The 144,179-nt window shown below is 41.4% G+C and overlaps 4 protein-coding genes across 7 annotated transcripts; 2 read left to right on the forward strand and 2 right to left on the reverse strand.

Annotated features, from left to right (window-relative positions):
- Positions 1–36,947: 36,947 nt before the first annotated feature.
- On the reverse strand, positions 36,948–80,936 carry CMC2 (C-X9-C motif containing 2). Of its 3 annotated transcripts, XM_030581254.1 has the most exons (6): positions 80,800–80,936; positions 66,978–67,057; positions 61,864–61,930; positions 59,583–59,653; positions 45,163–45,234; positions 36,948–37,186 (listed from the first exon to the last, which is right to left on the reverse strand). In XM_030581254.1, the coding sequence occupies exons 3-6, from the start codon at positions 61,898–61,900 to the stop codon at positions 37,100–37,102; spliced, it is 267 nt and encodes an 88-aa protein (XP_030437114.1). In that variant the 5' UTR covers positions 61,901–61,930; positions 66,978–67,057; positions 80,800–80,936; the 3' UTR covers positions 36,948–37,099. The 3 variants fall into 3 exon arrangements, with proteins under 3 accessions (XP_030437114.1, XP_030437113.1, XP_030437116.1); XM_030581253.1 differs by lacking the exon at positions 66,978–67,057; XM_030581256.1 differs by lacking the exons at positions 61,864–61,930; positions 66,978–67,057 and having other exon boundaries at positions 59,583–59,719; positions 80,800–80,934.
- Positions 80,937–81,098: 162 nt separating this feature from the next.
- Positions 81,099–101,926, forward strand: CENPN (centromere protein N). The gene is made up of 11 exons (XM_030582070.1): positions 81,099–81,184; positions 82,304–82,484; positions 84,081–84,126; positions 89,160–89,219; positions 89,697–89,773; positions 91,769–91,939; positions 92,497–92,598; positions 93,213–93,270; positions 94,829–94,941; positions 99,338–99,461; positions 99,798–101,926. The coding sequence occupies exons 1-11, from the start codon at positions 81,144–81,146 to the stop codon at positions 99,911–99,913; spliced, it is 1,089 nt and encodes a 362-aa protein (XP_030437930.1). The 5' UTR covers positions 81,099–81,143; the 3' UTR covers positions 99,914–101,926.
- Positions 101,927–106,513: 4,587 nt separating this feature from the next.
- On the forward strand, positions 106,514–119,753 carry ATMIN (ATM interactor). Of its 2 annotated transcripts, none has more exons than XM_030582162.1 (4): positions 106,514–106,686; positions 111,335–111,460; positions 112,952–113,151; positions 114,140–119,753. In XM_030582162.1, exons 1-4 carry the CDS (start codon positions 106,657–106,659, stop codon positions 115,974–115,976), a joined length of 2,193 nt encoding a protein of 730 aa, XP_030438022.1. In that variant the 5' UTR covers positions 106,514–106,656; the 3' UTR covers positions 115,977–119,753. The 2 variants fall into 2 exon arrangements, with proteins under 2 accessions (XP_030438022.1, XP_030438023.1); XM_030582163.1 differs by lacking the exon at positions 106,514–106,686 and adding an exon at positions 107,776–107,974.
- Positions 119,754–133,638: 13,885 nt separating this feature from the next.
- On the reverse strand, positions 133,639–143,187 carry C12H16orf46 (chromosome 12 C16orf46 homolog). The gene is made up of 3 exons (XM_030582165.1): positions 142,963–143,187; positions 141,928–142,167; positions 133,639–137,731 (listed from the first exon to the last, which is right to left on the reverse strand). The coding sequence occupies exons 2-3, from the start codon at positions 142,129–142,131 to the stop codon at positions 136,673–136,675; spliced, it is 1,263 nt and encodes a 420-aa protein (XP_030438025.1). The 5' UTR covers positions 142,132–142,167; positions 142,963–143,187; the 3' UTR covers positions 133,639–136,672.
- Positions 143,188–144,179: the final 992 nt, after the last annotated feature.

The raw sequence follows: 144,179 nt of genomic DNA on the forward strand, positions 1-144,179 counted from the left end.
AAATTGCTGGAAAACTTGTGATAATGGGCTTTCTGCTCTTAGAACACTTTCTCTCATGGTATATTGGTATAAGCAGGTTCTGATCTTGGCCACAAAATGGACATGAATGGACACTTTACTAAACATTTTAGAACTTCAGCAAGAATCGATTCTAATACAGGGCAAAGGTTCAGGTTTGTGGGATTTTATTTTCTCTAAAATGGCTTTCTGATTCAGAAACCTAACCCAATAGTTTTTAGCCAGCTAGCACCAGACACCAGACTGCTGTTCCTCTGATCTCTAGAGTCTGAGAGACTGTTCCCAACAAGTTTAAATGAAGAACTTAGTAAAGGAGATGTCCCAAAGGACTTTAAATGTGCATGCTCAAAGCCTTAAGTATTGGCTGGTGAAGACTAATTACAGTTGGAGATGCTTTTTCTTTTCCGTTCCCACTTTGTAGGGATGTGATTTTAGCTGATACAAAATATTGTACAAGGAAATATTAGTTTAGCCAAAATATGCAAAAAGCAGGTAATGCACAGAGCATACTGAGCTACCTCAGATAGTAATGAACCCTTGCATTAAACTAACACTTCTCATATGGAATAGTAAGTATACTAGTCCCAACCCTTCTCTTATTAGCTTAATGAGGAATAACCCAAGCTTCTGTCCAGGGAATAAAAAGTGGTAAGTTAAGAAAAGGAAAATATTAGATTTAGATAATTAGATATATAGAAACTAGTTGACAGAGATTTTCCATCTACCCCAGGTCAACCTCTCCTTCAAGGACAATCAAGGATGACCTGGGGTAGATGGAAAGTCTCTGTCAACTAGACTAAACTAGACCAATGCATAGGATTGGATTCAGTTTGTTTTATTTTACTTTCTCCAAACCCAAAACACCAGACCGAATAATTATAGCAGCGGTGACCCTTGCTATTTGTTTTAGAGCCCTCCAGGGCAAGCTGTTTAATTCTTGCTTCCAAAGCTAAAAGCTATTTTTCCTTCCTCAGAAGCAGCTTAGAAAATGGTATGGTGTTATCAAGAAATATTTGCACTAAAGAATAAAAATAAAGACTTTATTATAGGCAGGTAATGGAATCTCTTTTTTTTCCCCCTTGCATCTTTTCTTTTTCATAAGGAAGACAAATCACTAAAGTTTAGATATAAAAAAAAACAAACAGAAGCATCAATTTTGGGGCAATATATATTGCAGCAGACAATACATCAGTCAATTTGCTTTACTGAACCTAGGAAATGATGTTTTAAGTTTTAGTATTGCTTCTGTCAACATAGGAAAGATGTTTTTTTCTCAGCTCTGGAGTACAACAGATAATACTGTCATGTTCAAAATTACACTTATTGCCTATGCTGTGCCAATGATAACCACAATTTGTTTAATACTCTGCTTGTGTTCTATTTTTTTTAAACATATCATGAGTAAAGAACAGTAAAACCTGCGCAAATTTTGGGGAAGCTAGTTCAAAAGCCTGCTATAATGGAATCCTAAAAGCTGATTATGTCCTAGCTATTGCAACTGCACTTCTGTAATACAATGGCAACAAGCTCAGACCAAAACCTTCAGAGCTCTTCAATTTCCTCCTGTCCGCTGCTTGGATAACAATCGCAGCTGAGTGGAAGTCACCCTTTGTTCCTAGTATTAATAGATGGTTTAATGCATTCTGGGAAAGTCTTGAGATGAGGAATTTAACCCATTCCAGCAAAGACTCCCTCATGCAGAGGAAACCCAGCACACACTTTTCTCACAAGATGTCAAGCCAGAAAGTATGGCCTTTGTAACAAGGGGAGGCAGCGTCAGTATCAGGTTGGACACACTTAGGACAGCTGTGAATCCCAGCAAGGTCCTTCATCAAGCTGAGGTAGATACCTGAGGGCAGATACTCAGCTGGTGCAAACTGCTATAGCTTCCTTTTGGAGCTCTGACAATTCACCAGCTGAGGGACTGACCCCTGGAGTTCCATCATACAGTGCCATAGGAGCTGGAGCACCCTTTGGAAAAAAATAGTGGGTGCTTAGTACCCATTGGCAGCCAGCTCCTCTCCCTCCCTCCCAGCACCTCCCGTCTGCCATGGATCAGCTGTTCCGCGGCACACAGGAGGCACTGGGTGGGAGGAAGAAGAGTGGGGATGGGGCACACTCAGGGGACAGGGTGGAACTGGGTAGGAAGAGGCAGAGTGGGGATGGAGGTTTAGGGGAAGGGGTGGAATGGAGATGGGGCCTGGGCCAGAGCTGGGGTTAAGCATGACCAAAGCAAGGAGGAAGTTGGCGCACATTCACAGTACACTGTGTGTACATGCACGCAGAAGAGGCAAGATGGTCTTTCAGCTAAGACCCTAAAACCCAAGCTCCTGACAGTTCTAGATGGACTTTGAGCCTCTCCACCACTCCACAGTTTTGCTCTGTGCTTCCTGGATGCCACCTCCCACCCCAGAGATAGCTTTATCCCCCATGTGACAACACTCCTGCATGTTGAGACCTGGTTGGATGATAAAAATACCACATGCATGCAAAAGACTACCATTGAGCCTCCAAAAATACACCCTTTGGACCAACTAAAATGATTTAATGTGTTCTTTTCACAACATGAAATACATTTGGTGAGAGGGGACGGATCGAGGGAGGCAAAAGGAGAGCAGAAACTCTTCTTGAGGGTTTGTTTACTCAAGATTACTGATTGTCAATTAACTTAAATTAGGTAACACATTTATACGTTAGTCTGGACACATCACAAACCTTAGGGTTTGGCTACCCTTGCAAGTTAGAGCACATTATAGCAGCCCTGGGTGCCCTAGCTCACTACCCGTCCACACTGGCAAGACACATAGAGTTCTCAGACTCCAGGGCTAGAGCGCTCCGGGTACTCCACCTCGGCCAGAAGATTAACACTTAGCGTGCCTTGGCTGAAACGCCCAAATGTCAGTGTGAACGAGGTGTTGCATTACTGCGCTCTGATCAGCCTCCGGAAACATCCCATAATCCCCTTAAGACAAGTGGCCATTCTTGTCATTGTTTTGTAATCGCTGCAGGAATGCGGATATGCCCTTTGAAAGTTCTGTTTCTGACCACCGGCATGCTTATTTGCTCCAGGACAAAGCAACCATTACTGCGGAATGCTGTGTGTGAGAGAGAGAGGCGGGGGGAGGAGAGAGGGTCTGCTGCTGTCTGAACTTACACGACAGCATGCTGACATGCTCTCAGCTCCCCCAAAACCCACTCTCTCTCCCCCCACATACACATAACACACTCCGTCACACTTCATCCCACCCCCCATTTGAAAAGCACGTTGCAGCCACTTGCATGTTGGGATAGCCACCACAATGCACTGCTCTCTGTGCCTGTTGCAAAAGCTGCTAATGTGGCCACGCCAGTGCGCTTGCAGCTCCCAGTGTGGACAGATTGCAGTGCTTTCCCTAGCGCGCTCTGCGAAGGCGGGTTTAACTCAAAGCGCTCTACATCTGCAAGTGTAGCCATGCCCTTAGCGTACTGGAACAAGGTACCAATGTGTTAACAAGCTCGAGTTAAATGGCAACCAATAAACTGGTGTTTAAAACACTCTATTGCAGACGTAGCCTCAGACACTATGCATACTGTTCCTGCCCTGTTTAGAATCTTACAATAAATTACCATAGTTTCATCTGCTTCCTTTCTCCCACCTTTTGTACAGCCTATTTAGATCATAAACTCTTCAGGGCAGAGTGTGCCTCTAACTGTGTTGCAAGTACGATGCCTAGTGTAATAGGGCTTTGGTCTCAACTGCAGCTTCTAAGTCCTACTGTTATATAAGTAATTTATAATAAAGTCCTTCACAAGTTTACTGCTTGTTTGCTCAAGAAGGAATTTGCTGACTGACTAGAACCACTGCAAAAATGTTTTCCTCCTCTCTGCTGTATCCTTTCATTATACGAAAAAACATTTGTGACTCCTTCACTAGCTTCTTCCCACCTTCCTCCATCAAGTTCAACCTCTTCAACTCTTGTCATGTAGAGATCTCTGCCCTTTTTCTCTTGCTGATCCTTTCAGGCCCTTTGCTCCTCTTTAACTACCCCTCCTCTACTCTCACCATGGATCATCCCCTCCTTTTCCTACACACCCCAACAACCACCTCTCTTTCTTCTTTCAAACACATCTGTATAGCTTTTGCATGGTCACTTTATCCACAAGTTTGAATGGACATCCGTTGTATTTTAGGCGTCTATAATTTTGACTGTTTACAACCCATCTATGAGGAACAATGCCCTCTGTGTTCATATAACACCGAGCACACTGTCTGTGATCAATACATAACTGCCATGAACGGAAACAAGGAGGAAAATCTAACTTAGATCTGGCTGTGAAAACATGTCAGTTCAGTGGCTCAAGTCAATACAAGCTGACCTCCATGGCTTTGGATCCTGCTGGCAATGATAGCTGGACTGCAGTTCTACAAAATAAACCTGTCCCCATACCCACAGTGGGGACATCCCTTTCTGGCCTCTGGCTGCCAAAGGAAACTACAGACAATGGGTCAGATTCTCCACTCAGTTACAGAAAGAGTCAGTCCTGATTTATGCTGCTGTGAGGGAGCTGAATTCGGCTCCATCTCAGCACTCCTGACCTTGGACTGGTCACCAGCTCTTACCAGCTAATACCATACGGTATTTGCAGTTGTAAAAGTTGTAATATTCTGCAATTCTTTTGTAGAGCTATTCCTGTGAGCACATGCTTATGGAGAACAGCAGTGAGGTAAGAGCTGGGTTTAGGACTAAGGTTACTAAAGAGAGAAACAAACGAGAGGAAACTATATATTCTCCTGTGGAGTGGAGTGGTCTCCCACTCTGTGCATCCTGTGCAGACATTTATGGGCTAGATTATCAGTTGGTGTGCACTATTTATACTAACTGAGGATCTGGCCCTTATACCTCTGCAGAGTAGAGTACAAAATGCTACCCTTCTGATTTGGAAGCATTTTACACATTTTCACAGATATAAATAACTGCACAAAGTGTTGCGCAATGAAAAAAACCAGACCCTGTATCGTTGGACAAGGACAATTAACAAAAGCCTTTTACTGCAACCTCAGTAAATACCCATGGACTGTATGACTCAAGTCATTCCTTGAAATGGATTTAGTCATGAAGGCAGTTTGTCTATGAATTGAAATCTGCCTTGCAGTATCTGAATCAGCGTGGTTATTTTTCAGATTGGACAAGTTATGAGAAAAGGGTTTTGTTAGAACAGTGACAGGAAAGGATGTACCATTAGCCAAGGTGAGTGAGAGTGAAACCAAAAGACTGGTGAAAACTTTCCAGGCATGTTAGATTCAGCTATCCACTACTAAAATGAGAGCTAAGGGTTGCTGAATGCTGAATGCTAAGACTCTACAGTCAACTCAGATGTCCTCTTGCTTATTTTAGTGCATTCACGCTTTATCTTAGTCAGAATCCACCCCCTTTATTGTACTGGTAATTTTATGCCTTCTCAGTTGCAGTGTCAGAGTTAACTAAGCACCAGCTCTGCTTTGGGGTAGTAGCGATGACATGGTATTGTCAGCGCTAGTTTAAATGTGCTTTCAGTTCTGTTGCAAAACAACATAGAGCCCTTCTCTACTGAAATACATAAATGAAAGGCTTCTGTGCACCCTTATTTATCACTGAATGAAACGTTAAAGGGGGTTCCAAAAGAAAATTGAAGCTGTACTTCCCAAGAGGCCATGCAGATGGACAACGTATCATGTACTGTGTCACAAGTATCAATCAGCCTTTTACAAATCATGATGCAAATTAGGCACCCTTCTAGACCGGGGTGAGCAAACTTTTGGCCTGAGAGCCACATTGGGGTATGGAAATTGTATAGTGGGCCATGAATGCTCACGAAATTGGGAGTAGGGCTGAGGGAGGGGGTGAGGGCCCCAGCTGGGGGTGTGGGCTCTGGGGTGGGGCCAGAAATGAGGAGTTCGGGGTGTGGGAGGAGCTCCAGGTTGGGGTGCAGAGGAGGGTAAGCGCTCTGGGGTGGGGCTGGAGATGAGGGGTTTAGGGTGGAGGAGGGAGCTTCAAGCTGAGACTGAGGGGTTTGGAGGGTGAGAGGAGGATCAGGGCTAGGGGAGGGAGTTGGGGTGTGGGTGGGAGCTGTGGGCTGTGGGTGCTGGCTCTGGGGTGGGGCCAGGGATGAGGGGTTTGGGGTGCAGGAGGAGGCTCTGGGTTTGGGTGGGCTCAGGGCTGGGGCAAGAGATTTGGAGCTTGGGTTAGGGTGTGGGCTTACCTCAGGCAGCTCCCAGTCAGCGGCCCAGTGAGGGGGCTAAGGCAGGCTGCCTGCCTGTCCAGGCACTGCTCTGCGCATGCCCCGGAAGCAGCCAGCAGATCCGGGTCCTAGGCAGGGGGGTGGGCAGGAGGCTTCACATGCCGCTCTCGCTCGCAGGCACCGCCTCCCTCCCCAGCTCCCATTGATTGGTGCTCGGGGCAAGCGCAGTGCGTGGATCCCTGTGCCTGCCTCCCACGCCTAGGAGCCAGACCTCCTGGCCACTTCTGGGGTGCAATGCGGGGACATGTAGGGCCTACCCTGCCTCAGTGCTGCAGCACCGCTGACCAGACTTTTAACAACCCGGTCGGCAGTGCTGACCAGGTTTTCCGGTTGAAAACCAGATACCTGGTCACCCTAACACCAACCCTACAAACTGCTCCAGGCAGGCAAACCCCTCCCCTTTGTGGGACCTCACTATCTTCTAACCCAAATACCCTAACAACCCATATATGTTAGAAGATATCTTCTATGGGGGTCTGAGTTTCTTTTGGGAAATATATTGCAAATGAAGCAGATTTTCTCAGGAGAGATTATAGCTCGTTACTTGGGAATGTTAATTGGTAATGTAAACCCTATGGAAAACATCCACTTCATCTGCAGACACGAAATACCTGAATTATCCATAATAACCTCATTTTCCAGTTTTTTAAGGGTAGGAAAGCTATTGTACATTTAATATATGAATTCAGCTATGCCCTGTGCATGTCTTTTAAGGCTTATTCCTGTGGCCTGATGCCAATGGGATCTTTGCCATTGACTTCAGTGAGTGCAGGGCTAGGACCAGGCTGAATAAATCTTGTTATAACCGCTGTCTTTCCTCCCCACCCCACCATTCTGTCATCCCTTGTTGTGTAGACTCTAGACTTTTCTGAGGAGGGCCTTGCCTCTCTGTGTATGTGGTCATGGAGCCAAGTTCGCCTTGGGGTGCTCTGAATAACTTAACAACCATGAACAACTTGCACACATGGAAAAAAATTACACTCATAAAATTGCAGTGGCCAAATTAGAGGCAAATTTTGCTTCCAACATCAGTAAGGCTTTGTGTGTCATATGTGAGGATAACATTTGATTTTTCTGAGCTGGAATCCCTCTCACTGTATAATATAGACCCAGTTTTCAACATTTGGATATCGCAAAGGTACTGCCCACAGAGCTTGTTGGCTTCGTAATTTTTTCTGTCAATTAACTCCACTTTTAAACTAGTCAACAAATCTGGGTTTAAATTATTATTAAAATATCTGACATAATCCCATGAAAACCAAGAAGTTCCAAGATCCCAGTTCTTGTTCCATCCTTAAATCCCCCATTTGGCAGCTACCCATGAAGAAGGCATGAGGCTTAGATACCACAAGTGCAGAGATGTCTGGGCACAAGAGGGTGTTGGTGGAGGAAAGAAACAGAATCAATAAAGCACGACTGAACAAAGCAGTCACATGGATTATAGGACAGATCTGTTTTTTTGATAGTACAGTACTTGCAAACTGTTTCCTTCTGGCAAGAAGCGCTTCTCATTGTCTGAGTTTTTAGAGCCCTGTGATGAGTAGCATGGCAGCAATTCTCTTTGAACTCAGAATTTCCTGGTTTTTGAGGGTCTCAATTTAAGTCATATCTCTGATAACTTTTTGTGGTCAATTTATAAGAAGGGCAGGCACAGGGAGAGAGAGACACTTAGTGGAGTGAAAATAATAATGCTTTGTACTTGTACAGTATCTTTTGCACCAAGGACCTCAGAGCATTTTTGGGTAATGTCCCCCCTTTACAGATGGGGAAAGAGACACACAAAGAAGTGAAGTATTTTACCTTAGGTCAAACCACTAGTCTGTAGCAAGGCCAAGAGTATAACATTGTTTCCAGTCCCTTTTCTAAGCACTAGGTCAGACTTCCTGGTTAAAAAACCCAAGTGCACACAGCAAACAAACACATCCACAGAGGGAGAGAGAGAATTATTTAATTGAAGTAAGAACTTGTTTTTGGAGATTACTGTCTGTCTTGCCAATGCCCTAGTGACAGTCCTGTCTGCACCCATAATGAGAGCAAACCCTTCTGTGGCTGCATGAGGTCATGTTTTTCACTAAATTACCATAGTTGCTGTCATTTCCCCCACAACTCCCTCAAAACATTAGATTACCACAAGGGCCTCCTTTATTTCCTCATTTTTTGCACCATTCTTGATAAGACAGAAAGAAAGGCTAACTTGACATACCTGCATTTGGGGGGATGGGCAACAAAGATATTCAGTGTTAGGAACAGAAAATAGAGATCTTTCTGGAACTGCCAATTTTCTGGATCCTTTGAGGATTAGATCCAAGTTTACAATTTCAGCGAGCAATTATCTAAATAGAAATGCTCTAATTGCGCTAGGATTGTGTTTTCTCTGGAGTGTTATTTCTTTCACATAGCCTGCTGTTTATTTATATCCAGCTAAATAAAAGGTATACTGAGCTACTCAGCGATTTATGCTGAAGTAGGGATTCAGCTGCTGGTACACGTGAGATTGCAACTCTGGGGCACAAAACCCTCCGGGGCTCTTCTTATTTACTGAACCTGGGCCCATTCCTCTCTTTGCCCCTCTAGATTCACAGTTTAATAGAAGACAAAACACAATTCTTCCTGGGTGATTGTCAGCCAGCTGACTTGCTGCTTTTGAAACTGCTGCCAGCTTGGGAGAGAGAAAGGGACTTAGGCATCACTTAGAATGTTCAGATGATGTCAGCTTATTCTGCATATTACACGTGTCTGAAAGCAACAAGAGGGTGGAGGAGGCAAAGCGTACATTGCATTGTGCTTCCACCACTGATGACAGCTTACACTGATACAGTAGCTGTCATCTCAACACTCCTCAACAGCTTTGTGCCGTCAATACTGCAGCCATTCTGCGATAGAGGTCAGCACTGAGGCAACCAAAACACTGAAGACCAAACCCTGCTCTGAAGAAAAAAGCCATTGAATCTTTAATTCCTAAAGAGAGCAGCAGGTTTTCAAAGATTGGTCCCCTGGCGTTTAGACCATCAAGTCATCTCCTTCACCTAAGAAAAGAAATCATATTACTTTACCCTATTGTTTAAAAAAAAACAATAACATTATATTCCAAACATCTGTCCTGAAAATTGTAATGAGATTGTGGAACGTGTGCAGGTATATGCACATACATAGTGAGGAGAGGCAGTAACCCCACCACAAATAAAACTGCAACCTCTGGCTGCTACGCAAACTGAGCTCATTGGGGCCAAAGGGCCCCCCAGTCTCCTTTGTCTTGAAGTATAGCAAAGGCTGCAACGGGGTGGGGCAGGGGAAAGAATCCTCAACACCACAAGGGCTACAGACTGGCTCCTTAGAAAACAAAATGGGTGTCACAGGCCCAGAGATCCTCACTGGAAACCCATAACCATAAGTGGCATATGATTTTTAAAAACTGAATGTTTCAAACATCGAAGTAGCAGCAGGGGGAGACTTCCTATTATGCATCCCACAAGTACCAGCCACTTCTTACCTTCATTTGACATTTCTAGAGGCTTATAAGTAGCAATAGAAGCACCTGTAAACCACACCTTTGATTGTCTCTATGGAAACCTGCAGCTGATAGGCACAGTTTGATAAGCTGACCCCACAGGTAAGGAAAAGCAGAAGTGGAAGATATCCATAGAGAGTGGAGACCTGGTGTAGCTAACGAACAGGGGACTGCAAACAGGGGAGTTTGAGAAGGGGAGAACGAGATCCCCCTGCTGAACAAGCAAGGTGCGAGTATTAGTCTTGAGGTGAGTGACTTTGTTTGGCTGTTTGTGGTTTTTCTTTCTCTTTCAGGTTATTTCAGTTACAGGGTCAGTTGGGATTGTGTGTCTGGGGACTGTTTGCCTTTGTTTCCTGGATCATCCTCAATCATCTTTGATCAGCCTCAATCAGCCTTTGATTACCCTCCCCTTGTGTGATAAATGAGTGGGTAGGACTGACCTAGGAAAGAAGGCCTTAAAACCCAGAGGCTAAGCAACCAATGGGAGCTAGCAAACAGGGGAGTTTGAGGGAGGGAGTCATAATATAATCACTATGGTTAGGAAGGGCTGCATGGCCAGTGCTAGCGCTGCTCCTGTCTCCTCCACCTCCACCTGCATCCAGACAGACAACCTAACCATAGATGCCTCTACCCAGATCCCGGTGTGGACTTGTAGAGACTGTGGACTGCATTTCCCACTCACAGAAAGCCAGGCTGGGGGGGGACCATCTAGTGTGAAAGGTGCCTGCTGGTGGAATCTCTCTGGAAACAGGTGAGAGAGCTACAGGAGGAGGTGGCTAGGCTGAGGCACATCCGAGCCCACGAGGAATTCCTCAAGACTATTCATATGGAGACATCCAAGGCTGAGGACCCTATCCAGCAAGAGAGAATTGCTGTCACACCACCAGGGGAGGAGGATATGACTCTGTCACAGGGAGGACACTGGCTGCTGGTTACTTCTGGTTACTCCTACTCCCATCCATCATGGTGATGGAAAACCGTTATGCTGCCCTGGCAATGAACGATGAGGAATCACCCCCAAAGGTGGAAGAGGAGAAGCCATGTACCCCCAAGGCTGAGAGGATTGCAGCCACCACTCCCAGAAAGAAACCTAGGGTTGTGGTGGCTGGTGACTCTCTTCTGAGAGAGATGGAGGCACCCATCTGTTGCTCTGACATGACTCCCAAGAGGTTTGTTGCCTGCCAAGGGCCCCTATCTGAGATGTTATGGAGGGATCGTCAAGGATCATCCAGCCCTCTGACTACTACCTCATGCTATTCATTCATATGGGCACTAATGATACTGCGAGGTATGACCCTCAGCAGATTAGAAGTCTCTGGGTAAGGATAAAAAAGGTAAAAGAACAAGGGTGATGTCATGGTAAGGGTCTACTATAGAGCACCTAACCAGGAAGAAGAGGTGGATGAGGCTTTTTTAAACAACTAACAAAATCATCCAAAGCACAGGACTTGGTGGTAATGGAGGACTTCACCTATCCAGACATCTATTGGGAAAATAACACAGCAGGGCACAGATTATCCAACAAGTTCTTGGAATGTACTGGAGACATTTTTTTTTATTTCAGAAGGCGAAGAAATCTACTAGGAGAGAGGCTGTTCTAGATTTAATTTTGACAAATAGGGAGGAGCTGGTTGAGATTTTGAAAGTGGAAGGCAGATTGGGTGAAAGTGGTCATGAATGGTGAGTTAATTATTTTAAGGAATGGTAGGAGGGAGAACAGCAAAATAAAGAAAATGGATTTCAAGAAGGCAGACTTTAGCAAACTCAGGGAGTTGGTAGGTAAGATCCCATGGGAAGCAAGTCTAAGGGGAAAAACAATTGAAGACAATTGGCAGTTTTTCAGAGAGACATTATTAAGGGCACAAGAACAAACTATCCCACTGCATAGGAAAGATAGGAAGTAGGGCAAGAGACCACCCTGGCTTAACCAGGAGATCTTCAATGACCTAAAAATCAAGAAAAGTGGAAACTAGGTCATATTACAGAGGATGAATATAAACAAATAACACAAGTATGTTGAAACAAAATTAGGAAGGCCAAGGCACAAAATGAGATTAAACTAGCTAGAGACATACAAGGTAACAAGAAAACATTCTACAAATACATTAGAAGCAAGAGGAAAACCAAGGACAGGATAGGCCCATTACACAATGAGAGGGGGAAAACAACAGACAATGTGGAAATGACTTCTTCGTTTCTGTTTTCACCAAGAAGGTTGGTGGTGATTGGATGTCTAACATAGTGAATGGCAGTGAAAATGAGGTAGGATCAGAGGCTAAAATAGGGAAAGAACAAGCTAAAAATAACAGACAAGTTAGATGTCTTCAAGTCACCAGGGCCTTATGAATTGCATCCTAGAATACTCGAGGAGCTGACTGAGGAGACATCTGAGCCATTAGCGATTATCTTTGAAAAGTCATGGAAGACGGGAGAGACTGGAAAAGGGCAAATATAGTGCCAATCTATAAAGAGGGAAATAAGGACAACAAGGGGAATTAAAGACTAGTCAGCTTAACTTCTGTACCCGGAAAGATAATGGAGCAAATAATAAAGCAATCATTTTTCGCACATCTAGAAGATAATAAGGTGATCAGTAACAGTCCACATGGATTTGTCAAGAACAAATCATGTCAAACCAACTTGATAGCTTTGATAGCCTTGTGGATGGGGGGAAGCAGTATACATGACTTTAGTAAAGCTTTTGATACTGTCTCGCATGACCTTCTCATAAACAAACTAGGGAAATGCTAGATGGAGCTATTACAAGGTGGGGGCATAACTGGTTGGAAAACTGTTCCCAGAGAGTAGTTATCAGTGGCTCATAATCATGCTAGAAGAGCAGAAGGAGTGGGGTCCTGCAGAGATCAGTTCTGTTCACTATCTTCATCAATAATTTAGATAATGGCATCGAGGATGCATTTAATAAAGTTGTGGACAATACCACGCTGGGAGGGGTTGCTTTGGAGTATAGGATTATAATTCAAAATGATCTGGAAAAATGGTCTTAAGTAAATAGGATGAAATTCAATAAGGACAAATGAAAAGTATTCCATTTAGGAAGGAACAATCAGCTGCACACATACAAAATGGGAAATGATTGCCTAGGAAGGAGTACTGCTGAAAGGGATCTGGGCGTTATAATGGACCACAAGCTATATATGAGTCAATAGCAGAACACTGTTGTCAAAAAAAGGAACATAATTCTTGGATGTATTAGCAGGAGTATTGTAAGCAAGACACAAGAAGTAATTCTTCCGCTCCACTCTGCACTGATTAGGCCTCAACTGGAGTATTGTGTCCAGTTCTGGGCGCCACATTTCAGGAAGGATGTGGACAAATGGGAGAAAGTCCAGAGAAGAGCATCAAAAATGATTAAAGGTATAGAAAGACTATGAGGGAAGATTGGAAAAAATTGGGTTGGTTTAGTCTGGAGAAGAGAAGACTGAGAGGGGACATGATAACAGTTTTCAAGTACACAAAGTTTTTTACAAGGAAGAGGGAGAAAAATTGTTCTTAACCTCTGAGGATAGGACAGAAAGCAGTGGGCTTAAATTGCAGCAAGGGAGGCTTAGGTTGGACTTTAGGAAAAACTTCCTAACTATTGGAGTGGTTAGGCATTGGAATAAATTGCCTGGAGGGTTGCTCTTAATCTCCAGTGATAGAGATTTCACAAACACCTGTCTGGGATGGTCTAGATAATAATTATTTCTACCATGAGTGCAGGGGACTAGACTAGATAACCTCTTGCGGTCCCTTCCAGTCCTGTGATTCCAGAAAAGGAATCAAGAATAAGGAAACTAACTCTAATAATGCACAAAATTTAATGTCTCAGGGGGCTTATTGGCAGATACCTAAAAATCTACCTAAGCATCATTTTCATGGCTATAGGAAGTCTTCCCTGTTCTCCCGCCCCCGCCTTGTAATAGAAGGTTGTTCCTCATCGTTATCACTACACATATATAATGTACACTGCATTTCCTTCCTTGTTGATGTATCGTAATCAGTTAAAATATCAGAAGCAATGTTTTTATTAGGGCTGCATGTGTTCGTTTTGATTATAGTCCCATTTAGAAAGGACTGAAAAAGATTAAACTGGAGTAGACATCAGAGCAGCAGCTTTTTTGAATCATGTCTGGGTTCTCATTCCAAGCTTCAAAATACATATAATACGGTAAGGAGCTTGTTTATGAATTATTTCTTATTTGTATAGGTATAACAAGGAGTGCCTATTTAAAATCCTAGGCGCCTCTGGCACCAAATGCTAATTACCCACAAACCCCACCAAAGCTGACAAACTTGAAGCCCCTCACACAAAACCACAAACCATTTTTTGAAATGAGAAATAAGCTGTTTTAAAGTTGCCTAGCAACATCACCATGAAGAGTACTGGCAAACGCACCAATATCTAGTTAACTGCCTATGGTGGGGCAGTGCCCCATCCCAGTCAGGAAAGGGTTAAAGAGCTCCTTTGGGCACAATTAGCCCCATCCCAGCACAGCTGTGAGACCTAGCAAGCCTGGAGATGGATGGGTGCTTAAAAGGGAGGATCCCTGCTCAGAGCAAAGTGGCGCTCAGCTAGAGCTATTTACAGGCAGACCCGGGTTTACAATGGCACCAGTGGTGCCATGGAGTCGGGTCCATGCTCAGAAGGGACCCCGGCCTGCTCCGCTTGCAATGCACCCCAAGACTCTGCCAGCCCGTTTGCTCCCCCACTCACCACTTGCTCCTCTTGGTCTGCCCGCTAGCTGACCGAGGGTGCCTCTCCACCCCTGGCCCCACCCGCCGGCTCCTCTTTGCCCCCTGGCTGAACCCCAGTGCACCTCGGGCTCTAGGCAGTCTCTGCTTCCCCCAGCCCATCTCCCTGGAGCTGAGCTACCTGGAACTGGTGCAGAAGCCTGGCCAGTCTCAACCAGTGTGGGGGGCTTGGCGGGCCTCTCCAGGCAAGTGGGCATAGCGGCATGGGCCTGCCCCGAGGGGAAGGGACACACTGGCAGCACAGGGCTAGGCAGCCACCCCTGCCATGCCATGCCCCATTGCCACCGGCTGACCCCTTGCTCTGGGGACCTACCTCTCCACGCCATGCTCCATTGCCCCTAGGAGGGCCCACAAAAGGTTAATCTGGCCCGGTTTACAAACCTCTGTTGCTTGGACCCTATGGTGAGGTGGCAGGACTATCTTCCCCTTTTGAATCCTGGGTCCCTCAGCCTAGACCTCTCAGACCCCTACCCAAAGACTATTTACCTTTTGCCTTGTGAGAAACACTGGGGTGAGCCAGGACGGCTTAGTAAACAGCAGGATTATTTTGTTTGCCTTCTTCAGTCATGCCTAAAAGCTGGGGAGCCACCTCCCTAAGACAAACAGTCAGAGCACCTCACCTTGTGCTCCCAACCAGTGCTATAGCAACATCTACAGCTAGGTAGAAACATCCGGGACAAGAGAGATGCTCACCCATTCTGCACAGGGGTGCCTTACAGGTACAATCTCTGGCATTGCCTCTAATAGTGAGGAAGAAGACTGGGGTAGGTGGATAATACAAGATATTTTTCTTGGCCCCCATCAAGAGATGTTACCCCAGGTGAGAAAGCAAGTGGAATTCTCCATGGCTGAATTTTAAAAGTAGGTGCAGTTACTTGCTCCTTTTGCTGCACCTTGTGAATGTTGCTGTGTTAGTGTCTTCTATAAATATCCCATTGAAACCAGTAGACTGTTTGCACCTGGTGCATTCAAACCGTTGAACATGCAAATTCTGCCTAGGCACTGATGGAGGGTGAAGCAACAAACAAGCAGTAAAGGGTCAGTGTAACTAGACTGCACCACAACTATGTGTGCTATAGAGAATAATCCTGTCCGGGCCACTGGCAAATGGACTAGGGGAGCGTATAGGATTTTTCTGTCTGTAAACTTGTGTGCTGGATTATCCCCCTCCCCCCACCTTAGATCCACATGGGGAAGAGTACTCTCTGTGTGTACATCTCCCTCTCCCCATGCAGAATGGGGAGATTGCCCCTTACCTCAAGTGAGCCCTCAACAGGGTTGGGGAGCCAGGCGTGGGAAAAGGAGCAAAGGAACAGTATGTAAGATCATAGTTCCTTGGATCCAGCACAAAATCTGCTGGCAAGTCATGACAGCCTGAGGCCATACTGCTTTCACCATCCAGTCCCTCCCTGTTGTGAAACCCATTTGTAGAGATACTAGGGTTAACCCTGCCAGCATATCTCCACTGCAGGGAGGAAGAGAGAAAAATGGGGGTGCAGGTCTTCTACACAGAGAGCCTTGGCAGATTGCAGCACGGTTTAGAGAAATCACAGAGGATCTTACACACTAACGTCCTTGCTCATTTTGCAGTGGGACAAGTCCCACCCCCTCAGTGGGAAGCTCTGAGAGGCAAACTTTGCAGCATTTTCTTTTCCCCATGTTTTCTTTTGTGGGTGATGGCAATCTGGCCCTATGATTCTGCATGATCAGATACCACTCTTTACCTGGGTCTTTCTGATGACACTCCTGCTTGTTTGCCATTGGTCTTCCTCTTGATCTGTTTGGATGATGATAACCTGCTCAAAGCTGATGCTTTTTGTAGCATCTTTGACCTGGTGGTTTCTTGGTCGCCAGTTCTGCAAAGAGAACCATGCAGGTTCTGTTAACCCTCAGGGGTTCAGGCATGCCATTCTCTTTGCAGGACTGGGATTGTAGCTCTTAATATACCGGCATCACCATTTTCAGAGGTGCAAAAACAAGGGATCCCTCTATAAACACCTGTGTGGATACTCTTCTCCCTGAACCTGTCTCCCACAAAGATTTTCCTTCAGAACAGCAAGGCTCAGCCCTGAAAGCACACACCAGAGCCTGTGGAATGCTGCTCTTGTCACCAGTCATTCAGAGTTAACTTCTTTTGTAACCTGAAAATCAGATTTAAAGAGGAGAACCTAGAGAGTGCAAATTCCGTTGGTCCCTCAACTCTAAATGGAGTTTGTGGCAACCCTATAAAATAACACTTCTTTGATCAATTCTTCTCAGTGTGAAGCAAGGATGATGGTTTATTATTACCTGGTTTGCAGCCCAAGGGGACAGGTGCCCAACTCTCGTTGACTTAAATCTAATTCCTGTTTGTGCCTTTTGAAAATCTTCCTCAAGTCCTTGCTGTGTAGGTAAACAGTTTTAGTTAGTAGGTGTAGGTTATTTGAATAACTTTACAAGAGCCATATTGTTTATTCTCCCTAAAGCATTTTTATATAGTCCTGGTCTGCATTTCTCTTGTTCTAGCCAAGTGATTTCTATTTGATCCTAATAGCTGTCCAGGGTTTGTTTTTATATATTCTCCTATGTTATTCAATTATGTTCCTATCTCTGCCAATTTCTCTCTTTAGTACATTCCTCAAGTTATCAGCATTTTGTTTCAAGTTCATTTTTTGTATAGTCATGCTTTCATGACTCCTTTATCAACTATATCTATGAATTTAAAGTGGTTCAAACACTATCTGTATATGTGAACCCCTTCTGAGATCATCTTGGTTAGCTAAAGTGTGTAATTTCATTTCAATCCTTACTATATTATTACTATCTTATTGTAAGCTTAATGCCTTTACACCAGTTTATTTCTGCAACATCCTTCAGGGTATACATCCTGAAAGATCTCACTTATACCAATATGAATCCAGAGTGACTCCACTATAATCAGTGGAATTCTTCTGGAATTATACTCCTCTCAATTTCATCTCCCTCTACTTTATGATACATCGACATCCAGACCCAGTCCCCATGCTTTTGTCGCAAAGACTCAGTTAATTACGCTTTTAAGTGTTACCTCCTGAAATACTGGACTAGGCGCTAGTCAGCGTAAGTAAGGGGGGCAGAGTGGGGCCCTTTGTAACTTTGTAGCTATTGATTCTGAACCCAAGTTTTGTCATATTTAATGAAATATGAAATTATTCCTGTTTTACATAATGGCACAGCAAGATTTTTTTTTTAATTTCCTTATGTCAATACAAGACAGATACGTTTTAGAAACCTACAATACATTCACACTACAGATGAGCTTTCAGCTAATCTTCAACCTCTTCCATGGGTCATGTACATGGAATTAACTGTGTCTTGGTTTATTGGGGGGGGGGGTTTGAACTATTTATACTTCTTACACACTGAAGTACTACTCAGCATCAATAAGGATAGAAGAATCAATCAGCTGAGTGGAGGTTAGGCTTCACTCTCTTTCAAGCAACATGGAAGACTAGAAAGGCCTCTGTGTCCACCTGCACCAATGAAAAATGTGTAAGGAGGCCAGTGAGAACAGCTTTTCCAATGACTGGCTGGCCCAGTTTCACCAGCGTCAGTTTAGTCTACTTGAGAATTTAATCCACTTGAGATTGTTAGGTTTAAAATCTGATTTCCAGGTGAGAAACTTTTTTTTGCCTCTATCTGTTTAGGTTCTCTCTCCGTCTCTTACACTGTTGGCTTTTACACTAAATGCACCATTACGTCAAACTTCACCCAGAAAAGGAACAGTGCTCATTGAATTAATCCAGGTATTCATTCATTCCCAAAAGAATGTAAGGAGCCAGCTACGTTTTCTCTCAGCCATTTGCTCTGACTTCTTCCAATCATCCCATACTAAAGAAAGAGTCAGCAAGACTCCCTGAGAAGCTGCAAAAGGTGTTTAAGTGGTTTGAAAACTCTTTGGTCAAAAACTAGGTTTTCTCTTGTGTTCATATAGTGCCTGGCACAATTACTTCTGGAGGAATTCTGTGCTAAAAAATTAAAAATTCTGAACGCTGTTTTAAAATTCGGTATATTTTATTTGTCAAAATGACACCACATAATCATGCTCGTTTCAGTTATTTTTGGTAATTTCAAAATACCTGTCAGCAAGTTTGTCTGTAACAATTCAGACAAAAACTAAGATTTAGGAAAAAATTTTGACAAATAGATTCCTTCCGAGGCTACCTTGCCCCGACTCCTCAGCCCCCTGCCAGGGCAGTCCCCCGGTTCTGCCCTCCTGGGTCCCGGCTGGTCCTGGATGGACCCTGGGCTGAGGCGCGGCCCAGGTGCCTCTCTGCTTACCCTGACCCTGTCAGCGCCAGACCAGCTGGAGGTTAGGGGGGAGTGGGCGGAGTCAGCACTGGTGTGGGGGAGCCCAGGGCTGCGGTGGCAGGTGGTGTGGGGGAAAGAGCCCACTGCTGGGGCGGTAGGGATACAGGTGGAGGAGGGCACTGGTGGGGGGGGTGAGAGCCCAGGGCTGGGGTGGGGGGCAGCCAAAAACTTTTTTCCTTAGGGCAGCAAAAAACCTAGAGCCGGCCCTGCAGAGGAGCTGAGTTATGCTCAGATTATTGCTATAGATTATTGCCCTAGCACACTATAATTCGTATAATGTATTTCCTCCATTGTGGCAGAATTAATCTCATCACCATTGTAACTGTTAAAAACCAGATTGCTACACAAGGTCAAGGTCTTCAGGTCACTGCTATTATACTCGCCACCCCTATTCCAACAGCTCTATGTCAGTGGGAAGCATAACAGTATGGAACGGGGGATTCTGGGGGGGAGGGGAAGGATTGTTAGGGAGTTGGGGAGCCTCCCCCATGCAGACTCTGGTTCACCACCTAGCCTCCCCTATTCTCAGGTACATCTGCCCCCTTTCCTATGTGGCCCTGCAGCCCCTGTCTCATTCAGCCCCTGACTCAATGCTGTCATCCCACTAGCTCCTGAGCCTGCACCCCAGTCTGTCCTCCCTACTAGCCCTTCTGTGACTCTCGGTAGCCTTGTGTCCTCTGTTCTGTCCATCCTGTGCCTCCTCAGCTGGTCCTACTGTGAGGAATGCAGTCTCTCCCCCTACCCCCTGCCAGCTGGCTGACCTCTCTTCTGGTGCCACAGCTGCCCCTGGTGGGAGAAAGGTGCAATTGCAGCACCTCTCCAGCAGAATCTATATTCTGCAAAGAAAAAAAATCTGCAGAGGATATGAATTCTGCATGTGTGCAGTGGCACAGAATACCTTCAGGAGTACACAATGACACTCCAGTCCCAACTGGGGCTGCTGGATATTGCAGTAAGATGTATTATAAATTAAAATAGACACCCACTTCGTACTTTCATCACCTTGGTTGCTAAGGTTGTTCTTTAAGTCAGGGGAGATGCGAGAAGCCACATTGTGATCTGATTTACCCTTGGATTAAGACAAATTCTATGTCATGTTATAGGCTAAGAACCTACATAAACAAGCACTCCTTTATCCTCAGGTTTGTCTGACCTTCCAGTTTTTGGATTAACAGCCTCCACTTATTTAATTACATTCTGATATCCAAATATGCAGTGCTGCCAACTCTTGCAAACTGATTGTGAGTCATGGGATCTTGCTCCCTGCAAGAAGAGATTTAAAAAAACTTCAGTATCTTTGTTACCAAAATTATAAGCAGAATGACTTACAATTTTTGCAATGCTTTGTGAGTGAAATTTTTTAGAAAAAATATCTGAGCATTATAAATACAATTGCTGCACTGAGGAATATCCAGCCTTGCTTGGGTAAGGATTTTCCAGCCATTTTCAAGGTGGCTGATATTGTAAAGATGGTCGCTGCTCACAAATCTTTATTGGAAAACTAGTTACACATAGAGAGTGCTTTGTGTTTCTCAGACAGTCATTGTTCATTTTCCAGCTTCATTTTATAGCCCTTGTACAGTATATTATAAAATAACAATATGATTCTTTGTCTAATTTATGATGAAGGTGCAGCTAACTGGGCATGAGACTGGAGGAGGGGGTAGTCAGAGACCCGCAAATCAGGGAGGAAGGTTGAGGAGGGAGATGGGGAGGAAGTGGGAAACTAAGAAGGGAGAAAGTGAAGACTGTAATAGGAAATGAATGACAGCTCCCCTATCTCAGGGGAAAGTGGAGTCTTCATCTGAGTAGCCAGGAAGAGACACATTTTTGTGCGCCCTAAAGGTTGACTTTTCAACCTGAAACTACCAAACACACATTGGCAAACGAGTAGAGGGAAATTAAAATAAAAATACACTAAAACCCATGATTTGATGGAATGGCTTCTTTTTAATCATTAATTTGGGTTTATAATATTTTTAACCTGACTCCTGATTTTGGATCTCTTGAGGTTGGCAATACTGCAAATGTTTCCTGTTGTTTTACTGACGTCATGGCTGAAGACTTGGGACCTGATTTTTCCATTGACCTGCACCTTATGGAGCAGTGAAAATTCAGTGTAAACTGTCAGCAAATCAGAATAGTAGACTGCTACACCACAGTCCACTGCTGCAAATGACTACACAAATGCAGGGCAATGGAGAATTGAGGCTCTTGGCATCTGAAGGGATTTTGTTACTATAGTTTGACAAAGGAGAAGCTAATGTGCCCTCATGTTTTTAGCAATCTATGTTCCTGCTATGAATTTCTCAACCAACACATCTCAATCAGTAAGTAGATGCCTTTAGTTAAAAGGTTCTCTTACGTAATCTAACAGTGGTTTAGCCACATTCTGCTCTGTAGTACACCAATCAATTTTGTTGACTTAAGCTGTCAAGTAAATTGTACAACTTTCTCTTATTTGGTGTGTTGCCTCTGAACTCAGGTTACTCTGGAAAATGTCTTAAATCCATTTATTGGCCTAAATTCTCTTCCATGAAAGTGGTCCAAGGTAACAGAACAGAATTTTGACTCATTGTGAACAACTACACTTGTTTCCTTGGGTCTTAAGACACAATAGGTAATTGCTATAAGCTTTTCTTCTTCCCTTTTCTGTTCTATTAGGTTGAACTTTGCAGGGAAGTGCTTTGTCTCAGATAAGGGATCCACTCTGGAAAGCTTACCTAACTCTTATGTCTTTTTGGATTTTATCCATGTATCCAGATCAGTCATGTAGTTTTATTTATAAACTATTATTTACAGCTTCTGAAGACTCCTATATTAAACACAACACATAGTATAATTTACATTAAAGTGTCTGCCTCAGAGTTGTTTTCTGCATTTCTTGTGCACCTGCCTTCTGGTTCAGCAGTTGGTATATCTGCATGATGGTCCATGGCACAGACATTGCCTATCTAGCTATCATTCTAAGAAGTTTCCTATTTCATACATTCAAGGTAAGTGCCTTTCATCCACATACCTGCTTTTTACAAAAGAAAAATAATCAAGAAAAAAGTGTCTAGCAACTATAACTAGGAGATTGGAATTAAATTATTGGTGGCTTTCAGAATCAGCCCAATTTTTGCTAAAATCTTAAGATCCAAAACAATTCTGTCTCCAGTTCATTTTATAGTTGATCTTCCTTAATGGGATTAAAGGAAGTGTCGGTATCCTGAATGCTAAATCTCAGATTAGATAATGTCTGCTTAAATTCAGAAATGAAGGATCTTTGCATCCTGAAGCCACAACTTTTAATTTCATCCTGAGCTTTAATTTTTGCTTCAGCTCTATACTTCAGTAGCTCAGCTTCAATGTGAGGCACATAAGAGTATTGCATCATGTTACTGAAACTGGTAATGTTGTATTTATGCACAGTACATGCTCTGTAGGCTTTTGTCCAAGTAGTACAAATGCTACTGACTTGATCTAAATATGTTCTTTGAACTCTGCTCCTAATTTTCTGTGCAGTTGACTCACTAATAAAACAGACTTCTCTCTTTCTTACACATACGCAGACAATATATTTTATGTTAATATAAAACCAACACTTTTAACCCTTTCAGTCTCCTGTTATAGCTTACTATACACTAGAAACATTGGGCCAAATGCATTCCTGGGGAATTTCAGCTAGTGATTAATTTGACCCATTGGCTAATAAATACAACACTTAACCAACCTCTTTTCACAGGGAATACAGCCTTATTATTCTGTAGGTGTTCAAGGACTACGAAGCTTCCATACGCACATTTATAGTACAATATGAGACATTGGAGACAAAGTTGCTTACAATTGAGTCTTTCCACAGTGCCCAAGGAATTAAAAAAACAACAGAAGTACACACAGATGGTAAATATCTGAGTAGAACATTAACTAAAAGAACCTAACATACTGTCCAACACTTCTGTTCCATTGTCTGTCATGTCTTTACATCCAGAGCTGGTCCAACATGTCTAAACAGTCAAGCAAATAAAATGTTGCAATGAAATGGGAAAGATTTTACCTTTATCTAGAGCAGCAAACAAAATATTGCACGCACACACAACATCACTGTTACCAGCAAACCATCTGGAGACGTGTCCTCCATGCACACAAATTAAGGGTCTGATTTGTGCTGCCCTTGAACTCTGCGTCAAAACTTGTACTAAGACCCTCCTCTTTCCCCGTCTTAGTCTAGTCTTCAAGCCCAGGTGCTTTAACATGGATGCTCATTAAGTTATCTAAAACTGGGATATAGGAGCCTAAGCGTGAATTTAGGCAAATAACAATTGCACCCTAATTTGAAAATTGAGCCTGTTGTGTTTGCAGTGTGGGGGGAGTGGGGAAGGCACTAGCTTTTGTTGGTATTTAATCATTGTCTTGGTCATTGTGGGCCTAGCTTTGAAAACTGGTTGCCTAAAATTATGTGCTATTTAGGCACCCAGCCTTGAGAAATAGACTGACAGTTGCTATTGTAACTATTGTTTAGTGATTTGCTACATGGGGGCTATAAAAATAAGATGGAATGTAGTTGCAGCGCTGATGGACTCTGAAGGCATCCAACCATCCTCATCCATAGGAGGTTGCCATGATGTGGGAGAGAGACCTTTGAGCCTCAGGGTCTTAGTCTCACATTTTGTTTTTTGACATGTATCTGTGTGTGCCAAACTCTTGTGTGATGGAATGAATGACCAAAAAAATGGTTTCATTTCTAATATTTCAATTACCAGAGTTGAATCCCAAATAGAGAGCAGCAAAGAATCCTGTGGCACCTTATAGACTAACAGACGTTTTGGAGCATGAGCCTTCGTGGGTGAATACCCACTTCCTCAGATGCATGTCTGAGAGAATAGAGAGAATTGCTAAAGATGCAGAGAAAACAAGAGGGGAAAGGAAGACAGAATTGTACATGGCATTTATAAAAATAACTTAAACATTCCAATATTTAACAAAACTAAGAAAAGGGAAATTGAAATTAAACATCCAAAATAGAATGGAATGCTACACAAATATTTATACACTACATATCAGAAAGCTGGGAAGATGTTATCAAATGGATTTGCATTAAACAAGAAAACAGCTTCAGGAAAAACAAAAGAACAGTGGCATAATTTAACAAATCTGTATTTGGGGTATTGCCAGCTGTAGGCGCTTTCAAAAGGATTTCTTAAAGAATTATTTTTAAAACTAATTTTCTGGGAAATGTAAAATGCTGGTAGTTTAGTATCTCACAGTAAATACTCCAAACATTGAGGGACATATTAACACTATTAATTCTCCTAATTTTGTATTAAATACATAAATGTAAGCTGCTTTACAAAGAAGGGTTGGAGCTCCGCCACTGAGGTTATATTTAATAAGTATTAATTTATGACATTACAAAAACATAAGGACTTGAGGGTCAAGGATCCGTGTTAGTCTGGATCTGTAAAAGCAACAAAGAGTACTGTGGCACCTTACAGACTAATACGTTTTGGAGCATGAGCTTTCATGGGTGAATATCCACTTCGTTGGATGCATGTAGTGGAAATTTCCAGGGGAAGGTATTATATACACACACATATATACACACACACACATATATATATATACACTCACACACACATATATATAATCTCCTATGCTAAATACCCACAGAGTATGGGGGCTGAAGAATTTCTTCGTCCAAGGAATCATTATCACTGAGTTAATGGCAAAAGACCATCAAGCCACTCTATCGAAAGATATCCTCCAATCGCCACCCCCACCCCCCTGGAAACTATAGTGATTAGTCACTAACTAACAGACTCTTCTTTTGTATATCTAAATGTGTCTTATCCATACTCATTCTCTGCAGCCTTTCACAGTATCAACCTGCCATTTCTCCTTTTCTGCCTAGTTTTTCTCTACACTATGTTCTGTAGATTCTCTTGGCATTTCCCAAGGAGCTGTTTGTGGCCCCCTCCTTATTTTACATTCTCTGCACTTGTCGTCTGGTTGCCCTCCTTTATTCCCAGAGGGGTTTTTTTTTTTTTTACCTAGCAGATACCAATAACCCTCAAATCTACTGTTCTCCCTTCCTGACCTCAACTCTGGTTCCCATTTCACCACTTTCTTAGACTAAATATGAAAACTGAACTTCTCATTTTTCCTACAAAAGCCTCTTTCAATCCTGCCTATTTCTCCAATAATTTAACTTTCCATTGTGTTGATACAAAAAAAAAAATAGGGGGCTACATTAATCATATCAACCAGTGCATCTAAGATATGTCTATCACCCTGTAACTGATGGATTTTGCATGTTTATGCCTCGCTGCTATTTTTATCTTGTATTATCAATACAAACAAGTGATATTAGTAACAACAATTATATTAAAATAGAGAAAGAAAAGCACCAAGCTCACATGTGGGAGAGATTTTCCTTCTAAACTGCAATTCCTAAGAGAGAAGCTGAGTGAGGTAATATTGTTTATTGGACAAAACTTCTGTTGATGAAAGAGACAAGCTTTCAAACTACACAGCATGTCTCTTTCACCAATAGCAATTGGTCCCACAAACAGTATTATCTCACCCAGCTTGTCTCTCTAAGATCCTGGGACTAACACAGCTATAACACTGCAAATGATACTCCAAAGGACAGATGAAATTAGATACCCAGAAAAAGCTATTTAGTTCAGAAGAGAAAACTTTCATTGGCTGCAACTGAGTTTGTCGGCAAACAGCTGATTTACACAAAGGATCTGATTAGTTTAAATAGTTCCATTCTATCAGTAACCTCAGTGAAGTTTTTTGCTGGTGTTTTATAAAAGTAACTTCCTGATGCAGTACATGACTCTTTTCAGCCATTCATGAGCCAGGATTTTCTACCTGTACAATAAATTTACCAAGCCAGGCAAACTCCTCCAAGATTTGCACTTTCCTACAGATTATTGCCCTAGCACACTATTGTTGGCATAATGTATTTCCTCCATTGTGGCAGAATTAATCTCATCACCATTGTAACTGGTAAAAACCAGACTGCCACACATGGTCAATGTCTCCAGGTCACTGGTATTATACTTGCCACCCCTACTCCAACAGCTCTGTTAGTGGGTAGCATAACTCAGCCCAGTCCCATTCATTTCAGTACTTTCAAGCAATGTACGTCATATGGATTAAATACATTTTTTTTAAATGTTACAGCTGTTATTTTTGGTGCCTGGTCCCTGGTGGGCTATAAAGGAAACTTATGAAACTAGATAGATCCTAGCTGGGAATTCTACTACACGAGTTTTACTGCTGGGAATTTTGGTCCAGCCAATCTGATTGTTCTGTTTTTGCAGCCCATTCTATTATGACGAAACAACAATGACTAATAAGTTTTTCTTGTAAATGCCCAAGTATTCCCAGCTGACTATTGTATTTTGGAACTGTTCATATTGTTGCAATGAAATCCTTATCTTTGAAACCATGGACCCAAGTTATAACAGTCTCTTGTGCTAACAGACTTTTCCTGATATCCAAACAGTGTGAAACTTTCCCAAAGGACCTTTCAGCTGGCGAAATTCTAGACTTTGGCTAGAATCGCAGGGTTTCAACACATTTCTCTAGCAATCCAGCCTCCCATCACAGTCCAGTTTTCTGGTTCGCCAAAAAATCTCTCTTTTTAAACTCTTTGCCTCTCTGCCATTGGAGGCACTTCCTGGTCTGTTGCAGTGTCATTGAGAAGCAGAAGGTCAGCAGTACTGAAATTCACATAAAAATTGTAGGGAAAAAAGAAAACTACCTACACCTCTACCCCGCTATAACACGACTCGATATAACACGGGTTCGCATATAGCGTGGTAGCAGCAGGACTCCGGCAGCGCTTTAAAGGGTCTAGGGCTCCGGCTGCTGCGGGGAGCCCCGGTCCCTTTAAATCATCGCTGGAGCCCTGCTGCTGCTACCCCAGGGTGCGGCAGCAGTGCTCGCTGGCAATTTAAAGGGCCTGGGGCTCCCCATGGCCAGAGCCCTGGACTCTTTAAATCACTGCTGCAGCCCTGCCATGCTACTCCGATATAACGGCATTTCACCTATAATGCATTAGGGATTATTGGCTCCCCATGACCACATTATATGGGGGTAGAGGTGTATATATATTTGAGGGAAATGTTGCTAAAGTAAATGATGATGAATATTCTCAGCATGAGGAATCAAACACCAAAACAAACATCTGTCTGGCTGTTGTCTGCACTGGATGCATTGTAACAACTCCAGTCTTCTCAATACACTCTTTGTTCTGCAGCGTTGAACGTAGGAGCCCGATTGTGTCATGTTCTGAGCACCTCCTTCCAGCTGCTTCATGCCTTCATTTGACAATGCATTGAGTGCACTCAGCTCTTGTCAAGGTGAGACCCTTCTCCCCCCAGCACTTAAGTGCCCAAGGAAGCAGGCAGGCCAGGTGTTAAGAGAGGAACGGATAAGACAACAAAAGAGAGATGGTTGAGTGACCTGAAAGAGGCCAGACAGAAGGTGAAACTTAAACTTTATAAACGGTAGGTTATGTAGCTCATCTAAAAATAATCAATCATTCTATTTTTGTGTCTTAGCATTCCCAGCTGCTGCTTGCTGACTAGGAAGAGAGGGCCTACAATGGGGAAATCAAGCCCAGCTCCCCCTCAGCAAAACACAATACCCTAGGCTGGTCCCAATGCCACTTTCTAAACCAACAGGAAAGCCGTTTGCAGAAAGCCTAAATGTCTTCTAATTGAATGAACTAACCCGGATATTAAATAAATACAACAAATCCTGCAGACAAATAATCATCAGCTCTGGCTACAGCTTCCCTGCTGTCCACATGGCAGTCAACACACAGCCACCGGTGCCATTTTATAACCAGAAATCTCTAGGGCATCTGACCCCATCCTTTACCTTCCCTTTCCTCCACTCAATTTTATGCACATCATCATCATCATTATATACCATCTGACAACTCAATATAATTGATAGTCTCTGACTGAGAAGATCCCAGAACTGGAAATGATAGTTAATGTTGCACGTCAGGGTAAAACAGCAATGGCAATTATCTGGGAAAAGCCTGGATAAACACGCCAGCACTATGACCACCTCTAACCAGCTCCAAGAGACCTTCACTTTCATGGGTACTAAATTTTCTCAAAAAACTGAGTATCTTATTCTGCTATAGTGGAATGGCTGCTGCCATGACCAACAGTTTCAAATGGTTTTCACACTTTGTTTCATGCAGACTGATAAAATTAAAGATGACCTCAAGCCAAAGAATTTAGATCTCATATCAAACCCACAGCTTCATCCAAAGATGAGAGGTGCTTGGAACCAGGGGGTTGTTCCAGCTTACAACCGACAGAAGGGGTAACCACAAAAAGCAAGATCCAGGACTTTGATTTGGGCCCAATCACCAGCTAACATTTTTTCTCCACAATAAAAGTTTAAGTAGCCATGAGTTAGTTCTGTCTTTCCTGGCTGACTATTGGCTCAGTTTTAAGGTGCCACGCACACCAAGGAACCACATACAAATATTGAACCACTACCATCATCACCAGAAGCAGAAAGAGCACCGTTGATACATTTTAGGGAGCAATCTGTAGTTTCTTGAACCATTATCCTTACAGAAACATTAATATAATAGAAAAAGATACTGTATATCACCATCCTCAAAATATCAGTGTTAATATTGTATTGATTATTTGTATTCAAGGAACACTTAACATTCATACATAGTACTTTACTACTTCAAATCACCAACATTAACTACTGGATGAAACATCATGCTCAGTTTGTGCGGTAGTTTTTGTGAAGTGTGAAAACTGCAGATGCAGATAAGATTCAAATTCTTTTCTACTAGTGAGCCAAGGCTGGATTTGAACTCCAGTCTCTAAATGGCAATGGCCAGTGCATTTAGCCCAACAAACAGTGAAAGAGTATCAAATAGTAAAGCTGGCGAACAAGGAGCCACCATCCCTCAAGATGAAAGTGCGTCTTGTCTACATTATATGAAGCTGTCTCCTACACAGCGTAGGCTCTCAGAGACCTAAGGAGGCAGAAACACATTACTAATAGGAATCATTTTCTATTTCAGCTTTGGGTTTTTTAATTCAGCATATTAAAAGGAAAAGATATATTAAGATTAAAAAGTGTCAAAATACACTCCTGTTGCTAATGCCATTCTCCTTGAGAGACAGAAAGCAAGCATTGTGGCTCAAAACAGCCAAACTCAACACTGACAATCAGAGAGGCTAAAATAATGTAGGAGCAATAAGAAATGTGCTTTGAACTATCAGGCCCTTCGCTTTGTTAACTGCACTTAGGATCTTACTTACAAGTAGAGAAATATGTCCTGTTTCTTGACATTCCTAAAACAAGCAGAAGTAACAACACTAATGACTTGTGAAAAATATGATGCCAGGGCGATCCTAGGCCAACAGGGCATCCTAGGCCAACTTGGTGCTTTCCTCCCAGCAATTTACCATTAAGGAAGACAACTGTAATTCCCATATGTCTTCCAGACTCCTATCAGCTGCAATCCTGGTTCACTGGAAAGTGATATGACAGCCAATACAAAGGATTATGGGGCACATCTAAGACCAAGGGGCTGCCAGAACTGAGTTCCATCTGCAGCACCATTCTGCTAGCAGAGACTCAAACACCAGGATTGGTGTTTCAGATTCCCTTGTTGCTACTACTCTAGCCTTTATGCCATCTATTCTTGGTCCTTCTGAAAAACAAAACCCACAGACCTTTCTGCAGCATGGCTATGTATCAGAAGATGGGTTGAAGAGCTGATTGGAGGTTTTCCAGGATAATATAGCTCAAGACTTTTACCTGATTAAAAAAAAAAAGTCATCTCAGTAAAATCCAATCACCTTGATCCATCAACATGATGGCAAATAGTAACATACTGTAAACATCCAGGGGCTATATACTGTACTTTTCTATTTCATTTTAATAATTTAATTTAATAATTGGAGATATACCAATCTCCTAGAACTGGAAGGGACCTTGAAAGGTCATTGAGTCCAGCCCCCTGCCTTCACTAGCAGGACCAAGTACTGATTTTTGCCCCAGATCCCTAAGTGGCCTCCTCAAGGATTGAACTGACAACCCTGGGTTTAGCAGGCCAATGTGCAAACCACTGAGCTAGCTCCCTCCCCCCCAAACACACATTCTAGGACAATAATGGAAAAACCTGTAACTCCACTTGGAATTGCTTTGTTTCTGTTATTTTTTTTTGTCTGTTCATTTTAAATGAGAATCAAGAACCTTGGCATCCCCCAAGTCATAACCCTTCTCTATTGCACAGCAAGCAGTAAATGCCAGCATGCTGATTTAACGTTCTTATCTAGAGAGTATGTGATTATAGCCACTTTAAAATTAGTGCAGCTTGGGTATAAAATACTCTATGATAGGTGTATTACCAGTGATACTAGAATTCAAAAGCAAATGCACCACTTCCAATACCAGAAGGGACCATTGTGAACATCTAATCTCACCTCCTGTGTAAAATAGGCTCATTGAACTTCCCCAAAATACTCCTAGGACATATCTTTTAGAAAAAAATCCAATCTCAATTTTAAAATTGTCAGTGATGAAGAATCCTTGGTAAATTGTTCCAATGGTTAATTACTCTATTAAAAATGTATTTCCAGTCTGAATTTGTCTAGCTTCAACTTCCCAGCCATTGGATTGTGTTATACCTTACTCTGCTAGACTGAATTATTAAATATTTGTTCCCCACGTAGATACTTATACACTGTAATCAAGTCACTCCTTAACTTTCTCTTTGTTAAACTAAAGAGATTGAGCCCCTTGAGTCTATCACTGTAAGGCATGTTTTCTAATCCTTTAATCATTCTCATGGCTCTTCCCTACACCCTCTCCCCAACATCCTTGAATCGTGGGCATCAGAACTGGACACAATATTCCTGAAGTGGTTTCACAAGTGCCAAATAGAAAAGTAAAATAACTGTCTACTCCTACTCGAGATTCACATTTATGCACCCAGTATTTATGAAATACAGTAAAATATTCTATGAGCTTTAGCTGTAAGTGATGAAAAAAGTTATAATATCGAAAGGGACTCTGGATAGTTTTTCAATTCATAGCAATAGGTTATATCACCAACCAAGAACACAATCTGAGGGGGTTTGAAAGTCTGAGATGTGCTGTATTAAAAACTGGATACAATTATTTTTACAAAATACATTAGACTACTGTTTTATCCCAAATATAAAATCATAGATAAAAGCAAGTGCAATGCATATGAATTATAGAATGACCTTGTATGTCTGGATGGGCTTTACAACTAGTGCAACAAGTTCAAGCAGCCTGTTAAAATACACTTGAAAACATTGCAGATAGGAGCACCTGTATTCTGTACATATGAGGACAATTTCCAAAATACCCTTATATAGTCCTATGATGCCAGTTCATTTAAAAAAAACCCAAACAAGTCAGAGGTTAGGTGTTCTATCCTTGCCAAACAGAAAGAAAAGGAGCATTTATAAAGTTAGGGTTGTTTATCAGCAGTTATATTATTTGCATGGTGGTAGCACTTAGTGGCTCCAAGTCATGTATCTCAGCATCATTGTGCTAGGTGCTGTAAATCAACACAGTTGTGGGACAAGAGCTGAGTATGACAAAGTTCAACTTAAGTTACTTATTCTACCAGTGTTACATGGGGTGTCAAGTAGACTAAAAAGACAAGGAGGTAGAAATGTGAATGGGTTTGGGCATCATTTATTCATCTCAGCTAAGAATTTTATTTAACAAACACCACAATAAAAAATGCAGAATGCTTCAAGACACAGTCAAATTTAAAAATACACACTTTCAAATTACAAAGGAATATCTGAGGGGGCAGCATCTATATTTAAACATTCAAGCATCAACGCTGAAAGGGATTCACCTGTTACCAACAGCAGTTAGAATGTACAAGCTTGATTTTCAACCTTCTTAAAACCTCACCACAGTCTAAAAATAGGAAAAGGTTTCAGGCCCCCCAATCTAGCCATCAAAAGAAAGAGGTTGGGTGTGACACCCTTAGATCTGATCATGACCCCTGAGTTGCAAGTCCGTCATGATCAGTGCTCAGTACAACAAGACCCTACCTGAGGCCTCCAGGCAGAACCGAGATATAAATTTTAGGTAGCTCAAAAGAAGAGCTGCTCCTGGTCTCTTCATCCCCCATGACTTCTCTTTGTACTGAGGGGGCTGTGTATCTCCCGAGTAGTTCATACCCCCTGAAGTACCATTCTGGCTGGGGCCTGGGAAACCCATGAGGGCTCCTTCCCCACAGCTCCTAGAGCAACTGCCAAGATTTCCACACGTGATTTTGGGTGCCTGGTTTGTATGAAAAGGGCTGGACTTGCAGGGGTGGGAGGAGGGATGTTGAGCCCTTGCTTTAACAACAGGCCCTTGCAGGGGTTGTCACGTTGGGATTCCAAAACTGAGGCATCATAACTCACTCATCACTGCTGAAGGCCTTGGCCACTTGCTCTAGGTTCACTGGGGCTGGAGCAATCACCTTCCCTTCCCCAGTTATTCTGGGTGTCTGCCTTCCCAACCAATTCATCCACCTCCATCATCATTTTCCCCTTGCAGCACCCTGACCTAGGCTGGGAGTCAGGAGATGGGATGCTCCTGCATTGCCTGGATAGGCTACAGGCTGTGGCTGCTGCTGGGCTCAAGGAGCTGCCCTCACCACCTTGGAGCCCGGTCTAGGCTACTGCTGTCTGGCTCCAGTCTGGCCTCACCTCTCCCACTTGCTGGTCCACAGCAGTGATCATGAAGTGACGCTGTTGTGCAGCTCTCCATGCAGCTGCAGCCACACAGAACACATGGGCTGGGCAGGATAGGACAGGAGCAACTAGCCCAGCAGGGCAGAGAAGTGAATGAACAAATTAATCTCACTTGTTATGGCTCAGACTAGATTTTGACTGTTTCAATAGGTTTCTGTAGTTACAGCTCTTGAGATGGGAGGGTGAGTAATACTGTCCAAGGAGGGCAGTTTGGCATTTGCTTTCAAGTAGAGGACCCTTAGTTCAGGCTGTGATCAGTTATGCCCAAGTAATGCCCCACTGTTGGGGACTGTTGGTTACACAGTTATTAGACAGCAGGCTGTAGGGTTTTTTGAGCCCCAAACTTTATTTTTTTAATAGCCCTAAAACTAAACAAACAAGCTTCAGGTGAATGCAGTAGCCGGGGAAGTGCATGTAACTTCCAATTGGTGTCAGTATACCTAATGTTCCAATTAACTGAGTAGCAATGCTTCAGCAGTGATAAAAAAGGTCCAGCAAGACTCATGGCACCACTGAAAAGCACTGTAGGAAAAGAAGGCACAGTGCTCCGGCTGAGTAGTCAGTATGCTAGAAATGTTATTTCTAGCGCAGTATATAACAGTTCCCCCTGCTTTATCTTTCTTCACAGCCCATCACAGATATGGCTGTCAATTACTTCAGACACTTGCTGGAAGCACATGTAATAAAATTAGATTATATACCTACCTTAGGTGATCAGTCACTGTGACACTAAATGTTTTTAGTAAGTTGTGTCAATCAAAGCCTGTCTACAGATACATGTAAGGCAACCAGTTTAGACAGAAGCTGTTTTGCTGCTAAACAAAACTATTTTTGACAGTGAAATGGCACAAGCGAGTTCAATCCACATTACTGAAAGAGCTACATTTTAGAATATACAAATCCAGCATGTTGCAGTTTAGTAGATATGACTTGTCTTTTGCATACCTATTTCTCTGGAAGGGTAATCCTTTCAGTTTCAAAAGCATATTTCTAGCAGATTTCATTATAACAAAAAACAGTACAACAGCATGGTGGCAAAGCCTCCATAACCATATTAAAATTCTAAATCAGATGTGGTGCTCTTCCTTGCAGTCTTTTAAACAAAGAGATGAACATCTGAAGGGACAGAGAGAATCATTTGCAAGTGGCAACGTACTATCTAGCAAGTTGTGTTTGGAAAGTATTCCCATTACCATTTAAGGATTGCATTTCAAAACACCAATTTGAAAGGAAATAACTGTATAATGAAAACAGAAGAGCACTGTTGATCAAAATGTGGAAAATAACCGTATCAAGATGGCTCTGGAGAAGTAATTAGTTCTGCATATTTAATCAAAATCAACAAAATGATCTTGCCCCATGTTGTCACGGATGAAGGTCAAGCCTAGTTTTCATCATGTTTTTATACAAGTGCAATAGTGTCTTCATGGCAAATAGATGGCTCATAATTTCAAGGATTAAAGGCAAACAATTAAAACACCAATTTCACACAACCAAAAGAGCACTTCTGATCTTTCAGCATATTAGACATATTAGTGTTATGTTGGGAACTAGACTGCTTTTTGGGAAGCAACCGGGGGGGGGGGAGCTTTTATTCTGTTTCATAAACAGGAAATATTTCATAGTATTAATGCTTTGTTAATGACTGTAATACATCAGCCTCTATGAGACACGCCCAGCTTCTCACAGCGTATTCAGCTTCTTTTCCCTGAGCCAAAAAGCAAATCATCAGATTACAGGTGCTTAAGTACTGTACTGGGGATGAGTTTTGTGAAGCCATCAGCGTGATCTTTTCTAGATAATGAATCCTCCAAAAGATCCTTCTGCACATTTACATCTTTGAAATATAGCATGTTTTTATCTAGTGATTTAATAACAAAACAAAAAAACCCACACCATCCTGCTGCTTAGAGCCATATTCTATCTCAGGCTTTGAAGCTCTAGAAGTATTGCTGACTTTTTCAAAGAATACTTTTAAACCAAGTGCAGTTTTCAGCCTAAATTTAAAAGTATTTTTTCAACCAATTATAATTTTGAGTCACAGCAAAATGAATGGCTTTTGGGAGCTGGTGTGAGTTTACAGACCCTTTAAGGTGTTGGCTTAACAATCCATTTGCCACACAAGAGGTTCAGTTGGGCAATATTCCCTGCATTGTCCATTGAATACCTGATCATAGTAACCTCCAAGGAAGTGAGGCAATAGTTCAGTCTCCATGAACAGTCACACTTTTCTATGTATTCAGTGGCTAGTAGCTTTTTTGATGGGAACGCTTATCTTTATCAGGAACTCGACAGAGCAAAGAGCTATCTGATAATTTACTCTTAGCACCCTGAATAGGATTTGAAATGCAACTTGCAGGTGAAATGCTCCATATTAGTTACAAATAATCAGCAATTCTAATGAGAAAAACTGCCAGAAATAACTGGTATGCATCTTATTTACAGTGGGTATCAATAAAATTAAATGCACAATTTAGATTTACAATTCTGAAATCCATTAACTGTCCAGACAGACAACACTTGTATTTAAATGAAGTGGGTTACGTTTTTTCTTTAAATGAAGAGAAACACTTAGAGTCGGTCAGATTTTTTGATCCCATTTTATTCCCCAATCCTATCTATTCTATGTATTTCACACTATTTTGAATACACACTGAATTTCATACTAGCCTACATCATATGTACTGCCAATGTCCTTTTAAAATGCAGAGATGCCAGCGTTAAACAACACCAGACTATTGAAGGCATTTCATTAATGTGGCACAGTGTTTTACCAAAGTCTATAAATAACATATCAGAAATACTTGCATTACAGAGATTTACAATTATAATATGCATAATTTCTAACTTTCCAGCTGCATATTTTAGCATTTTTTCATATTCCTTTCATCATTCCTAGGGTGTGCACCAAATAATGCTCAATATTTTATGTACATCTTTTTCTCAAGAATGTCACCTGATTTTCATGAAGTTTAGCTCAAAATCAATGGGCCTAAAAATTCATGTCCAACTGTGCACCATGTCTGTGCGTGCTGTTACTACGATTGCCTGGAGAAAGGGGACATTGGTTGGATTTCAGGCACACTCAGAGTGCAAGAAATTAAACCAAAAGCATTTGTAGGATTTATAAATTTTATTTATATATGGGCCAAGGCTTTTAGGGCACCCATATGGCAGGACCCATGGATTGATATGCAACCTTTATCCTCCACAAAGAGCCTACCAGCATGCAGGTCACACCCTGAGTGTCTGTGTATAGCTGCAGCCTGCCAGCCACACATCGGTCACACTGTGGTTTCCCCCCAGCCTTAGTCACCACTTGCAGGGTGACTCCAACACATTCCCAGTCCCGGATTTCCCAAAAAAAACATATGTTCTGCACTGTCCACCCTTCTCCTGGGCAGTCCAGATATATTAGGTCCATTGTCCCTCTAAAGGGATCAATATACAACAGTTTGCTACCCCAAATGGAGTTACCCACACACAGTTCACAACAGTGGATTAGTTCTGATTAAAGAATAAAACAACTGAACCACAAGAAGATCGTTTTTTCTCCTGCCTTTCTCAAGCTGGTTTGTTTTTTTAAAAAGGGAGAGAAAAAACACTTGAGACATATGAGTTCAATCCTTGAGGGGGCCATTTGGGGATTAGTCCTGCTTTGAGCAGGGGGTTGGACTAGATGATCTTCTGAGGTCCCTTTCAACCTTAATAATCTATGACTTCTATGACTAAATGAGTAACATTAAAAAGATGATGAAACCTCAGGTTAAGATTTTGTAGCCAATTTATTTTACTTAAAGGTGCCAGTTTATAGCTTATCTTGTTTTAGGAGTCCAACAATAGCTTATTATTTTGTATTTAACCCTGTTTTCCTCTCAAATGTTAGTATTGTTTGCACTATGGCAACCCTAGAAACATCAGTTATAGTCCACTAAATCCAGAGTTTCTCAAACGGGGTCGCCGCTTCTGTAGGGAAAGCCGCCAGCGGGCCGAACCGGTGTGTTTACCTGCCCCGTCCGCAGGTCCGGTTGATCACGGCTCCCACTGGCCACGGATCACTGCTCCGGGCCAATAGGAGTTGCTGGAAGCGGCAGCCAGTATGTCCCTCGGCCCGCGCCGCTTCCAGCAACTCCCATTGGCCAGTGGGAGCCGCGATTGGCCAGACTTGCAGACGGGGCAGGTAAACACACCAGCCCGGCCCGCCAAGGGCTTTCCCTACAGAAGCAGCGACCCCTGTTTGAGAAACTGTGACTAAATTTCTCGCCAAACAATTAAAGTATCTTGGTCAGCAATAAGTGTAAACTTCAGAAATTTTTATTACAAATATTAGCAGTTGAGTAAATAGCATTTTATATCCAAGTGTACAGAAGACAAAACAAGAGATGTTCCTTCAGCTTTCAGCCAAATGTCCATATGATGTATAGCTGTCCAGCTGCAACATAGCTCAGCTCTCAGAGTGTTTTGAAGCATTAGTGAGCCTCTGACACATCTCTTCAGCATGTGCCCGGCTCTTGGCTCGGTTTTCTTGATACTGGAAGACAAGGAAATAAATGAATAATAGATAAATTATGTCACTGAATTTAAAATGCAGCACAGGTTTATCAAGAAAACAAGTGTTTTTGGGAAGAAAACAAGTGTTTTTGACTGACAAATTAAGTTTGTCAAGCGATTAAAAAGATTAATTGAGCGATTAATCGCACTGTTAAACAATAATAGAATACCATTTATTTAAATATTATTGGGTGTTTTCTACATTTTCAAATATATTTATTTCAATTACAATACAAAGTGTAAAGTGCTCGCTTTAGATTTATTTTTGATTGCAAGTATTTGCACTGTAAAAAATAGTATTTTTCAATTCATCTAATACAAGTACTGTAGTGCAGTCTCTATTATGAAAGTTGAACAAATGTCTATTTTAGAGCCTGCAAGTCCACTTAGACCAACTTCTTGTTCAGCCAATTGCTCAAACAAGTTGCAGCAGATAATGTTGTCCACTTTTTGTTTACAACGTCACCTGCAAGTGAGAACAGGCTTTCGCATGGCATTGTTGTAGCCAGCGTTGCAAGATATTTACGTCTCATCATGCTTCAAGCACCATTCCAGGGGGACATGCGTCCATGCTGATGACAGATTCTGATCAGTAACAATCCAGAGCAGTGCAGTCTGATGCACGTTCATTTCATTGTCTGAGTCAGCTGTCACAAGCTGAAGGTTGATTTTCTTTTTTGGTGGTTCGGGTTCTGTAGTTTCTGCATCTGAGTGTTGCTCTTTTAAAACTTCTGAAAGCATGCTCCACATCTCGTCCCTCTCAGATTTTGGAAGGCACTTCAGATTCTTAAACCTTGAGTTGAGTGCTATAGCTATCTTTAGAAATCTCACATTGGTACCTTCTTTGCATTTTGTCAAATCAGCAGGGAATGTTCTTAAAATGAACAACATGTGCTGGGTCACTATTCGAGACTGCTATAACATTAAATATATGACAGAATGTGGGTAAAACAGAACAGAGGACATATTATTCTCCTCCAAGGAATTCAGTCACAAATTTAATTAACGCATTTTTTTTTTTTAAACAAAGTCATCAACATGGAAGCATGTCCTCCGGAATGGTGGCTGAAGCATGAAGGGGCATACGAATGGTTAGCATAACTGGAGCATAAATACCTTGCAATGCCAGCTACAAAACTGCCATATAAAAATGCCCGTTCTCACTTTCTGGTGACATTGTAAATAAGAAGAGGGCAGCATTATCTCCAGTAAATGTAAACAAACTTGTTTGTCTTAGCAATTGGCTTAACAAGAAGTAGGACAGTGGACTTGTAGGCTCTGAAGTTTTACATCATTTTGTTCTTTAAGTGTAGTTATGGAACAAAAAAAATCTACATCTGCAAGCTGCACTTTCACAACAAAGATTGCACTACAGTACTTGTATAAGTTGAATTGAAAAATACTATTTCTTTTGTTTATCATTTTTACAGTGAAAATATTTGTAATAAAAATATACTTTGATTTCAGTTACAACACAGAATACAATATATATGAAAATGTAGAAAACATCCAAAATATTTAATACATTTCAATTGGTTTTCTACTGTTTAATAGTGCGGTTAAAATGGCGATTGTTATTTTTTAATTGTGATCAATTTTTTTGAGTTAATTGCGTGAGTTAATTGCGATTAATCGAAAGCCCTACAAATTATGCTTGCACTGAATGTTATTTTCATTATTTCATGTCTGTATTGACTCAGTTTACTTTAAAATTAACAAAGGGTCTGTTTCATAATAAAAAGCATTTTTCTCAGTCTGAAATTAGTACAAAAACTGAACAACAATTCTAGTAATAGTACAGCATACATGCTTATGGAGGAAACTTATCTACCAAGCCATCTCACGGATGAGAAATATAGCTATCTTTGGATCATGAAGATACTTAAAGAGGTGCACCTGTGTAGAACGTAAGCACCATGCCAAGGCACTGCTCCAGACAATTCCTCCCTAATGATAAGATGTAGATGCAGAAAGTAGTGGAGCCATCCTGGACATGAAGTTGTCCTTGTTGTAACTTAAGTATCTATGATCCACACATATGCATTTCTAAGCCAAAAAGATACGACAACTTTATGCTCCTGCTGGTATATTTTATTAGGCAGATGATGGTTATAAATTAGGCTTTGAAGGATTAGATTTTATTGGTAACTGTCGGGAAACATCGATTTCACCACACACATGGGTTGACGAAAAAATTATTTTCAGTGATAACCAAAATTTACAGATAGGCAAGGTAACAAAAATACTGTTGGAGCACTTAGTCTGATTTTAAAATATTTACTTTGTATATCTGGATATGTGATGATGACAATTTGTGTTTTGTTATAAAGCTTTAATACTTTGTTTAACCTCAAAGTATACTGTCATTAAATAAATAAATTAAATAATTACTGTCTGACCCTACCCTCAATTTCCTGCAACTGTGAAAATTTAAGTTGAATAGAAAAAAATGCTTAAAAGCAAACATTGCTATTATCTGCCAAAATTATTTAAAAAAAAAAATCTAATTCTGCCTAGCCTAGTTATAATATTCCTTTAGTAGCCCAATGGCTGAGCAACACATTCCCTATCAGCAATCTGGACATTAACAGGAGCCAGCCTGCTAGGACATGCCATATTAACAGAATCTCCCTGCAATGACACCTAAAGCCTTGTTTTCAGCTTAAAGGATCCAATGATCATGACCGGATGCCTGACAATGTCCCATTCCAAAAACTCATCTCTCAAGTGTTACTGTTGATCTCAGCTGAGCCAGAAACAAATTGGAATAACCCCATGAAGTTCATGCAGTCTGGAACAAATGCACAAGAGATTTGGCCACCTTCGGTGTCTTGGATGACCACAACAGACAGTCTTGGTGACTAACATCAGAACTGGCAAGAGCTCAGTAAGCTCATGTAGGAAATTGTAGCTTACACAATTCAATTCTCAAGTTCATTTTATTCCAGGACATTCATTCATATTTAAATAAATTCCAGACATGTCTGATGATATGGCACAAGTAAGATCACACCTAGAATACTATGTACACTTCTGGGTACCCCAGTGCACAAAGACTTGATACATTTCAGGAAGAACAACAACAACAACAAAATCAAAAAAGACTGGGGGGTTGGGACAGGAGTAGGGAGGCATTAGATATAATTTCTCCATAAATCAAAACAGCATGATTTAGCACAATTACAAAACCAAGTAAAAGTGATAGTTCTCTGAATATCTGAGAAGTACGAAGACTAAAAAAGGGGGAAATGGATTAGGATGACTAAAGGAGCATAGTGAAAAGGAAACTTTCCCGCATTCAGCCCCACTTTCCTAACAAGTCCTCAAAGGTCTCAATAGAGAAAGACTCAACTGTGCAATAGTCTGCCAAAGAAGTGATGAAAAACCTTTCACTTGAGGAATTTCATACTAGACTAGACAATGTACTTACAAGTATACTTTTGGGGATAATCTTTAGCATTAATAGGAGTCTAGACAACTTGAGGTAGGTCTTTTCCATCACTGTTTTCTACAACTGGGCCCAAACTATTTTTATTTTCCTGTTAAATTTAGAAAAATGCAGTCTGTGTTAAGCAATTGCCTGAATCTGCAATGCTTTTCTAACTTTCAAAGAGCAACAAATTGTTTACTGCTACAATAGCTTCCAGACAGCCGTAAGTTTAAGTATTGCCAGTTTAGTTATATACATTTTAAAAGCAGATCCACAAGGGGGACTGACTACCAATACCTAATTAGAAAGTGCTTATAATAAAATATTTTTTATATTTCTTAAACTCAGCCCTGGTCTACACTAGACAATTAGGTCGTTCTAGCAACATTGGTCATGGCTGTGAACAATCCACACATTCCCGAGCAGTGTATTTAAGCTGACCTATGGCCTGGTCTACACTGTGGGGGTGTCGATGTAAGATATGCAACTTCAGCTACGGGAATAGCATAGCTGAAGTCAACGTATCTTATTTCGATTTACCTACCGTCCTCATGGCGCGGGATTGATGGCCGCAGCTCCCCCGTTGACTCCGCTTCCACCTCTCGCCCTAGTGGAGTTCCGGAGTTCGGGGATCGATTTATTGCGTCTTCCAATATAAACACACACTGGGTGTCAAGGGCCAATAAAAAATACAAATTTTCTTTGGATGCTGTCCTTAGGAAGAAAGATCCTCCCAGAATTTGCCTCCACAACTAGTACTGCGGCAATAGGTCTTAACAACGAAAGCATTTTGGTTTGTCCCCAAATAAGATTTTGATTGAAGTGAAGTGAAGTGCATTTATAACCACACAAAATGTCACACTGACTGAGATATTACATGCAAGTGATATCTGAACAGTTTCAAACCACTTTGTATATGATTTCTCCTTGTGTAAGATGTATATTCCCACTCACAAATGTCAAAGGATTACACAGCTTCCTAAATTAACAAAGACTAGTACTAGAAGAGTTACATTTAAAAAGCCACACTGTGTGAGTAAATTCAAAGATTTTGAAAATAGAAAAATGGACCTACTTTATGACAGAATATTGCTCATATTTATACCTGGCTACCACCCAAGAAATCATGGACCCGGACCTCATTTGAAAACAACAAAACTACAACCCCTCTCCAATACTGAAGAAAACTATGGCAAATAGTATTCCCCCACCTCAAGTACATATTTCTTTATAGCATATGGTTTAAATTTAGCTTCCCATCATTGTATGCTATTTGTATTTTTGCTTAAGAAGAGAAGCTTTGTTTTTAAAGTACATTGTTCCTGATACTATATGCTTACCATTCATGTTGATAAGACACAAGAAAAAAAGTAGTATCTTCTGGTGTGGTACTTCGATTCTGCTGGTTCTAAAGTACATACTAATTCACAGATGGGTTTTTTTTCTGTTTTTTCCACCCATGTATATTCATTACTGTAATTTCAAATAAGATATTTTGAAATTGCCAACTAATTACACCAACAAGCTTCTGACCCTTTTAGGAAGTTGCAGTTACACTATTATATCACTGTAGCCATAATTTAAGGGAGCAGATACTTCACAGTCTACTTTCTTTCAGTGGAAAAAAATTAGAATTGTACTGGAAGATTGGTAAATTATATACTTCAGTTCACCTGTGTGTAACCTTTACATTGCAATGCCTCTTGACATGCCTTTAATCTGGCCATTTCAACTGTTTTTGGGTGTCAAAGGGATGTTAAATTAGCTGGGAGACATAAGCCCTCTCACTGATGTTGATAAGAAATCAAGGAAAATATTGCTTGTATGTTTACATCTGTCTATATCCTATACTCAATTAGCCTTAAGGTCAAAGATGCGTATACACTGCATGGAACAAATCAATATTTCCTGTATTGTCTTCACTTATCTGTTCATGTTTTGATGAATGGCCAGCAATTGCCTAATGTAAATCGGTGTAATTGAACTATTTGTGTATGCATGAGAAGTCGGCAGTTAACTTCAAAGCAAAGGTCGTTGGTTTAACAATGGAGACTCACAAACTGTCTGCATTACCTATTCTTCGTCAGGGAAAAACCAATGCTGTGATAGTAACCCTCACTGAGTTACTTTCAACTACAAATACTGTACCATGGGAACAATCCTGCTATCTCTGATTCATTTCTGGACTGCCTGAACTCTGGCAGGGAGAGTTCTAAGCATATGGACAGAGATTCCTAGAATTGATTTTTGGGAAGCCATGAGGACTTGTGAAAAGGATTCTAACAGACTCTGAATCTATGTTTTAATCTCTTCAATAACTCATTTATTTTCTTAGTCAATTATCTTTGGTTAGTTTACTAAGGAGTGGCTAATAGCTGTTTTTGGTGAGACTTGGGGTGAGTGACTGGTCCTTTAGGACCAGAAGAACCTAATGTGTGGTGGTTTTTGCATTTAATAACCTTACATCATACAATCCAAGTTGTCTAGGTGATTATAAGGGACTGGAATGCTAAGGAGGCTGTATGTGACTCCTTGGTAAAACTAATATAGTGATCCAGGGGTACGCTTTTGTTACTGGCTTAGTAAAATCTAACTGTAGAATATACCACCAGTTTGAGTGCGTCTGTCCTGTTTTCTGACAGCTTGTCCTGAGTTTGGCATTCTTAGCTGTGACCCACTCTAGGCACCATGACAATATCTATTCTTATTTTTCATATAGTTTGAGAAGGTTTATTAAAGCATGCCATGAGAGTTCAAGCAGATGAAGTAGCATTCTCACAGATTGATAATGCAGGGCAAGCAATTCTGGCTGTTCAGTATTTGGCTTTTCAAAACCACATTTTCAGAACATGGCCACTAACTTAGCACATATAACTCTGCATATGCACAATTCTGCATTCTATCATTTGACACACACAAATTCTGAATATACCAGTTCTCTCAACCAGGCATGACATTACAAGTGTAAAGATGAGAGTGGATCCTGTTGTGATAACTGGGCCTACAAGTTTACCCTAATTCTAACCTCAACTGTAAACTGTAAATGTTACAATAACTTATAACAACAAATGTTAATAGAAAGTAAGTCAAGTAGCTTTCAGTAATGAATGTTATAAACAGATGCAAGGGAACTAGACAAAGACTAAATTCATCTAAACAAAAAAAATGACCCCAAATTTGGATCATAAGTCTACCCTGCATCTCCATGAGGTATGCTGAGTTTCAAAGCTAGCCGAGTAACCATGCAGATTTTGGAGTACTTAGACTCATCCTTGAAGCACAAATGGCTTCTCAACCCTAGCTACAGGAGAGCTGGTGCTCCACTATGGATTATTAACTAAACTTTTTCATTTTTCTTTTATCTGCAGTACAGTATTGTAATAAGCAGAGTCCTGAGCAGGAATGTTGTATCTATAGGAATCACTTAAGGCCCAATTCTGCGACTCACTGAATAGTTCACTGAAGCTAATAACTCAAGTAGTGCTTGACAGACAGAACTTGGTCATTCCGTTTCATGTTGTATAATGCACACATAGGTATCCTATGAAAAGCAAATACCAAGGAAATTTGCTTTATTTTTAATTTTTTAAGCAGGAAAAATCTGTGAAACGTTAATCAGTTCCTGTTTGGAAGCATTTTATTTTGTTAGAGATGCATTGGGAGGGGGGGCGGGATTACATATCTGCCTACTTTTGGATCTCTAGAAAAGACTCCTGCCTTTGGTATAAAAAATAAACACTGGAGTGGAAGAGGCACTATTTCTTTTGAACATGATGTCACAATGAGTTCTGTTTTCATGTGCACTAGAGCTGAATTAACATTTCTGCTGAAGAGGGACCAACATATTGTCAAGCTTAAAAACACTTACAAAGCAAGCAACTAACAGTGTAATTGCCAAACAAGAGTGTTAATGAAAAAAGATCTTTCTGGGTGATACAGAGAATGGAAAAAATACTATAATTATTTGTGAATCAAAAAGTACATAATGTACTTCTGAGCTATTTAATAGTGCTGCTAACCCAAAGTAAGGGTAGCAAGATAGAAAATGGATAATTACTGATTCAATTTTATGGAAGAATGAGTAATATTCTAAAATTTACTCAATGGTTATTTTAACTAGTGCTTTATACAATATCAGAGTCTACATTTAACTGAAAAAGTATCAAAAAAGTTAGGCCACTATCCTGCAACTGGATCCACAAAGGTGGACATCTATGCCCTTATGGCACTCTGTTGGCGTTCGCAGTGTTCGGGGCAAGCTCAGAGGTCTGTCCACAGGGATCCATTTTCAGGATTGAAACCTACTACTGATTACAGAAATAAGACTGCTGACAAAGGACTTTGATTCTGTATCCTTGCAAAGATGGGTCATTACCTAGTCTCTCATTTTGCACATACGATTTTCCATGCAGAGACCTTTCTCACAACAAATACTAGATAAAAGACACAACTGCATTGTTGCTATCCACTTTAATATAACCTTTGAAAACTACATGTTTCAGTTACATTTGAAGTTAGAACCTTACCTCCTTCTTTAAGCATTTCCGCATCTCACGGTCAAGGTCATTGCAGTGGCCAAAAAATCTCAAAAAGGTGTGCTAAATAGTTATGGGAGAGAAAACACAATTTGCTACGTTATATAATTCAAAGTTTCTGCTTGAAAAGCATTACAGCATCTTAGAAATTTATTTGTAGCACATATTGTGTTCTATTCTTCCTTTCACTTCCTCCCTTGTAGAAGTGTGCTGAGTTTCAAGATAATTTACTCTATCTAAAAATCAGAGCTACTTCTATGGAAGCATTGTTACTCAGTTAGGGCCCAAACTTTGATGGTGCTTACCCTTCTGTTTACTTTACTGGGAGTTGTTCAACGTGTTAGGAGGCACTCAACAGATTGCAGGATCAGACTCTTAAATAAGATATACAAATTGAAGTCAGACGCGTAGCTTATTGACAACATATTTAAAGTATGTACTTCTTAACTTTAAGGCCAATTCTGTAACCTTTACTCACCAAACAATATAGCTAGTTTCAGTGGAACTGCTCGTGTGTGTAAAAGTCTCTGGAACAGATTCTTCTGACTAGAGAGAACCTGCAACCATTGTGGAGGGGATGTGCTCAATCCACAGGATAAGGCACAGTGTACGCTGCTTTTCCTTCACAGCTTTAAGAGGTAAATCCAGAACTTGTTTCAGATTAAACTGCATACTATCTCAGCCACATAAGAGTGTGCTGCTTGTCCAAAATATGTGAAGCTGCTATACAGAGGGAGATTGGTACTACAGAAGTGGACATAGCCCAAAATAGAATGGAAGGTAAGCCCCTCCAACCCACCGTTCAGATCAGCCCTAATTTCCCATTTCACCAAGCCCATGACTTGAGACTGCATTCACTCTGGTTAAGAGTCACATCACGGCAATTTCTGGGGCTTTATATATATTTAAATCTTATCCCATTTCTAAGATACTGATGGGGAAACTATGGCCATTGTTCTGATTGACTCTCTATAGCTATCTTCCCCAAATAAGTCAAGTGTCTGCCATGAAAGTATGGCATCTAAAGTAAAAACTTTTTGAAGCCATGTCACATCAAAGTGCATTGTCCTAAAACATGCTTGCACCCCCTAAAAGTACCATTTTCATAGAATGATAATCAAGATGACAGTACCAAGTGGTTTGATAGTAGAATGTTATATAAAGCCTTGGCTACACTTGCAAGTTACAGCGCAATAAAGCAGCCCCGGGCACCCTATCTCACTCCCCGTCCACACTGGCAAGGCACGTAGAGCGCTCCGACTCCGCAGCTACAGCGCTACTGCACCTTGGCGAGTGGAATAACGTTTGCGACGCTCCCACTAGAGCGCCGTGGTGGCAGTGTGAATGAGGTGTTGCATTACTGTGCTGTGATCAGCCTCCAGAAACGTCTCATAATCCCCTTAAGTCAAATGGCCACTCCTGTCATTGTTGTGAAATTGGCTGCAGGAATGCGGAAATGCCCTTTCAAAGCTCCACTTCGGAGAAGTCAGCTGCTTATCAGCTACGAAAAAAAGCAAACATTTACTGTTTGCTTTGAGTGTGTGTGGGGGGGGTCTGAACTTAGAAGACAGCATGCCGACACACTCTCAGCACCCCAAAAACTCACTCTCTCTCCCGCCACATATACACAACATACTCCCTGTCACATTCCCACCCCGCCACATCCCATTTGAAAAGTATGTTGCAGTCACTTTCATGCTGGGATAGCTGCCCATAATGCACCGTTCCTAATGTTGCTGGAAGTGCCACAAATGTGGCCACACCAGTGCGCTTGAAGCTGTCAGTGTGGGCAGACTACAGCACTTTCCCTACTGCACTCTACGAAGGCGGGTTTAACCCACAGCGTTCTACATCTGCAAGTGTAGCTATGCCCTAAGACACCCAAATTACTCAAAAACTTACAAAAACTCAGATTCAAAAATACTTGCAACCATAGGCTAGACTGAGTCTGCTTAGCCCACCTTGTGCAGAACACATCTGTAGCAAAATAGAATGTGAAACAAAAAACAGTACAAAGAGGGTTTGGTACACAGAGATGCCTCTAAAAAAGACGGGCTTTTAGTGTAACTGCCTTTATACCCCAACTTGCTTATCCACGCCATTCAACATGGAGGTGCCATAAGGAGCACAGAAACTGAAAAAGTATGGTGAAGTCCACAGTATTTTAATGAAGAGCAATACATCTCTGCTGAAGTATGCATATATTAGCCTGTATGTGTGGTATACAGAGACCATGTTAACTGTTGTTTTCAATAAATCAGGCTAGTAATTAGTTTTACAAAAATAAGCTTCTATGAAGAAAAAATATTGACTGTTGAACTCTAAGCTATTTACAATAGAAACCAGACACTTACTTCTTGTTTAAATTGTAGTAAATACTTTTATTTGCATTCCTGTGACTTATAAGCAAATATATGATTTACACATATGTGGGGTGGGACACCATTAATGTGCATGTCAAATTTCAGCCATAGTTACAAATTTCAGAGTTACAGACTCCTGGGAATAGGAAGGGGTTAATGAAGATGCTGACAGACACTTCACTGTAGCAGTGCTATAATTAATTAGTTTATACCTTCCTGTACTTAATAGGAGGACATCAGATGGCATCACACACAGCATGTGTATACTGCTTTTCCTTCACAGCTTTAAGAGGTAAATCCAGAACTAGTTTCAGATTAAACTGCATACCATCCCAGCCACATAAGAGTGTGGTGCTTGTCCAAAATATCTCCCCAATTTGTACTCTACTACAAGCAAATCATGTTTAAAAAGAACATTTTCATTTTAACTAGTACAGACTTTGTTTAATTATTAACAGAATATACCCTATATCTGCACTTTGATTTTTGTGTGAGCTCTCATGCTAGCCTTACTCCATTCTTCCCAAGGTGCAATGCTGCAAGCTATCTACTCAACATGAATACTCCGCAGAGTATTTAAGATGCTGTAGTTCACTCACACCGTCACCTAAAGTCTCTTCCTTACATATAAACATTTGGTTCATGGGGTTTCTAACTAAGAAATTTAGTTGGCAGACAGAATTAATTCAATAAATTTGGAATGGTAGGATTTCCACAGAGCCCTATTTAGGGGGAGGGAAGAAATTTGAAAATAAGTGTTATGCTACAATACCCCCCACCCCAGATAGCCATAACATAATCCCTTTAGCAAAATGAGTTATCTTTATTGTGAATCACGTGAACATACCAATAGCCAACCCTTCCTGACTCTGTCCTGCAGATTAAGTAAAATACGAATGGGGTCCGATTATCACAAGTGAACACCTCCACACATAAATGGTAAAAAATTCACAGGTCATGACTGCAATTGTTACCCTTAACTCAGCCCTTTATGTTTAGTACTGGACATTACAGCTTACCTCACCATTATTAAATACCACAACAGCAAACAACTCATCACACAGTATAAAAGGGCCAATATTTAGCACATAAATTAAGCCTTCGCAGGGATGTAAATTTGTTTTTGCGCGGTAGTGCATTATTATAGCACTAGATAGTTGTTTACAGTATGTCAAAATATACAATATTTTACAATTACAAAAATGTTATAGATTTACATTTATATTTAGATACAGTGCATCATCCAAGTGCAAACGTGCTTACCGTATATATGTACATACATGGACACTGATTATCTTCCAGAGGTTTTAGTCTTCCTGAATTAGAAGAATTCAAAATTCTTTTAAAAGTAAATATTACACTCCTCTTGCTAAAGTCTTTTAGTATTAGCAACCATTTTTTCCAGTATGAGAAAGAGCTAAATTATTTCTAATGAAGCAGCACAGAAATATTCCCATGCAGACACACTGATTGTCAAAGTTTCAGCCCAAATGTTTTACAACTTCTGTACAACCATACCTGCCCATTTAGAAATCCAAGTATTATTTTGCAGTTAGTAAATTTGAAGAATGAAACATAAGAAGGCTTTGAAAAAAACAAAACAAATACACAAATTCGGCTATAACACAGCAAAGCAGTGCTTCGGGGGGGAGGGGGCTGCGCACTCCAGCAGACCAAAGCAAGTTCGAAATAACACGGTTTCACCTAGAACGCAATAAAAATATTTGGCTCCCGAGGATAGAGGTTCAACTCTTAACCAATGTTGATTTTTTGACATGGCACAAAACATATTACAAAACTTCAGCACAGATTCATATTTTTGTATGTCTGTATATACTTTTGATTGAAACACATTAATACAGTAACTCCTCACTTAAAGTCATCCCGGTTAACCTTGTTTCATTGTTACGTCACTGATCAATTAGAGAACACGATCATTTAAAGTTGTGCAATGCTCCCTTATAATGTTGTTTGGTAGCCACCTGCTTTGTCCCCTGCTTGCAGAAAGAGCAGCCTGTTGCAGCTAGCGGTGGGGGCCTGGAACCAAGGTGAACCGGCAGCCTCCCATCAGGTCCCCTAAGTTCCCTGTGCGGCAGCTGCCCAGCAGGCTATCAATTGCCAGGAAGTTCAGGTGTCCCTCCCCCCACTGTCATGTGCTGCTCCTGCCCTCTGCCTTGGAGCTGCTCCCAGGAGCCTTCTGTTTGCTGTGCAGTGGGGAAGGGGCGCGGGGGGGAGGGAGAAGAAATGTGCTAATGTCAGAGTGTCCCCACCTGGCTCTTGTACATCATTTCCACAGAGCCGGGGACGGTAAGGAGGGGGACACAACAGAGCTCAGGATGGAGGGAGCTTGCTGGCAACAGCTGCTGTCTCAACTTGATGATCTACTTAAAAAGGCAGTGTACTTAGAGTGGGGTCAAAGGGGCAATACACGCCTCTCTCTCACACACGGTGTGTATCTCTGCCTCTCTCCGCCATGCTGTCTCCCCTCTCTCCATTCCTGCTGCCCTGTAGAGCATGAGGCTACATTAACAACGTGTTAACCCTTGAGGGCACAGCTGAGTGCTAGTTCATCATTTAGCAGCAAGGCATTCCCTGGGAAATATATATGTCGTCTTCTGCCTGGTAAAAAATAAATTCCCTGGAACCTATTCCCCCATATTTACATTAATTCATATGGGGAAACTGGATTTGCTTAACATCATTTCGCTTAAAGTAGAATATTACAGAAACAAATACAACGTTAAACGAGGAGTTACTGTATTAAAGGTAATCTCAGAATGTAGGAGTAGCACTATATATTCTCAGCCTTATTTAATTAAAGCATGCAAGCGTGTGCTAGGTGCCTCACAACATAGATAAAGATTGCATGATCCCTGCCCGGAGGTGTTTACTAATTTCAGATACAGTGAAACAAGGGGAGTTACAAGGCAGAGAGAAAAGAACAGGGGTAACATCAGTAAGATGATGTGCTTACTCAGTGAAGGCTAGTGTATAGCATGAAGGAATAACAAAGCGATCTTTAAACATATAACTAAGATACGGGATTTATTTTATTTCTTGTAGGCATCATACAAGGATTGAGTCATCAGGAGGGATTTTGTGGAAAAAGGGGAATGGCCTCATGGAGCAGCTTGGGAAGGTCATCTATTTGTGACTCCTGGGGGAATTCCAGACAAACAAAATTAAAACTGTGCAAAATTCTACATATTTTATTTGTCAAAATAACAGAATGTAATCACTCCAGTTTCAATTGTTTTGGTAATTTATTTCAAAATACCTGTCAGCTAGTATGTTAACAATACAGACAACAGCAAAAAAGTTTCCCCCAGAAGTAGAGAGTTAAACACCTACAAGTCATTTCTAGTGGTGGGGTGCTGGAGAGAGCTGTGTGGGGACCCCAGAGCTCAGACACCTGCACTCCCATCCCCCCAGAGCCCAGCTGCAGGGCACCCCCAGCCCAGACACCCCTGGAGCCGAGCCACGTGACACCCTCCAGCCCAGAAACCACCACCTCCCCTCCACAGAGTGCAACTATGGGGCAGCCCCCAGCCCAGACACCAGCACTCCCAGAGCCTTTACTCCCACCAACTTCTTTACCACCTCTCCAGGGGACATGGTGTGGTGCAGCCCTGCCCTTCCTCACCCTTTGCCAGAGCTGGCTTATCCCCCAGGCCCTCTCCCATCCCAGGAGAATGAGGCTCAAAGAGCTCAAAGAGCGTACAGCCCCCAGCACCACCATACTAGGCGCTCCACTCACTGAAAGCTGCGTTCTGCAGAATCCAGCAGCCCTTAGTGGCGGCCAGAAATTCTGCAGGGAAAACAGGGAATTCTGCAACATTCTGCATTCTGTAGTGATGCGGAATTCTACCAGGAGTAAAAATTTGTGTAGAAGAGCTGCAAGAAAGTATGGAGACAGCTGTGTGAGAGAAGTGGACAAAATGGGCCCCAAAGCTGACAACACTGGCAGAACAGAGAGTGACAGCAGTACGTGAAGGCTGCAGTAGCTGAATCTAGTGCCTATCTAGATAAAGGCAGAGCAACATGGGGACAAATATTCAGAAAGAAAGGGATAAACCAAAGAATCTATGAAAGAAAGAAAGCCATCTCAGCAAAAATTAATTATTTTAATCAGAAAAATAAATAAATCCAAAAAAAGATTAGAGGATGACTATTGTCAGTCCTCTACGGGGAGCACAATGAAAAAGTGACCAGAAAAAGTGAAACCAGTGAAGAAGAAACTGCATGCCACAAGATGTCTGGACATGTTCTCTCCTCAACAAACTTCATGCTCTTTCAGATTCATCTCCCCTAGTACATGTTTCCATAGATCTAGTATGAAATATTAACGGGGAGCAAGACATTGATAGGAAATTATACTCTGTCTGCTTCTGGATATTGCAAATAAAGAGGGGGGAAATAAGTAACATGAAGCTAGAATAAGAAAAATGTTTCATATGAAACTTCATAGTTTCTCTTTAAGACTTCTTGCCTAAATTATTCTTGTTTCACAAGTGAACCTTTTCAGGTAATGTGCATCTCACTTCAGTTTGAAAGATGCTATTGTACACCCACAGTATTATTTTATAATATATGTTCGCTATATGCTCTGGAAACTCAGGAGTGAGAGCAAGCTAAAAAAGCAGAATTATTCTTTCCCCTCTCTTCCACAGGCAATCAAATTTATTTGTCAAATAAGACTGATCATAGAACATATCTTGTTAACTTCTAAATGTGTAACATTTCAGCTTCACTGTAATGTGAAAAGGCTGTAGTCATAAATGACTAACTGTTAATTCAAAGAAAAGGAACGGTTCTATTAGAGCTGCAAGAAAGAGCTGGATGTAAGTGTGTATGTATTCTACCAATTGAAAGCCAAGTTTGTTAGCCATCCAGCAAAATCAGAAGGAAGTGTCATGCTTCTCGCTGCAAAGGCAAAAAGAGATCAAACAGTTGTCCAAAGGGTGCAAGAGAGGCAACACCTCAACTCTCAAAAGTGAGACTATACCTGCTGTATGTGTGCACTTGAGATATTTCTTTTCTGGTGCAGCATCCTGCCAGGGACTTCATTTGGACAAACAGTAATGAATCCTGCTCTTAAGACTTATAAGTATACCATCCGCAAGCCCAGCTGAGGCACAGAACAGCAAAGGAAAGCTACAAAAATAGCAAGAGTGACAGGATGACGGACCTGAAGTTAATGTAAAGAAACTCCCCTGAAAGTATATTATTTCACTTAGAGCCAACCCTTCATGGAAAGTTAGAGGAGAATTTAGAAGGTCTCAGACGACATGAAATTGATGAGAACAGATGAGGTAACTAGGAAGAAGACATCAGATTTAGTCAGCAAGTATAAAGATTTTGAAATTAACTTGTTTATATAGATTCAGAGAATGATTGAGGCAAATCTGAAATCCTGGCTTCATAGCATGGAGTTAAACAGCTTATTGGACCAAGCACGTATCACCAAATTAATGGATATTGCTGACGAAGACATGCAATAGAAAAGATGGGTATATTCTTTAGTCATAACTTGGCATGGAATTTGACTTACACCTGTCTGAGTCTCTTACAATTATTTATCAAATTTCAAGAAATATTCAGAAGAAATGCATTGTCATGCTAAGCTGAGATGGCTCTCAACTAGACCTTTACATTATCTTCTTTCATATCCCATGGAGTCCTGTATTCACACTAGAGACTGATTATGTTCATGACAACTTCTTGAATCTTGAGATTTTCCTTACATTTTAAAGTATGCTTTGTTGAGATGTTTTGGGATCCACTATCTATATTATCAGTGGATTTCAAGTTTAGTGAGAGCTATTATATTTCAACTCTTTGAAGATAAAGCACAACAATGGACATTGTGTCAGTGAAATTAAATTCCAGCTTGAAAAGAAATGTTACTGCTTTAAATCTAGTTAACATGGAGTCTGCAAAGAGAGTAAAATGTCAGCTTTTTTATGGGTCAACTTATGGAAATTCAGTTTTTCCAGGATGGCTGTCACTCTCCTAATAGTGAAGTGTTTGTAAAACCATATGTTCTATAGCTGACATCTGCAAGAAATACTGGCCTTTTTAAAGCTCTCACTTGGCACAACAATAATTTACCTTTCAAAAGTGTCTAAGGTAACACTGTACAAATAGCATGCCTGACAGCTTCTATTCAATAAATATGAACTTAGTACAGCAGACATGTTTCAGTTCAGCAATGAAATGCATTTAACTGAGTTCTGTGGAGATGTTCTCCCACACTGCCCAATTCAAGTTATCACTTTTAAGAGAATTGAATTCAGCTACATAGAAGCTTACACTCACGGCGATTTAGTTAGGTATTGGCCAGAGTTTTCAGTGACTCAGTCACTGAGGGTAAAGTCAGTGAAATCTGACATTCCAAAGTAAGATATTTCACTAAATTATTTTAAAGTTTAGATAAAAAACATCATTTCCTTATGACTGAACTGTCCGTGACAGACATTTTCTCTTCATAGCGGAAACTCTAGAGTGTGCAAACACCTCTCTTTTCATAGTTATGCACAAAGCTGAAAGAACCAATGAAGTCCTCCTTCACCCAAGCAGACATTGTCTTTCAATCAAACCAAGAACACATTCTGAAAAAAATATAATCCTTTGCATCAATTTATTACCACTACTCTTAGTCCTTTAGTAGCTTAAATAGGCAATGTATCCATTCAAATCACTGTTGCCAAGACATTCAAGTAGAAGAGCATATTCAAATCAAGTCCTTTCTAAAGTTTATGGACAGTTTTACTAGGCATATTGTACCAACCTATACAACATAAAATTATAAGAGGAAAGCAGATTAACAATAATTCCAACAATGAAAGGAATACAACAGGATTCTCTGGTCAAAGCTTATTAGCCAAATCAGTTTACACACCACTAGGCAGAACAAACCAAGCTTTTTCTTCTCTCCCACCCCTTTCACCTGCATGCTATTTACAGTATTTTATTTAGGTGATTACAAAATCCAGACATTAGGATTCTGCAGTGTCTAAATAAAAATGTGTTTTGGTTTTACTTCTACTTTCCTATTAAATGTGAGCAGCTATTTTATTGGCAACCTCCTTTGATATTGCTGAAGTTGATATGGAGAGGAACTCCCTATCCTGGTTTTAGTTATTAGGAACCTGGTTAGAATCCTACTCGCTTTTAATTAACTTGGATGAGGAAAACTGTATGCCCATGCAACACCTCAGACTACCCCTAGATCATTTAGACTGCACAGACAAACGAGGCTGCAGAATTTGGAGGAAATGCAGAGAAGATACCCTGGACATTCCATTCCAATTTCAGAACTTGCAGCTATTCTAGGCAAGGCTCCCTCATGATAATTGAAGAATTTAGAGAGAGCACAGGAACAGAAGATTTAAAGAGAACATACTGTGGTCAAGTAGTACTATGTGAGAACTTGAGTAACAGATTCCAGTGGACTAGGGCTTTAAATTGATGAGCAGGGACACAAATGAAATGAAGTTGGGGCACATGGCTGTCTTTAACAGCAATTATCTGTTCCTACATACAGTATAAAGGCAAAACTAATATACATATTAATGAAGTATGCCCTTTAGTACTGGAAGTTATCCTCTAAAGGGCTGCTAGAGAAATTGGGCTGACTATCTAGACTGTGAATGAAAACTAATCTCTTGTGTTTAATGAGCTAAATTATGGAGGACATGAGTCACATTACTTAATAAGTAGTTTGGGATGATATTGCCCATGGAATTGTTCAAGTTCCCATGAGGGCAGAGTTAGAGTTATGATAGTGCTAAAGAGTTTACTACACAATCCCCACTCATCATATGAAACAGCACAGTGCACATTTGGGCACCAACAGAAAGTTTTCAGCACAAGTAAATTTCAGATTATCTCTATTTTAAAAGGCAGATTGAAGCAATAATCCAAAAAAAGGAAAAAAGTTACCAATTTTTGTAGTTTTAGAGTGTATAGTTGCCACAACATTGTTTACAGAGACTCTACAGCCTGTTAACCTATTCCCAAAGGGCAAGATTCTGATCTCATATTCATGGTGAGTAATACCTTTATCATGTGAGCAGTCCCACTGAACGCAAAGGAGCTATCTGTGGAGTAAAACACCCTGAATAAAGCTATTATCAGAAGGAATTTATCAGAATCTGGCCCAAAATGCTTGAGTCAGACGTCCGTGTCATCACAAAGGAGGCCATTCCTTAGTTTATTTTCATAGTGGAGAGATATGACAATTTTATCTGTCCTCATTTTGGTGCAATTAAAACATGTGCAAATTATGTCCAGTGTATTAATCTGTAAAATATTCCTGTCCATTTTGCTTAATCTTTGTGTGATTGATTTACAAGTAAACCAAGATACACCACCAAACAGGAGAATGGTTGCACAAACTTACAAAAAGAAATCCCTATATACACCCTATTCCAAAATACGCTATAACAAAATTGCTTGCATTGGACAGTATGTATTGTTTACTGCAAAGAAGGCCAAAGAACCTGCCTGGAGTAGCTGTTGTCCCCTCACTAAACCTCTGACAGCAAGGAAGGAGGAAATCCACATACGGATGAGTCCAGATCTCACCAGATTTCCTAGCTCGAACTCATTTTCAGGAGGAATCACACTTTTTTATTAGCTTTAATTAAAATATGTCCTTATAAACTAAAAGTTTGAAGTACTGGTGCCTTTTATTGTGAACCAGTGTCTTACTAAATTTTGAAACATGAGAATGAAATTAAATGAGCAGGGTTTTTAAAAGTAACCACAAATTACACTGCTCTACAGCCAAAATGCTTCTGAAATAAATGTAGTCCAACTTTACTAATTCTGGGTCACTGAGAATGAAAATGATGCTTAAAATTGTTGATTGGCTCTAGTTTTCAAGATATGCTATTGGGTCAGTATATACGATCCTTGACTTGGGAATGGCGGACGGTAAGTGAGTTATAAAGGGAAAGGATCTCAATTTAAACCAGAAATGACTAAAATACATCTTTGACTGGATCTATGAATAAATCTATGACAGGTTTGGACAGTACTTGCTTTTTAGAAAAACAATGAATGATGCAATCTGAAGCTGGTATTGCGTCATACACGATATGAATTGCATCATGTTATTCCTAGAAGTCATGGATGATGCAATCATAACGAAGCTTACGTCACTCTGCTGAACAAATTGCCCTATATCAGCTCTAGAAATCATACAGTGTCGTGCTCTCTTATTTGTCAGTGTTTGATTTTGCAAAGGGACACATTTCTGTTTAGCCAAAGTGAGCAGAGATGCCTGTACTTGTGTGAACAGTGCAGATAACTTCTGCTATGTTTGTGGTGAAGTGACTTTTGCATCACAAAAATGCAGTATTACCACTATGGTTAAGAAAGCCTATCACCTTTCTTTTGGCTGCAAAATTGGAGATCAGGACAAGAGGTGGGCCCCACACATATGCTGCAACACTTGTGCAACAAATCTTCGCCAGTGGTTGAACAGGAAAAGGAAATCTATGCCTTTTGCAGTGCCAATGATTTGGAGAGCGCCAACAGATCATACCAGCAATTGTTACTTCTGCATGGTGCCTCCAGTTGGGAAAGGTGTGTCAAAGAAGAAAAAGTGGACTGTGCATTATTCAAACATTCCATCAGCTATACGCCCAGTACCCCACGGAGAAGGACTGCCCGTTCCTGATGCACCAGAATCATTCTCACTCGAGTTAGATGAGGAAGAGGATGAAACTTCTGGTCCTGAACCATCAGTATCACAGAACCCACATTTTCTCCCATCCTCCTCCTCTGAACCACACCTCATAACACAAGGTGAACTGAATGACCTTGTCAGGGATTTGGAACTACCCAAGAGTAAGGCAGAGCTGTTGGGCTCCAGACTACAGCAGTGGAATCTCCTGGCGGGCTATCAGGACAAATGGAGCCCATCAATGCTTGCAGACTATTGCTGGACAGTGACAAGAGATGCTCCATTTAATGAAGACAAGAGACAAGCCAAGAAGCGCCGAGTAGACACTGAATAGGACTAAACTATGTAGAGAATAGTTTTTTGCCTTTTGTTTCATAATAAATTTTATTTATATAACCCATTTGCTGATTTTTAAAGTGTTACATAAACAGGACAGGGAAATATTATCATGTAAAGCAACCATAAATACATGAAGACCTAGGTTTACAATTTATGATTAAAACTCTACCATATATACAATATATATAGACATAAAATGTAAAAATGTAAATATCTTAGAAACAGTAGCCAATCAGTTGTTTTAATTGTCATATTTGAAATCAGCATATCAAAATACATAATAAATATCACATTTATGTCTGAAGCAGACGACTTCTCAAAAATTGTAGACTAGTGTTATATATGGTATGTACAACTGAAACAGAGTAACCAAAAGTTCTTTCTATATTTTAAACTTTCAGTACTATTGTAATGATTTCACATAATTTATGGCATCTTAAAGACATATGAAGCCAAAAGAACGTCAATGGAATAGTCCCACACTCATCTATTGACAATATATCATGAATTAAAACTATTCCACTAATACTTCATATCTGAAGGACTTCAAGACTCAAAAGGATTGTTATATAATGGCTCAGACCTTTCATTCTCAATTACAGGTCTACCAACACCACTTTACAAAAGTGGCCCTTGACCACTTAAATACAAATGGCTATTTATCAGTTCTTAAATGGGAGTGCCTATTATGCCTCTTCACATCTTAATACCAGTGCTGACATGATGCAAACATTAATTTTTGTCCATCAGAACATCATGTTCTGACATGGCATTATACTCACACTGCTAGTAAAAAACACTTAAAACTAAGTCTGTACTTAAGATATTTTGTTGTGATTTATAAATCACAGCCATTTAAAAAAAAATTTTGTTGATTAAATGACCAAATTGAAAATCAGTTTTATCCAAATATTTTGCACATACTAGAAATATAAGTAACATCCAGGGGCTACAACTAAAACTAGTTGAACAAAAAATCTAGCAGTTTGCTTTCTATACTTGATTAATTGCTTAATCAATTTCACCATTTCCCTTCAGTGTTCTTTCGGAGTAGATTAAGGTTCTTTTCAGCCTTAATTGTGATCCCAATACCTTCTATGTTACTAGTCCAATTCAAGTTTATGCAGTTTTAAATTTAACATTTTTACTTCTGAAGCTATTTAAAAATTCTAGTAGAAACATTAAAGGACAGGAGATGAATGAATTTAGTAGTTTCAATAAATTCTAAAGCAACAGATTCCATGAAACATCATATTTGAATCTTTGCAACAACCTGAGATGAAGATATTTCATTCAATGTGTAATAGGGCAAGCCAATGCTTTGCTCATTAAGATTCAATATTTAAATTTACTCTTCATCTTAGTGAAAACAATTGAAATTAAATTGACTTTTTATGTCTTGATATAGAAATACTTCTGCATGCAACACTGATTTAGAATAAAACCAACAACTGGGAAAATAATTTAGCAATGATATAGCATACAGCAGATATATTATTTAGTTTCTGAATATAGAGGATGACTCTTCGACATTTAAGATTTACAGCACAGCCAATGAAAATGTAAAGAGTTTTTCCAAGTAGGTGATCTCAACTTTCTACTTGCTTGAAAAAATGAAAGACCTCTGAGCCACTTCACAGAAATGTGCTAGATTATATATTTAGATGGTGCTGATTGAACCATATTAAAAATATAGAAGTCTAACAGCAGGTCTCATTGAAATCCCAGCAACTGTTTAAATTTTCAACTCTCCACACAGTGGGTGTCAGGCACTCTGCATTTTCTTATCACTTTCAATAAGCCTAGAGCACCTACTTTCAAACAGACTGAGCCATCTGTCTCCTGGATGGCTGGAATATGGTAGGTTTAGTGCATGTATGACAGATGGGAGGAAGAACAGCTCATGGTTGTTCTGCCTGAAGGGGAGATGTCACTCCATGACGAAATAATATTCTCACTAATATACTGACACTCAATTCCCACACACAACTTGTTTTACTTTTCAAAACTCTTACCTCTTTGTGACACTCTTTGAGCAGATTGATAACTAGGTTACATTCTTCATTGTGCAGGTGAGGAGACAAGTCTGGATGCATCTTGAGTTAAGGGTAGCTTGTGCAGTTCATGGACTACAATTTGAAAAATGTTCCACCTGCAAATATTAACACATGAAAGTTCATCTTAAAGTCTAACACATCTCTACTTAGGAAGTCCTTGCAGTTCACTAATAGAAATAACTTAATTTTAATCAAAACCAGAACACAGTGACAGTCCAATTTGTTTATTTAGGTTATAATTTGATTTAACAAAGTAGGTAGTTAAAAAAGAAAATGCAGCATATGCCTCTGCCTTTCTGTTATTCATTTATGGACTGCCTACATGATTGAAGTTAAGCACATACTAAAGAACTTTGTGGGATCAAGACGCCTATGTGTTTCATGGCATCTGGGAGTTGAAGATGAAATAATCTTTCTCCTTGCTGCTGTCCGTTCCTCCTCCATTTTCTAGCTTCTTTAGTAGAAGGTAAAAAATAAAACTATGATCTATTTTCACTACACGTCCACTACCCATGTGGGTATAGGGCAGTATATGTCACCTGGTATTCCGGTATTTCTATAGTACTTGGAATCACTGGCTTTTTTATTTGTGCCTACGTATCTGAGTTAAAATGCAAAATTTAATTAACTGATCTTGACTGACTGGAGATGGTGGTGAAGAGGGTTAAACTTCGAGTAGCTAAGTTACACTGATATGCTTTGGAAGCATTTCCCTGTACTTCACTCAGAATTTTGGCTACGCAACACCCACTACTTTAACAGGAATCACAAAATAAAGCCTTATGCAATACTTTTAAAATTTATCCCAAGGGGTTAAAAAAAAAAACACACAAAAGCAGAAAAATTAAGGCCGAACAGTCATCCTTAATAACTATTGTATCTGGAAGTTTTGCAGTGCGTATGGTATTTCAGTCCTTCAGAAAGGAACATCGTCTTTGTCTTGATCCAGCAGGGAAGTCCATAATCCCCTGTTTCGATTACACTGGGTCCAGTCCTACATTGTGCTGAGCACCTTCAACTCCAATGAAATCACTGGATGTTAACCAAGTAAAAATACTATCCCTTTAGAGATATTAGAGGAAGTGAGTGGTGGGATATGTTGGGGTGCAGGAGCAAATCACTGCATAATACTAGAGACTGGCACACAGCGAGACTGGGGGGAAGGGGCCATAAATGGGAGAAGAAAAGACAAAGAAATTGAAGAGGCAGAGAACACAACGTGAGAAAAGAGAAAAAGCCAGTTATGGTGGTATCAATCCAGCACCTTTTAATCATTTCATAGATTGAATAAAATAGATAAAAGTCTAAGATTTAAAAGTATCTGAAGAAAGATAAGTGAGCAAAACCACATACATCCAGAAGGGTGCTAGCATATCAAAATAGAAATGAGCTTTACTCTTTGGTGGACACAGACATATTCTGATTTTGTTTAGCAACTACAGTACTACAAAAATGTACTTGGTGATTAAGCAAAAAAAATCACATCTCAAAAATAAAATACTGCGTATTCAATTTAAAATTTCTTGTTAATTATAAAATAGTTAAAGGAATCTTACTAAGGCCACACTTTAGGTTTTGTTAAACTGCTGTAACAAAATCTAATATTAATACAAGTGCTCAGTGATTGATTTTAATTTAATAAATAGTTTTGGGAAGGGGATTTAAATATTACTTCAAACTGCTTGCAATCCAAATGAACAGTGTCATGCTAACAAAAATAACAGTAACAATCAGCTTTTTTGTCTAGAGTGTAAATGAAATAGCAAATTGATTAACACAAGTTATATTTGTAAGCTTTTCAGCTCTAATCATTCCCGTTAACATAGCTACCGCCTCTCACAGAGGTGGATTAAGTATGCCAACGGAACAAGTTCTCCTGTCAGCGTAGCAAGGTCTTCTCTAAAGCGCTACAATAGCACATCGTTTTAAGTACAGACCTGTTCTAATAAAAGGATTGCTCTAAAATATTTATCATATCTTAGCTAAAAGTGTCTTCTCTCTTAGTTACTAAAATTACAAAAAGAGAGTTAATATATTACATTTGACTACAGTTATGTTTATAACTTGGCACTTGTCAGCACTTTTTTCCTTCAGAGTGCTTGACAAACATTACTTACACCAAAAAACTTCAATTTTTAGAGGCTAAAGTTTGCAGCAAGTAGTAAATATCAAGATCATATTTGCTACATAAATGTGTATAATAGGAAAAGACTTCTAGAGAGGTTACATAAAAGGATACTAGCTCCACTCCAAGACATGTAATCATCTGAGTTCATCTTTGACAAATCCCCCAAACAACAGGGAAACTAAAAATAAAAACACACAGTGAATTAGCAGGAAGCACGTGTTATTCAAGTGGTAACTAAGGGCTTGTCTACACCACGCAGCTTTTAACAACAAGGCTGTGTCAACACAGCCTTGTCACTAGAAGTCAATATGTGTAAACGCTCATTGTCAGCACTTCTGCCAACAAAATACTTCCAGCCCCTCTGAGCGTTAAGCTTTGTCGGCAGGAGCATTCCACTTTCACACTGCTACTTGCATCGGCAAAACTTTTGTCTTTCGCGGGGGGGGGGGGGGGGCTTTTTTAAGTACCTGTGAAAGACAAAAGTTTTGTCAACAATTTTGCAGTGTAGACATACCCTAAGCCTCATTATCATCTACCATATTTGCACAGCACACTTTGATTAAAGGTGATCTAAACAGTTGACATACTGAATTCAAATACATAATCCACTGACTGAAGTTCTCCATTTAAAAAAATAGTTCATTGCTTATTAGAACGATCTGGTCCATAGAATGCTACAAGGAAATACAAATTAGATCATCCCCATTCTAAAAAGAGGCTTTCATGTCACTTCACATCTTAAGAAATAAATGTTGATAACTGCTGTTCCTACTGCACACTATTCAACAGCCAGAAATCTGGCAAAGCACATGAAGCTAAACTAAACTTATGTCTACACTCCAAACATCTGCTGGCATAGTTACATCAACTGGGGATGTGAAGAGGTTTTGATCCCTGACATACCTGTGCTGGCAGAAGCCCCTAGTGTAGACACAGTTATACTGGCAAAACTATACTTCTACTGGTATAGCTTGTTTTGTTTGGGGATAACAATATAAACTATACCAGTCAAAGTGCAGCTTTGCAAATACAATTGCATCTACACTAGGAGGGCTTTGCTATATAGCATATCAGTATAGCTACACCACTGACTTGCTCCATGAAGAGACATGACCTAACACCGAAGATAAATAATCTGTTATGAGAGGGGCCCTCTGTGACCCTAAGAGCATCCCAATGCCACAGGGCAAGGGGCTTCCTGGTATGTAGCAATGTGTCTCAACTGGCCTGCTCACCTTTGTGTGCACCCAACACACTACTGTCATGATATTATTTAAAAGGTGTCTTGTATCAAAAACTAGTAACTCACTGATCATTAGTATTCTTGCATGCTGGAAAATATGCCCCTCAAATGTATTTGGCAGACAGCGCCTAATCCCAGTGGGTCCTAGACAAAGCAATGTTGTTTTGCAGGCTTGACTACAGTCTCCAATGTAAATGAAGGTATGACCTCAGACAATGAAAAGCACACTCATATGCAAGGTAAAAAAAAAGCCATCAGGCAAGCAAGTTGGGGAAGATGATCACTTAGGCTATGTCTTCACTACCCGCCATATCGGCGGGTAGCAATCGATTTCTCAGGGATCGATACATCGCGTCTCATCTAGACGCGATATATTGATCCCCGAACGAGCTCTTGTCGACTCCAGAACTCCACCAACGCGAACGGCGGTAGCGGAGTCGACAGGGGGAGCCGCAGATGTCGATCCCATGCCGTGAGGACAGTAGGTAACTATCTAAAATACTTCAACTTCAGCTACGTTATTCATGTAGCTGAAGTTGTGTATCTTAGATCGATCCCCTACTCTAGCGTAGACCAGCCCTATCTCTCAATGGGATTGGTGACTGGACTCACAAGAAGCCTTCCTGCCTTGTGGAACAGGATCAGTAAACTCTGGGAAGATATAAGCAAAGGCAAAAGTCATTTTATCCTTCACCTTTCAGACAAAGTAACCAAGTGCTTTGGGCTCTGTGTTGGATCCTGGCTAAAGACTGGTCAGCCATACTGGAAGAATGAGTGCTACCATGAGAGGGAGCTGAGCGCAGCTGAGAAATGCTTTTGGGGACAATTCTGAGATCCTCCTGCAAAGAGTAATTGAGCAGAGGAAGCCAGAGTGAGGCTTTCTTGTTTGTATGGTGGCTGTTGGTGACATGGCTGTGAGTCACAGCTGTATAGCAATTAAGGCACCCAGAGTTGCAAGACTGAACCCCTTACTGGCCTAGGTGAATCCCAAAGCATCACACTTTCCACATCATGGTTAGATTTGCTGAGTAAGTGCTTGACCCCGCAATCAGTTCTTCAAAGAACTCCACATAGGAATAAACATATATACAAGAGTAACTGTTGACAACAGTTGGGACTGAAGGGAATATTGCAAGCTATCAGGGCTAATCTACACTGGCAATGCTTAAGTGCTGCCGTGGCAGCGCTTTAGCTCTCCCAGTGCTCTAAAAAAGCCACCTCCACAAGGGGCTTAGCTACCAGCGCTAATGCACTGTCTATACTGGTGCTTTACAGCACTGAAACTTGCTACGCTCAAAGGGGTGTTTTTTCACAACCCTGAGCGCTGTAAATTCTCAGTGTAGTTAGAATAGCTACTTCAGTGTTACCTCAGAGCTTTGGCATCTGATGCTGTTACTAACCTTCCCTTCATAAGCAATTACTCAGAACAAAAACTTGTTAACTTGTCTTTAATGCAAGAGGCTGTGCTTAACTAAGGAGGCAACTTCATTGGGACATCTCCCAGAGAAACAGTACTGTCTAATGAAATAAATAGCAATGACTTCTGCCAGAAGCAAAATCTCCACTTAATAAGGATCCATTCAACCAGTGGCAAGGAGTTAATATTTGGTGAACCACCCTTTAACAGAAATCCTAAAATCCAGTCCCTAATAGAAATTGTCATAAAAATGGAGGGACATGAGGTCAAAAGTCATTTTTCAACATCTCCATCCTTAGCTATGTCACTACCATTGCCTTTAATTAAAACTGAAAGGATTTTCAAATATCAAATACTGTTAATCATGTGTGTTTTGTTTATTTTTGGTAATTCACTCCCTTGGACATTGAAAACAGAATGTTCAGTCTCATGGTGAGTTACTCCCATTGCAATAGAATAGCACTGAAACATTTGGGGCACAAACAATTCATTTTTATGTTTAAAGCCAACCCCTTCCGTCACTATAAAACAAAACATTTATACTGAAGTCCTCTTCACTCAAGTTTTTGACATTTTCTTTTTGAAAGCCACACAGAAAAGCTGAATTTTGGACCCAAAAGTATCTAGCAGTATCCCTTTAAGGAGGAAGGAAAGAGTCAGTATTTTATACAATGTGATATTTTATTTAATTTTTAGTTGTCATTTTAAGAAATAATCTCTCCTCTCACAGAGGCCAGTCACTTAGACCTTGTTTAAACTAAGCTCCCCCCGCCCCAAGAATGGCAGAGAATTCTACAACTTTTCAGCCCCAATAGGTATCCTGAGTGAGAATGCTAGTCTAAACCATGATCCAGGCAACCACTGCTGTTCTAACCACTGTATCATCAAAGTTGACATTTTAAGCATCATTAGATGAGAGTTAGACTTTCAGGTTAAACAACAGAGCTTAAAATGATTATGTTCAGCTAAAGTCTTGTCTGCACTAGTGCTTCCACTATTTCTACCAAATGTGCAACTGAACTGGTGATGGGAAGTTTGGGGCCAGTAAGATTGAACACTCTCAGTCAAGCGAATACACTGCCCAGCAGGGACTCTAAGCCTTAAGGGCGTCTCTACACAGCAAAGAAAAATCCACCAGCTGACTCAGGATCCAGGGACTCAGGCTGCAGCACTATTTCACAGCTGTGTAAACTTCCAAGCGAGAGCCTGGGCCTTCCACCCCGCAGGGTCCTAGAGCCCAGAAGTTTGCGCAGCAATAAAGCAGCCCCACAGCCCAACCCTCAGGAGCCCGAGTCAGCTAGCATGGGCCAGCCACGGGTGTCTCATTGGTGTGTAGACATACCCTAACAGTCTATGATGCTCACAAAATAAATTTACACAAATTCAAGCAACATGGAAGCCTCTTAATTTTCCAGCCTCAGAAATAGTCTCCCTGTTGCCACAATGAGAAAAAAACCCAGCTACCTACCTTTCTTAACTGTCCATTCCATGTTTGGCATGTGCACACTGCATGTACCATTGATGGAAATTTTTCCCCTAGTGCAGGGGTCAGCAACCTTTCAGAAGTGGTGTGCTAAGTCTTCATTTATTCACTCTATTTTAAGGTTTTGCGTGCCAGTAATACATTTAAACGTTTTTAGGTCTCTTTCTATAAGTCTATAATATATAACTAAACTATTGTTATATGTAAAAGTAAATAAGGTTTTTAAAATGTTTAAGAAGCTTCATTTAAAATTAAATTAAATTAAAATGCAGAGCCCCTCGGACTAGTGGCCAGGACCCAGGTAGTATGAGTGCCACTGAAAATCAGCTCGCATGCCGCCTTCGGCACCCGGTGCCATAGGTTGCCTACCCCTGCCCTAGTGGTATCCATAGGGTGGGCTCTGGTGCCCTCTGGAGTGCTGTGCTCATGCGTCAATATATGAACCGCCACCAGCCCTACACTTTCTCAGTTCCTTCCTGCTACCAGCTCCAATGACAGGTAGGAGGGTGGATCATGGAATGGACATGAGCAACATATCTCAAAGAACAACAGTTCTTTGCTCTTTGAGCACTTGCTCATGTCGATTCCTTGTTAGGTGACTCACAAGCGGTTTCCCTGGAGGTGGGCTCAGAGTTCACGGTCTTGCAGCACTACTCTATCGAAGCTTGAGTCATCCTGTGCCTGCTGGGTAATGGGATAATGGGACACAAATGGATGTGGTGCACACACAACTAACATGGAATCAACATGAGCAAGCACTTGAACAATATTTACATTCTTTGAAGTGTTTTAAACAGTCCTCCACATTAATATAATTGTTGTGGTATTTTCTTTCAAGCCTCTCCTCCACATTACTGTGTGCAAGTCTACTACTACACTATACTCTTAACGCAGCAAAATTTGAACTGCACACATTGCTAAAGGTTCCTTTCAGCAAATTAACAAGTGAACCGAAAACTGCAGATGACAGTCCCAGTACTGCATCCAACTAAGGCCAGGTCTACACTATAAACTTACAATGGTATAACTATAGTATAATTGTATGAAAAATCCACACCCCTGAGTGTCGTAGTTATACCAACCTAATCCCGTGTAGACAACTGAGTTGACAGGATGGCTTCTCCCATTGACATAGCTACCGCCTCTCATGGAAGTGGAGTACCTACACCAAGGAGAGAAGTCCTCCCGTCAGTGCAGGTATCATCTTCACTGAAACGCTGCACCAATGCAGCTGTTCCACTGCAGCCTTTACGCGTAGACATGCGCTAAGTGATTCAAGTAAGAACTCAGCCATGCCACTACCAATTTTTGGTTGCACACCATAGTAAGTCAGTGTTTCTAATTTGTAGAGCCTTGTGTGGATATACAGAGAGTGGATATTTGTGGATTTGCAAGGCTCTACTAACTTATCCCTGGATTTTTCTAATAGCATTAGCTAACATTTCTGAGCACTCATCAGTGATTTTGTATTACTGTAAAAGGTGTAAGATTGACTGGTGGTGCGTGTCAGCGATTTGATAACCAGCTTGCCGTCTCAGTCAGTCTTCTGCCAGTGGTGTCATCTTGATCAGTTCTCTCAGGTGTTGTCTACATTACGAAGTTCTGTCAGGAGGTGTACACACTACAAAGCTATTTTTGGTGGAAAAATCCTGCTGTTTTGCCGACAAAATAAAACCATCTCAACCAGAGATAAAGCCTTTTGCAGCAAAGTTAAGGCAACAAAGCGTCGTTGTGGACACTGGTTGGTTGGTTGGTTGGTTGGTTGACAGAACTGGCTTTTGCCAGTATCCCACAATGCTATGACCGCTCTGCTCACTGTTTTGATCTCTGCTGCCCTGCAGGAATGCACCTCACCCCTTTCAAAGTTCCAGGAAGCATCTGACAGCTGAGTGTGCTGCTCCCTTTGTGGAACAAAGAACAAATCATTGGAATACTCCTGTTCTGCCCTGCTCTAGGAATACAGTGGCCGGAAGACTGCTGCTAGGGGAGCGGAGAGGGACTGCTGTGCTGCTTTGACATTCCTCAGCAGGGAGAGCTCACAGGGCTTCCGGCAGCTGAGGTGGCTGCGGGGAGGGAATCACAGAACCATAGGCAGGCAGGCAGAGTGGACTGCTTCAGGAGAGACTGTTGTGTGGAACAGAGCCGGGGGCTGATGTTGGGGGTGTGTGTCCCCCCCCTCCTTCCTCAGAATAGGTCAGTCAGCCTGCTGTCTCCCTCAACTTAGACACACCACTCTCTTCTCCCCCCAACCCCACCCCACTTCAGTTGAAAAAGCAGCTGATAATCTACTAGGATGCCCCTGGAAGGATGAAATTGAGAAACCTGCATCATGTGACAGTGTTCCTGCCTCACCAAGGCATTGCAAACCTTTCCCAAGTGCCCTGTGTCCAGTTGCACAGTGGGATAACTACCACAGTGCACTGCTCTCTGTGTCGATGCAAGAGCTGCTAGTGTGGATGCACTCTGCCAACACAAGGAGCTAGTGTGGACATGCAACAGTGGTTTAATTAAAGCACTTTTATTAAAACAGCATAACATTTGCTGACAAAACTTTGTAGTGTGGACAAGGCCTCAGAAATCGAAAGCACTGACTAACACTCCAATGAAGTAAACAGAACAACAAAAGGGAGGGAAGCATGACAAGAGAAAGGTCAGTCCCATTCTTTATTTAGAATGGATTAGTGGTGTAATTCATATAAAGAAACTATTTTCATATGAAGTTAGAAAAGGCACTGATAGTATAAACACATGTCTGTTCAAAGCTACATTTCCCCAGTAAGTCTTTTAGTGGCCAGATCTTATTCGCAAGTTGTTCCATTGACTTCACCTAGGATTACAGAATACATAATCACTCAGCTTTGTAACATTAGTCCTCTTTAAATTATCTCTGATCAGATAATGTTCAGTCATTAATTTACCAAATAAAGTCGTGTTCAAACAAAGTAAGAATAATCTAATTTAAAGTTATCACTCCTGAAAAACATTTTGATAGCCCTGACACAATGAACTCTTTGGAGGAGACTAACCAGATATCCTCATTGTAACATATTTCATGATAGGCCACAACATGAGTATGCTTGCAGTTCATCATTACATTCTTCAAAGCTTAGTCAGTAATCTCAAATTGCATTGCTGAGTATGTGTACCAAGTTAACATATTTATAAGATGGGTAAAATAAGCCACCTCCAATGATGGATGGAAAATTTAATTAGCATCTGTTAAATGCTTTGAGATCCTTGAATAACTGGTGCTTTAAATGCTAAGTATTATTTACGTTCACGAGTAAGCCTATGAGAGAAAGGGGAGCTGATGATCTCAAGGTGGATGTGACAGACCTACATGTGAGAAAATGTACAATGACTGGTGGTCAGGAATACTATGTGACAGGAGCATTGGGGGAAGCTTGCTAGTTTCTTTGCAAAAACCCTAAAAAAGTTATTTCGAGATAGTAAACAGTTGTCAGTAGCGAACAAATCAATGTAGGTAGAATTTTAACACAGGTGAAAACTTACTAAGATATTAAGAACAGAGTGATGCTGAACGAAATTTTAGCAGTAAATGTTTGGAAAACTTTGTTTATATGTATAAATTGCTCTGAGAGATCTATTTACAGAAATGCTGGATAAAGAATATCAAGGGAAACGAGCAATTGCTTTGAAAGAAATATTAGCAGAAAAGCACACGGATAATATTAGGAAAGTAGAGCAATTGCTCTGGGAGAAAAATGGGCTTTAAAATGCTAGGCAAACACCATTAAGATCTGGAAGTGATTATTTGGAGAGACATATAAAAGATGAAGCCTGTGCATTTATTTAGAGATGTTAGTATATTTCATCATGGGCAGCACTACCTGCTGAGACAGGATACAAATTGGTAAGCTCCTAGGATTTCTCTTTATGAATCTTGCTAATCTTGTTAATTTTCCATATTTCTCTCTCCATATCTGGCAACCACAATACAGACTATAGTTGTGTAATAAGTTTGGCCGAGAATGCCAAAAGGAGCTAAAGATAAACACTGATATGTCAGTTCCCTCCCAACTTTCTGAACAAGCTTTTAATGGAACAGACAATCAAAAATTACCATGCAGGTATCAATGCTTCTTACTATATGCTCACTTAGATAACATGAGAGAGATGGGAAAAGAAGAGGTCATATCTGGGAATCTGAAAGCTAAGGTTGGTACTCTGAGAAGCTATCATTCTTGATGGATGACTATGTTATCTGGCCTCAAAGATATAGCCCACGGTCAAAATTCTGAATCACTCTTAAGGTCCACAGTTTTCTTTGCCATAATTTAGCAATGCTGGGTATTATTTGCTCTAAGTAAATTGTCCCTACATAGGCCTACCAGAGGGAACCAAGTGGAAAGCTGTAACCTGCTTTATGGAAATGTGGGTATCTGAGATATTAAGTTTTAACAAAACACATTATCCAATATGTCCAGGAGGTATTCAAAATCCCAATGAGAAGCAAACACGGAGGGGGGAGGCAAAACAAGGACATCTTTGGGTATGTCCAGACTACCCGCCGTATTGGCGGGTAGCTATCGATTTATCGGGGATCAATATATCGCGTCTTGTTTAGTTTTAAACTAGACAGAAAACTACTAGAAATAGACTATTTACAGAGAAAGATTGTGAGATGTATTAATTTTTAAAAATTAGTTGTACTGTAGTTAGCACCGAGGAATCCCAAACAAGTGTCTCGGCACCATTGTGCTAGATACAAAGGCATATCCTGCCTTCAATGGCTTTTAAATCTTGAAGTCAAGAGGACACGACAGTTGAACCAAACAGAAACAGGGAGCGAATAGGAGTATGAGAAAACAAAATTAACAGTTTACCACTTGCCCAACCAGTGTGAGACAGTAGTGATTTGCAGGCATCACAGCAGAGGTAGACTTAAAGTAAGGGTTTAGAAAAAGGTGATAACTTAATTAGTTTTGAATGGAAGTTCTTCCCATGCACAGAGATCTGCAGAGGAGAAAAACAGGTGGCCAATCAAAAATGCCTTTGCTGGCAAAGCAAAAATGGAGGCTAATGGCTCAATAAATTAGCAATCTGGTAGACAGGGCCAAGGTAAATGGTGAAGGGCCAATGGAGAGAAGGCCATGGATAGATCAACAAGTTAGGAAGATAATCCTAGCAGTATTCTGAAGGGAGTTCAGTAAAGCCAGTACTAAGGCCAGCTGGACAGAGAGAAAATGCCAAGTCTTTAAAATCCTGTATAATTACAAGTAGCAAGACATAGTCACACTAAATTGTTCCTTCTTGGAAGTTTCCCAACAAGACAGCAATCTTTAATTAAGAGCAAGAAGCTATTTGAAACTTGATTCGAAACAGTGCATGGACAGTAAGCATAGTTTATTAACTGTTCTAACAGGGAATTTCTCATTCAATGGATTATATTTTAATTATTAATTGTCAAATTACAATGGCATGAGTGTCAGTGCTTTTGCCTTTTTTCAAGCTGTAAATTGTTAGGGTTTGAAATTAAATGATGAGGTAGTAATACTAACAAAACATGTGATCCGAGATAATAAAAATTAAAGAAACCTGTGTATAACTGAACACTAAAGGAAAAAATGCATACTGCTCTTCCCTAGTTGGCATATCTTAGAGAGTGATTAAGTAGTCAGAGATGGAGAAAGATGCCAAATAAATAATAATAATCTATTTAGGTTCCTATTAAGCACCCATCACTATAGTGTTTGAGAGCCTTGGACTTTAATGCACTAGGGCCTTTTCTCAGGGAAAATAGGATTCCATTAATGTATTTACTCGGGGTATAGCAGGGTGCCACTCCCCTTCCAGTCTTAGTGTGCCACCATGCCTCAGCTTCCCATCCTTCTGGGCTCTAGAAATATTCATATCCCAACCACAGGTGATTCATTTAACATTTCTTGTTGTAGCTTAATAAAACAAACATTGAAAAGGGGAACAAACAGTTTGCTTGACTCACCTACATCATAATCAGTTCCTACCCTTGTCAGCTTGGTTTCACAAGTCAGTCCATTTACCTTGCCCAGTCACCTCACAGTCCTTCCAGCCCTATCAGTAAGATTTCCCTGAGCTGAAGAATCTTACAGTCCTCTCCTTGAGGCTTCACTAGACATTGGAGAACTTGCCAAGAGAATGACTCCTTCCTCTCGGCTGTCTTCCAGCAACTGACATCTTATATGAAGTGAGAAAGGAACCCTTCCTTTTCTCTAAACTGTTTCCACTTTCCTCCTAAGTGTCTTTGCAATCACTGCAAATACCTATGTCCCTTCTTAAACAGTCCTCTCCTGCTAGACCAGAGAGGAGGTCTATATATTCCGTCACTAGAAGTTAACCATGACCAGCTAAACATTTCAGGATTTGTCCCTGCCATCACTAGGTACTAAAGATATGTGTAACATCATATTAGTAGAAAATGTTAACTAACCAATTTCAAACAATGTATTTTCACCGTACAGACTTGGTCTCAGAGTATAAGGATGCAACAGGAGAGAGTATGCAATAAGGGGAAGATAGCCTAATTGCAATTCTGTTGTGGGAGGGCTTTCACCTATCACAGCTCTCCATCTACTATAGCCAGAAAGAATGGCTATTTTGTTTTTTTCTGGGCCTGCTGTGCTGCTATATGCAATACTGACAGTATACCTACAGCTAAACTAACTATCCTCCTCTGATGTACATTTATAGCATCCATACCACGCAAACAGTGGTGGACATTAATCAGTATTAACTGAAGAAAAGGAGAAAGACTGGATGGCTTAGGGAACTACTAAGACAAGACAGTCTTTCACCTGAAAGTCACAGGATCAAATATAGTAGCAACCAAAAGTTATTAACATATGGCATCTCTTCATTTCCCCCACAAAGAGGTTAACAATTGAAGCATGCTGACTTCTAGACAATGTGGGGAAGTTGCTGCTGATGGCTATGCTGTACCTGTTCTGTTGATAGTTTCATATATTCAATTCTCTCAATTTGGCACCCCTAATAAGCACAAACATTTATTTTAAAATAACTGCAGAGGGACAGGAGAATTCCACCCTCTATTTTTACAAACTGTTAAGACAAATAGATATAAGAGAAACTGTTTTATTTGCTGATAAGCAGCTGGGACTAAATGAAATCTTTCCAGGAATCCCCTATATGTTAAAAATAGAAGAGACCTACTAAATTATCTAGCACTGGCAGAGAGGGTAGACAATGCATATGCTGTGGATCAGATTGGACCAAGTACTTGTTCTTATTTCTAATGCATTACAAAAGCAAAAAGTTGGGAAATGTTTATGTTTCAACACGACAGCAATTAAATAACTTTAGAAATTCTTTTTGCTCATAAATCTGCATGAAAGATGAAAACCTGTACATCAAGATGCAGCCCAATGTGAGTTAGAAAAAATAAGATTTATCTTCTCACTACCTCCCCATACACAAAAAAAACTCCATTGAGTTGAATGTGAAACACCAATAGAGAAGTTTACCTAGATTAGTGCTGCAATACATCACTCCAAGCAATTTCTCACCGCTCCATAGCTGGAATCTGATTTGTTCTAAGTTAACGATCAGCAGTCAATATGAGTAACTGGAGTCTAGTCCAGTCCCCTGAACTCATGGCAGGGATAAGTATTATCTAGACCATCCGTGACCGGTGTTTGTCTAACTCGCTCTTAAAAATCTCCAAGGATGGAGATTCCACAATCTCCCTGAGCAATTTATTCCAGTGCTTAACCACTCTGTGAGGACGTTTTTCCTAATGTCCAACTTTAACCACCCTTGCTGCAATTTGAACCCATTGCTTCTTGGCCTATCCACAGAGATTAAAGAGAACAATTTTTCTCTCTCCTCCTTGTAACAACCTTTTTTTGTACTTGAAAATGTTATCATGTCCCCTCTCATTCTTCTCTTCTCCAGACTAAACAAACCCATTGTTTTCAATCTTCCCTCACAGGTCATGTTCTCTAGAACTTTAATCACTTTTGTTGCTCTTCTCTGGACCTTCTCCAATTTGTCCAGCTCTTTTCTAAAATGTGGTACCCATAACTGGATACAATACTCCAGTTGAGGCCTAATCAGCACAGAGTACAGCAGAATAATTGCTTCTTGTGTTTTGCTTACAACACTCCTCCTAATGCATTCAAGAATGATACCTAAAAAACTCGCTCTCATTAGCACTGATCAGAAAACTCTACCTCTCCTCTGACAGAAAAATTCAATAAGAGTACAACTCTACCAATTTTGCTGTTACTGTACTTCACTCACTCAACCCAGAGTGGAGTGTTTTCTTTTAGTTTCTGTTTTATTCGCCTCCACTTATATGTCCACAGAGAACTTGAGCAAGACTGTTCCCTGAGTTTCACGAAGAGATTTAAAATGGTGTCAAGCTTGTATCTTCAACTTCAAGATATTCAAGAACACTGCATAAATTTTACTCCTGACTTACTTGAGAAAGGGAGAAGTTTTATAATACAGCATTATTATTAAATTTGTCTTTATCTCCTTCCAGGAAAAATGGAGTAGTCTTCAACTCCTCTGGGACTGTCCATTAACCCTTTTTTTGCCAAAGAAAAATCTAATTCAGAAATCCCTCTGAATATATTTTTTTCAAAATTCCAATTACTAATGTCTTCATTTAAAGTTGTAAGAGAAAAATAGAGACATTCCCCTACAACAACAATCTTGAAACATATAGTTATATTAAGCTCATAAAGACTTTCTCATAAAAAGTTTCCTTGATTCTCCCAGGTTGCCAAGAAATGAATATCTATTCTTTGTATTCAGTTAAAAAAAAACAACAAATATTGAAACGATGTTGTGTTAATAAGAAATCTGCGAGTGTAAGGAAGTTCATGATAAGATACTAACTGTCCAAAAAATAGACAAAAAACATAACATAAATAGGCAGATTTGTAGTCCCCAAATACTGGACCAAGTAACTGAGCATGCTGCCATCCGCTACACTCTTCCTGCTAGGGTAGAGGGCAAGAAACCAGGAACTACGTTGTATCAGCATTTCCATCTGGTCCCCACCCAGACCTCAACATGGAGCCAGAAGCAATCCGAGCTAGGTGTTAGGGGGGAGAAGACCGGGAAATCTGGTTCCTTCACTTTCCAGACCCAAGCATGGGTTTGAGGAAGAACAGGAACATAGAGTGCTCCTTCCCTCCCTCCCCAGACACCTTCATAAGACCAGACACAGCTACATAGGATGAAAGCAGAGGCTCCAACTTTCTAATTTCCCCAGGGATGCTCGATCTCTACTGTACACCAGGCCCTGTCCCCACTCCATCCCTTCTCCCAAGGCCCCACCCCCACCTTGCCTCTTCCCACCTCCACTCCACCTCTTCCTGCCCCACTCCTCCCCCTCCTCCCCGCAGTGCCTCCTGCACACCACTGAACAGCTGATCACGGCAAGCGAGAGAAGCTAGGAGAGGGGAGGAAGAGCTGACTGCCAGGACTACCGGTGAGTGCTGAGCACCCACTATTTTTTTCTTGGGGCTGCTCCAGCGCTGGAGTTCTCACAGAGTCAGTACATATGGATGGAAGTTCCTTAACCACAGAGACTCTTCTGCAGTTCTCAACAAGCAGCTCAGAAATTAGCAGGTCTTATTTCAGTACTGTCGCTGTTAGGCAGACATCACCCAGAGGGAGATGGCCACAAGTATGTTTGATATTGCTGCTCATGGGCCACCTATCTGCCCTTGCTGACCCTTATAATATTAGCAGGGAAACAGAAAAAAACCCTTTGTGAATCGTTTAAAAAAAGATCAATTGAGGACATGCTGTTTAAAAGGATACCCCAAAAAACTTGCATTTAAAAAAAAATCGATTTGGAAAATTCAGGTTGACAGTATCCTTTAACCAAAGGAATAGAAAATGTCCTATGACACCTAAATAAAATGTTTACTATTCCCGCATAATAGGTCATTCCCATTAATATTTAAAGGGACGCTCTCAAGTTAAAATATATTTTTTAAAAGCATTACTGTTAAAAACACTTATATTTTAAGTAGTATTTTAGTATCGCTGACACTGTTTGTTCAGCTATTTTCCATTGACTAATCTATTTTGATTGTCCAATCTCAGCAAGTTTCACTTTGTTCTAATGCATGAGAAACATGTTTCCATATTTGGATGGAAGGCACTGAAGAAGAATGTTCAAATCCAGATAAAACTGCTTTCCTTGATTCCCCTGCCACCCACACACTTCATGAAAATATCTGTTAATAGTAGGCATTGTGATGCCTTTTTCCCTAAACTTTCTGACACAGTCTGTATAAATATGTTGCACACACATATTAAGGAAACAAAGGGCCCTTATGATATTCCTCAGTTTTGGAGATAGTGGAAAGCCTAGGGGGTTTAATTCTACACCTGATTTATTTTCACCTCAGGGAAACCCTTGCATTTACATAGATTCTACCTTAAACCCTGCCTCCATGTTTTTCATCCAACATAACACAAAAACCAGCAACAAGTTTAGACATCTCAGGGCTTGTCTACATCAGAAAGTTGCAGCGCTGGTGAGGGAGTTACAGCGCTGCAACTTTGAGAGTGTCCACATCTGCAGGGCATCACCAGCGCTGCAACTCCCTGTTTGCAGCGCTGGCCGTACTCCCGTTTTGTCTCGGGTGTAGAGGATCCAGCGCTGGTGATCCAGCGCTGGTAATGCAATGTAGACACTCACCAGCGCTTTTCTTGACCTCCGTGGAAGGAGGAAGCCTCTGGTAATCAAGCTGGTTTCCTTTCCCGGTTTGCTCTCTCGGTCCCGGAGCCAGCCAGCAAACCACGGGGAAGGAGACCTGCTTGCTCGGGGTTCCGGGACCGAGAGAGCAAACCGGGAACGCCGCGGTTTGCTCTCTCGGTCCCGGAGCCAGCCAGCAAACCGCGGGGAAGGAGACCTGCTTGCTCGGGGTTCCGGGACCGAGAGAGCAAACCGGGAACGCCGCGGTTTGCTCTCTCGGTCCCGGAGCCAGCCAGCAAACCGCGGGGAAGGAGACCTGCTTGCTCGGGGTTCCGGGACCGAGAGAGCAAACCGGGAACGCCGCGGTTTGCTCTCTCGGTCCCGGAGCCAGCCAGCAAACCGCGGGGAAGGAGACCTGCTTGCTCGGGGTTCCGGGACCGAGAGAGCAAACCGGGAACGCCGCGGTTTGCTCTCTCGGTCCCGGAGCCAGCCAGCAAACCGCGGGGAAGGAGACCTGCTTGCTCGGGGTTCCGGGACCGAGAGAGCAAACCGCGGCGTTCCCGGTTTGCTCTCTCGGTCCCGGAACCCCGAGCAAGCAGGTCTCCTTCCCCGCGGTTTGCTGGCTGGCTCCGGGACCGAGAGAGCAAACCGCGGCGTTCCCGGTTTGCTCTCTCGGTCCCGGAACCCCGAGCAAGCAGGTCTCCTTCCCCGCGGTTTGCTGGCTGGCTCCGGGACCGAGAGAGCAAACCGCGGCGTTCCCGGTTTGCTCTCTCGGTCCCGGAACCCCGAGCAAGCAGGTCTCCTTCCCCGCGGTTTGCTGGCTGGCTCCGGGACCGAGAGAGCAAACCGCGGCGTTCCCGGTTTGCTCTCTCGGTCCCGGAACCCCGATCAAGCAGGTCTCCTTCCCTGCGGTTTGCTGGCTGGCTCCGGGACCGAGAGAGCAAACCGCGGCGTTCCCGGTTTGCTCTCTCGGTCCCGGAACCCCGAGCAAGCAGGTCTCCTTCCCCGCGGTTTGCTGGCTGGCTCCGGGACCGAGAGAGCAAACCGCGGCGTTCCCGGTTTGCTCTCTCGGTCCCGGAACCCCGAGCAAGCAGGTCTCCTTCCCCGCGGTTTGCTGGCTGGCTCCGGGACCGAGAGAGCAAACCGCGGCGTTCCCGGTTTGCTCTCTCGGTCCCGGAACCCCGAGCAAGCAGGTCTCCTTCCCTGCGGTTTGCTGGCTGGCTCCGGGACCGAGAGAGCAAACCGCGGCGAAGCTGGTTTCCTTTCCCGGTTTGCTCTCTCGGTCCCGGAACCCCCCTTGAAGCCGCCCAACAGCGCTGCAGTGTGGCCACATCTAACACCACTTGCAGCGCTGGTTGCTGTAAGTGTGGCCACTCTGCAGCGCTGGCCCTATACAGCTGTACTAATACAGCTGTAACAACCAGCGCTGCAAAATTTTAGATGTAGACATGGCCTCAGCTGACCCATAGTACGTTTTTATTATATTTGAGCTCCATGTGTTATTAGATTGTCTGATGATCAATCCTGCTTTTAAAGCATTTGCAAAATATTTTACAAAAAGGATAAGGATGTCCACATGGTGGTGTAGTAGCCATGAAAAGTAAGAACTAATGACGACTCTAGAAAGAGTATAGCTAACCAAATTGCCTATGGTAATTTATTTTTCACCACTGATAGTTTATTTTATCATTTTTCAATAGAAGAGCAAAACAAATTGGTCAAGATTTGGTTTTTGAGTTTTCACTAATTATACTGTTTGGCTTTCTACCACTGTTTTTACTAACTTGAATTAACATGTTCATTATGTTATACACAACTTTAAAGACAAAAAAATAGATTTTGGACTTAAACTACTTGTTAGTACTACTTTAAAACATCTATCATGTCAAGGATGCAAAGTTGTAGATGATATTAACTGTTAAATTTCATACAAATTACTAAAGAAAATATAACAAAGGATATGTGCTTGAAAACTTCATAAAAGCAGCTAGTAATTAAGTTTCAATTCAAGTAACATTGGAAATGAGTCAGAGAACTCAAAGTTAAGGACAATCTGCCCTTAATTTTCAGCAATATGGGTATGTTCTGCTATGTCAGAATATATAAACATCACACTATTCTATTATACCTAGACACCGTATTAGGCAAATTAAGAATAACCCCTACATTTTCCAGCAAATGCACTATATTACAGTTAATTTGTGTGTTGTATTGGGATACATCTGTGAAAGCTGGGACGCATACATCTTATACACTAGGCTAGGGCAGGGGTGGGCAAACTACGGCCCACAGGCTGGATCCGGCCCGTGGGACTGCCACCCCCAATGGGGCTAAGGCAGGCTCCCTGGCCCCACGCCACTCCCAGACTTGGCCACCACCATGCCCCTGTGGCCCCTGGGAGGGTGGGGGACAGAGGGCTCCGCGCACAGACCTCGCTTGCAGGTACCTCCCCTGCAGCTCCCATTAGCTGGGAACAGGGAACCTCAGCCAATGGGAGCTTCAGGGGAGGTACCCACAGGCAAGGGCTGTGCACAGAGCCCTCTGCTCCCCCCCACACTCTCCCCTAGAGGCCGCAGGGGTGTGGTGGTGGCCACTTCCAGGAGCAACGCACGGCCATGGCAGACAGGGAGCCTGCCTTAGCCCCACCTGTGCACCACTGCCACCCCAAAGCTGCTCAAGGTAAGTGGCAGCAGGCTGGAGCCCGCACCCCAAACCTCTCGTGCACCTCAAGCCCTTGCCACACCCCTCCTGCACCGCAACCCCTTGCTCTGAGCCCTTCTGCACCCCAGCCCCCTGTCCTGAGCACCCTTGTACACCTCACACTCCTCCTGTGCCCCACCCCCCTTCCTGCACACCACACCCCATCCCACACCTCCCACTCCCTCCTGCATCCCACCCAATGGCCCCAACCCTACATTCATGGCCCTGGATGCAGTTTCCCCACTTAGATGTGGCCCTTGGACCTAAAAGTTTTCCCAGCCCTGGACTAGGGCATCCTAAGGACCTACTGTTTCTACTGAACACCGTAAGTTTTAAACAAACCGACAAATGTTCGATGCTTTATTTACTACGATAGTAGATTATCAAATGAAACTGCAAGGGTATATTTTCATCAATTCTGCTGACAGGTGTTTTGCCAGGCCATTCTCTACTTGTCAAGATGCATTCATTAGATAAGAACCATAGAAAGATGACAGTTCATGTAATGGATTTTTTTTTTCCTTGAATGCTTTCAACACTTTATTGCCACATGCAGTGAATCATGCTTTGGAAATCAATGTTGTATAATAAAAGTTTATTGCAGCTAGCTCTCTCTCTCTCTCTTTGCAGTCACTCTTACAGACATTCTTTTGTAAGACTATTTTTCCTCTAGTTGTCAAGTAATCCTTAGAAACAGACAATGGTTTGTTAAATTTGTTGACACCCATATTGGCTGACATACCATGCCCCAATAGGAATGCAAGCCATTTTAGAATGAAGAGACCCCAGGGGTGGGCTCCACACAGGAACATAAACAGAAGAAAAGGTACACGGAGGAGGGGGCTGGCCAGTTTGGATAGCCTGCTCCCATATTTTAAGGCTTAAGCTGTAGGGTAAACCAGGGTAGACAACAGGTGGACAGTAGGCCAAAGCCAAGCCACCAGATGCTTTTGAATAGTCTGCAACATCTTTTTCCATTTCCTTATTATCATTATTGGTATCGCTGTGTGAAAAATGTTTCTCTTGGAGTCTGGACCTTGCTTATATCTTCACCTCACTGCCATGTCACTCGCTCCAGCATGCGGCAGATCAACCTGCAGCCTGACTGTACCCATAGCTAAAGAAGAAAGGATGGTTTGTTTGTTCTGCGGCAGGGGCCCCTGTTGTCTCCTGTGGTAGGGGCCTGGAGAGATTCATTCTCCCCTCTTCGGGGGAATCAACCCTCTTTTCTTGCGTGTGCCTGGGCACATGGGAGTGTCTATCCCCCTCAGATGGGGGGTGGGGGTGAGACCCTTCTCCTCTCTGTGAGAGGATGGGAGGGGTTAGTCCCCTCCAACCCCCCATGCTCTGACCGTGCGCATGCTGGGGGAGGGGCCACTCACTTCTCCCGCGAGTATGAAAGTAGAACTGGAGAGGAGTGAACACCGGGGGGGCGGGGGAGAAGAGGAGTCAGAGGGGAAGGGGAGTTAAGAGGCAGGAGTCCGGGCGGCTGGCCCCTCCCCTCTCAGCCTCCTTGCACTTACTCCAATCCCGGGGAGAAGAAAACTCCGTCAGAAGAAAAAGCCGGGCCCCAGCGGCAGCCGCTCCTCACCTCAGGCCTGACCCGTACAACCCGGCTAGGGCAGAAGGAGCGCGGTCACGACCCGGAAATAGATAGCACTTCGGCCGGGAAGTGGTCACAGGGGGCGGAGCCTACGGCCGGACGCAACTCTCACAACGCGCATGTCCCAACGGGGGAGGAAAGAGCGCTCGTGATTGGGCCATTCAAATACAGGAAGCTGGATGATTGGGTGCGCTGAAGGCGCGGGCGTGGCTGGCGGGAAGGAGCGGGCGGTTTGGTGAGCCCGAAAAACGCTGCTCTGTCGAGATGTGGGCGAGCGGCCGGCGCCGTCGCGGTGCCCTTGACAGGTAAGCGGGGTGGTGCCCGGGCCCTGAGGAAATGCTCTTGGGGCGTCACGGGGTCCCTCTTTCCGTGCCCTGCCCGGGACTGTGACTGACCCCCATTTCCCGCGGGAGGGGCTTCCCTGCACCCTGGGCTGCAGCACCTCCCCGCCCGCGTAGCTGGAAGGGGCCCCAGCGGCGCGTATTCACGGGGCCTTCCCTTTGCGGCTCTGCCGTGGGAGCGGCGTTTCCTCGTGTGGAGCGAGCGCCTCCGGAGGCCCGGCTCCCCCAAACCTCGGCCTTCGCCGCTCCGAGGCCGGCGCGCCTCCCGCCCTCCGCTGACACACACCCGCTTCCCAAGAGCCAGCCCCAGGGGACGGCGAGGAGGGCTCTGCACAGGCCCGTGCAATAGAGCCCTGCGCCGTGCCCCGCATGGAGCTGCCCGCATGGAGCTGTCTCGTGCCCTCCGTAAAGCAGAGCAGCGGCTTGGCGGAATTTGCTGCGGGGACTCAGGCGTGTCCTTTGGCCAGTCTCGGAGCAACGTGGGCGGTGACTCCCCGAGGCTAGAACAGGGGCATTTTCTGTCTGTCAGGGTAGGGTTAAGGTGCAGCTGATGTGCAGTGCCAACTTTTCCCAACCTAAGAGTTTCCCAAATCTGGTGAAAGATTCCCAACGTTTTTTACGGTGCTTCTGTATTCGGGGAAACTTCCCAAAACCTGTATTTCGTGGTATTCACCCACGAAAGCTCATGCTCCAAAACGTCTGTTAGTCTATAAGGTGCCACAGGATTCTTTGCTGCTTTCCCAAAACCTGGAAATTTGTGAGTAAAATGTTTCGACTTGGGAAACTGGGAATTTTCATTCAAAACATTTTACTCAAAAATTCCCAGATTTTGGGAAATTTCACAGGATGTAGAAGCACTGGTGATGTGATACTCCCTCAAAGGAGCAGGTGTCCTAAGCCTCGGAAACACGCTGATTCTTTGCAGTGTGTGCATTAGAACTGCCAGTCAGACCAATGATCTGTCTCCAGCAGTGGCCAGTACCAGAGCTTCAGCGGGAGTATACAGCACAGACCAGATGGAGTAATTCACACCCCACCTTCCCTCGTCATTGGCTTATATCTCTTTAATATTGCTTTTTAAAGTGGCTTCACAATGGATGAGACAGTTGCTGAGTATATCAGAAGGACTGTGCTAAAAATCCCACGCCATGAAATCATGGAAATGCTAACGATGTGGGACTTCCTCTCCAAGACGCAGCTGCAAACCATTAACGTGCATCAGATAAAGGAAAAAATTTCCCAAGAAGTGGTGGAGCTTTGTGAGGTGATAACATCCATTGTGAATGGTCTGTCTGAAACATTTTCATTATACTTGCATAATGGCAGGATGGTATACTAGAAGCATGTATTGGTGTCTTTGTAATGTGTGGCACACATTTAAGAAGGAAAATGTTCTCATTCTCAAATTAACTGTATTTTCCTTAATCCAGGCACAGGTTAATAGTTTCCAATCTGAGAAATATAGTATATGAATACTGAGTTGGCCTAACTAATTTCGGTAGGTACACAACTGGCCCATAGGAAGGCACAGTTGGACTCAATTATTCCTTGCTCTTTAACTGAATCATAGATTAGAGCCTGCTATTGTTAACAGTTACTCAAAGATTTATGTGTTGTCACTGGGTAGATTCCAGCCACTCAGTAGGGATGGAGCTGTTCTGAAGTTCTGTATTTGTGAATCTGAATGTTAAACATATTCTATCTGGAGATCTAGAAGGCTAAGACATACCTATGTTACTCCTAAAATGCTGTCTCTCTCTTAAGGAGTAGAATGCCTGTAGTTTTTTATTCTTCTGGAATTCTGTAGTGTTATTTCTGAGGTTTGTGGTTTCTGTTTGGACAAACAAGCACATTAGATGGAACAATTTCCAAGATTTGTTTTCACTTGATGTAAAACAAAATTTCCTCATATGACACTGCTTGTGATAATGTTTCACAGTTGGGGCCTGATCCTACAATTGCATTTGCATGGGGAGACCCCTGGGCTGGCCTCTATGGAGTCTCAGTTATCATAAATAAATTTGTTTGTCTCTAAGGTACCACAAGTAATCCTGTTCTTTTTGCAGATACAGACTAACACGGCTGCTAAACTGAAATCAGTTATCATATATTCCCTTAAATTCTGCTGTTTGTTACGCAGTTTTAAAGGCATTGGAATTTCATGATTCCACAGATCTCTTATCTATAGTATTAATATGCAAGCTTCAGGTGCAAGCCAAAAAGACTTGCTAAATGCCATAAATAGTATTGTTAAACTACTTTTAGTGGGATAACAAATGCCAGGTTTAAAATAGTGAGGGTGTTTTGTAGAAGCTTCTTTACTCTATTGTCATAAGAGTATCTGAGATTATTCAGATGGCATGAATTTTTAAAAACTAAATAAAATTAATGGGAAGAAAATGATAGTTCACCTTTTACTTGTTTTGCATAATGAAACACTAGTCATTTTCTCTTCTGTTTATAATAAAGTTAGTTAATTTCACTTACTGGGTCTTGTGTACTGGTTCAGAATAGCAGTGTTTAAACTGCAGCCTCTGCAGAGGGAGTGCATAAGTTCTCTCAAATATTATGATTTTTTTTTTTTTTTTTTTTTTTTTTTTTGGTTTAAGAAAACTTGCTAATTTTGGGTTGGCAAAAGCTTTTTTTGACTGTATGCTCTTTGTGACAGGGAGTTTGTCTTCCTGTGTTTAGAAACTGCCTAGCATTCTGTGGCCATTAATGCAATCTAAGTAATTTTAACAGTATCTGCATTCTGGGGCTAAAATTCCAGGCAGTGTTTCTTTAAGCTGCAATTTTAATGAAGTGCTATAAAGAATTCTGGCTCTATGGTTCACCATACACTCTGAATATTGTCTTGCAGGAAAACTCTGCAAGTATCAAGCAAGCAGCCATCCTAGACATGATTTGTAAGTTAAAAATACCTTTTTCTTTATATTTTGTCTGACATTATCAAATAACTTCTAATTCAGAGAATTGCCCTTATGAGATATTGGTATGTTAAGAATGGTCTGACCCAGTATGCCCAATGGTCCATCTAGCCCAGGATCCTGTCTTCTTACAGTGGCCTGTGCCAGATGCTTCAGAGGAAATGAACGGAACAGGCAACTTAATAGGTGATTCATCCCCTGTTGTCCAGTACCAGCTTCTGGCAGGCAGAGGTTTAGGGAACACCCAGATCATGGGGTTGCATCCCAGACATTCTCGGCTGATAGCCACTGATGGACCTGTCCTTCACAAAGTTATCTAATTCTTTTTTGAACCCAGTTACAATTTTTGGCCTTCCCAACATCCCCAAGCAATGAGTTCCACAGGTTGACCATGCGTTGTGTGAAGTACATCCTTATGTTTGTTTTAAAACTGCTGCCTATTAATTTCATTGGGTGACACCTGGTTATTGTGATATGTGAAGTGATAAATGACACATCTGTGTTCACTTTCTCCACTCTGTGATTTTATAAACATCTGTCATAATATCTATCATATCCTTAGTCATCTCTTTTTCTGAGCTGAACAGTTTCTGTTTTTAATCTTTCCTTGTATGGAAGTTATTCCATACCCTTAATCATTTTTGTTGCCCTTCTCTGTACTTCTTCCAATTCTAATATCTTTTTTTGAGATGGGGTGACCAGACCTGCATGCAGTATTCAAGGTGTGGGGTATACCATGGATTTATATGGTGACATTATGATTTTTTTTGGTCTATTTTTCTATCCCTTTCCTAACAGTTCCTAACATTGTTAGCTTTTTTGAGTGCTGTGCACATTGAGCTATTAGTTTTCAGATAACTGTACACGATGACTCCAAAGTCTGTCTTCTTGAGTGGTAACAGCTACTTTAGAGCCCATCATTTAGACTGCATGGTGGGGGATTATGTTTTCCAGTGTCCGTTACTTTGCACTTCTCAACATTTAATTTCATCTGCTATTTTGTTGCCCAGTCATCCAGTTTTGTAAGATCCCTTTGTAATTCTTTACAGTCTGCTTCAGACTTAACTATCTTACATAATTTTGTATTGTCTGCATACATTTCCCACCTTGTGCTTTACCCCTTTTTCCAGATCATATGAATACGTTCAACAGCACTGTTCCTAGTACAGATCCCTATGGGATCCTGTTGTTATCTCTCTCCACTGTGGAAACTGACCATTTATTCCTACCCTTTCTTTTTGCCTTTTAACCAGTTACTGATCCATGAGAGGACCTTCCCTCTTATCCCATGACTGTTTCAAGAGCCTTTGGTGAGGGACCTTGTCAAAGCTTTCTCAAAGTCCAAGCTTACTATATCAAGTGGATCACTTTGTCCGTATGTTTGTTGGCACCCTTAAAGAATTGTAATATATTGATGTGACATGATTCCCCTTTACAAAAGCAGTGTAGACTTCCCCAGCATTTCATGTTGAGCTGTGTGTCTGATAATTCTGTTCTTTACTATAGTTTCAAACACTTTTCCTGATAGTGAAGTTAGGCGTCTAATTACTAGGATCGCCTCTGGATCCTGTTTTAAAAATTGGCGTTACATTAGCTATCCACCAGTCATCTGGTACACAGGCTGATTTAACTGATCAGTTACAGTTAATAGTTCTGTAAATTCATGTTTGAGTTCTTTCAGAACTCTTGGGTGAATGCCATCTGGTCCCGGTGACTTAATACTATTTAATTTATCAACTTGTTCCCAAACCTCCTCTACGGACTGTCTCAGACTGAGCTGTCAATCAGATTTGTCCTCTAAAAAGAATGGCTCAGGTATGGGAATCTCTCTCTCACTTCCTCTGCAGTGGAGGCCAGTGCAAAGGATTATTGAGGGCTTGGCTACACTCAAAACTTCAAAGCGCTGCCGCGGGAGCGCTCCCACAGCAGCGCTTTGAAGTGCGAGTGTAGTCGCGGCACCAGCGCTGGGAGAGAGCTCTCCCAGCGCTGTACGTACTCCACCTTCTCATGGGGATTAGCTCGCAGTGCTGGGAGCCGCGCTCGCAGCGCTGCGGCACTGTTTACACTGGAGATAGCTAAGGGTTAATGTCTCTTTCACCTGAAGCACCTGACAAGAGGACCAATCAGGAAACCGGATTTTTTCAACTCTGGGTGGAGGGAAGTTTGTGTCTGAGTCTTTGTTTTCTGTCTGCCTGCTTTCTCTGAGCTTTGGAGATGTAGTTTCTGCTTTCTAGTCTTCTGTTTATAAGTGTAAGGACAAAGAGATCAGATAGTAAGTTATATGGTTTCTTTTCTTTGGTATTTGCATGAATATAAGTGCTGGCTGGAGTGCTTTGATTTGTATTCTTTTTGAATAAGGCTGTTTATTCAATATTCTTTTAAGCAATTGACCCTGTATTTTGTCACCTTAATACAGAGAGACCATTTGTATGTATTTTCTTTCTTTTTATATAAAGCTTTCTTTTTGAGACCTGTTGGAGTTTTCTCTTCTGGGAAATTTCAGGGAAATTAAGTCTGTACTCACCAGGGAATTGGTGGGAGGAAGAAATCAGGGGGAGATCTGTGTGTGTTGGATTTGCTAGCCTGATTTTGCATTCCCTCTGAGTGAAGAGGAAAGTGCTTTTGTTTCCAGGACTGGAAACGGAGAGGGGGAGTCACTCTGTTTGGATTCACAGAGCTTGTGTCTGTGTATCTCTCCAGGAGCACCTGGAGGGGGGAAGGGAAAAAGGATTATTTCCCTTTGTTGTGAGACTCAAGGGATTTGGGTCTTGGGGTCCCCAGGGAAGGTTTTTCAGGGGGACCAGAGTGCCCCAAAACACTCTAATTTTTTGGGTGGTGGCAGCAAGTACCAGGTCCAAGCTGGTAGCTAAGCTTGGAGGTTTTCATGCTAACCCCCATATTTTGGACGCTAAGGTCCAAATCTGGGACTAAAGTTATGACACTTGCTGCGCTCGGGGAGGGTGTTTTTCACACCCCTGAGCGAGAAAGTTGCAGCCCTATAAAGCGCCAGTGTAGCCAAGGCCTTAGCGTCTCTGCCATGCCATGTTTTCTTTGAGTGCTCCTTTAGCAACTCAGTCATCCAATTGCCCTCCTGGTTGTTTAGTGGGATTCCTGCTTCTGATGTACTTACAAATTTTTTTGCTGTTAGTTTGTGTGTTTAGCTAACTGCTCTTCAAATTCTTTTTTGGACTGCCTATTTATACTTGAGTTTTTGCTCCTTTCTATTTTCCTCAGTAGGATTTGACCTCCAACTTTTAATTTGCCGTTTTGCCTCTAACTGCCTTTTTTACTTTTAGTCATGGTGACATTTTTTGGTTTTTCTTACTGTGTGGTTCACTATTCACCTCTTGTTCAAGTTCCTATATTCCACTGGCAATTAAGTCAAGAATTGCCTTTCCCCTTGTGGGTTGCAGGTCTGCTCCAAAAGGCAGTCATTAATCTATTTTGTCCATTTTATATTAAAATTCTAGGGAATCAACAAATCATACATGTTTGCCCATATGTTAACTGACTAGAGATGACTAATCCTGTATAACACTGAGGTTATAGATCAAATCCAAGACTTTATTACAAATTTAGGAATAAAAATTTTCTCTAGTATGATCAGCACACTAAAAACAATATTGTCTTGAACATATGGTACTCCTGGGGGAATTCTGTGCCACTGCAGAATTCCCTGTTTTCCCCACAGAATTTATGGCCACCACTAGGGGATGCTGGACTCTGCAGAGCGTAGCTTGCAACAAGTGTAGTGCTTAAATGCACGGCTTAAGGCTGCATGCTTTTTGATCCCCCTTCGGGAGAAGGCCTGGGAGACCCAGCCAGCTTAGGCAAAGGGTGAGGAAAAGCAGGGCTGCACCACATGTCCCCTGGAGGGATAGTGAAAAAGTTAGGGGGTGTAAAGGCTATGGAGGTGCTGGTGTCTGGGCTTGGCTGTGCCCCGTGGCTGGGCAAGGGGGGGCTAGGGGCTGCCCCACGCCTGCGGGGGGGAGGGGCTTGGATGCCGGGGGCTGCCCCATGCCTGGTCTCTGGAAGGCGGGGGCAGCTCCACGCCTGACCTCTGGTGAAGTTGAGGGGGGGCTGGTGTCTAGAGGCTACCCTGTGGCTGGGCTTGGAGATGGAGGCTGGGGGCTGTCCTGTGGCTGGGCTTGGGGACTGGGGGGCCACCCCATAGCTGGGTTTGGGGTGTCTGGGCTCTGGGGGGATGGGAGTCTGGGGGAATGGGCTCTGGGGGCCACACAGCCCCCTCCAGCACTCTACTTCTGGGGGTATCTCTTTTTGCTGTTGTCTGTATTGTTGACATCTTTGACAGGTATTTTGAAATAAATTACCAAAATAATTGAAACTGGAGTTATTATATTGTGGTGTTTTGACACAATATGCAGAATTTTGCAAAATTTTTAATTTTTTGGTGCAGAATTCCCCCAGGAGTAATATGAGTGTTAGTTTAATTCAGCGTATGGCACATCAGCTTCTAATAATCAAGGTGGCTCTCTAAATTTTCTCTCTCTCTCTCTCTATAATATATATATAAAAAACTTTTGTTTATGTGGAAAACTGAAGTATAAGTGATTCCAAAATTGCTATCTTGTTAATTTTTAGTTGCATGTTGCTCTGGCTGTTTCCTATACATTGATAACTATGTACTTATAAGTTGGCAAACTCTTGTCTGTCTTTTTTTCTCTAATTGCCCTAAACAACTTAATTCAAGTTAAGAAAGAGTTTTGGTAACCTGCATGTAGTCCTTTTTAAAGAGTGAATTGGGAGGAAGTTACCTCTTCATTAATTAATTAACCAAAATACAACAAATTTTAATGTCTCCTGTATAAAGATGCCTATTTTACTCGTAGACTAGAAACTACCTGCAGCTTAGGACAGTCTTGATCACTAGGACTTTTTTTGAATATGAGGACAGTTGTTTGTTTGAAAGTGATGTGATCACAAATAATGTATGTCAGTAGTTTACTCAACAGTTGTGTCCATGCATCATTGGACAACTTTTATCTCCACAGACAACCACACCTATCGGAACAAGAAAGTTTGGACTGTTTACCAAATGACCAAAGCAGCGGGTAGGTAAACCTCTTTCTCTAAAGATACCACCTCTACAGGATTCTCACTCATAGGAAAGTCCTCATTCCTCAGTTTTATAAATGCCATTATTCGGTTTGTACAGGTTCCTCCTACGCCCTCAATTTTGGACTATTCAGGTGTATGAAAATACTGATTGTTAGGAAAATCCAATTCATTATATTAAGTAAATGTATTTATGTTAATAAATTAGTCTCTCTGTTAAGGTGAGACAGTATAAGGTAAGAGACGTGTGCGTGTGTGGTATGTCAGTGCTCACGTCCTAAAAACAGAAGTGCCGAAACTCCCCGGAGAGATTAAACTGACACACTTTTATATATTTAATGGTTACAATAAATATTTAAATTCTTGGGTTGATGCTACATCACTGTAATACCATTTTGCTGTAACAGACCAAATTATGTCTAACAGTCATAATTTTGTGTTTACAATAAATGGTATCTTTTCTTGTATAACAGGTGAAGAAACTGACTCTTTTAACTTGGCAGATTTCAAATACAAATTTAAGAGAAGTCTTCGGTCAGCTCTGAAAAATGTAAGAATAAAACCATTCTAAATGAGTTGCAACTCTGCAATATAAAGTGTGGTTATTATATTGTCTTTAGGAAGATAATTCTTGATTTTGTCCCTGCTTTCTAACCAAAACTTGAAGCAAATCTGTAAATTGCTGGAGTCATGGGGGATTGTATGTGAAATACCAAGGAGAACTATATGTACTGCCCCAGTAGTGGTGTTTACCTTCAGACTTGCTTTTTTTTCTGTTGAGGGAAGTGAAAAGTGGCAGAGTTCTGTCTTAAAATATAGCGTTACCTGTTTTAGGCTCCAGAGAAATACAGTTGTATTTCCAATTTTGTATGTTTTCAGCATATCTCTATCCCGATATAACGCTGTCCTTGGGAGCCAAAAAATCTTACCGCTTTATAGGTGAAACCACATTATGTCGAACTTGCTTTGATCCTTCGGACTGCACAGCTCCACCCCCCCGGGAGCACTGCTTTACCGCGTTATGTAGGGCCATGTTATATTGGGGTAGACGTGTACTAAGTAACACTCATCTACTGGCAAATAATGGAAAACAAGTTTGAGCCTGTACTTCAGAAAATACACAAACTAGATAAATATAGCTTCAAAAAGCATTGCTATATAGAAAAATTGAATGTTGCTCATATAGGCCAGAAGAGTGCAGTGTCTGGGACAGATACATCTGAGACTTTAAAGCTAGAGTGTTCATGTGGCCTGGACATAATTGATACTCTTCTAATCTGTCAATCAATAAAACAACTCCTGTTAACTAATAAACATCTCTCACCAAACAAATTACATGGCTACTTCAAATTCCACTCAGATTACTTTTTTTATCAATAAGCAGAAAACAGAGAGTGGAAGTGTGAGGGTGTATGCACGATTCTGAAGTTAGCACCAGTAGTAAAAATGGAGTCAGAAATAGTAAACTGCTCTTGCACATGGTCTGTAGCTTATGCTTCAATGTATTATCCCTAGTGAGCATATTTTCTGTGTCTTGGAGTTTTGGCCCTGATATTGTTATATTTTGGCAAAATTTTACATTGTCTAGTAGATGGTAGTGTTCTTGGGTCACATACTATATGAAGTAGTGTCCAACATGTGACCTAGGGAGCTACTCATGGCTATCAAGAGTGAATGCGTATGAACATTTTGTTTGATCTGATTATCAGTTTAATGTGTTTCTTTCATCAGTATATGGAACACTTGTCACTATTGGAGGGGGACACTGCTTCCTTTGCAGACTCAGGAGCATTGTCAGCAGCTGTTTTCTTTCTTGATGCAACTGCTGAGCAGTTTGCCTGCACTGCAAGGGAAGGAGAAAAAAATGACTGACTGGCCAATTGCCTCCTTCCGTCCCCCATTAGAAGCAGTATAGGAGCTTGACTAGCTATGCCTGAACCTACAAGAGCACCTAACAAAGGGTGGCTTCCTTTCCCCGCACAGCCACTCAGGGTAACTTGGTATGGGTGGGTGAAGCTGAAAGCCAATAACCAGTTGAACTGCAACCCGAGTGGTAAAAGAAAATGGAACAGGGCAGAGAAACTACCCCAAAGCATTGACTGTGGACATTGACCTCTTTGAAATATATTCAGTCCTAAGGCTGAAAAGCTACTACTGTAATGTAACCTCACACCTGTAAAATGGGTAGTGAAATAGGCTCATTAGAATGGAAGCACTTGGGTTACTGTCACTACAAAGGTATTGCTGCTATCTACCTTTGCTTTCAATAAGGGTGCTTGCATTTATTAAAAAAAGAAAAAGACTTCTTCTAACGTAAAAGTATTTTCTAAATACTATAGGCTAAATTCCATCTGGTGAAAGAATGCTGTGGAAGTCGATGGGATATGTTTCTCTTTCATCAGCAGTGGCATATCGCATGTTCACGTATAGTACCTAAATGTAATGCATAAACACAGGGGAACAGTTAATCCGCACAACCTTAATTTTGGTGTCTCCTGATTCGAGTGCCTAACTAAATTGTAGCTTTTGATTTTTTTCTAATCAGGTGACTATCAGCTTCAGAGAATATGAGGATAATGCAATATGGATTCGAATTGCTTGGGGAACACAGTATGCAAAACCAAACCAGTACAAAGCTACTTATGTCGTGTATCACTCGCAAACTCCCTATGTCTTCGTTTCCAGTCTTAGGAGCAACCTACCTCTGCTTTGTCAGGTATAGAGAAAACTTGACTGTTACAGATGTCCATCATGTTGTTTCTAGTTATCAAAAGAGGATTGTTGAAAGTATGAGGAAACATCGCACTAGAAAATCTGTAACATAGTTGTTTGATCTGGAAACATAACACAATCTTTAGATTAGACCCCTAAATGGAGTTCACTAGGGGTGTTCAGAGGCACAAGTGCATACGTCTATTGAGAGAGATCTTTTCAGTATTGGTGCCCCCTCATATACCACTTTAAAGTCCATACCAAAACTCCTTAAATACAAACCACGTAGAATAACTGCCTTTAAGATTTTTCTTTCTATAGAAATTTTATTTAATAACGTGAGTTTGTGCTTTTATTAGACGATAATTTTAAATCTCTGAACCGGATGCGCTGTTACCTTGCAAGGTATCTTTACTTCATATCCTCTTAGGTGATGGTAACAGAACCTACAACTTAATAGCTGAATAAAAATGTTGCATTAGCCAGGAGTGTGTTACATTTTATTGTAAATATAAGGGTGACTTAAGAAGTAATGATGATGATTTCAATTTTTATTTAAAGGCACTAGTTCATGCTTCCAGTTACCATGACATCCATGAAATGGAGCTCCGAAGCCGTTGTATAGACTCCCTTAAAGATATTGTGTTCAAGAGGTATAGCCAGGTGAGTCACTTTTCAAGTTTATTCCTAGATAAGTCTTGGGAGAGAGGGGGGGTTTGTTTCAGGCCTGGCTCTAGACTTCCTACCAGGTGGGGGAAACCTCTTCCAAGAATTCATCATGTTACAGTAATACTGAACTACTGAGGTGGACAGCCTTTCAGTGAGGTAACATAAAATGGTGATCTAAAACCTAGTTTCCCACCTACTGCTTTTTAGAGGCATTCCTGAATTACCAATTAAACTAAGACATAGAATTGGATAAAATTATTTAATCTTAAGGGTTTGTATTATTACTGCCTCATTGGTCTTAATAAAGTACTGGCTTGGCAACTATTAGAATAGGTATTTACTCTGCTTGTCTAAAGAACACTTCCAAATACAGAGATGTTTTCTGAGTATAGTCAGGGAATACGTCACTTGCCAAAACTAGGATTTCGGATTCTTAACTTCCCATGATTGGTAAAAGCAAGGACAGCACTCTGTTTCAGAAGGTTTTTTAAGGAAATCTGGAAGCTATTTATAGCGAGAGCTCCTAGAACTGGAAATAAACTGATTGTAAAGACCTTATTGTTCCTCCTCCCTCCCACACTTTTTTTTTTTTTGTATTTTGTTTTTAGACTTTCCAAACATATCACCCAAGACCTCTACAAGAAAGAAATGTTGCTCCAGAAAAAGGTGTGTGGTTTTTTTTATTGGGGGGGGGGGGTTAAATATATGGCTTATCATTACTTTTCAGATTTGTGTTCTCAGGTCTTTTAAATGTTTCTTGTTATAAAGTGTCAAGTAATTATTATATTACATTCATAGTATAGTACATACACTGTAGTGATTGCTGCTTGCCAGACTACACCTCCACTCTTTTTCCAAGGCTGGCTGAGTTCTGTTTACTAAGTCACCGAACATCATTTGGATGCTCATGTTGTGGTTCTGATACTTATACTAGCTTGGCTGGTCAGATAGACTCCACTATCTTACAATAACTGTTTTTTGGTTTTTTTTTGAAATGTTTTGTCCACCTGGCTTCTCTGACCTACCCTCCATTCTGACTCAATCTCCACATAGACTGATTCTGAAGACAAATTAGCAAGTGCTTGGGGCCACAGTGCCCTAATTGTCCTTGTGTGGGAGAACATGTAGAGCACAAGCACAGCCCCAGTGAACGCTGCTGGTCAAAAGAGTTTGTTCTTGCACATATGAGATGCATGTTCATGATAAGTAGGATCCATGAGGACAAAACATTCAAGGTAGACTTTTTATACAGCTGCTGTAAAGTTTCTTCCCTTTGTGAGATAACATGCTTGTTTGATTTCTGGCAGGCTTCTGCAGGGTTGCCTTAACTAAGAAATCCAACATGCAGTTCTGAAGCTGTTACCTTTGCATAGTGGGAACTTGTCAGATTTATAACCTTTTTGTCAAGAAATAAATTTTTTCCTAAGTTTGTTTTTTAGGTCAGGAAATAATATCTTCACTTACTTATGACTTACCTAGCACTGTTTTGGCTGTTTGAAAAACAGCTAATTATATCTAAGTAATTCCTAGAAAGGAATCTTAATAGACGAATTACTTTTTAAATGTCAAACTTCTAAAAGCTTGGATGGATTAATTTTAGGAGCATCAAGCTGCTTATAGCATTTGGTTAGAGTTAGGCCAGGGGTAGGCAACCTATGCTACACGTGCCAAAGGCGGCACACAAGCTGATTTTCAGTGGCACTCACACTGCCCGGATCATGGCCACCGGTCTGGGGAGCTCTGCATTTTAATTTAATTTTAAATGAAGCTTCTTAAACATTTTTAAAAACCTTATTTAGTTTATATACAACAATAGTTTAATTATCCATTCTAGACTTATGAAAAGAGACCTTTTAAAAACCTTAAAATGTACTACTGGCATGCAAAACCTTAAATTAGAGTGAATACATGAAGACTTGGCACATCAGTTCTGAAATGTTGCCGACCCCGGAGTTAGGCACATTGTTAGTGTATGACTTTACTTCCCCCACCCACAAAGTACACAATGCTAAACTTTTTTTTCTTTTTCCACTTTTTGGTCTGGCTGTTTTATTAGTTTGGAGTTGGTTTAAGTGATGAATCATTTTGTGCATTCTCTAAAATTTGTATTCTATTCTGGGTGTGTCACATCTACAAATAATTCCCAAAGAAATGGTATGTGTACATAATAGCTAAACAATGCCATATGAGAGTTAACAGTGTGTTTGTTTTTCCCCTCCTCCAGTGGATCCGAGAATAATTCAAGAAAATAAAAGGGAAAAAGAGAGAATTCAGAGTGTGAATCAGGAGGTCTTCGGTGAGGGTGTCCAACCAAAAATAGAATTTGCACAATATAAGGTGATAAACTCATTTAATCCTTCTAATTTGGTTAAAACGACTAATTGGTAGATGTGTTAAAGCACAATTGTAAAAAAAAAAAAAAAAAAAAAAAACTCTAGTTTTTCTTCCAACTTTTTGCAGAAAAGGTTACTAGATATTTTTCATAAACTAGTTACAATTATAGATTTCTAATGCAGAGCTCTTGCTCCATTCGTGGGATCTAGTGCCCAAAGAAGCTATATTTAAAATTCTGGATCAAATCTGTCTTGCACGATCCACACTAATTGAGTAATAGTTACTTTAATTTGATCATACTCTTGGGACCAAACTATTTTGGATGTTGTACTAAAATAAAATGAGATTTTTAAGTACTGGTGAAATAGAAGTCCAGATTATACAGAGTACAGGTAACATTCAATAATATGTTGAAAAATATCTGTTCATAACTACAGGTATGTTTTAGTCGTGTATTTTTAGTAAAAGTCATGGACAGGTCACAGGCAGTAAACAAAAATTCACAGCCCCATGACCAATCCATGACTTGTACTATATACCCCGGACTAAATTTGGGAGGGGATGGGGGGGGGGCAGGAGAGTCTGCGGGCAGAGCTGGGACGGAGGGACATATCACCACTTTTGGGGAGCTCCCTGAGTTAAACGCCACCCAGGGCCCTCACTTGCTCCTATGCCCCAACCCCCTGCCCTTAACCCCCCCTACCACACCCAAACTTCTGGTGCTGGGGGAGGGGGATGCAGTGCCCTGAGACTGCCCCAACAGCAACTGGTGCAGCTGGCCCAGGCTCTGCCTGAGCTACTCAGGTGGCCCCATGGCCAGCCACACCGATGGCTGCAGAGATCACAGAATCCATGACCTCTGTGACAAACTCACAGCCTTCTTCATAACAAAACTATTAATGTATCATTAGGGATTCCAAGAGATGACCCTTAATGTTTTACTATATACAGTGGACATAACTGCGTTGTTTTTTTTTTAAGTAGGGAATTGTTTTCACGTCAGGGCACCCCCGATTTCATTAAGAAGGTATTTTTCCCAAAAATGTATTTACACTAAAAACAGGTTGTTGAAAGGCATAAATAAAATAATTATAATAGGCTCCGTAAACAAACTTTAAAAATGTATGCCAAAGACTTGAAGTCAGAAGTCCAATCAAAGCAGCATGTTGGTGCAGCTGCTCTTTTAAAACATTAACTATAGCTCTTGTTAGGAACTGGCTTGAAGTGGCTCGAGCCATGCTTGAGAGAAGAATCCAGACTGGAAATACCAGGCAAGGAAAGGAGCAAGGGAAGACACAGGCAGCCAATACGCCTGATGAAGGAAAAAGGCGAAAAATTTTGGGAGTGGAAATGTGAAGTGAGGAATTAGAGTGAAAGCCTCAGAGGATAGGGAGGTCTGTCCCAGTTTGGACCAGAACTGGATTTTCTAGAGCAGCAGTTCTCAAACGGTGGGTTGGGACCCTAAAGTCAGTCAGGGCCCGTTTTAATGGAGTTGCCAGAGCTGGCGTTAGACTTGCTGGGGCCCGGGGCCAAAGTCGAAGCACAGGGGCTTCAGCCTTGGGTGGTGGGGCTCAGGTTACAGGCTCCCCACTTGGGGCTGAAACCCATGAGCCTTGGTCCCCCTGCTTGGAGCAGTGAGGCTCAGGCTTTGGCTTTGCCCCCACCCCTGCCCAGGGCAGCAGAGCCTGGGCAGGCTCAGGCTTCAGTCCCCCATCCTGGAGTCGTGTGGAAACTCTTTTGTTAGGAGGTTGTGGTGAAATGAAGTTTTGAGAATCCCTTACTAGAGATTATAGCATAAATAATTTTGGGAAATTAAGCTGTTCAAAGTATACTTTTCAGACTTATTCTTCTGATACTTATAGTCCCTACCTAATGTATTCTCTAGCATATCTAGCAATCTCTCACAGGAGGCAGTAGATTTTTCTTAGCTAAAATTTGTGATTGGAATGTCTTCTCCCACAACCTAGTTAATGAGAATATTAATTTTCTGTATTTAACTCAAAAGGGGTTAAAAGGACTCTTAACTTAAATCATGCTTCTGTCTGAAAACGTTTACCTGTTATGGTTCCAAGCAACTCTTGAGATGATTATAACTGAAAGATATTTGAGAATTTAATTTGTTTTACGTTTTCTGTTTGCATGAGTCTTTTTCATTCAGCAAATAGGGAGAATATTTGTTTTAAATAAGAAATTGATTACGAAACAACAAAAGCTGACAGTCTAAGGGCATGTATGGTAATTGAAATCTCTTTTAAATAGGGTGTTGATTATTTGCAGTTAACTCACGCGATTAACTCAAACTTAATCACGATTTTAATCGCACTGTTAAACAATAGAACACCAATAGAAATTTATTAAATATTTGTGGGTATTTTTCTAATATATTGATTTTTAATTACAACACAGAATACAAAGTGTACCAGTGAGATGTACCTATCTCATAGAACTGGAATGGGACCTTGAAAGGTCATAGAGTCCAGCCTCCTGCCTTCACTAGCAGGACCAAGTACTGATTTTGCCCCAGATCCCTAAGTGGCCCCCTCAAGGACTGAACTTACAACCCTGGGTTTAGCAGGCCAATGCTCAAACCACTGAGCTATCCTCCCTTCCCCAGTGCTCACTTTATATTTTTGATTGCAAATATTTGCACTGTAAAAATGATCAAAGAAATAGAATTTTTCAGTTCACCTCATACAAGTACTGTAGTGCAGTCTTTATTGTGAAAGTGTAACTTACAAATGTAGATTGTTTGTTTGTTTTTGCGTGAAGTTATGTAACAACAAATGTAAACTTTAGAGCCTACAAATCCACTCAGTCCTACTTCTTGTTCAGCCAATCGCTCAGACAAACAAGTTTGTTTACATTTACGGGAGATAATGGTGCCCACTTCTTTCTTAGTGTTGCATGGCACTTTTGTAGCCGGCATCGGAAGGTATTTACATGCCGGATATGCTAAACATTCATATGCCCCTTCATGCTTTGGCCACCGTTCCAGAGGACATGCTTCTATGCTGACAGTGCTCATTTAAAAAAAAATGGATTAATTAAATTTGCCTCTGGGGGAGAATAATATGTTTCTGCTCTGTTTTTAGCCACATTCGGACACATACTTCATGTTATAGCAGTCACAGATGATAACACAGCACATGTTGTGCAGATTTGACAAAATGCAAAGAAGGTACCAATGTGAGATTTCTAGAGATAGCTACAGCACTTGACCCAAGGTTTAAAAATCTGAAGTTCCTTCCAAAATCTGAGAGGGATGAGTTCTGGAAAGCATGCTCCACATGTCTTAAAAGTAACACTCCGATGTGGAAACTACAGAACCCAAAGCACCAAAAAAGAAAATCCACCTTCTGCTGGTGGCATCTGACTCAGATGATGAAAATGAACATCCTTTGATCCACACTGCTTTGGATTGTTATTGAGCAAATCCCATCATCAGCGTGGAATGGTGCTCAAAGCATGAAGGGACGTATGAATCTTTAGCGCATATGGCATGTAACTATGTTGTGACACTAGCTACCAACAGTGTCATGCCAATGTCTGTTCTCGCTTTCAGGTGAAATTGTAAACAAGAAGTGGGCAACATTATCTCATGCAAATATAAACACACATGTTTGTCTGAGCAACTGGCTAAACAAGAAGTAGGACTGAGTGGACTTGTAGGCTCTAAAGTTTTACATTGTTTTTGTTTTATTTTTGAATGCATTTTTTAAAAACAATTCTACATTTGTAAGTTCAGCTTTCATGATAAAGAGATTACACTACAGTACTTGTATTAGGTGAATTGAAAAATGCTATTTTGTGTTTTACAGTGCAAATATTCGTAATAGAAAAATATAAAGTGAGGGACTGTAAACTTTGTATTCTATGTTGTAATTGAAATCAATATATTCAACAATGTAGAAAACATCCAAAAATATTGTTTAATGGTATGCTTAATCGTGATTAATTTTTTTAATCTCTTGAGAGCCTTACTTTTAAATTAAGAATTTAATGGTTTTTAACCTTTCTGTAGTTTCCTTTAATACTTAAAAATAAATAACAGAACACTAACTGGCCTATTTTCAATTTTTAAAAGGGTCAACTGGATATCTGGTTAACAGGGATAGTGCCCTGAGGAAGTCACCACTTAGCACCAGGAAATGCTTGACTTATGGTTTAGCACAACAGTTATGACAGCCAAGTTTTAAGTAGTCATTGCCCATTTTTGTATTGTGTTAAATTGAAGGGCATGTTGCCATAAATTGCTCACAGGTCTCTTCCCAGGTGAGAGAAGAGAAGACACATCCGACAAAAAAGCAGGGCTTTTAGTTTTCATATTGCCTTGTTTTTTAATAGTATGTACATATAGGCATATCCTCGCTGAGGACACCCGAATGCTTTGTATTCACAGCTTGAAACAATGTTTAAAGGTGAACCTGAAATGGACATTCTGACTGAAAAAGAACCATTCAGATGTGTAGTCAAATTTTCCAGTCCCCATCTTTTAGAAGCATTGAAATCCTTAGCACCAGCAGGTGAGTGCTACAATATTAATAGGTGAACTATTTTACTACGTAGTCTTCAGTTTAGCTTGCATATCTTTCATAAGGGATATTTGAGTGGTTAATCTTATTCTGTGTACATATAAATAGAAATGTAGTGAACTACAAAAATTATTTTATAAATAACCTTAGCAGATGAGGCCAGATTTGCACAAAAGCATGAGTTTATGTCTAATTTGCTTACAGCATTACGATGATTGAACATGGATACTGATTTATACCTTTAATCTAAATCATATGTGAAAGATAAAATGGTGGATGAGTTAAGCTATGATTTTATTTTATTTTTCCCCCCCCTCTTCCCTTCAGGTATGGCTGATGCACCTCTTTCACCATTACTTACATGCATACCACAAAAAGCCAGGAACTATTTTAAAATTAAAGAGCGAAAAGGTATACTTTCAGCAAGCTGTCTAGGCCCCTGACTTTTTTTTTTTTACTGCAAAGAATCATTCGCAAAGAATTGTATACATAATGTATTTACCTACCGTGTTTAATCAAAAGATAAATTTCAGAACCATTTTTAAAACTAATTTATTCTTTGGTAATCCCTTGTATCATTTTAAATGATAGTTTACATTTAAGGTAGTACTTTTTCCCTACTGTTCATTTTTAACTAATGGGTTAGCCAATAAGATTGACTAATGGCCTGTCATCTAGCAGATAGCTGAATTTACTGTTTCAGCTAATTAAATTAGTTCATTGAAGTTCTTCTATGGATCATAATGTATTTGGTGGATGCACACAAATTAGGGAACAGATCTAATCAGAATGCAATAAGTCAAGTAATATGGCAGATTAGCATTCTTTCACTGTACTAGCACCACTTAACAAAACAGTTAAATGTGTCATCTTTGATGCTAGATATTAATTCTGAGTGAGACTGTCAGACCAATATACTCTACTTGGAAAACTAACATTCTAGCCTTACCTTGATGTTTTCATTTTCAACAGAAGACTTCCTTCCTATGACAATATTCTATTGTCATGACTTCATTGATAGTGAGATGCATTTTTAATGAGGTTTTATTTTTTAATGAGGTTTTGGGTTTCTGATTCACTAGCAAAAGCTGGTATCAGACATTTGGTGCATATTTTTCATATCCTTAAAATGGTGCTAAATGTCTAACAAACAGATGTGATACTTAATGTACAATAGGTTTTTAATTATTTATTTTATCAAAAGACTGAGTAACTAGGTAGCTAAACAAGTAAAGATAGTTACTTAAGTTTCCTCATAAGAGTAAAAGACATTGAACCTTTCTGTTGAAGCAAATTACATTTTAAGAGTAAATTATAAAGAAGTAACACTCTTGAGATTAAGGGCCTACAAAATGCATCATTAGGGCTGTGCACATATCCCTAGTTATTACAAAATCTTTAATCTAGATGGTAAGGGAAAAAAATTCTGACCACTAAGTGTGAGTTGCTGTTCATTATGTGTGTGAAATAAGTTAGACTTGAGAGATGCAAAACCCAACTTATATACACTTACCTGACAACAAATACTAACTGTAATCTGCTAAATAGTCGCATTAGGGCCCCAGTTTAGCAATGTATCAAAGTGCATGCCCAACTTTGAACATGTCAGTAGTCCCATTGACTTCAGTAGAACTATTCATGTGCGTACAGTTAGACATGTTTTATACCTCACTGAAAGGTAGTCCTTTCAAGATAAGACCATCTGCTACTAATGAAGTCCAATAGCAAAGTTTTCCATCTGACCTTAATGGATGTAATATCAGACCCAAAGTTTGTAATCACTAAGAGCAACAGCAGGTAACAAACTTGTCTATTTTTAATTATACATATGTCTTTTTCTTTGACTATCTTGAGATTTCATCATAGATCTTATTGTAAAACATAATGCAGTTGGTATAACTTTGATTTTGTGAAGTAGTGTTTCTGAATGCGTATCTTTCTAGGGTCTGATCCTGCCACACTCCTTGCACACTAAAACTTTTGACTTTGTGTACATAAAGATTTGCAGAACCAAGTTAATGTAGTGTTAAAGCAGAAATAGGGTTTGCAGTAAAGTTCTAAGTGTTAATTAAACAGACATTTTGAATTTCACCCATTTAATATTTTAAGTTACAGATGTAATTGACTTGGTTTGAAGATCACTTGTATTGTTCAAAATGTGTCTCTTAGATTCTGTGTTGGTTAGCAATTTATTGTTGATGTATTCTCTGTATTCACGTTTTATTCACTTAAATTCTCTCTGCATATGGATATTATCTTTCAGAAGGGTTGTGGTATAGCATACCAAACTCTTTTGTTATGTTTTGTGTGTTTGTTACATTTGAAAGGACTAATAAAAATTTAAAGTAGAACTTCTTGATTGAAGTTTTGTTTGGCTTGAGATACTTCATTATAACCCATTTATACTGAATATTTTTTGTAATGGTTATAAACTGAATCCTCTGTATTGTACACTATTGGACCTATGCGGCTATTTTATAAGTACGTTTCTTTTAACTAAAATTCAGCAGAATTGCAAGTGTTTCAGTGTAATATTGTGCTTTTACTATTCTTAAGAGTCTGTTTTAATTCATGATCCAAACTAAGGCCTCTCCACAATCCCCATAAGAAGGGAAAGACTACTTATAAAAGCATGATCCACAAATGATGAATGAAAGTTCCCTATCTAAAGTATTTATCTTCTGATTATCTTCAGCAATTCTCAGCAGACTTAATATACGTTCATTCTAGAATGAATTAACATGCAAAAACATCTTAAAACATTAAGGTTGAAAAGTCAAGCGCTCAAAAGTTAGGAAATGCCAGAATTAAGGTTACCTGTGCAACTTTAATTTGGCTCCCTGGTGTGCATACGTTGATATCTTTAATTAGTTGAAAACATACTATTTTTGACAGAACCCCTGCCTCATTCAGTGCGCAGGATCGATGATATTCTCTTAAGGAGGAACTATTTGATATTTTGTTTCCTCCTCGTTCAGTGAGTGAGCCCATTCCTTATTTACTGCACAGTGACAAGCTGTGGGCTTTTTTTTTTGACAGTGAGTGAGGAATGCACTTAGTCTTCTGACCTCCAACCATCACACAGAATGGCCACTTCCTTTGAAATCAGCATTTTCTGTTAAAGTCCTTAACTTGTACAATACTAATGAAGGCTTGTTGTTTGTTTTTTCTTTGATGGGTTATTTAGTTACAGGGGTATGTATACACAATGTGTACACAGTGCATCTGAAGCATCTGGCACTGGCCACTGTAGGGAGACAAGATACTGGGCTAGATGGACCAATGGTCTGACTCAAGTATGGCTGTTATGTAAATATTTACCATTACATTATAACAGGAATAGATAAGTGAAAACCAATGCAAATAACAGCCCATTCGTTTTCAGGAAGTTTAAACCACCCACCCCATTACATTTAACCATTACTTTGATCTATACTAATACACAAGTGAATTGACCTGAACACACTCCAGCATGACCTAGTCTGCCACCATCACAACAGAGTCTTCCAGATTCAGTGCCTGTTTTGGTTGGCATGTCCTACAGTCATTGTTTAAGTAGGACTCCTAATACCCACTTCCAAGCAGACAAGGAACTGCTTGTTAGTCCGCGCCCCCCCACCCTCACCCCCCAGTCTACAGAATCCCAGAGTATTGGCAAAAGAACTGAGGGATGGTTGGGGTTGCTCTGCCCTTTATGTTCTCTGGTGTGGGTGCAGCACAAGGGCACTTGGGCACAAATGCGACCTCAAGAATGTAATCTCACGCGCACACAATGCCCATGTTCATCAAGAGTGGAATCCATGTGGCTAACACATCTTGAAGAAACACAGTTACTGTAGAAAAAATATGTATCTAAACTCAGTTTTCACACCCAGATCTGATTTTCATGTAACATTTATTTTTAACCACAAGGAGAGAAGGTGAGGAATAAAATCAGTAGTTTTTAATACTTTCCTCCTTTCATTTAGAGAAGTCTGTTTTCCTGTTTTGATATAATGGGAGGACATACGTTCAAAGTATAAGATTTATGGGTAATGTTCATATAATTTATTAGCCATACATTAAGTGGATTCAAATGTTTTGAAATGCAGTATTTCTGTTAATGCCTGAAGGAGAAACCATGCTGTCAACTTCTAAATTTTTATAACCCTCAGGAATGTTCTGAGTCTGGATAATTATGTAGTTAATTAAAAGAATTTCACTAACTACATGAGATAAAAATAAACATATATTCAGTGTATTCCTTCATAGACTTAAGGACCTTTTTTTTTTTTTTTTTAAAGGTTGGTTTTGCTGTGCAAATGCATAATTGGAAGAGGAAAATGGAAAAAGTCCTTAATCCTGAATCTACAGATCCTTATATTTGCATAAAGATTACCTTGTCATATCCATAACTCTGGATAATACAGGTTTACAAGGCCAATGAAAAATCATAGAAGATTAGAGCTGGAAGGGACCTCAGAAGGTCATCTAGTCCAACCCCCTGCTCAAAGCAGGACCAATCCCCAGACAGATTTTTACCCCAGTTCCCTAAATGGCCCCCTCAAGGATTGAACTCTCAACTGTGGGTTTAGCGGGCCAATGCTCAAACCACTGAGCTATCCCTCCCCCATGTGAGAGCTGGAAATAATAGTTTATTTTGTATTTGCAGCATTTATACAGTCTTTCAATAATTCTCTACCTTAGCTTATCCATTTACATCAAATATACTACCTAGGTTTTTTAAAATATGTATGTGAGAATTAGGTATTTTTTTAATTTTCTTACCAGTAATATGCTTGGAAGTTACATCATAGGAGAAGAGTCAAAGCTGAATCTGGCACCAAAGCACAGGCATGGATCTGGATTGATGAAGGGATGTGATAATGGGTTAAGAATCCTGACGACAACTGTGCTGTGTGCTTGTAAGTTGATCAAACTGATAGCTCATTTTTTCTCTCTCTATATCTATGATATTTCAAAATATGATTACTGCTAGAAAGAAAGAGAGCCTACCTGAGTTTAATCAACCCGAATTGGTGCATAGGAGATAAGAGGCAAAGAGATGTGAATGGTCATCTCAGTGAGAGAAAATGAAGGTTTAGGAAGTGAGTATGGGGATGTAGTGGGAGACAAATTATAGAGTGTCTTAAAGTTGTAGTGTGGTTTAAATCCAGCCATGTCATTTGTCTTAATGCTGTGTAATTTGTTAGGGCCTTCACCCTTTGCCATAGAATAGCATTCACAATCTCAATTTTAAGTGCTTTTAAATTTGAGTTTCTCACCCTTATGGCAGTTGAGGTATATTCGAAATTGAGTGTTGTCTTCCTGAGTCTGTAAAGAGCCAAGAAAAGTCATCTAGCCCAACTCCTTCCACTGAGGCCAAGCTAACTAGAATGGACCATCCCTAACAGCTGTTTGTATAACCTGTTCTTAAACACCTCCAGTGACTGGGCATTTGGTATAGCAGATGGGCAGCCATTGGGGGGAGGAGGGTTGGTGTTGCAGATGGGCAGCTGGTGGCAATTTAACTGGCTTAATGGGGGAGCCCTAGCTCCTACTGCCAAGGGGCCACTTCAGGGCTCCTGCTTCCTACCATTCCCTTCCTTCTCTTCCTCACTCCCCTCACCCCATCCCCTTTCCTTTCTTCACTTCCCCTACACAATCCTCTACTCCCACATGTTCCTCTATCCTTTTTCCCCCTGCTGTATCCCATCCCCCTTCCTTCCCTCCTGCCTCTTCCCCGCCACCCTTTCCCCTATCCCATTGTAGAGAAAACAGGATTGTGGCCATATAGGGTGCCCAGCATATATAGAAGGGGAAGAGGACTAGCCGTAGGAGCCAGGAGGCAGTGACCACCTAGCAGAAGCAGCTCTGGACCACTACCTCGGCTCCTGCAATGCCCCTCTCCAAACTAGACCCCTGGACTTTGGTCCAGGTCTTGTACTGCCCTATTTTTGTGCCCCTAGCAGTTCTTGCCCTACCCTAGTTATGGCCCTGGTTTTGATGTTACATTGTGCCATCCCTTCATGCTGCAACCGCTGGCTGATGCTACCTGGTTAGTCCATGTCACAATCTATTCCCCATTGCCTTCATGGTGTCATGGCTTCTTAACCTTACATCATTAATCACCTTATCCTCTAATGATAATTTGATCCCTCATCTGTTGCAGTATGAGAGTGATCTTTGCATTCTCGTTAGCCTGCTGCCTTGCAGCGCGGTGATGTTTTGATCTCGCTTCAACCTAGGGCCTGATGATGATAGGGTGCCCTACTGTGTCAATGACCCACAGAGCAAGGATTAGCGCTGCCAGATGTCCGTTTTTTGACCGAAATGCCTGGTCAAAAAGGGCCACTGTGGCTGTGGTCAGCACTGCTGACCAAGCAGTTAAAAGTGCAGCCAATGGCACAGAGGGGATAAGGCAGGCTCTCTGACTGCTATAGTTCCAGGAAGCAGTGGCTTGTCCCCACATGTAGGTGCACCATGCACTGCATCTGCCCCAAGTGCTAGCTCTGCAGTTAGTTGCAGTTCCCAGCAGTGGTTAATAGGAGCTACGGGGGCGGTGCGTGGAGCTGCCTGACGACACCTCTGCATGGGGCGGAGGAGAGGGGGGACGTGCTGCTGCTTCCGGGAGCTGCCTGTCCCAGCCCTGATCTCCTGCGCTCCGAACCCCTTAGTCCCAGAGCCTGCACCCTGAGCGGGAGCCCTCATTCCCCGCCCCCTGCCCCACCGTGAGAGGAGAGTGACGGTTATTCGGGAACGAGGCGGCCCGGCCTGGCCCAGCCCCGCGGCAGAATGAAAACTGAAGACGAGACGATGCCGAGCGGAGCGGAGTATTTGTGGGCGGAGCCAGTGCCAAGGGGCGTGACCAGCGCCGAGCGTCCTCACGCCCTTTATGAATATTCAAATTACAAGATGACTAATGATGAGCTGTCTCCGTCGCCCACCCGGAAGTGCTGCTGCTAGGCTGGTTGGTTTGTAAGCGGCCGAAAACAACATGGCGGCGCCAGGTGCTGCGGCAGCAGAGCCCGGACGGCGCGGAGAGGGGCCGGGGCGGCCCCGGGCTGCGGCCCCTGACACGGACCGCCCTGCCCCGCGGGAGCTCGTGCGGCCGTCGGTGACGGAGCTGTCCCGGGCCGTGCGGACCAACATTCTGTGCACGGTGCCCGGCTGCGGCAAGGTCCTGCCCAACAGCCCGGCCCTCAGCATGCACCTGAGCAAGGCCCACCGGGTCCAGGTACTGACCCTCCCCGGCCCGCCGGGTCTGGCTACAATCCTCCCCTGCCTTGGGCATCGCCCGGCGGCTCCGGCTACCGGCCCGCCCCTGACCCTGCCCCGAGCGTGCGCCTGGGCAAGACCCCCCTCCCTTGGCCTGCGGGACCAGGTACCAAAACCCTATTATTCCCAACTCCAAGCAAGACTCAGCTGGTACTGACCCTGTGCCAGCCCACCTGGCCTGTATACCTAACCCCTTTTATCCCACCCCCAAGCAGCTGAACAAGGTACAGTGGATCAACACATCTCTGGCTCACTGGGTCCAAGTACCAAACCTTCCCTATTCTGATCACTTACCTGAGCCCATGTACACCAAACCCTTCATATTGTCTACCCCCAGCCCCGAGTGTGCATCTGAACAAGCCCAACCAGGTCCAGGTACTAACCCCCAGTCCACTGGGTCCAGATACCGAATCCCCGTTGTCATGAGCATCTTCCTGAGCAAGATCCTCCAGGTCCAGGTGCTTAACCCTGTATTTTGTTTGTTCCTGAACATACACCGAAGCAAGTCTAACCAGGCCCTCCCATCCACCCCTCAAAAATCCCCTAACCCAATGAAGGCCCACATATTGAACTTCCTTTCTACAATTGCATGTCCAAAAAAACCTTCCTGGCATTTAGTATACACCTGAGCAAGGCCATGGAATCAAACTCTCCAGCACTATGCATGATGTAAGCAAATGTAGAGCCAGATACCCCTGCTTGTCCCCATTATTCCTCACCCCTTGAGATCTGAGCATGCACCATGTCTGGTTGTTCAGAGGCACCAACTTTCCACTTTCTGTGGGAGTGTTTGACCCTTGCTCCACCCCAGAACCTTCCCCCGCTCCACCCCTTCCCCCAAGACCCTGCCCCATCTCTTCCCACCCTCGTTCTGCCCCATTCCCTGAGTATGCCTTGCCACCACTCCTCTTCCCCCCGCAGTTCCAGCTGATTGTGGTGGGCGGGAGGCACTGGTTGGTGGGGCCTGCCAGGGGGTAGGAGGCTCTGGGGGAGAGGAAGAGGAGCTGAGCACCCACTATTTTTTTCCCTGTGGGTGCTTCAGCCCTGGAGCACCTACATGGTCGGCACCTATGGAGCTCTTGGTATGCACCTAAGACCGTCGGTTCCAAGTACCGAAGTCTGCACTTAAGGTAGATCCACTTGGTCCTGATATTGACTGCCACCTCTGGTGCTCGCAGCCCTGTGCATGCACGAAAGTAATACACACCAGGTCTACATACTGACCCATGCTCCCAACCTGGCCCCAAGTGAGTACTTGAGCATTGGCTGCCTACCATTTGTCTAACACTACATCTGTATCCCCTGGGTCCTCCTTGCCTTCTGATATATCTAACATCTAGATGGGGAGCTCCCATTCTCAGTTTTGAGGCCCTCTGCAAGGGTTAGCATTCTTTAGAAACTCAGTAAACTGTCCAATTGTTTCTAAACCACTGTTGTTCAAAGCATACTGTAAAGATTTATATAGGTGTTGATGGGCTGTTCTAGATTAGTGTATCATGTTTATTTTATTACAATAGGGAGAATGATGCATTTTCTAGCAACAGCTCTTTTGTTTAAAACACCCTTCAGTGTGAAATATATAAAGTTGTTTTAACAGTATATGCGTACTTAGCGTTTGGTTTGTTTCTGTGGTATTTGTGTGTGGTATATTTTAATATATATTTTTAAAAGATTCAAGAATAACAGATACTGTTAAGAGCAGCTTGGGTTTTTTCTTTCTAAAGATCATTCATCATTTTATCATTATTTGTATTACTGTGGCACCTGGAGGCGCTGGCCACATTGTGCTACACGAATACAAACATATAATAGTTCCCTGGGTACCAAAACCTCATATTTTCTTAGTGAAATAGCCAGTTAGATTTGTTGATTATTGGTTGAGTTGGCCTATGTGGATCTTGGCTCAAAAGGATTTAGAAGGAATTGAGTGGCATCAGCTGATGCCTCCTGGGGTTGAGGGACACAATGGATATATAGGGTTTGTGCGCAGTTTCAGCAGACATTGTTCTTCTAAACATTCCGAACTTGTGTTTTGCGGTGCACGCAGCACTCCTGGATCCACGTGGGCCATCATTTTGAACCACAGTTACTGCAGTATTTAACTGTTGTGTTCCAAGTTTGCTATCAGGGAAGAAAATACAATGTGTTCTTTCTCCACATAAACTGCTGTAATAGCTCTCAGAACTGTTATCATAGTGCCGGGTACACTCATGAGATTCCTTGTACTCAACTTTCCTTTTGGTAATTGCTCAGGCTAGTATTGGAACACTGGTGTGGTTCAGACACACAGTGTCTATGGAGATTAGATTTTTGGAGATACAGATTCTAATGACACTTTATCTGGTCATGACTGACTGACTGATACTTTAATTTAGAGCTACATACACATAGTCCCAACTAAGGAAACTTTTTACCAATATATGTAGAGTTGCCTTTTCCATATTCAGCATTGTTTTACAGCTTACCTCTTTTACTAAACCCTTTTAGCAAGCAGTTAAGTCCAACTTGCTAACTAAGTGCCTATAAAAGCAGATAATCACCTAGTGGAATTATCAAAAGCACCTTAGAGAGTCTAGGCACTTTTGAAAATCCCGCTAGGTGACTGTCTGCTTCTTTAGACACCTACCATACCAGGGGTTCTCAAATGTTATTGCGTCATGACCGCCTTCTGATAACAAAATTTACTACATGGCCCCAGGTGTGGGGGACCGAAGCCTGAGCCCACCTCAGACCCACTGCCTGGCTGGGGAGATCAAAGCCGAAGCCTCCACTGAGTAGGGGGACCAAAGATGAATCCCAAGCCCCACATTTAATTGACAAAGTTCAAGAATCTGTCAGGTTTTCTTTTGGTGAAATGAGAGAGTTGACCATCTCATTCATAAACGTTTTTTACTAGAAACCAGGTTTGAATGTGTAGAAACATAAGTTGCTTGACAAACGTTTATAGCATTGATTATGTTCCATTCATTGAAGACATAACTTATCTTGGTTTGGCAGCTGTTAAAGCTTCACTTTGACAAAAATGAGGTAATTAATGTGGCATGTTTATTCCTGTTTGTGGAATTCGCCCCATGCTATGCTGCGGGAACTTTCTGGAAGACGATGCCTGTTGGAGCTGCATGAGCACTCGTCTCACTTAAGATGTTTGAAGCAGACATTATAAAAATGTTGTGCAGTCCCAAACTACCTCAGTTTATGCATTTTTGTGGTCAGGTGCAGGGACCTTCTTTCTGTTCCCAGGGTGATTTCTTTGGGTCTTTCTAATACCAAACTCAACTTTTGGTGTTGCCCTGTTGTACTGTTAGGTTTTTATTTTGGCACTAAGGTTCTCTGGCTATTACTAAAATGTCTATCAGGGCTCTGAGGTCTCTGGTAAGAGGGGTATATTTAAGCAGTGTTGTGATGTGTCTGTCTATGTTCTGGAGACAGATGTGGGTACCTGCTATTCTGCTCGAGATGGTAAACCATTACTTGGATTGCTGCTCTTTATAGGGCCTTCACACTTTGAGCTTGCATTGATAAGCAGCAGAGGCTCTGTGCCTTCATCAGGGAGGCCTTATGGGGCTGATCCCTGGATCCAACATCAGATTAGCAGTCAGCCCCCATGAAAAGAGGCATCAAATCAAGTTAAATTTAATTTCACACTGCAGAAGTTGGTACCAGAGAGAGATCTCCAGGATTATAGTGCCTGGACTTTGGCTCCCCAGCCAGTTCCAGGATCTGGAGGGACAAAAGAGGTGCTACTTTTGTCTTTATGCTTCCTAGCAGCACTGTGTTTTGCTCAGGTGCAGCTGAGTATTTTATTCCAAAATTCCTTCTTAACTAGTAACCTGCTACTATCCCTAAGTGTCCCGGCACAGGTGGCTGAAATATGTGGAAAGCAGAATACTGTGGTCGAGACTGAGGGAATCTTCCTTGATGAGGGAGATGTCTCTTCCTGAGACAACTAAGCAGAATCTGTGCCTAATGGTATTCTGGTTCTGTAATATGGTGCTGTGAACATCTAGACTGCATACAAGCACACACAAAAAGTTTACTAAGTGGCACATGGAACTTTTGTTCTTTAATTTTACTTGCTTCAACAACTTTGATGGTGCTGTGATTGTTCCAGGCAAATATAAATTATAAAGTAGAAACCTTACCGGCTGGAAACACCAAGCATAAGGCAATTCTGAAAAATTGAAACTACAGTGTATTGGAACACTGTAAATATTTAGTGAAATGCAGTGTAGAGGCTGGAGCTTTCGCTCCGTTCATTTTGGACTCTGAAAAGTTAAGAAATAGCATGTGTAAATTGTTTAGATTCTGAAAGTATTTCCTGTATGGTGGGGAGAATTTAATATTTGGAAGTAAAATAATAGTATACTGCTCTCGGATCATCAGTTGTGATTCCTGAAGAGTTCTGCTGGTATAGTTACAAAATAGTATCTGAACAGATAAGCAATTCCATTTGAGCTGGGTAATTTACCAATTCACTTAGCAAAGAGTTTTCAGCTTGAATGTCAAGGCTGGTAAATGTTGAGCAAAGTTTAATCTGTATTCTGAACACTGTATTAATAATAGTACAGACCCATTTGCCAACTTTTAATGAAAATGTATTTTTTCAGGATGGAAAAATAAATCCTTCAATAAGGAAGGGTTTGAAAACTACACAGAAATTCTACTGCTGTCCTATTGAAGGCTGCCCTAGAGGACCAAACAGACCATTTTCTCAATTTTCACTTGTAAAACAGGTATTTTTTTTTTCTGGACTACTTTTCCTTGAGTAATAGTATAAGAGGAATCTGGGGACAACATGGGCCAAATCTTCAAGAGTGCATATACCTTCCTATATCCAAACACACGTGCCAGACATCCCAACCTGTATACTTGAGTTGAAGAGCAAGTGTGTGGAGAAACACCAGTTTGTGTGCAGATGGCAATTTGCACATCCATTTTGGAAGACCTGGGCCTTTGTGTCTAACAGGCACTGGCATGTTCTCATTTAAAAAAAACAACTGATTAAAAAATGAACAACTTAGAAAAGGTCATTCCGATACAGATTTTCCAAAGAGTTACGTGTGGTTAACATTTTTCCATAAATGTCCAATTATAACAAAAAGTCCAAGGGCAATAAGCTGGTTTAAAATTATTAGCCATCTTAAATGGATAAGAAATAAGACTAACTCCTGTACTTTTGTCTCAAGAGTTGACGTCTTTACACAGATGACTTTCTGTTGCATGTTAATCAGGATGATCTCTTGTTAAGAAAAAGTCACTTATGCATTCTTTATGAAAAGTATTAAATTCTGTTGAAAATCCAACTGCCAACATTTGTGACTCATCTTCAGTGTCAGTCTGCTGCATGATTCAGTGATGTGGTTTAGTGGCTAGCGTGCAGGGCCATAAATAAAGAGTTCTGTTTACTTGCTCTGGGAACTTTGGACAACTCACTTAGCCTCTCCTCTTTGTTCTAGTCCTTTTATTTTTTCAAAGGAGAGAGAGAGTGCCTCTTTCAGGGTGGGAATTTTGATTATTTAAATAACGTTAATAAACAGCAAGATCTTTGAATGAGAAGCACTGTGGGCTTGATCCTGTGCCCACTGAAGTCAATGGCAAATCTCCCATTGATGTCAATGGTACAGGAGGAGGCCCTGTAAATGTTAAGTGGCAGTATTTAATCTATAACTAACAGCTGTGGGAATTGATGATATAAAATTAATGACCAGGTGTATGAGATTGCCAACAGGTTCATTCTCTGGTATTGCATGAAGACTTATTCCCAAGTAAAACAATGGAAATCAATTAGAAGGTCAATGATGGTGTAAAATCATATTTAAACTACAGTTTTTTTTGTACAAATAACTAATAAAAACTATTAAAATTAATTTAAGCTACTTTTCATTGTTTACTTTTTGCCCTCACTTTAACTTGGACAATGAAACTAGACTTCTCTTCATTCTGTAGTTCTCACTGCTTTAGAATAGTATGGTATTGTTCATTCCTCGAGCAGTGCAAGAAAATATTTTAAATTTTTAAATCTTTTTTCAGTGAAATGCCTAAATATTTCTATTGAATTCTTAAAACTGTTTCTAATTAAGGATAGTTTTTTCACTCTTCTCCAAGACGAGCATATCTCCTAAATTGTTTGCATGTGCTAACACTGTATCTGTCTTGTAAAGAAATGACCTCTTAACCAATTCCTTTGTATTGTTAACTTGTCTACCTTTCACTGTGAATTTTAGCACTTTATGAAAATGCATGCTGAAAAGAAGCACAAATGTGATAAATGTAGCAACTCATATGGCACGGAATGGGACTTGAAACGACATATAGAAGACTGTGGCAAGACTTTCCAGTGTACTTGTGGGTGCCCTTATGCCAGCAGAACAGCATTACTGTCTCATGTTTACCGAACTGGCCATGAGATCCCTGCAGAGCACAGGTAACAGTGAAGCTATTATTGATTAAGTGATTTAATTTATTTTATATTATGACCTCTTCCTACATGTGCCTCATAATTAACTCCTTTCGGTTGATCTCCTACCTATATGCAGTTTACTCCCACTAACACTAATGCACTTTGCTGCTGCTTCCTTCCATTACTTACAGCAGTCCTAGCTCCATTGATGGCAAGGGAATTGCATATCCAGTACTATGTAAGATCGAGCTTCTAGTGTCTAGCACAAGAAGTGCTACTAGCTGTGGTCCTCTTATTGCTGGTGACATTTATTGCATTTGTTGTTAGAACTGCAACTGATTTTTGTTGGAACTGTGCGACCTGCAGTGCTATAAAAGTAAAAAGGGAATGCTCTTGGATGGGGAATGTGCACACCCAGTACAGTTCTGTAGCCTGAAGTGAGCAATGTTAATTACATATTTTTACTCTTAACACTTATACGGCACCATATGTGTCAGTTGCTTTCATTAGTAAGACAATGGTTGGCAGTTAATAAAAAGATAAGTATGAAAAATTGCCATCTGTAAAAGGTGCCTAAATTTTCCTAATAGTGTGCATATATGAAGCAATCTATTTACTGAATCCTACTATGTATTTTGCAGAGTGAAATGCTACAAGATTAGAATACTTGTGCATTCATGTTATGCATGGGTTAGAAAATCTAGGTTCCAATTTTCTGTAAGACTGTAACTATCTCTTTGAACGTTTTCTTAAACACCATAACCCAAAATACTGAGAGGTTACTCTTTTAGCATTTTCCTCATTCTCTCTCTCTCTTTTTTTTTTTTTTAACTTTAATAAGGAAAAGCTCATGATCAGGATTAGTTTTTCTGCCAATTCAGACCTACGGAAGGATTTAACTTATACCTCCACTCCCACAAGGTCTAGTGCCATGATTGAAAGAGCTGGGAGGGAGGATTTTGTTGTTGGTCTCTAAACTGTGAGATAAATTCTTAATGTATCATGTTTACAGGGATCCACCTAGTAAGAAAAGGAAAATGTGCACTGAGGTTTCCAATCAGCACTTGGTAGAGAAAGCGAGTGAAGCATTCATCAATGCACGCACCAGTGGTACTTGCACTCAGGACTTGGAATCGTCTGAAATGAAACTAATGGCCTCCTTTGAAGGCTCCTGCAGTTCTAATGTCAGTAAGCAAACGCTCTCACAGCCTAAGTGTACACCGAAGATGCTTTTGCCAAAGCCCAGAGTAGCTTTGGTTAAACTTCCAGTAATGCAGTTTGCTCACTTGCCTATTTTTGTGTCAGCAACAGATTCCTCTGTCAAACCTGTTGTAGTGACTGTTGATAATCAAGGCTCTGTTATGAGTACTGTTCACTTATTACCTCAGTCTATAGGAATTCTGATACCAGCATTGGAGGCTGAAGCACTTGTATTTAAAGACACAGTGCCTATTTCGAAACCAGCAAATTCTGGTGATGTTGAACCAATTAGCACCAGCGTCCAAGTCAGTCTGGGTAAGATCACATCAAATAATACAGTACAAGAGCTGGGGAGCATGTGTCACAAGAATAAAATCTCTTCAATAAATGTACAAACTGACTTATCTTACATTTCACAAAACTTTATGCCAGCTGCAGCCTGGGCTCCTGATTCTTCTGTATCCTCTTGCTCTCAGACGGACCTGACATTCAGTTCACAGGTTTCGCTACCAGTTAGTGTTCAGACTCAGACACTGCTGCCTAGTTCTAAACTGACTTCATCCATAGCTGCCCAGACTGATGCTTTTGCTCAGGCTTGTTTCCAGTCATGTGGTGTTTCTAGAGAAACTCAAACCAATAGAACACAAAACTCTGTTGATGGAAGAATACAAATGGACCAAGCTGTAATGTGCAATGACATTTTTGACAGTGTTCATTCAGCTTACAATGTTTCAACCCAGATTGGGCTCTCAGAAAACAATTTAATGACTGCAAACATAGATCAAAGATTGCTACAAAGAAGTAACTGCAAGACCCTGAGTGAGGATACAATAAAATCTGAACCCATTATCAACTTCCATACACAGACTAATATACTCCCACAGCAAAATATGACAGATAATCAAACCCAGACAATGGACTTACTAAGTGATCTGGAAAACATCTTTTCAGGTAACATGTCTGGCCAGACATTGGATAATCGTGGTCTTTTGTCTGATACTAGTTCAGGGGCTGATACACATCTGCCATCTGGCCCTACACAGAGCACAGGAATAGACTTTGACATTGAAGAGTTCTTTTCAGCTTCCAATATTCAAACACAAACTGAGGAGAGTGATCTTGGTAACCTGAACTCTGAGCCAGTCTTGGAATCTCTGGATATTGAAACACAGACTGACTTATTTTTTTCGGACAGTGCCACTCAATCCTATAGCTGCAGAGGAAATTCCAACTTCTTAGGTTTGGAAATGTTTGATACCCAGACACAGACAGACTTAAATTCCTTCTTAGACAGTAGCACCCATTTGCCTTTGGGAAGTATTTTGAAGCAATCCAGCTTCTCCATGAGCACTGACTCATCTGATACCGAAACTCAGACAGAAATACCCTCTGCTGCTAAAAATATACCTTGTCAAAATATAGAAAATAAAGTCCAGCTGAATAGTGCTGAAACACAGACTATGGATAGCTGCTTTGAGACCCTTGGAAGCCTATTTCTTACCAGCAATGAGACACAGACAGCTATGGATGACTTTCTTCTGGCTGACTTGGCCTGGAATACAATGGAGTCACAGTTCAGTTCAGTAGAAACACAGACCTGTGCAGAATTGTGTTCCTTGGTTTGTCAGAAGTTTGGAACAAGCCATTGAGTACTACTTAATAAAATTGTTTTCCTTGTGGTTTGAAACTAAGTTATTGGGGTGAGGGGCGGGAGAAGGGACTGACCAAGTTATCTATGTTGAATATAGTTGCCTATATGCAGTTGGTCTAAAAAAATTTTTCATGCATAAAGTACTTAAGCTGTTGTATATGTAACTTAAACATAGAATATGTATACATTTTTGTAACCTGTTAATGCAAGTTTGAACTTTTAAAGTGAATGTTCTCGTGGTGCCTGCCATTGTTGATCTGTGTTACAAAGCTATATCAACATGTCCATTGAACCTCAGTTCAGGCTTTTATATTTGTCTATACCTGTATACTTTTGGCTCAGACCTAGGCTTACTGTCTTGACGCAAAAGTAGGCCTATCTAATTCTGACACATCTTGCTCACCAAAAAAGCCCTTATTGGCATAAGCTGCTTCTTGTTTTTTAAAGTCTTAGATTATAATATGGCAAGGTTTACCTGTCCTATACAAAAAGAGATGTTGAGGAATTTATTAGTAGATGTAGTTTCCAAGCAGTTCTCCCAAAAATGAAGCTGGAACACACATTTTCTGATTATTGCGTTTATAATTTAAAGTGCAACTAATGTGAGTAGCGACACTTATTTTTACTTCTCTCTGAATTGGTATAATCAGCATTGGTGGTAAGGGGGTATAAAAACTTTTTGAGCTTCTTAACTCTTAAAGTTATCATGCAGTAACTTCACTGCACATACTGTAATAAAGCAGCCTCCGGGTCTAAAGTATTTTTGGACTTTTCAAGGAGGGATTTGTGTTCCTAAACTGTGATTTGCAAGAAACTCTGGTTCTGATGCAAACAAAATCAAGAAAATTCTAAATATTAGACTGTCTGAGTGAAAGATCAGAACAAATCATCAGGTTACACTGTAATTCACCTACCAATAGCACAGTTATTTGCTAATTTGAGGAATAGTATATTGGTTATACTATAACTACGAACCTTTCCAAAGACCATAGAAACTGTTAGATTTGTAATGACTGAATTCTCTGATAGCCTGTTGACTAAATTACTACTCTTAAATCTTACTCTTCCGGAACAAGACTAGGTAGAACTCCCAAAGCTCAGAGTGTTTGAGGCTGCTGACTTCCCTGTATAGCAGCAGGTACATTGTTCCCCTGCACAGTGGGCTCAGCAGCCACTCCTGCCCCTGGCTTCACTGTAAAGCATTCCCCTTCAGCAGTTAAAAGCTGATGATACTCGAAGCATGGAGATTGCCGTCATCTACTGTTTTCTCCTAACTGGTCAGTTATAACAGTCATGTATTTCAATGGAGGGGCAGTTATTCTGATGTGAATTTTTGCTGTGAGCTCCAGTCTTCAGCCTTGCATCACGTTTTCTTTCTTTCTTTAGCATTTCTGAGGTGTTGCTAACTTTTGTATTTTCTTGTAACTTTATTTCAGGATCATCCAGTTCTGCCTTGAAGGTCAGTCTGGAAGACTGGTAGCAGCTGTGCCTTGCCTTAGAGCACCTGTGTGTGCTATCCAGAAATATTTGGAACCAATTCCATGCTCTCCTGTCTCCAGTTTAAGGAAAGGGCCCAGCTCTGAAGATCAGTGTATAAAAGGCACAATCCTCTATGTGTGTTGGTACGAGACTCAAAGTGCGATTTAGTTTGGTGCAGCCTGAGTGGTAGTGGCAATTGCAGTGCAATTCCAGGATTCAGATGGTTGTGGTTCCAATGGTGTTTGTAGTACTGCAGTGGGGTCAGAATGCCTCCACACATGAGCAAGATCTGTTGTCTTAGTGTGTTGTCAGAGCTCGGCATATCAGAGGAATTTGTAATGTTGGGGCCGAGATTGCCTTCCCATTTCATCAGAGTATGGTGAACTTGCAGGGCACTGACAGCACCATTGAGCGATCAGGGCTTGCTGTGCCGTTGGAGCTTGATGCCGTAGCAGATAATCTTGTATCACATCAGAGCTGGGCGCCTCAGTGATACTTTCCCAACACAGGCACATCTTGGAGCTCTGGAGCTCATTTGCTGTTCCTACTTCCAATATGCTGGGTCAGCACTACATGGTGGTACCTCGGAACAGAGGCTTGGTGTATTTCTGACTAGCGTGCCAGTCGGTAGCTTTGAGGGGACTTGGAGCATTGGCCTGTTGGTGTACAAAGAGATCACCCTTAACATATCTGGTACCAACACTATGGAGTAATTCACACGATGTATGGGTGCATTGTCCAGGTGTTCCCCTGCTGCACTAGGCAGGTGTTCACCCACAGCACTAGTGCCGAGGAAGTAAATTTGAGGTGCTGATGGCTTCTCTATGGAGGAGTTCTTCATGGCTTGAATTGCTTTGCCTCGGAGCATTTCAGACTGCCTTTACCCAACACCAACTGTTGCATGATCACTTGTATTAGCACTCCAAAACTTTGCTGTGATGGGGGTAGCTTAGTGTGATGTGCAGTGGATGGATTGCATACCTGAGCTCCCAGGCACACCAATTTCTATGGCTCTGCAGCGCACTCTTCAGGCCAGTGTTTCAGAGTTGCATTTTGGGGCACTGCTGTAGTGTGCCAATCAGTAAGGCATTGTCTGTAGGTATCTTGGGGCACTGGACATCATGATTCCTCCAGATGAGGAAGTCAGATACATAGACATCAGTGTATCATAGAGCACTCCCAGGCACAAGAACAACTTGTTGGAGAGGTTTGCCTCTCTGTGTCTGCCTTGGAGAAGATAAGGTTTGTGCTTTGCACCAGTGTACCCAGTTTGAGCTGTCCAGAGACCTTGAGTCCTGCAGCCTTCATAAACTGAGAGAACTGTGAGACACTGTGTTCTGTTTGCCAGAAGGTGGCAGGTACCAGCTCAGACCATAGTGAAACTTGAATTTTAATTTTTGCAGTAGTATTCTGGTTCTTGTGGTTGGATGTACTATAAGACATGATTCCAGTGGGCCTGAAGTTCAAAGAACAAAATACATAGTTCATATAGACAAATGATGAAACCTGAGCCTCTCTCCCTTAACTGTTGTCACCAGACCTTCATTCAAATTCTATTAAGTCAAATTATGCAGCTTCCTGTGCTGTCCAATTGGTAACTGCCTTTAGGTAGCCACATTCTCTACTTGTAGATGTATTTGGGATGTGTGTTGGCTACTTGAGCTCAGGGCAGTCTCTGGTCTATTCTTTGGTAGCCTTGGGGCATGTTTACTAATCTAGGGTCATTATTGAGCTCTAGATTTTTGACTTCTCTCTCTCAAACTTGAGTATCTTGTCCTCAATGTGTGTTGCCTCTCACTAAGCTGGTGTATGTCCAGTTGCTTTATTGACTAAAGGAGTAACCCTTTTGGCTGCAGCAGAAAGGGGGCAGCTGGATTAAGCACTCGGCAAATCCCTTCAAGTATATCCTTAGTTGGTCATTTTAAAAATCATGCACAGATCCCAGATCAACTCTTTAGCGTATTTTGTTCACTAGTAATAATAAGGACCCAAGACCCTGCTTTTAGTTTTCAAAGGCAAAGGAACACTTGCTTACTCACAGGAAGAGGGGAGGTATTGGGTATGTGTTTGACACTAACCAGTCACTCATCTGTGTAGAAGTTTTTGTTTCTGGAGACCTGATGTGGGTCAGACTAGATGATCATAATGGTCCCTTCTGACCTTAAAGTCTATGAGTCTATGATCCATAGCCTGTCCTTTCTGGTCACCGCTCCCAGTGCAAAACTGAGGCCTTGGCTACATTCACACTTTACAGCGCTGCAACTGGGGTGTGAAAAAACACCCCCCCTGAGCGCTGCAAGATACAGCGCTGTAAAGCGTCAGTGTAATCAGGGCAGCAGCGCTGGGAGCGCAGCTCCCAGCACTGCACGCTACACCCATAAGGGATGTGGTTTACATGCAGCACTGGGAGAGCTCTCTCCCAGCGCTGCCGCTCTGACTAGGCAGCGCTTTGAAATTCCAAATGTACCCATACCCTGAGAATGTTTCCCTCTTTACTATGTAGGACTTAACCAATATGCTAGATGAAGGTGACTGTTCTGTTGCAGGATATTCCTTTATCAAATCAGTCTTGGGGAAGTTTTTGGCTTTTCCTGCTTTCTTAAATGTGCTATAATCAAGCCAACAGGCTTAGCTGGTGGTCATCTGTACCCCTGCTTGAAATTGTGTAATGTAAACAACAATCCTTCTGCATGCCTGTCTTGCAATGCATGCCCTATGCTCCTTGTCCCCTATTTAATATATATCCCTGACGTTTTCAAGCTGGGGGAGTGTCCTGGAAGTCTCCACAATCCTGTGTACAAAACTGCCTTTCGCCATTCTAGTTCTCCATAATTTGGTGAGTCTGCTGCTTTGTGGAAACTTCCGTCAAGTTTCTTGGTCTCTGGAAGGAGGAATCCAGTCAGCATAGTATATTGAGAGAAGGGAAAATTACTTGCATGTAATTCTGATTCTCTGAAGATGTATGACTGGATTCCTTCTCACCCATCCAATTCTTGTGAGAGACAGATAAAGTATGGCTGGATGAATCCATCTTATCTGTTACTATTTGTAACAATGTGTATGCTTTGGTTTTAAGAGTATTTTCCCATTGCTTTATTGTAGAACCAGAGAATGCATTTCTTAGTGCATAGATGGCTGTGGCCATCCAACTGATGCACTGATTATACTGACATCTCAAAGTGAAGTGGTTAGATAAATAAGTTCTCATAGGTAATTGCTTCAACCTCTTGCTCAGAAAGAACCAGCAACTGGGAGCAAGCATGTTGTACAGAGGTGGAACGTACCACCTTCTGTGGAAGAGGAGATGTTGTGAGGACTCAGTGGCCCTGCACAACTTCACATTTTGGAAGTTCAGGTTTTGTTCCAGAAGCCCAAAACTCAAGAGTGCGGATCAAATTCTGTGTTCAGAGAGTGGAATTACAGCAGGTAAGTTTCCCACTACTAGCCACCCAAGTAAAATAGCTAGCAACCCCACAGGCTCATGATGCTGAGCCGCAGGTTATCCTTTCTTTGGTTTAAGCCTAAAACTCTTTTTACAAAGGAGTGAATTGTGGATGCACTGTTACCAGTGACTGTGGCTTAAAGGAAACCAGCAGCATTTTTTCAATAGAAGTGAGTTTACATTGCTGATTCCTGTGAACAGTTGTCTTATTTCAGTTCTCTAAAATAGGCCATTACAAAGAACACTAATACAATAGGGCTTTGATGCTGAATTTGGCTCCATTCCTCCCAGCCCCACAGGATTAACATTTGATACTGGGCTATTACCTTAACTGAGTTTGGTATTACCACAATTTGAAACTGTTAAATAAAATCCAGTGGCATGAAAACCATTTAACAGTAAATATACCTTGTTTTGATGGACATGGGTCACTTGAGTCCCAGAGTTACCTACAGTCTAAACAAATGTGATGTGTTCATTCTGATTATAGAAAATTATTTACATTGGAAATCCTGAAAATTAGGCTGTGGAAAATGCCTTACACTAAAGGAAGTTATCCCTAGTTCTGGATTTTTTAATTAACACTTGTACTAGACAAAAGGGGTCACAACCAAATTTGGCCCTATTGTGCTAGGCACTCAACAAATGCATTAAAACTTGATTTGAAATCTTCAGTTAATATTTAACTCTTCCAAACTATTTTTTTTTCAGTTTCAATTTTTCTTGCCCTGCCCTTCCAAAATAATTTGAACTACCTTAAGTGTGTCAGTCTGCAAAACTGATTTTAGGCAGGATTCTTTTCAGTATTGTTAACAATGACTTAGATGTTTCACTACCCTTTTGTTGGCTGTAATGGGCTGGCTGGTGAATAAAGGGAGACTTTGTTTTTGGCACCTATGGTTTCCCCATAGCCTCTCCATACAAACTTCTTTCCAAATAGTAATACTTGCACTATTTTCTTGCATTTGCTGCTTTATCCCAATTCTCATCCTTGCAACTATTGGATCTCTTATGCCTGTGTTAGACCATTCTGAACTCCACTTCCATTCTAGACTCACATGTGCTGTGATTGGTCACCTAATCATGCATAACATGACCCGTTTGTTTGTGGGGGGGACTTGAATATAGGATTTGCCATTATGAATCAGCCAACCGGTTAATCAAATCCAGTATTCTATTGCTAGCAATGCTCATTACCTGATCCTTCGGAGGAAAAGGAAAAACCTTAAAATGCTCTAGGGTCTGATCCAAAGTCCTTGGAGTAGATAGTATCTCTGTTGCTCTCAGTGGGCTTTTGGATCGGACCTTTAGACAACCATACAATATTTTCTCTCAGCCAGAGATGAATTCTTCCCTGGTCTGTCACAATCATTTTACTGTGCCCTGAAGCATGAGTTAAGATGAAGGTGTTCTACTTTCCTTGGCTGCCTGTAAATAAAGTTGCATGTTACCTTGTCTGTCTAAAGCATCCAGTTTTTCAAAGGATAGTAAAAGCAAGCCAGAGACTAGTCTATATTGTCTCTTGGATACAGCCACATAACTGTCATGGCATGCAGATTTACTGAGAAACACCAAGGACAAAACATTTAAATGGAGAAGTCATGCAATTGTAGACACTTCTAACTTATATACTTTAGGGATTTGAATGCTTTTATTGTAAATAGGGTATTTTGCATGCACCTGGGCAGGGAAGTGGCATACTAGTAATGTGCACATATGTAGTTATTTGGACATGAACATATGCATACATCAACTTCAAAACAAAAAACTGGCTTTAGCGTCTGAAAGAATACTGACACTTGTATGCAAATTAAACATATTGCACTTTCATTCATTAATCCAAAGGAGACCTAAACAAGTTCAGGACGCAGCCCCTTTCTTATATTCTGCAAAATATAAGCAAAAAGACAGCTGAAAAACTAAATATGTCAAACTTAACAATGAGTTGCCTTGCATTTTTATTGGTGTCATTATATATTGGTAAAAGTTTGTTAAGCCCTGATAAGAGAGGAGGCATGTTTGTTTATACTGTGGAGATATGCAAGCATCCATTTATGTGTATACACTTTAAATACTTATTTGAGCTTATTTGAAAAAACACTTTGTTTAAATTGCAGGGAAGTTTTTGTTTCTTCAGCCTGACAAATTGGCAGTCTAGGATAATAAATCTAACTCTCTTAAATATACATGTACTCTTTTATGTACACAAAATGAAGTAGCTGGTGTGTAGAAACTTTTCTCTTCGCTGTTATCTGAAATCCTAAAGCAGCATAAAGCATTTATATTCAGCTAAGAGTTAAATAGATTAAAGAAACTAAGATTGTAAAACTGGTCTCGCTGAACTTGTTCAAGCTATAAACCATTCCAGATCCACATCTGTTTTTTTCCAAATTACATTTTCATAAATTTCCCTTGAAAATGTTGCCTCCAAGTATACATATGCCATGCCTTTTTTAAGAGTCTAAATTCCACTGTTACTCATGTGTACATCTAGATTATTACCTGTAGTTACTCTGAAATAGCATAAAAAGATAAGAGTATGTTTCTAACTTAACAAAATGACTGGTGTTTGCTATTTAAGGTCCTGGTCCTGACAATATTTTGGTACATTTTTAATGTTAATCATGTGAATAATGTATTTCAGTGGTACTGCTCACATTCTTAACTTTAGATGCATATGTTTGGAAGAGTTGAGGTTTTAAATTAAAAGATTATCTAATATAAAATTACGGGTGTAGAACGTATTTGAATAAAGCACGGAGGTGGATAATATTGGTATGCTTTGTTCAGTCAATGTAAATCATTCTTAATTTACTAAAGAAATATCTGGTGCTGAAATTACAACACTGAGGTCAACCAGATTATGTTTAAAAGATCTTTTATCATGAAAGCTGTGCAGAGTAATTCTCTATAGTTTCCTTTGCTCTAATCTAATTTGGGGATGCTCTGTCATTTTGCAACACAACCTTCACGTGAAGATTTCTGTTGTTCCAAATAAACATACATCAAAATGTCTTTTTTGAGGTGGGCCTTTGTAGTCTCACTTTGATTTGTTTAAAAATGCTGCTGTGCTTGTGTCTCAACAAACCTACTGCAAACAGGCTTCCATTCATAACGCTCTCTATAAACACTAGGTGGTAAATATGTGGGGGCAGAGGGTATGTTAGTGACTGTACATTTTCTGAATGCATGGTGCAAATTTGCAGGAATTTCAGTGGTTCTCTAAACCTCCAAAGTTTTTTTTAAAGTACACCTCTACCCTGAAATAACACTGTCCTTGGAGCCAAAAAATCTTACCGCATTATAGGTGAAACCTGCGTTATATCAAACTTGCTTTGATCCGCCGGAGCTCACAGCCCAGCCCCCCCACCCCAACCCCCACCCCTGCGGAGCGCTGCTTTACCGCATTATATCGGGTTGCGTTACATCAGGGTAGAGGTGTAGTTGATGTGAATTAAAGTCTACGTGCTTGAATGGCAAACAAGTCAGTGAAAGAATTTGCCAGCCTACAGCTAGAGTGCGTTCTCTTATTAAAATTCCGTTGCTATGCAATTAATAGACTCAAAGGGCCAGATTGTTCAACTCTGTATTGACTTGCAGTCAGGTTGATGCAAAGTTTGTCTGTTTTGTGTGTGCATAACTCTTCCAGTTCACTAAAAACTGGAGTAGTGGAAATCCCCAAATGAGTTTTCTGCTACTTAAAAATATCAGCAATCTGCTGAGCTGCTTCTGACTTACAGTCCCATAAATCATCCTTTATACTGCCTTTAGGTGGAAAACATTAGATTCAAAAGCTGCTGATACAATACATCAAGTGGATTAATAAGTTTCAAACAGTGGCCTCTGTTTTGGAATGTGCAGTTTTGCCAGTACATGTTTCAAGCACTCACTTGGCTGCAGAGCAGACACTGTTCTACATATATTTGCAAGAGCACATATGGAAGAGGTGGGCTATGAGCCATGTTTTCAAGCAGGCCTTATTTTCATTTTAACCACTTACTATAATTTAGCATCTGATTGTTTCACTTGTATTTTAAATTATTTGGAATGGGTAAGTACAAAACTCCATGGATGAGTCTGTTCCAAAGCATATTGAAGCAGCTAGATTTGTCAACCGCATTTGAAATATCAGAAGTCTATTTCATCCCCTCACCATATGAAGTTTGAGCTTCTAGTAGGGTGACGAGATAGCAAGTATGAAAAATCAGGATGAGGGGGAATAGGTATCTATATAAGAAAAAGCCCCAAATATCGGCACTGTCCCTATGAAATGGGGACATCTGGTCACCCTAGCTTCTAGTGGACAAACTTTAGTTTCAGAAGGATGTTCCTATTTGACTTTTGCCATTTTAGCCAATTAAATTGTAATAAACAGCCAGAAGCAAGGGGTTTTTTTGTTTTATATAAAATTTACAAGTGGCAATCCCAAAGAAGAAACGTTGTCTTAATAGCTGTGAAACTGTTTAGTATAATGCATGCAAAAAAACTCTGTGCCAAAATTTTTTTTTGCATTTGTCTCATGTTACCTTCTAAAGTTGTACTGTTACATACATAAAGCTACAAGTAAGTTACTCATAAGTGTTACAGTGCTTTTCACCAATGAAGAATTTAAGTAATCTTGTAAATGGTGCATAATATGTTGGAGTAAAGTTAATTTCAATCTGATTCTTGTCCTGTATTTATTGTATGACTGTGCCTAAATTGGCACCAGAAAGTACCTGCTGTTCGGGAAAGCAGTAGAGCATTACTTATAAGAGCTATAGAAGAAATGAGAAATGATGGTTATTTTTGAAAAGACAGTTCTATCTGGTATTCCACATTCTTCAGCCTCTGGTGAAGAAGACACTATTATGAAGGGTAAAAACCCCATTAATCCTGAAAACAGTCAAATGTTTCTAGTTCCCTAAATTTCAATGTGTTACCTGTATAGGAAGTGTGGAGAATTATTAAAAAAAAATAGCCCGACAAGGAGCTAAATTTCATAACTTTTTTTTAAAAGGGTTATCTGTGAGAGATTTACTCAATATTCAGAACATTCATTCTGTAGCCAAAGAGTAAAACCTGTAATTTTGGAAAGGGTAGACTGTATTCAGTGTAGCAAATAGTTGTTTTCAGATCAAAAGTCAACTTTACTTATGGAACTGTGATAGGCACTCTTAAAACTGTCACATCATCAAATGTAGCCAGGCAACCAGCTGCTGGCCATAGTTGTCACTCCTGCCTGTGAATCGGTACTGACCTAATGCCCCAGGAGCACAATGCTCTTGGCAGGGCTGTGTTTCAGAAGAGATGTTTAACTGTGGCTCTGACCATTTGTCATTAAGAGCCCGTGGAACTTCTCATCATTAAGTCCAAAAAGGGTGACACTTCTGCCTCCTTATTTCCCCATCCAGTTTCAATTGGATACAGTATTTTCTTGCCTTGAACTGTTGCGTAGTGTTGCTGCATTGAAGTCCAGTGTGTCTCATCCTGAAGATATTGTACAGACACAATGCAAACATTTATGTATACTTAGCTTCCCGGGTACTAAGAAGATTGGACTTTGCCATGGCTACATGAAACCTCAGTCTAATGTTCATTGGAAACTCATGTCTCAAAATACCACAGGAGAAAGTCAGGTTTTAATATATTAAATGGGCAGAAGTAGAAACAAAATTGTAAACAACTAAAACCTATAATTTTGCCTTTGTGGATGATACTCTGCATACAAATCAAGCTGGGCTGGAATAATTGGATGCTGGTTTGAGCCACTTGTTATCTCTTTTCTCTCACATGCCCAGTGCAGTTTTTCCACCAACTTAGTACTCTTTTGGAGGTAAAACAGTTACTTTCTACTCTTGCCCCAATATTCTGTACCAGTATCCTGCCTAAGTCCCCACTTAGTCAGAGCACTGAGAACAAATGAAAGTAAATGTTCAACTGGTTTGCTTTAGTGCAGATGCTTTATGCAGGGCTGTGAGACGTGTATGTGAAACTCCTGTCTACATACATTGGGCCATAATGGGGTCAGATCTTGCTCTGACATAGTTGTGGTGCAGAGGTGTAACTTAGGACGGTGCTCAACCCCTGAAGCGTTAGCACTGCATTTGCCCAGCTCAGCTGCACTTTGCCTATGTCAAATTATCTGTTTAAAGAGATGCTGTGGCTGGAAATACACTTAAAAAAAAATTACCATTTGTTCTCATAGCCTAATACTTGGATGCAGTATTTTGGTTGCAAGCATCTGCAGGGAAATGTAAAGTGCATAGTGATGCCTTTCAATTACTTCAGTAAATTGAATTGTATTGAGTGTTTTCATGAAACACAATATGGGTCTGGTCAACCTTTTTAAAGTGTGTTATTTTGGAGCCCTGACTACCTGTCAGCTTCCCTTTGTTCTAGAGCTGGTGTTGGAACTTTTCTCTGAAATCATCATGTATATTCTGGTGAAGAAGTCACTGCTCAATCATTAGCTAGAAATTAAATCCTCGTTTAAAATACTTCAACTATTTTACATAATTACATGTGATCAGCAGCAGATGTGGGCATAATATGTCTTGTGGGCTCAAATTCTATTCAATTAGACTAGTGGAGTTACTCCAGATTTATATCTGCTAAACTGAATAGATTTGGTCCAGTGAGCTCAAATCAGTTTATTGCTGTGAAGTTACGTTGTCCCAAAAAGGGCGGGAGGAGGGTAGACCGTTTAAAAGGCAACATAGGGATTGTGAGTTTGCTGACTATTAAAGAAGGCAATAGCTGTTCTGAGACAAGTGGATCTGTAATTTCTGACCTACTAAGTTGCTTGGCCTCACTGAGAGTCTGGTCTTTTCTGTTATTGTTAATGAAAGCAGCCCTATCCACATTGTGTTCAGTGTTCTGCACTCCCCTTCTTTGCAGAAATTGCATGCTGGTAAGTTGAATGTTCTCTCCCAAGGCAACAGCATTAGAACTAGTTGCAGTGTTTCCGTCTCTCACAGAACTCAATGCCAGTGATGCTGCTTAGGGTCATCCTGCAGGAAAAAAGTTACTAACCTTTCTGTAACTATTGTTCTTCAAGGTGCTTTGCACATGTCTATTCCACTGTACGTGTCTGGGGGCTCCCGTGCACAGTTGTCAGAGTTTTTACTCTTAGCAGTACTCATCAGGAAGGGCCAAGTGCCTTCTGTTGTGTCTTGCACACCATGCAGGCATAAAAGGCCAAGCTGCCCCAGACCCCCCTCAGTTCTTTACTGCTGGAATGACTCCTGATAGAGAGAGGAAGAAGTAGAGGTGGTTGTGGAATGGACATGTGCAACACATTTAGAACAACCACCTTATGGAAAGGTTAGAAACCATTTTTATTTCTTTGAGTGATTGCACATGTCCAGTCCCTTGCAGGTGACTCTCAAGCTGTCCCATCTGGGGGTGGGTTTGGAGTCCATTTGAACAGGGACTGGAGGACCATTCATCTAAATTTAACAATCTAGAGACTGCTGAGAGCTTGCATAGTGGGAGGCAAATATGTGACTTGCTGACTAGGTTGCTACTCTGCAAAGTGCAGGTGCACAAGCCAGAAATGCCACAAAGTCTGCTTTGGATCTAGTCGAATTATGCAATACTGTATCCTGAGGGTTCATTTTAGCCAACTGATAACATAGGCAAATGCAACTAGAGATCTACAACAAAAATCCTTTGCATGGAAACCAGGCAGCCCTTCATTCTGTCTGCAAATGTAACAATAAATTGAGACCAAGACCTGAAAGGCTTTTTAGTCTGTTCCAATAGAATGCTAACGCTCTTCCAACATTTAGTGTTTGAAGTGACTCCTCTCCCTTATTACTGCAAAGTGAGATCCTACAGAAGGTTAAGAAAACTGGTTGGTTTACATGGAAAGAGGAGACCACTTTTTTTCTGTAACTGACCATCTTGATTATCACTCCAAAATTTTTTTTTCCTGCTGCTAACAGGTCATCTTAATTAATTAGCTTCTTAGAGCTGGTATGGCATCTTCTGTGTGTGTGTGTGTGTATATATACACTCTCTGTAGTCCACGAAAGCTTATGCTCAAATAAATTTGTTAGCCTCTAAGGTGCCACAAGTGCTCCTGTTCTGTTCACTTTGTGTGAGAGAGAGAGAGAGAGAAAAACACCTTGGATGCGGACAAAGGTAGACTTTATCTGCATTAAAAAAAAATATATGGCAGATATGATACTAATGCCCTAAACTCCCCTATTCTCCTGGCCAATGGAATGGCTATTAAAAGTGCCACTTTCTTTGAAAGGTGTAACAGGTCGCTAGAGACTCAAAGGTGGGACCCATCAGCTTCCTTAAGGCTAAATTCAGTCTCCATGCTGGAATAGGACTCTACATGTGGAAACAGCCTATCCAAACCCTTTTAAAATCTTACAAAATCAGGCTGGAAAAGGAGTGGCTATCCACACAAGGGTGAAATGCTGATATAGCTGCTAGGTGTACCCTAATGGAGATAACTAATCTTTGATATTTCAGATAGAAAAGATAGTTCAGCACTTTCTGAATAGAAGTAAGAATGGGGGAGACTCTTTTTCGCCTCGACCAAGTGGAAAAACTCTCACTTAGCCAGGTAAGTTGTCCTTGTTAATTGTTTTGTACTATTCAGTACTTCCTGCACTTCTTTGGAGCAAGAACCCCTCTGCTGGTGCTAGCCATGAAGTCTCCAGGCCATCAGGTGAAGAGCATGAAGGTTGGAATGGAAGAGGTGGCTGTGATTCAGCAAAACTAGGTCTGTGTGAAGCAGGAGTAACAGTCAGGGACTGACTGAGAGGTCCGAGAGCTGTTTAAACCAGCACTGATGGGGCCAAGCCAGGGCCATTAGTATAAGACTGGCCTTGTCCTTGTGCAGAACTCTTGTCAGGAGAGGGATGGGAGAACAGCATGTCCTGCTCTGGAGCAAAACTGGTGACATTCTGTTGTCCCTTGTTATAATAGATCTACTCTCCATTGGTATGGCCCAGTCCCCAAACATAAATAATTCCAAGGTCCCTTCTATAAGTTCCCAGCTGATACTGATGCAGAAATCAGGGCCCCTCTCAGGATGGGACTGACTAGGCTGGGATATGTAGGATCTCACTTCAAAATCTGGTGAGGAAGAAGCTTCTTCTTGAGATACCAAGCTTGAGATACCAAGCTGATGCGATACTGATTGGTGCCAGTGAAGAAGCTCAGACTCTAAAGACAGGGGTTCCTGGGAGATCATCTGTGGTTTTCCCCTAGATGGTACTAGCCTAACTAGCATCCTGGAGCTGCTCAGTGAGGAGGTGAAGGTGCCGGAGGGTGTCTTAGCCGCTGGTGTCAAGTGAGTCTCTTGAACCGGTGATGATGGCACCAAGAATTGTAACAACTCTCTCACGGCATCAAACACCTCAGGAGTAGATAGTACTGGGAAGACACATGGCACAAGGAGATGCCAATGAAGGTGCTCAAGGAGTTGGTCTCAATAGGCCTGCACTGGGCTTTGGAGTCAATGAACTGTCCTGTTTAGAGGTGCTTCCTCTTTGAACACCCTCCTCTTTAGAAGAGCTTATCGTATTTGAATCTTTTGAGGACCCTGGTACTAAGTGCAATTTCCAATGTCCCTTTGTTGGCACCTGTGATGCCGATCTGCCTCTCAGTATCAGTAGACTGGAGATGCACTACTGACTGACGCCGATGTGATGGGTACCCAGACAGTGGTAGAGGGGTGAGATGGAGGCCACAGTGCCAATTCAATGAATGGATATTTTTGAATGGGGTTTGAAGACCTTACAAATGCCACACTTGTCACTCACAAGAGCTTCCCACAAGCATTCAAGGCAGTTACAGGGAGGGTCACTATTAGGCATTATCTTACCGCAAGAGTGGCAGAGCTTGAAATCTGGAGAACATGGCATATCACCAATACTGTGGCCAGCACCCAAACTAGTTGCCAGAATCACAAAAACTTATTTTTTAAACTCACGACACTATCTACAGGTACTTTTTACAGCTATCAAGTACAGACTTGCAGAAGCAAGGACCAGGAGCTCTATCAACCTTCACAGGTGGTAGGAAGGAACTGAAGAGGGTCTCTGGCAGCTTGGCTCTTTATGCCTGTATGGTGTGTGTGAGAAAGCAGAAGGTGCTCAGGGTAAAATCTCCAACTGTGCACTGGAGCACCCAAACACCTAATGTGGAAAGGACACATGCAGTTTCTCAAAGAATGAAACATTTGGAAGTGAGGGACCAAAAAATGGTAGTATTGATTTTATTTGATCCATCTCTGTATTGTTCATGCTGTCAACAAGTCACTTTTCACCCTCTTGCTTTGTTTTAGTACTAGGATACAGGAAGCAGTTTCAGTTGCAGCAGTATTGAGACTTTTCTCATTTCCCTGGATGAAAATTGCTTTACTTGTCTTTAAAAAAGGCAAACAGGGAGCTGTTTCTTTCAGTTGAAGCAGAACCACTAATGTCTTTAAGGTCATACATCTCAGGTTTTCATGGAGATTACCGTGGCTTACATGTGGCAGACTCATATATTTACATTTCAGGGCTTTGCTTATGAGCTTTTCCAGTTGCCTTTTGTTGTACTTGTTTCCTGGCAAGTTCTTGGTACTCTTTTCACCTTGAAAAGCCTGAATAGCATGCAGTTTGTCATTACTTCTTTCTCCTTTTGTGCTATTGGTCATAGGGGCACAACTGAGAGATTGTTTGCAACACACTGGAACCTTTTCTTTTCCTGAAACTCTCTCTCTCACAGCATGTGTGGTTAATTTGCAATTAGGTTTTGATCGATCTTTTATAAACTTGGTTGCCTGGGCCAATTCTTTCTTGGTAGATGGTGCTATATATATGTGAGGTAAATGAGTGACTGTTTCCTTTGTCTTTGGTTTTTTAGACTTATTTTGTACTTGGTAGCAGGTGAAGGGAGCATCTTTACCCCAGTCTTTTACCTGGAGGTACAAAAGCATGTAAAATGTACATTAATACAAGTGGATTTTGTAACAGTAAAAATAAAAAACCTAATCATTAATGCAATAGCTAAATGCATTTGTGGTGTTGATATTGATTATAATTCTTCAAATCCTCTTTAGAGCCCAAGCACCTGAAATTTACAAAGGACTTTTTTCCTCTTGACCTCCCTTATAAAAGTTATTTTCAGCTCTTCCTGCAAGTCCTAAATCTGCAGGAGAGACTGCAGGCCTTTTCACTCTTTTTGAGGTCATATTAAGAGATGACTGCTGTGCAAGTTTTGAGGCAGTTACGTAGGGACATGACTTTCACAGATTTCCATGACTTTTCAACATCTCATATCATCCTGCCAAAGAAAAACTTTTCCTTCCAACCCAAATTAACCTGAGAAGGTTAATTTGCAAAGGCTCACTTGAATTTTTCTGATCTGCCATGAAATCCTCACCTGTAACTGTAATTGTGTAGGAAGCTGAAACTCACTCAGAGGAACTCTTGTGGTGTTCCACTCCTTAGCACAATCTCCAAGTTCACCCAGAATTGCATTCTACTCTCTGAGACAAATTCTGATCTCAGCCTTGCCAACTTAAATCCAGAACAACTCCACAGAAGACAGTGGAGGGAAGGAAGGGTGGTTCTATGGTTGGAGAACAAGATTTAGAGGCAAGAGAGCTGGGTTTTAGTCTTGGTTCCGTCACAGGCTTACAGCGTGCAATATTTCTAATGTAAAAAATTCTTGTTTTTCAGTTGGGGGTAATTGACATCAGAATCTGGCCTACTACCTCTCATAAATGAGGCCTATAAAGTAGCTGTAATAATTCTTATCATCTTAGTGCCAAATTTTGCTGTTTATAATGATATAAATAAGTAACTGAGTGGTTTTTGGCCTCTAAAACACTTTGATGTTATCCCAAGGTTTGGTTGGCACATTTACGACCCCCTTTTCTCCCAGTCTCAATTCTCCGACCAAAATGAAAGGTGCTAGTCAAACTCTAACAGTAGGGAAATATGTCCTTTTCCCTTTCTGATCTTTACTTTGTTTGGAGTTTTAAAATATTTGTATTTGTTACTATTACTTGTAGTTTACCAAAGTTGCCGTTTAAAATACCTAATAAACTTATAAAATGTAAATTAGATCTACAAGGGGGTGTGAATATAAAACTAATTATCACAAATACAATAAGTACTCTTACTGAAAGTGAAATACAAAGGCTAAGAAAAAAATCAAGGTGATTAAAAATATCTGTACATTCATTTTTAAAGTCATTCTTTATCTAATACACCCATAAAACTTAGATATTGCAGCAGCAAGGCTCATAAGTTTCTGCTGCAACCACAGTCTTTTTCCTATCATCTGTCAAGTTATTTACTATCAGTTGTGCTGACATCCAGTTAATGCAAGTTTATTTAATTACTATATTGAATATGGATATTGTGACTTTTTCCTTCTAGTAGATCATTTTTCTATTTTCTCTTTGAGGCATCAGTGTTTTCAATCGTCTGACAGACACCATCTTCCCTCTTTTCAGGCCATGGAAATGTCAGTAATTTCATAGGTGCTTATATGTTTAAATAGCGCTATCTAGTACTGTCTGAGGACTGGAAAGCAGATTTTGGACTGGAAAGCAGATTTTGGACTGATTTGCTCTTTCTACATGTTCTGATTATTTTGAAGGCTCTTGTTTGGTCTTAATGGCTTTCTGATATTTCTCTTGCAGCATATTTTTAAAATTAAGTACAATATTGAGGACTAGGAGAGAGACACCAGCTTTCTACTTGTAGTGCTTATTCAAATATATCTCAAATATTCCTGCTCATATAAATATCAGTTTATTTCTACAGAAAAAGATATTTTACATTTAAATACAGTGTTATAGTATAAATCAGTAGAGAATTTACTACCACTGCTACTTTTAATTAAGACCATAGAAATAAGGCAGATTGCATCTGTTGTCCTTCTGGCTAGGGTATTTCCACCTAAAAGCACAAAACAAGTGGAGATACAGAACAAGAGGGCATATTTTGAAAAGGGAGTTAGGCTATTATAAAATGGATGTTGAAGAGAGAGAGAGAACTGACTTACAGAATGATGTCTCTATTCTGACAGATATTATTGGACATGTGCAACTGTAGTACTGTGATCAAATTGCATAGTTAAGACAGACCCCTGGACTTTCTATTGCCTTGATTCTTGTAAACAAAACACAATAGATATTTCCTCTACAAAAAATGAGTGGAAATCGTTAGGACTATTTACAGCCAGTTCTGTTTTTGAATAAATAACTGCATATTCCCATTCCTGTTTTAAAAGCATGAGAGCATCAAGTGGAAAAACTAACCATCTTGCCACAGTATTTGTGAACTAAAGTTATAATACAAAGCACTCAATTCTTCTGTTATGCTATATGTACCATAAAATCCATTGCTTCCCAGAAAGGAATGTAGGTAAGAAGAATTCATTTTCATTGTCCTGGCTGGATTTCTACTTAAATGTATCTTTCTTGTGGTAGTTCACATATGTCCACAACTTCTACCAGTAAATATGCACAACAGCATATCATATGTCTTCAAAACTAGACACTATAAAAAGAACTTTTCTAAATGTTTAAGGAAAGGTGAGGGAGGGAGAGAGGAAGGAAGGAAGGAAAGAATCTTACATTGGAAATACAGGGACAAATCCTATAATCATTATTCAGGCTAAAGCCTCGTTGAAATAAAACACCAGGTCTTGTAAGGGATAATGGCTCAGTAATTTTGCCCCAGTATCCTCTGCAAAAGCTGGGCTATCAAACTGATGATTTTGTTCCCTTTTGAGGATGACCTCACTAGTCTGACCCAAACTCATATAAGTAATAATCTTAGAACTATGTATTCTCTAAATTTATCGCAAGGTATGGAATTTGCCACCAGTGACTGCTGTCAAAAGGGCTTATTTTCCAAAATCACTCTTCAGGAAAAGGAAGTCATATAAAAGAAGGATTTTTTTTTGTTGTTTTAAAGGCAGTAATTCATCTCAACTTAGAGTTGAATGCCTAGCACCTAGTGTGGTATGAGTTTCCCTCTCACCCCAACTAGCTGAACATTCAGTAGGTGGCACTCTTCCCTCCACGCTAACACCATTATATTGTATTTCAAGTGATCTCTTGCAGCTGTTAAAGCTCAAACAGAAGGCCTGACCACTTCATAAAATAACAGTGATGGTATGAGTCATTGCATTCTGCTTTAATTCCCACAATAATTTCTATTGGAAAACAAAATTATTCACATCTGCCCTAAACTATTATGCAACAGTGGTGTGTGTTACTGAAAGGCTGCTGTATTTCTCCCCTAGAGGTTATTGCACATCAATAGTGGGCAATTTCTTCATGTAGCTTTTAAAAAAATAAAAATAAAAAAGTCCCTTCATTACTTAGCCTTTGCTTCAAGTTGCTGCCTGGAAAGAGCTTACTCTCTCTCTCTCTCTTTGGATCTCAAGCAGTGCATACATAAGAGTGAGTAAATAGTTAATATGTAGAAGTCTATAAACTGCTTTGAAACTAATGTATTATAAAAATAAGTTCTGGATTTAACTTTAATCTCTAATGACTGATTCTCTGAATCTTAAAGCAGCTAGATGGTGAGTTTAGAGCTCTGGCGTAACAGTGGAACATGATATTTGGGAATTTTTAACTGGTATTATCTTTCCTATTACTTCCAAGTTACTGTCAAATGCATCAAAAAGGGGAAGAGAATAAATAAGTGGTTGCCAGTCACAGAAAATCTTTGACCAGTGAGAAACATGCAGTCATAGTGGATGTGGATAATTTTTATTTAAGCTGTCCTAAGTTGTGAATGCAAATTTAACCTGTATTTCATGGAGGAAACTATGATAGCTAATTAGTCAAAATGAAATCTGATATCAAGTTTTATTTGTGTTAAAAGTAAAGTCCCTCTGTTTAATAATAGATGAATCTGGCCTCTGTTAATAAAACATGAAAACAAAACATGGAAGCATACACAAAAAAAAATACTAATAGTACTTAAACTAATCAGGACAAATGTGGTAACTGAACATTTAACCATGCCACTGTGAAAGAGCTGCTATTCCTGTGGCTACTTGACTAGTTCTGCTGCTCTTTTAAGTCCCAGTTGTGCAAAGCATCTAAGCAAATATTCAGCCCAATGGATCTCAGTGAAACTGAAGCACATCCTTAAAATAAAGAACATTCTTAAATGGCACGCTGAATAGGGATGATCTCAAGATTGTGCTAAAATGCACTGTTGAGCCAAGTACCCTATGACCATACTTAGGCCTTGTCTGCATGAAGAATTAGACAGGGGCGAGCCAGGATGTGAATCTACCCTACGCTAGCCTATCATTCTCTTACCTGTCTGTGTGCATTAACGGTTGTTAAAGTGCTTTGAGCTAAGGAGGACTAACCCAAAGCACTCTAACAAACTTAACATACAGCAGCACGGTGTACATGAATAGTTAGAGCAGGGCAGACTGGTGTGGGTAGATTCACACCCCAGCTTGCCCCACAGTCTAATTGTTCATGAGGGCTGCACCTGAATGAGGTGAATGCACTTAGTTCCAGTAGAACCTTAAATAAATTAGTATGGGGCAATGAGGAATTAGCATACTGTATACCATAGACAGAGATAGTTAATCTATAAACTGGAAATTAAATTATTTGGAAGGAATGCATAGTAGTATAAACTGATACATATAAGTAGCACCTACAGAAATTAACAAATGGCAAGTCTGCTCACAGGAGCACAAGTACAATGTATCTTCAATCCTTTTCTCATCGTATAATGAGTTCAAACAAATAGAAGAAAATGACATGAAGTTACAGTATAAAAATGTTAGGTCAGTCTAGAAGACATTGTGGTTATTGCAACATGGCTGACCGTTAAGGAAGGGAATAGTCCAGGAAGGAGTTGCACCGCCTGTGTTTTTGATTCATTTCCTTGCTTGGCCTCTGAGAGACTTCTGTTTTTAATACTGTTGGTGAAAGGACCTCTGATCTCATCATGTTTTGTGCACTGTATTCCTTTTGTATGCAGAAACTGCATGTTAGCAAGATGACTGTTCTTTCTCAAAGAAACAAAGTTAGAAGTGGTTGTAATTTTTCTATTTGGCCAAAGAGCACAGGGCCAACGTAACTGCTCAGGGCCTCCTTGCAGGAATGCTTTTGGAAGCCTTGAGATAAAGGATGATGGTTCGTGAATTTGTTTCTCCTTCACTGTATCATGAATGATACAGTCGGTTTCTTTCCCCACCTTTTGTTCTATTGTTTTAGTACCCTTACTACCAGAAGCAGTCTCATCTGAAGTAGCATTGAGCGTTTTCTGATTTGCCTGGGAGATAGCTGCTATACTCTTCTTAAAAGAAAGATCTGCGCTATCTTTTGGTCTTGCATCTTTCACTGGTGGCAATACCAACCAAGACTTTAAGTTTGAAGATTCAGAGCTATCTGGAGCAGGCATAGTAGGCTCAGGGGTCTTTACAGCTTTATTTTTTAGGGCTTCTGGGTTTTTCATTTTTTCTGGTTGCCATATGCTGTATTCCTTTACTGGCAAACTTTTCTTTTCACCTTGAAATGTCTGAATAGAGCATAACTTGCCATTACAACTTTCTCTCTTAGTTCCATCTGTTGTAGAACAATTGGAAGACTCACTAGAATGGACTGGAACTTCTTTCTTTTCTGAAATGGTATCATCTATAGCACATGTGCTTAATTTGCAATCAGATTTTGATTGATCTCTTGTAATCTTGGTTTCTTGGCTCGCACTTTTGTCATTATTTTGTCTCATATCTAAGCAAAACAGACAACTGTTGATGGTTTCATTTGCCCTTGATTTCTTGGCTTGCTTTTGCAACTGAAGGCAGGCAAAAGGTGCAGCTTTACCCCAGCCTTGCACCTGGGAACAGAGAAATATGTTAATACTAATTGCTTCCTCACAAGGAAAAAAAAATAACTATGTACACATGTAACAGTAATGGTTAACTAATAGCACTCACGATGCTACTTAGGTTTACTGTTTGGGCCAAATTAACAAGTAGTTTTTTATTCTTAGACAGGCCCACTTAAAGAAAGACAGTGTTCGAAGAAGTTTTTTATTGACAAAAACCAGTGGACTCCATAGATTTTCATGCCTGTTTTAGTTTTAGTTTTATGCTTGCAGTGCTGTTCTACAGAGCCCTACACTGCAAGCCTCAGAGGCGATATCCAAGACCATGAAAAATCCAATTTCTGTTGCATTATATTATCTTTGAAAGAAAAACATGTTCTCTTCCCCAAAAAGTCTTGGATCTGAGATTATTATAGCTTTCTTTAGTTCCCACTTCTTTACTAAACTGAGTACAGAACAGAATTGTGATGTTTCTTTTATGATCCATGTACAAAACAAATGCATTTCTAGTGTGCCATTTCAATCCCTCAAAACAACATACATTCTGCTGCTGACTAGGAGTGGATTTTACTTAGGTTTTGATTCACTAATATTAATCTGTTGCAGGCTTCAACAAACAGGACAAACTTCCAGCTGAGTGGAGAAAACCACATCACTTGCTACTGACTGCTTAAAATTAAGAGCTCAAAAACTGAAATTCCATTTTACAAGATCCCTTTTCAGAGCTCTACACTAGCAGCCTATCTCTGCACAATTTAATGTGAAAAATTAAGGCAGACTCTTACCAAATATAGTAGTGACCATAAACTACAGGTGGAAACAGGACACAAAAAGCACAGCACCTACACAGAGAACTGATTTCACAACCAATCTGGGAGAAGAGAAAAGCTTTTTTTTTTGCTTTTTTTTTTTTTTGCACCACAGTCCAAAGTACAAGGAAATGGGAAAGACTTAATCATATTATGAGAGAACCATTTACATTAAAAAGCAACGAGTGGGAAGAGATATAAATTTGAATGAGACCTGATCTGGGAGTCATGCTCAAAGGCCACCTAGCTGCTTAGGCCCCATATGTGATTTATGCAGCCAAATACCTACCTTCTCCTGGCTTGTGAATCACTTTGGGGCCAAGGTGGGAGATAAGCATCTGGATGCCTAGAGTGGATCACCAGGGCACATACCCCAGAGTTAAAAAACTTAAGCAGCTGGGGAATTTTTACAGTGGAAAGATAGGCAGAGTGAATTTTTAAGCGTCTACAGCAGTGGTTTTCAACCTTTTCTCATCTATGGACCCCTACAAGTTTTCAAATGGAGGTGCAGACCCCTTGGAAATTTAATCTGTGGTCCCTGGACCCCTAACACAGAAGTCTTAGACTGAAAACTGACTGAACAGAATTCAATTATAAATGTTGCACATGCTTAGCACAGCATTTGATGCAGTGTGAGAAAGGGCGCTAAAACTCTGAGCTTCTATGGTAATGATAACACTTCCAGGTTTTGTCCTGTAGGTGGGGGGATTCACATACTTTTGATCAGAAAAACAGAATGTCTTTCCTGGAATCTGAAATTTAATTTTCATAGTTACCTATTGCAGACCCCCTCAAACATAGTCTGTGGACTCCCAGTTGAAAACCACTAGTCTCCAGGGTTAGGTAGCAGACAAGCAGGAATTTCACAGAGTGCAGAGGTGCTGCATACAGGACTTAGGCACCTAAACTGCTTTGTAAATCACACTTTTAAAGTTTAGAAAGACTTAGTTTTCAGTTACATGAGCAGGTACCAGAGAACTTAGACCCAGAAATATCTACTCAAATCAAGAGTTACAACAAAATAGTCAGACTATCCAACACTATTCTCACCCCACTAACTGTACTCCTAACCACAACAACAGCATTTCTATACAGATAGGTCTGCGCTAAATATAGGTTTCAAGAAACCAGTCTAGAAGACTGCATCACTAGGAGGAAAGACAACTTTAACACCAAAATGTCTTTGGTGTATGTCCACACCTAACACTGGATAGAAGACAGTTGTTTATCTGAGTTATTTTTAACCACCTAAGCCTGTCTCGAATAGGGTTACCATATTTCAGATTCCCAAAAAGAGGACATTGGGAGGGGAAACTTGAGAGAGGTACAGTTGGGGGAGCTGCAGGGGATACCTGTGGCAGTGGTACTCATTGGAGGTGGGAGGCAGTGTCGCTCCTTGTCATGGTGGCAGAATAGCTGGCAGAAGCCCAGGACGTAGCAACAGCTCTCAGTCAGCACCTCCCTATGGACCTCCTCCCTAGGTCTGTGTGGGCAGGATCCAGCAGCTCTGGCTGCAGGGGAATGGACCAAACAGTTGCTGCTGCAGGGGAGATACCAATCGGGAAGCAGTCCAATCGGGGTTCTTTCTGAGCTGCAGGCTCTGCTCCAAAAAAAATCCCAGACATTTCCTGTTTGACAAATCCACCCGTACATAGGAAAAGAGGCAATATCTAAGAAAACCTGGATATATGGTAACCCTACCCTAGAATGGCAAGATTTGAACCTATTGTACTCACAGAGTCATTCTGAAAAATTCATAATCTTAAAACTACAGAAAACCAGAAGCCTCCAAAGCCATTTCCCTCTGTGATACAAGTGATCTATCCCACAGCTGAACTATTTGTTACTACTCTGATATAATGGATAATGTACCCCAAATTCTTAAGCTAACTAAACCATCACAACCCTACTTGCCTTTTCTTCAAGAATCTCATCTTTTTGTAAGGTAAAAAGGTGAGAAGCAGCTTTAATCAGGATTACTTCAAAGATGTGAGTACCATTTATGCTAACTATTATTAATATTCCTTCCATTCAACTTCATTGTAGCTACAGGAGAGGAACTTACTTAAAGGTTTAGTGAGGTTTTTAGGTATTCCATATGTCTGTTACAAGACAGCGGCTTGTAAAATGGCAATTGTATGTCCACTTTACAAAGGTTGAAGGAACTAGAGGAAGATGATCAGTCCTTTATACTAAACTAAAAATAAAGATGGCAAGTGTCTGATTTCCCCAAAGCTCATCTTATTTTTAATTGGTTCAAAGGATTGTTTACAGCTTAGTTTATCTATAGATTAACTAATGATTAAGTTTATTTTGTTTTTCACATGTAATGATCTTGCTTCTTCATTCTACCACACATACTAAATGAGGAACAGAATACTTCATTTTCTTGTCTTTCTGCACCTAGAGCAAAGCATTTTATCCTAATTTCCCCCCCATACGCAGGTATTGTTCATTGATTAGCACCATGATGCTTTTTGGTTTGTGTGGAGGTTGCAGTTCTTGGTCCTTTCTGTATATTCCATTTCATGCTGATTAATCTGCAGCTGTAACAAACTAGATCTCTATTAGTTTAAAAATAAAACCCTAAACAATATTTTCAGTATGTTCTTAAAGTTCCTCTGCTTTTTAAGCAGTTCCCTGCAACTATTTTGAAGTTCTAGGCTTTCTTTTTTTAAAACATTTGTAGTGTTAAATATCTTGTTTAAAACAATCAACTGTTGATTTCTCATGATTTCCCCACATTCTCAACTCTGACTCTGGTTTAGAGGCTTTAAGGCAGGGATGGCCAACCTGTGGCTCTGGAGCCACATGCAGCTGTTCAGAGGTTAATATGTGGCCCCTGGTATAGGCACGGACTCCGGGACTGGAGCTAAAGGCACCAACTTTCCAATGTGTTACAGGGTGCTCACTGCTCAAGCCCTGGCTTTGCACAGGGCCCGGGCCCCACTTCCACTCCACTTCTCCCCCCAAGACCCCTGCCTCTTCCTCTGAGTCTGTTGCACCTTCCCCTTGCACCTCCTCCTTCCCCCACTCCTGAGCCTCCTGCACACCACAAACAGCTGATCGCGGTGGGTGGGAGGTGCAGGGATTGAGGGTTTGGGGCTGATCAGCAGTGCTGCTGGCAGGTGGGAGACACTAGGGGTGAGGGGGAACTGCTGATGTGTTACTGTGAGTCTTTGGCAATTCACATTGGTAAATTCTGGCTCCTTCTCAGGCTCAGGTTGGCTGCCCCTGCTTTAAGATATCCAAACCAGTATCTGTTGACTTTTCAAACTACCTTGTACCAAAACAAATGAATTTTTAAATAGCCATTGTTAGCAAATGTTCCAAAACTGCATTTGAGATTTTTTTTCAGCTACTAAGTCATTTTTCAAGTTATAAAATGTAACTTACAGCTTCTTCCCATCCTGTCCTGATGACATATTCCAAGGACCTTTCATCTTGTTCAAATACATTCTCGCTGATGTCAAGAAGAGTATAAACGTGATTCCTCTCTCTCCTCTCATTTGGGTAGATACATTGCCACTTGCTTTCTTCTGCTTTCTTATTGGTAATGCTTTTTTCTAAATCTAGTTCACTCTTCTTGGAGGAGTTCATCAAGATCCCAGTGCCCCAAGCTTCTACCCTTTAAAACTGCAATAAGATCTGTGTCTTAAATGATCAATCTGGCAATTATTGTTCAGATATCCTAATTTTAATGCAAGGAGTTTAGACCTTCTGCACCACTGCACTCCCTGAAGACTCAACCCCAAAAGGAGTTTTTTAACTGAAGAACCAGGATTGGGTGTTTTATACCAGTCCCTTAGTTTAGGCTGCTCTTTGAGCCACTTCTCACAGCCCCTGTCCACCTACATCCCCTCCTCCCAGGCTTTCCCCTGCCCCCCTCTTCTCTCCCACTAGGCTCCCCTCTCATCCCCCTAGCCCCTGGCTCTCCCCTACCCTTCCTCCCCCCGCACTCTCTCCTCCACCAGACTCCCCTCTCATCCCCCCATTCCCAGGCTCTCCTCTGCCCTCTACACTCCCCCCACCAGGCTCCTTCCTCGTCCCCCCCATCCCCAGGCTCTCCTCGCCCCCCCCTGCATTCCCTCCCCCACCAGGCTCCTTCCTCGTCCCCCCCATTCCCAGGCTCTCCTCTGCCCTTTACACTCCCCCCACCAGGCTCCTTCCTCGTCCCCCCCCATCCCCAGGCTCTCCTCGCCCCCCCCCGCACTCCCTCCCCCACCAGATTCCTCCCTCAACCCCCCATTCCCTGGCTCTCCCCTGCCCCCCCCCGCACTCCTTCCCTCCCCCACCAGGCTCCTTCCTCATCCCCCCATTCCCTGGCTCTCCCCTGCCCCCCCCGCACTCCTTCCCTCCCTCACCAGGCTCCCCTCTCGTCCCCCCATTCCTGGGCTCTCCCCTGCCCCTCGTGCTGCCCTCCCGCCTCACCTTTCGGTCCCGGGGCGCGGAGAGATTCAGCCGCACAGGCCGCTCTGCTGCGGCGGTTGTTCGCAGCCCCCTTCCCACCCAAAGCCGTTACCCTGGGCGACGCGGTGGCGGGGGGAGGGGGCGGAGCGCGGAAGTGAGCGCATGGGCAATGGGGTGCGAGGTGCGACACAAACAGCCTGGGGGGAGGGGCTCGGGGGGAGGCTTCAGGGAGCGTGTGGGGAGGACGAGGAGGGGGTAGAGGGAGGCTTCAGGGAGCAGAAGAAGTGGGGAGAGGGCTGGATTGGCTGGCAGGGCAGAGGGAGGGCAGTGGCAGGAGGATTAGGGGATGGAGGGATGAGGAAGCAGGAGAAGGGGGCGGGCAGTGTGAGGAGGGAGAGGGCTGGATTGGCTGGCAGGGCTGAGGGAGGGGGCAATAGCAGGAGGATTAGGGGATGGAGGGATGAGGATGCAGGAGAAGGGGGAGGGCAGTGTGAGGAGTGGGAGAGGGCTAGATTGGCTGGCAGGGCTGAGGGAGGGGCAGTAGCAGGAGGATTAGGGGATGGAGGGGTGAGGAAGCAGGAGAAGGGGGAGGGCAGTGTGAGGAGGGAGAGGGCTGGATTGGCTGGCAGGGCTGAGGGAAGGGGCAGTGGCAGGAGGATTAGGGGATGGAGGGATGAGGAAGCAGGAGAAGGGGACGGGCAGTGTGAGGAGTGGGAGAGGGCTGGATTGGCTGGCAGGGCTGAGGGAGGGGGCAGTAGCAGGAGGATTAGGGGATGGGGGGGTGAGGAAGCAGGAGAAGGGGGAGGGCAGTGTGAGGAGTGGGAGAGGGCTGGATTGGCTGGCAGGGCTGAGGGAAGGGGCAGTGGCAGGAGGATTAGGGGATGGAGGGGTGAGGAAGCAGGAGAAGGGGGAGGGCAGTGTGAGGAGTGAGAGAGGGCTGGATTGGCTGGCAGGGCTGAAGGAAGGGGCAGTAGCAGGAGGATTAGGGGATGGAGGGATGAGGAAGCAGGAGAAGGGGAAGGGCAGTGTGAGGAGTGGGAGAGGGCTGGATTGGCTGGCAGGGCTGAGGGAAGGGGCAGTGGCAGGAGGATTAGGGGATGGAGGGGTGAGGATGCAGGAGAAGGGGGAGGGCAGTGTGAGGAGGGAGAGGGCTGTATTGGCTGGCAGGGCTGAGGGAAGGGGCAGTGGCAGGAGGATTAGGGGATGGAGGGGCGAGGAAGCAGGAGAAGGGGAAGGGC

The sequence above is a fragment of the Gopherus evgoodei genome, chromosome 12 (genome assembly GCF_007399415.2).
Source record: "Gopherus evgoodei ecotype Sinaloan lineage chromosome 12, rGopEvg1_v1.p, whole genome shotgun sequence".
NCBI classification, from domain to species: Eukaryota; Metazoa; Chordata; order Testudines; family Testudinidae; genus Gopherus; species Gopherus evgoodei.

Bases quoted from the DNA above. Each gene is read 5' to 3' on its own strand.
- CMC2 (XM_030581253.1), bottom strand. From the start codon at position 61,900: ATGAACTCAGATGATTACATGTCTTGGAGTGGAGCTA. The intron at 45,235-59,582 runs GTAAGAGTTTTG...ATAACTATTTAG, and splicing joins TCAAAGAGTGTCACAAAGAG to CACACCTTTTTGAGATTTTT. The intron at 37,187-45,162 runs GTAAGGTTCTAA...CTTGTCTTCCAG, and splicing joins GGAAATGCTTAAAGAAGGAG to TATCAAGAAAACCGAGCCAA.
- CENPN (XM_030582070.1), top strand. From the start codon at position 81,144: ATGTGGGCGAGCGGCCGGCGCCGTCGCGGTGCCCTTGACAG. The intron at 81,185-82,303 runs GTAAGCGGGGTG...TGCTTTTTAAAG, and splicing joins CGTCGCGGTGCCCTTGACAG to TGGCTTCACAATGGATGAGA. The intron at 93,271-94,828 runs GTGTGTGGTTTT...CCCCTCCTCCAG, and splicing joins AAATGTTGCTCCAGAAAAAG to TGGATCCGAGAATAATTCAA.
- ATMIN (XM_030582162.1), top strand. From the start codon at position 106,657: ATGCACCTGAGCAAGGCCCACCGGGTCCAG. The intron at 106,687-111,334 runs GTACTGACCCTC...GTATTTTTTCAG, and splicing joins GCAAGGCCCACCGGGTCCAG to GATGGAAAAATAAATCCTTC. The intron at 113,152-114,139 runs GTAACAGTGAAG...TCATGTTTACAG, and splicing joins GAGATCCCTGCAGAGCACAG to GGATCCACCTAGTAAGAAAA.
- C12H16orf46 (XM_030582165.1), bottom strand. From the start codon at position 142,131: ATGAACTCCTCCAAGAAGAGTGAACTAGATTTAGAAAAAAGCATTACC. The intron at 137,732-141,927 runs GTAAGTTACATT...CTCTGTTCCCAG, and splicing joins GGACAGGATGGGAAGAAGCT to GTGCAAGGCTGGGGTAAAGC.